The sequence below is a fragment of the Prosopis cineraria genome, unplaced genomic scaffold (assembly GCF_029017545.1).
Source record: "Prosopis cineraria cultivar Desert tree isolate PC_DT_omini unplaced genomic scaffold, ASM2901754v1 PC1, whole genome shotgun sequence".
In the NCBI taxonomy this organism is placed as follows: domain Eukaryota; kingdom Viridiplantae; phylum Streptophyta; class Magnoliopsida; order Fabales; family Fabaceae; genus Prosopis; species Prosopis cineraria.
The window spans coordinates 44637299-44763812 of record NW_026555332.1 but is presented as its reverse complement, the minus strand read 5'-3'; the positions used below and the strand labels follow the sequence as shown (position 1 = coordinate 44763812).

The window sequence follows — 126514 nt, the reverse complement described above, 5'->3', positions numbered from 1 at the left end:
ATATTTCAAGCGGTTAAAATCATAAAGATTGAGTTGTCCCCATCTCTGAATATAAGTCAAACTTTAAAAGCTTATGTAGTTCTTAATATGAGACAAAATCAAGATAATTAATTTGTTTTCAATTTTACTCCTTGTTTATTTATTTTTGTTTGAATTCTTAAAATGCAATTTAGTAGGGTTATTAATTGCAAAGAAAGGTAAAATTGAAGAGTTACATTATTTGATATAACTATTATTTCTTGTAACCACAAGGTTGGTTAAGTTTTGCTTATATTAAGTACTAGAGGGAGTATGAGTTAAAGTTTAAAGATTGAATTTAATTAGATTAAACTACTTTGAGTAAAAGTTTATGGGCTACATCCCAATTGAATTAAAACTATAGAATTAAATGATTAATTTTTCATTTTATATCAGCTAATTAATACTATTGGTTAATTTCAATTCAATTCGGCCTTCGGTTCATTAATATACTCCCTTATATCTTTGTTGTAGGACGTATTTTAAGGTCTTGATTGCTAAAAATTAAAGAATGGAAATGGGATATATTAACAAATCAAAATAAAAATGAATTAAATCATTTTTTCCTCTCACAATATATCATTATGTCCTTTACAAACTTTATAAGTTATATTTCTCAATTTCATAAACTAAATTACATTATCCTTTTATAAATATGATTCACCTATTTTCCTCCGTATTTTGATCATTTAATGTTTGCCTTTATTATTCATTTTATGCATTTTTCAATTTTTGCTTCTAGCAAGTTATTAAAATGAGGATTTAATTTTATTTAAATTTACTGTTTCCAAATGCTCTTCGAATTTGATCTAATTATGAAATTGTATCAACTTAGACGGGCGGATCTTTTAGCTGTTGGTTTTCAAACTTTAAAAATGCAAATTAAGACATAAAATAAACTTGCTGACAAATCCAGAGGATGTAAGAGAGTCGCATGATTCAGACTCTGGCTTTAACTCTTGCCTTTTGCAAAAAAAATCAACTTCTTACAAATTACGCATATTATATACTGGTGAAGATACTTATATTATATTGATTCACTGAATAAACTATGAAGCACACGAAAAGTATTCTTCTTTTACTTATTGGCAATTACCAAAAGGATTAGCGAGAGAAATGTAACAATAGGTGCGTGGATACAACAATGAGGAAGTAATTTTCTGGGAAAACGATAATTAAAGACCTTGTAAGTTGTAAGACCATTTATTGCATTTAAGGATTTTAAATTATTGAAATTAATACAAAAGAAAATAGTTTTTGGCTGGAAAATAAAATTATAATGGATTGATAAAAATAGCCATCATGGGAAACTATAGTCAGTTGCGATTGTTTAGTATTAAGACCCTACCGGTGTTCCTTTTCAGGTTTTTTTTTTCCCTAGAAAGAATTAATTAAGAACAATGAAATGACACAGCTACCTATTGAATTTATGGGACCTCACTATTAAAAAGCATTAACCTTGCTAGAAAATGCTCACATGTTTTATATGTATAGGTAGATATAAAATTTTCATAACATCATTACTGAAAAGCACCAACCTCACTTGAAAATCTATACTTATATAATGTGAATTTTTAAGCGAGATTGAAGTCTTTTTAATTTCAGAGTCATGCAAATTCAATAGATACTCTATTACATTTTTTTAGTAGTTTTACTCTTAGCTACTACCAATTTATTCCAAATCTAGAATATGTGAATTTTTAAATGAGATTAGTATTTTAGAGAAGGCTATGTTAGATCCAGACGGAGTATATGGCATGCATGTGCAATTCCCTATTATTATTATTATTGAAGTTCAAAATCATTTTAGGAGTAAAAAAAGTAAAGACTAGATCGTGACTCTTTTTATTGGTCAAACTAGATCCTTAGATCGTGACTCATAATTTCTGTTACTCGTGTAATATATCATGTCTTGCTTACGTGGCACCATTTTCCTCGTCCCTTAGCATATCTGGCTGCTTTGTCAACATTTAGAGGCCATGCCAATCGTTATTCCAGCAAAGTTAGATGATAAGGGTGAAATAAGATATATATATATATATATAAAATCATATCTAAGGATCACTTAAAAAAATTATTTATAAATAAAAATTAATATAAAATAAATTATTGTTAAAATGAAAATATGACTTTTTTTGAATGAGGCTTGTTATTAGTTCTTATTTAAAAATAATTTACTTAAATAGCCTTTAGATGCAATTCTCCCTATATATTTAAACATTCTTTTAAAGTAATAGAAAATGTTGCATATTCATAAAAGTTGGATGAATTGTCTAAATTTACCAATTTATTTTAATAATCGGTTTGCCAAAATTTTAAAAATAACTTTGCCAATTTATTTTGTCCTGCTTATCAATGGATATTCAATATCTTTTTTTAATCTTACTCCTTGCAAACATATTATGGTCGAGGCCGCTCCACTTTGGACTCTATATAATTGTGATTATATGAACGTGCTCGAAAAGTTTTAAACTACAAGTTCTGGAATGGCAAATTGATGTAGATTATAAGAATTGATGGGTTAATTAATTTTGCCAACCAAGATTTAACCATCACGTGTGTTTTTTTTTTTTTTCCTGGGAGGGGACTATCAAATGCACTGTTACTGAAAGTTTCTTTTTAAATAATAAAACTGTTACTGAAAGTTGATTATAGTGAAAGGAAATGCAAAGAGACCGTTGGATGATATATTAAGCATTCCAGGAAAAAAAAATGAAGAACCATTAAAATAATTTAATATCAGATAATAACCTGTATGAATCAAATACTTGTCAAAACTTAAATTTTCACTTGTTAGTTGTTAATGTTTATTTATTCTAAATCATTGTTTGATATTAAATCATTTCAGAGACCTTTCATTGATATTTTCTAAAAAAAAAAAAAAAACAGCATCTGTAACCAATTGTCCTCATTTGCACCCAACAAAAAAAAAAAAAAAACAACAACAACAACAACAACTTGGCATCACGCATCACTATTACACCCACCCCAAATTTAAAATGCAATTTTTTTCGGGGTCTTGTATGCTAACAGGACAGGCAGCCAGGAATCTAAGGTTAATTAATTATCCTTTTAATCCCAACATGGCAGCTTAATAATCGGGTCTTCCCTCATTGTAATGAATACTTTCTCTCTGCTTATGTTCTTTCTAATTTCTTGTTCATAACCATAATTAGTCCTCGCATGCTTCCGATCATTCTCCATCACATGTATATTTATATTTTTAGCAATTATTTATTTAAAAAAAATTAACATGGATGACTACTATATCATATTTTCATCTTGCTTTATAAGCTAGAACTAGTATTTATCGACATAGTTATTAATTTATTCTTATAATTCTTAGTTCATTGAAGGTTTTTTAAATTTTCATACACATGCTTAAAGTTAAGGCTATTTAATTTTATATGTCTAATCAAAACTTCTTAATTATTTGATACCTTCAACTACTCCCCCACCCCACAAAAATGATATAGTGGGATTAATTTCTATTTCATTTACATAACTTGATGCATTTAACTTTTTTTTTAACTTTTAAAATTTTAACCTAAAATCAAAGGTGTAAACTGTAAAATACAATGATTCTCCTTCAAATTTGTTAAAATTTTAACAAAATTTCTCTTTATTTCCAAAACTTGCACTTTAATCCATTTTTTAACACAATATTTTGTTTAAGATTCTAAAATCTTTAATTATATTAATTAAAATCATGTTAAAAATTTAAAATAATTATTTTCCCCTAATCTAATTGTCATTTAACTACTCCAATTTTTCTAAAAAAATTTATGGTAATTTTTTTCATATTTTTTTACATAATATTAACATTAATAAACATAAATTGTATTAAAAATTAATAAAATAAAACATAATCATATTAATTAATTTATCTCTTATTATATTAAAATATGTGTTTTAACGGTTAATGAAATTTTAAAAATAAAAGTGAGGTATGTATTAAAATCAATAAAGGTAAAAATGGTGAGAATTTAATGAGGGTATTTCAGTTTTGTCGATTTAAATAACATTTAAGAGTAAAAAAAAATTGTAATCTAAAGTGTCACAATCTTGACCGGCAATTGTGTTAATTAGAATGGGTGGAGCATTGGGGAGAGGGGCCAAAGCGTCGCTGGGCTCTCTTCTTCCACACCTCTTACTATTCTAACGAGCGACTGTATAGGACTTGCCCCTTGGAGACGACCTTAAACCTTAATCATGTTTAATTATTTACGATCAATGTCAATAATAAAAATGAAGAAGGAATGACGCTTTTATTATTATTAAATTAATAATATCAACGTATCAATTCAACTTAATTATTCATTATCACTCCGTGTTTGCTAATGCCTGTCACTACTCCTAAATTCTAAATTATTGCTCCAAGGAATCGGAATACAAGAGACGGACAAATTAGTGCGTCACGAACAGAAGTTATAAGACCAGCAAGAAAGACAACTAATCTCTCTCTCTCTCTCTCTCTCTCTCTCTCTCTCACATGCAGACACCAACAGAAACATTCAGGAGATGTCATATTATATAGTATGGAATTGAAGGGAATATAATTTATAAGAACCTAATTAGGCAGTCGTAGTCAAAGTGGGTGGGTCAAATTAGTACTGCTTGCGTGAGTCCGGCCCGTTTCAAAGTTTGAATGCATTTTTAAATGCGCTGTCCTTGTCAAAGTGCATCGGTCAAAATACCTACGACTTCCGTCTTCAATTGTACTATCTACTTTTATCCAAAAAAAAAAAAAATTGTATTGTCTACTTCAACAATTCATTAGATTTCTTTCTTTCTTTTTCCTTGGAATAATGAAATTTTTATTCCTGTAAAATTCTTTCAGCTGATCCCTTACCTTTTCATAAATTATACTTTCTCGGTCTCAAATTATAAGTTACTTTTAAAAAATTTCTTCATCCAAAATATAAGACACTTTAGGTAGATTAAAGTTTTATTAAATGTATCAATTTTAATATTATCATTTCTCTCTCTATAATTAATTTTTATTCTTTTTTTTTTAATATATTAAATAATGAGTATTTTTGAAAGTTTATATTTTTATTTTGAAAAGATAAGATTGTTAAATATATTTAATGAGGTTTATTGATATGTGATATTTTGTCTAAATGTGTTTTATAATTTGGGACGAAGAAAGTATATCAAGTCTGTTCTTTTTATTTTGAAATACAAATTCACCCTTAAATTAATATGATATGATGCATCAAATATATGTTGATGACTTAAAACACACACAGATATATGTACACACGGTTAAATAATGAGAACAAATTGACTCCCCTGACCAATTGAATTTTTATTAATCTAGTAGCTAACATTGTGCTTTGTTTTCTTTTTTCTACAGTAAATAATTACACTTACCAGAAGGGCACTTGTTTTCATTAATCTACATAGGTACTAATCCCAACTCAATATTCTATTATTTAAAACGACAAATTTTGACTGCATTATTTCAAAGATAATAAGAATCAAATCGATAACTGAAACAAAATTAAAATATTAAATCAATGAAAAAATAAACGTAATGGACAAAGTAGAATAATTATGGTGAATCTAAGGGACTACAAATTTCATTATCCATTTTTTTCTTGTTTTTTTTCTTTTATTATGGCTAATCTCAGCATAGAAAATGAATTATGGTCAACAGCAATATAATTAAGCATCACCTGTGCTCTTCTGGAATTGGAGAAAGCAATAATAATACTGGTTGTTGCAATGTTAATTAATAATTTGTCTTCATGACTACATAATCATTATCAATGTTACTAAAATCGGATTGAATTGGCCGGTTTGACTAAAAATTGGCTAGGTAGCTAATCTATAAATGATCACTATTAGAAAAAATTGATTTTTTGAGAGATGAATTCCTCGCTAAAAGAAAATTAGCAACAGATTTCTTCCACTGCTAAATTCATTGCAAAAAATAGATTCGTTGAATTTAGCAACGAAATACGTTATTCCTTCACTAATTTGGCGAGGGAGTTAGTGAGAAATTCGATCCCTCCCTAAACATATCTATATTTAAAAATGATCATCTAATGTCACATTACCCGTCACATGTGTGTCAACTCAAACCATGCCACATATAACCTTATCATCCACCATGTCACCTACCATCTCGTGCCCCATCATCTATTGTGTGTGTGATGACTCATGTTTCATGCCATGCTATTTTCCATCTCATGCTACATTACTTGCTCGTTATGTTGTCACATATTTATTATGCTTGTGCCAAGGTCAAAACTCAAACGCTTGGCCTTTCATCTCCTAAACCTTATACCCTCCTTTTTTGTCAATTTAACTGAAAAGTACTTGTAATCATTATATAAAAAATTAAATATATGTTATTTAACTACACAAATATATAAAATAATATATTGTAAAAATACACATGTATATTATATTATATTTTAATTATTAATATGTTAAAAATATTTATATTTTATTTAAATAATTAATTATATTACATTTTTAATAAAATATTATTTTATTAATGAAAATGAACTTAAAATAAATAAAATATTAAATATTAAATAATTTTATTATGAATATTTTAGTTAATTTTTAAATTAAAATTTTATTTTTCAAATAAAAATAATTAAATATATAATTAAAAGTAATTGCCAAAAATCAAACTTTTTTTGCAGTAATTAGTTAAGTATAAAATCCCTCACTAAATCTCTCATTAATTATCTTCTTTTAGAGAAAGATTAGTTGTTTTTCACTATTTTTTTTTGCTAGTTATATTATTTTACAGAGGAATTGATAATTTCTCATTATTTTTTTACTAATTATTTTATTTTAAAAAAATATTGACGGTCTCTCGCTAATTTTAAGCTGAGTTATAAAATCAACATTCTTCATGAATTTGTCATTTTGGAGAAGAATAGATGATCCCTCACTAATTTGTATTTTTCTAGTAGTGGATGCAAAATCAGAGCTAGAGAGAAGTGCCTTCAAATCGCTTGAACTAGAGGTGAATTGGACAAAACCGGGAGAATTGGCGGTTTCGACAGTCCAGACGATTCAAACAGACAAAAGGGATTACTCATCTTGTTCAATACATCATACCCTAAACCTTAACAAACCACCTGCGGCTAATACTCCCTTGACTTGAGCCCTCATCTTCTTCGACCACCTTCCTCAATCTTACCTGCCATGCCCTGTTCCTTAATCTCTCCAACGTCGTCGCAATCGTGCTTGCGGCACGTGCTTTCCCACTTTATGTTCATGTCTGGTCATGCTGGTGGATCTTCAAATTTCTTCTAGCCGTCTTTTACTAGTGAAAAAGGGCGGGAAAGATGGCTCAGAATGAGAAGGTATCGGAAGTGAGGACGAGGAAGTGGAGAGAGAGTATCGTTTCAATGAAAGGGCTCCAGAAAAGGCTAAGATGGAAAAGGGACAAATATCACAAGGTTTGTTTAGTCTTTTAGATAGCGAATGTGATTGATGATGTGAGAGAGAGTTCCTTCTGCAACTTTCTAGGGGCAACATTTGTATGTATTTCTATAAATGGAATTTGAATTTAAAGACATACCTTAGCTTTGGCAAGCCCCCGGAACCTAATCCATCTAATTTTTTTATGAAAAAATAGAAAACAAAGATTTATTTATATTTTTTTCCCTAATTTACTTCAACAATTCTAAATGAGGGGCAAATTTGGCAATCTAGTAAAGTGTACTTTTAATCTTTTAACTTCAAACAAGATTTTAATTTAATTCTTTTATTTTATAAATTGTTTTTGCAGCCTCTTACTCTAATATTATTAGATTTGTTACAAAAAATACTGATGTTAAACTTTGAATGCTGACAAAATATTTTTTAAATATTAATATATTAAATTTAAATTTTAAAATAACAATGATTATCACAAAAAAAAATCATTTGAGACTAATGATATTAAAATCATGGGACTAAAAATATTTTATAAAATTAAAAGATCATATTAAAAAAATATCTTATATTTGTCAACATGATGCTTCAAAAAATGTTTTATGATCATGAATTAATAGAGTATATCCTATATGCCAAAACTACTTCTCGATCATCTATAATAATATTCAAGATAGATTTTTTAATTTTATATATACTTTAATTTAAAACCTCCCATACAGTAAAGATTTGTTAATACAAGTCTGCTATGTCACCGTGAAGTCACTGGATATAGCCCCATGATATATCTGAATTAAAATGACACAAAATGATATATATTAAATTATAATTTACTTTTAACATCTATTAAAATCCAAAAAAAAAATCTCAAAAGACACTGTGTCTCAGAATTTAATATTTCAACCTTGCTCATATTAAACATGCACAATTTAATACTGTTTCATCTCAAAAGACACCTTTTAGTAGAGTTGTTTATATTGCCCAATAACTTGGTCACCCCAACCCTACCTGAGCTATTCAGGCTCTTTGAGCCAAGCATCGGGCAAGGGTCAGATCTAGTTTTGCCAAGCCCAAACATATTCCCTTTTGTTTTTTTTCATTTTTTATGAAAATATTTATTTTATGGTATTATTTTTGGTATTGAGTTTTCATGCACTATATTATTTTCATGATTTTTTTGAATATTTCTTATCATTGCAATTTTTTCATCCTTTTCAAATTTGAAAATTTATTTTAAAATTAATATTATATAAAAATAATTGATAGTTGTTGATCATATGTAATTTTTAAAAAATTAATTTTCATTCTAATATTAGTTTTATGAATAATACATTTTAAATTATAATAATTATATTTTTTTAAAAAATTATTAATATATATACACATATTTTTAAAATATTTGTAAATTTTTTTGGGTCAATTGGGGCAAACCCAACCCAAACTGCATATCGAGCTGGGCACTGGGTTCGGGTGAGCCCAACCCGACCCTGCCCATGTGTAGTAGCCCTACCTTGTAGAATGGTTCTTGATATAAAACATTTTATGAAAGTTAAGAGCATCAATAATATGAGTTATTTTAAAAAATGTCCACTTATCTAATTGATTCATCTAGGTGGCATGCTTGACTTTAGGATTTAAAAATAAAGTGAATAATTTTAATTAAGAATAATTTGAAAATTTTACAAAATTTTTTAAAGAAATCAAAATTCTTAATAACTTTTAATTACCTAACTTTATCCGTACGATTTAATTAAAATCGTCTTCTAAGTAAGACCGAAGCTAGCGAGCACACCTTATTTTCCCGACCTAGCAGAACTTTGAAGAAACGAAGTATATGATCCGATGCACCAACCCATTCTAGTATTGAGCCAAAAGTATTGTGAAAAAGAAATGAGGAAAATGACAGAGATGCGTGCATGTATTCCGTTATCGTAAGAAATCACGTGGCCCAGGGCCTAAATCCTCGCAAACACTATGTGCTTTTATCACTTACTAATTAGCAAGTGTCACTCGCATTTAATTTCCAAGTTGATGTTGATGCTCACCAAAAAATGAAGTTGATATGTTGATGCTCTTATTATTAAATATCCTTGTCTTCTCTTAGACGGCATCGTGGATGGATCCACCGTTAATTATATTTAACATCGTGATCCTTTAGTTCTCCAATGAAATGATGGGTTTATATAATAAATAAATAAATAAAAATCTAAATTACCGTATATCATCATTTTTTTTAATTGTAAGGACGTTTTTTCGAACCAGGGCGAGAATGGGTAAAAACCGAATAGCAGGCACACACAATAAGATATTATGATCGCAGCCAATCTCTGGGATTGGAGTAGTGTAATCTCGATTTGGATGAAGCTGCCATGATATACGTTGTAAAAACAGTGGCTTAAAACGCACAATGAACACGTGGTAAAAATAGCATGATGCTGACGGCCGGGGTGAAGAATTGGGTCGTGATTGTGGTTAGATAAGAAATCCACTTTAATTAATTAATCCAAATATGGCAGCTATGAATGGAGACACTTGCTGTATCTTAATTTGAGCTGAAAGCGCCCAGATACATGAATGAATCACCATATCTATATATGTATATAGTAAAAGAACTTCATTTTGATATTGTTCCCACGCTCAATTTTATAGCTTTTAACTCGGTCTTCGAGGCCCAGTGGCATTACTCGTGACAGATACATATAAATATAAAACAGGCCACATGGCCAACATAGACAAAGCATGGCACGAATATAAAAATGAATAAAGTAATGAAAGTACAAATAAAAAACCATTAAAAAAAAATGGACATTGGCAATGTTTGCTGTAAGTTTAGTTCACTCTTCAATTTTTATCACTATCAATTCATGTCAGCATCAATGCGCACTGCAATAAAATCAAATACAGTTGTTTTGGAATTTTTCTAGTGGATTTGGTCAAGGATGTTATACGCACCTTTTTATGTTCAAATTCAGTTTATGCAGTCAGTATTGACAAAGACAGAGAATACTAAAACATGAAGGGCTAGCTTCTAGATCAACTGAATTTTGGTGGTGTAATCCCCAGATATTTTCAACCAATGTTGAATGCCGGATACATGTATGCATACGGTACAGAAACTATCACACAAGAGAATGTTTCAATTCGTTGGTTTGTCTTGACGAGGATAATTATTAAATAACAGAAGCGTGGGAAAATGAATCCAGACGTTCACCGAACTATCTAATCCACCCAAATTCATGTACCCTCCGTCTAAATATCTTCCACTTGTTCTTTTTAAATCCATCAATAAGCTCATATATAGCCAGCCATATGGATGCATGCATTTTGCGCACTTTGTTTTGAACTGAAAATCACTAGCGACTCCTTACAATTCACTTCCCACTCAGAAGCAAGACATGCAAGAGCTAGCGATGGAGAAAAAGGTACTTTCAAATCTCACATTAATCCAGAGAACTTTATTTATTTTTCCCCATAGCTACGTACTCCTTCTCTCATTGAATTCTATATTTTGTTCCAGATTACAACATCAGCTTTTTCAAACTGGGTTGCCAAGAGCAAGAGGACAGCATGTTGTGGTGTCAGCTCGCTTCTTCGTCTACGGCAAGGAAAGGAAATCTACTCGGTGTACGTACTAATAATAACCTGTTAGTTTTACTTAATCTCTTTTCATGGGCGTGTCTTCTGTTAGTGTATATTCAGTAGTCTTAGTAAACAGTTCCTCAAATAACCTGTTATTAGACATTTGCACGTACACTTAGGAAGTTAGGAGTAAAGTATGATGAGAGTGGGCGCCTCCACATTATTACATTGCATCGATACGTAAATGTAATATTTTTTTGGGTGGTTTCTCTTTGGTTAATGCCATACGTAAATCTATATAATACTAGTGGAATTAGCTACTTTTATTGAGCTCTCAAGCTTCATTATAATTTTTTTATGCTTTTTTCCCTTTTTAGTAACTACTAATCCAATTTCATAGTTAAAAGCTCATAAAAAATAGGAGGGGAAGGCTTTTTCCGCTGGAAAATCACCTTCAATTCTTACATAACAATTCAATAAATTTTTGTTATAATTGAATAGTTGTTAATTATTATGTACTATTTAGTTATCAATCAAACAACTTTACTAAATATTAACAACTAGTTAATAATAATTGACAACTTTAATAAAAAAAATAGAACTTAAAAATAATTTTATAGATTTTTTTATTTAAATTGCTCATAATGATGTTTGCGTTTTGTTTTTTTTTTTTAAATAACTGACCACCTTATCATTGAGAAGCGGCGCGTGTCATTTTCGTACGAATATAGCGTTTTCGTCATTTTGGGGCCCACTCATATAATTTTATATATTTCCACACTTGATTGTGGATCGGAGTTCGGACAAGAAACCAGGCCGTTTCTCCCTCTTCTTTCCCCCGACTCGAACCCTAACTTTCCACCCACACCAAACCCCCTTCCCGCCATTCTTTACTTTCATTCTTCTGTTTAATGCGAATTCTTGCTTGCTCACGATTTTCTGAATTCCTGCTTCTTTTTCCTTACATTTTGTAGATCGGCCCGGTGTTTTAAGTATCTGGAGATGGCGGACGACCGTTCCATTACACGAGAGGTAAATCCGTAACCGTGATTTTAATTTCACTTCGATATCAGTCAGTGCTTGGCTCTGGGTCTGCAGATGGATCTGTAACTTTAAATCTGTGTTATTTCTGTATGCTTGTTGATTTTCTTCTTATTTCGTTTGATGTGCTGTGTGTCATGACATCAACTCTATTCATTTGTTTATGGTAAAGATCTGCCCATTTCCCTTTCTTCATTTTCTAGGACATGTTAATTGTTGAATACTGTGATATCATAGCCTGATGAATCGGTGCTTACCTTTTGGCTGCGTCCTTTCATAATCAGTTGAACATTGACTATAAATGTTATTCAATGTTACTCTTCAAATTTCTGCTTCAACAGCTCCTCTGCCCCTTGTTTCCTCCGGATTTCATGGTTTTTCAGGATAATAAATTAATAATATATTTTTCGTTTTTACTTCTTCCCTGATTATATTTTTTTAATGTCTTATTATATTATAATGAGGGATAAATAAATGAATTGCCTTAATTACTTTAATTGACGGGTTGCCTTCCTGGAGGTGTTTTGTTCCTTATTTGCTCTGGAACGTGTTGCATCTTCCTCGCTTCATAAAATTGTGGACACGCTCTTTTCGAACTGAGAATTTTATTAAGTACATGAATGTGAAATGGAGATATTGTCACTTCTTCAATAGAATATGAAATGGAGATTTCAATAATAATGATAAATAACTAAAATTTACTTAGATCAGTACAGTTATGTTTTTTAAAAGGGAAATAACATATATAATTTATTTAATGATATATTACTTTTAAAAATTTAGAAATCTTGAACTTGCTCCTAATAGATTTTCTATTTGCCGCTGATGCAGAATGGAAGGTTAGATGAGCTAATGGGAAATTATTGGATTATAAGATTCTTCAGGCATGAGAAGGTACGTTAAGTTTTGACTTCTGAGTATCAAGCTCCGTTTTAATTTCCTCTTCCCGGGCGCGAATGATTCTTCGTTGAGAAATAATAGTGAGAGCCCTTTTTTCCCCCTGCCAGAGAGATAATAGTGAGAATCTATCTAACCAAAAAATATAAAACTAATAATGTGAATACATTAGAAAAAAATAGTAGAAAATCTTTTAAAATAACTTACATTTGTATAAAAAAGACTATAGGAGGTGCCGATCGATAATAAGAAAAGTAAAATATATAGTCTTGAATCTTGAAAAAAAAAGGACAGAGGAAGATAAAAAAGACATACCACTTAATAAAATAATTGAACAAGATCTTTTAATTAATAGTACATTCAAATATTTAGTTATTGAGATAACATAATAACCAGGGATGGACACAACAAGAGGGGCATGCAGAGGTGCTTGCCTCTCCATGTGACCAACTTCCTTTAAAAATATACTAGTTTTTCTTTGTAAAACATGCAAAAATTATTTTTGGCCCCCCGCTTTCTTGTAATGTTTCATTTTTGGCCCACCATATAATCCCATCAAATAGCTAGAATAAAACTTGTTATTTTTCTTGGAGGGAGTTAGGTTCCAAGAGAAATAAAACTCGGTAAGCAAACAAAGATATATAACAGAAATAAATACATCTCATTTTTAATGCCTGAAAATTGATTTCTCCCACTTAAACATAAGCAACAGTGACAAATTAGCCCAGAGCTATAACGAGGGAGAACCTGTAAACATCAACAAGATATTTATCGAATTTTTAAAAACATTAAATAAATTTGACTAACATATTCCTTTAACTCAACATTTTACCCGCTATTGATGTAAATTTAAATACATAGAAATCTAATAGGTCCACGCTTGTTTTCTCTATTAAGCTTTTCAATTGAAAATTGTAATATGTATGAATAAAATTGATAGTATTTTTGAAAACATGCAATATTAAGGAAAAGTAGGTGCATGAGCTCAGGGGGAGAAAATAAGAATGAGACAAAACGAAGATAGAGGCTACCCTAATAAAACCTGTCTGTTACGCAAATAATTATCAGTATCTGATTGATTTATTCTGATACTCAACATGAAGGTACCCATTTTCTTTGCCCCCCCCCCCCCCAAAAAAAAGTACTCAAGTTCACCGTTAACATGCATGGGTATTCCACCAAAAGATTGGCTGTTTAAGTTTTATTTACCTGACGGTATCGGTAATTTAGTAGAATATATAATGTATGGTTGGTTTTGCTGCCGGGAGTTTAAACATAAATGGTTCTGGAAGAGGATTCTCATCTTATTTGCAGGCGTGCATTAAATTCTCTGTGATCCTATTCAGAATTTTATGTGATAGGCATGATTTTCCAAGAAACTTCTCCGACGCACTAGGACTATTGGCACCTCGCCAAATCTTTTGAAATAAAATTGAGATTTATGAATTTATGTTACCTTTTAGTTTTTATTTTTTATTTTTTATAAAATATAAAATCTTTTTTTTAAAGACCAGCTTCATGAAATTTACCGATTTTTTTTCCACAGAAATTTGCCAATTTTTACATGTAGAGGAATCAATCTCCTATTATGCTAGAAGTGCCTTCCCTTCTCACGGTTTGTTATCTACAATATGTCAGTGATTCGTAGGATATGTGTGACAAATTCTGCACTTATAGTATTCAAGCTAAGTATATTATTTTTCTTGATAGAGTAAATTACATTATTTTTTAAAAAACAATTAGTTGAGTTTTATTTATTTTTCTCCTGTTCTAGAAATTTCAATTGGATATTTTTTTAGAAAAATATTTATATTGCGTGTGGATGTAGGGGATTTGGATTTAATCCAGGTAAATCATTTTGATCCATAAAAATAAATGAAAATCCATATTTATTATACTTTTTTTTTGTAATTTCAAATCTCTTTTACATCATATCGTAGTTATTAAAATGATAGTTACTCTAACTTTTTCGTTCTCTTCTCATTTTCATTCTTTTCATCTTTTTCTCATTATTTTTGAAAATTAAAATTTTTTATACCACCCAAATATGAGATTTTAAATCTAAATTGAAACTCAATTCCACCAATCCAAACTTTACTTTAATTATAGTTATCATTATTAAGTTAAATTGCATGAAGTTTCATGTTTACCAGAAATATAATGTTTAGTAGAAATAATTTTATAAAAGCTTAAAACATCTCAAACGATATAGAGTTCCATTTTGTCATTTGGGTGTCAATTTGGCTAGAAATAGGTATAAAGATGAGGTGGGAGAGCAAGTTTTTTACGGCCTTTAAAGTTAAACACTATTAAAAAAAATTTATTAGAATTTTTATTAATAAAATATAAAATCATTATTATATAAAAATAAAATTGTTAATACTTCGTTAAAATTTAGTTCACAAAAGTATTAAATAGGCAAATATATTTATTTTTATTTATGCTTAAGTTAAGAGCCAAAAGAAATATCAAGGCATTTACCGTATTATCCACAGCGCGCACACTTTTTTGGGGGCCCAAACAAAGCTGGAAAGCTTTGTAATTTCATGGCGGTGCATTTAACTTATTTTGTTCCCTCGAGATCAGACACTGTTAATCTCTTAATGCCCGTTTTTCCTGGAAAACCAGCACCTCTCTCTCTTCCCCGCCGCTTCTGTAATTCATACCCTAACATTCTTCACTCCCACGAAAATCCCTCCTTCTGTGCCTTACGGTTCATGCTTTTCCTTCGATGCTAAACCCAGTTTTCGCAAGTTCCGTACTGCTTCGATGTTTTCGGATTCCCAATTTTTGCGAATCCTGATTTTGCTATTCTGCTTTCAAGAAAAATTATTTCCGGTGCAGGTAATAGGCAAGGCGAGGATACCATGAATTTATTCCCAGAGGTAAATATGAAATTCCCTCTTCTTTTTATTGTTTGATTACCGCTACCATTATTCTGGATCGAAAAATACTTTATGATGAAACGGTTCTTTTGTTGCTGGTTGATGTCTTGCAGATATTCCAGTAAAATTTAATGGCACTGAGATATATAGTCGTTATCTGATTGATTAAAAAGGACTTTCCCATCATCTCCAGTATAACAATTGTTTTCTATCCGTATTAATTAATATAAACATCGTTTGCAGAAATGATTTTTTTTTTTAAAAAAAGTGTTAATATTAACAATGGCGAGACCGCGTCCAAGGACTTAAGTCGTATCATTAGATTTTGTATATCTTTTCAACTGACATAATAACCACTTTGCTACTACTGTTATATTACACACACACACACACACACACACACACACATTTCTGTGTCTTTTTCCTTCTCACATTTTGTTTGAACATCTCTGTCTGATTGGTAATTCCTTTTAATTTTGTATGTTTTAGAATTTAGACTTTTGATTCATGTAGACTTTTTCAATATTTTATCATTTGATGCTAATTACCCGACATATATATATATATATATACACTTTATAAGTTTTATTTGTCTTCATCAAGACTTCAACTTTCATTTTTTTTTATTTTCAAAATTGTCTTAACTTTCTGTTTTGACTTCAGATGCCTGAAAATATTGGATGCTATGATTTTTTTTATGCACGCACACATATCACGCCGATGAGTGATGGAATGTGCATCATCTTTGTCCAAGCATCTAGGATTCTTGGATGTAGATGCGTGTTACATATATGTTGTTTGGTATTCATGTTTAGAATTCGATAGCTGACATGAAGATCTCTATGTATGTGACGATTTCCACCAATTACATAGCAATTATCTTTTATCCTTTTTCTATTCGTTTTTTAATAGCCAGCCTATGCAATCATTATTTCCTGGAGAGATCAATTTATTTATCCTGGAGTCTCAAGCATTTACCGGATCAGGTATCAAATAATACATCCCCACCTCTTTTAGTAAGAGTAACACAAATAGGGCTTTTGTGTACCCTTTTTTTTTGTTTTTGTTTTCTTGAGTCTGGAGTAGGGATTGTCCCTTGATACGAAAGACTCGTCAATGTGAGCCGCAAATTTCAACCTGAAATCTGCCATATCTGGATATGCATGCCAGCAGTTTTTCTTGAGAATCATGAACCGTAGCATGAGCTACAGTTTGCTCCATGACTTTGTGCGCTTACTACGAACCGAGTGCATGCTTGTTGTCGACTGGTTATCTTATGCCGTGACTAAAACCAATGTTGTATTTTCTTATTTTATAGCGTATATACGATATGTGTTGGATTTTCTTCTATGAATGTCATACAGTAAAGAAAAGTTTGTTTGCTGCCATCATAAAAATAACATTTGTTGAAAGCATTTTATTTGAGATTTCCTAATTTTTTACTTGATTTATTCGATGACCTCGATGATTCTTAACTTGACCTTTTCTTTTTCCTAATGAGAATCGAATTTGCGAGCCTTTATCTAAATTTCCATCATCAATATTTGAGGTTGCCTAACTTGGTTGCTTTTACCATTTTTATTAACTACTTTTTGGTACACTTGACATGATTTCTGGTTATTGGTGGTTGTAGAATTCAAAATCACTCTGATGACTATTATGGGATATAAAATGGCAACTAAACGAGGCATGACATTATTGGTAAATTGTACAGTGTTCATCTTATTTTTGTTAAATTTTGTGAGATAGGATCTGATTTTTCTATTAAATATGATGTTGTGCTATACATGGGGAAATTGCATGCAGTTGGAGAGATATTTTGTCATGCTAGAATCAACTGTCAATTTAATTTTATTGTGATTAATATTTTGAAAATACAGAGAGAACCTTCCAATTGCAAGCACAACTTGCTTTTTGATCAGCTAACTAGATCATGAGTCATGTTGTTATGGAGTTTGGGATAAACAACTACTTACAGTTTGAGCCTTTGAGATAAGGAACTAGTCATATTTCTTTCTATTTGCTGTCTCTAGTTATTAATTTTTCTTTGCTCTCTAGTTAGTAGAGTGCATGCAAGTGTGGAAATGAAATACGTATGCTCCATGCTGCTGTATCCTGTAATACTTGATAACGGAATAAACCACAATTTATTGTAATAGCAAATTCGTTATGTTTAGATTAATAAAAATTTAAGTTTGGGTCAAATCCCTCATTTGGATGCATAAAAATCAATAGATCTAGATTTTATTCAAATCCAAATATATATTTCTTGTCATAATTTCATTATAATTCCAATTTATCTTTATACTTTAGTTATTTAAAATTTTAACTACTCCAAACTTCTCTCTTTTTTTTTTCATTTTCACTATTGGTGCTTCTGTCACTCTCGCATTTTCTCTCATCTCTCAGTTGTTCTTGTCTTTTATTGAGTAAAGAGTAGAGGTAAATTCATTACTCTCAATCCTCCATTTTCACTTTGAAACTTAGTTTGTTTCTCTCTTTCTTTTTAAGATTTTTACATTATCCAAATAAATAATTTTAAATAAATGAATTTTAAATATGAGATTTTAAATCTAAACTCCAAACGCCACCTTAGTTCATTATCATATGTACGTAAAATCTCGTGTCCCTGCTGACTGCTATTCTGGTTAAAGTATTACACTTTCCTACAGGATCAAATGCCTGTGCGAACATCTTTTGTAGTAGTTGATTACAAAGTTTTTTGTTAAATTTAAGAGAGACTGGCATAAAGAGTGAGAATATATGAATGAGACTTGCTTCTTTCTCTAAACTCTACAAGATTTTTACCGTAGACAATTATTAGTAATCCATAGTTCCATACTCATCGAACAATACTAGTATCCTCAGGCCTTAAATATATATATCATCTCCCTAGTCTTCAGTGAAATGGAGAATTTCTGGCCATATCCTTTGTCATATAGGGAAAGATTCTAATCGTCAATGCAATTTTTTTTTTTTTGGGAAATAGAATCGTCTGTGCAAGTTAATTATGTTTAATTTCCTCGCGAAGTTAATATGTGTATTCTTTTCCCTGTGTTTTGTGAATATTTCTGTTTACGGTGATGCTCATCAAAATATATTTTAGGTGCTGTGTGATTGAAAATAAATGGTCTTTGTGGTAAGATTAATTCGTCTCTTTTGGCCATGTCTTGTGAAGATTTCTCTTTGGGGTAAAACTAGTGAAGGATTTGGAGCTACTTTTGAAACAGATTTCTGCAAGTTGAACGTCACATATTATGGTTGAAGAAAGGACTTAAGCTTATAGAACTTCAAAATGCAGACGCCACGAGGGTTAGCTGGAAACAAAGAAGTCAACTGAGAAGGATGCAATGGTCGGGATAATGCCTTGTGAGTAGCGTAGCTTCAGCTGAAGGTATGATCATTATAATTTTTTATACTCCTTCCTTCTTGCATCAGAAATGAAATTTTTCAACGAATACCAACAAATAGAACGGAAAGGCCGGGGAGAGTGTTCTTCTAATTACCAAGATATCACAATTTAGAAGTATATATGTGAACCGATAGAAGTAACAGTAAAAAGTTGTGAAACAGGTTTGATTATTTGAAGTAAATAGGGCTTGTATTTTGATCACATGCGCTGAGAAGTTGCTCCAGATATTCAGCGCCCAAGTCCTCTAGAACCACCACCTCTGGTTGCTGCTTGGCTCTGTCTTTCTCAGCCTTTGACGACAGTTTTCTTTGGATGTAGTGCCTCTCTTTGAGGGCTAAAGCAGGCGAACAGCCTTTGCGGCAGCCATACCTGATATCTCGCAGAGACTGCCTAACCCTCTCCACCGGAAAATTCAGAACAGCAGAGTTGACTCTCATGGTGAATGCAGCTTGGTCGTAAGCTAAAGCAGTTCCTCCGCGCTCTGGAACGTTCCCAGCCAAACTCTTCTGCCATTCCTGGTAGTGTCTCTGATCTCTGCTGCGAATTTTCCCCATGGTCTCTTCCTCACCCCTATGTATGTTCTTTCCTTGACAGTCTTCGCTTCCATGGCTTCCATATTCACCAGTGGTTGATTTGCCCTGTCAACCATATCAAAGCAGAGATAATCATGGAAAGGGTCGTCGTGAACTTGGCTGCTTGACAGTGAGACCAGAAAACCATCAGAGGGCTCCTGCCAGAACTCCCAATCTGGGCATGGGCGCTGATTTGACGGCCAAAACATGGTGTTGCAGTTTCGCATGATTTTTGTTCCCCGACCAACTTGTGTGGAATTGGGTATATGATTTGCCATTCATCCAATTATTAATGCTGTATTTATATAGGGCTAGATCGATGGTGCTTGGCTTGAATCAGCGCCCGCCACAATTTTTAATTCAGCTAATACTATAGGTTCCCCTGACCTACAACTCAAAGACTAGAAAATATTTTTACGGGAAAATTAATTTTTTATTGCTTCAACCTTTGTGACTTAATCCTTTAATTATGACTAACTGCAATTTAGTCCCTCAATTTTTGATTTACTTATAACTCATTTTTTATTTCTCAAATTTTTTTAAAAACATATCCTCATCAAATAAGATGGATAAAAGAAATGCTTATATCTTGCTCTAAAAGACCCTCTTCTTATTTTTTGAAGTGGGATCTAAACTAACATAAAAAAGAGAATAGAAAAAGTTGAGGGATTGAGTTTTAAACAAAGTCAAAAGGTGAGGGATTGAGTCATAGCGAGTTATATATAATTGAGAGATTGATTTATAAATGAGTTAAAAGTTAAAGGATTAAAAGATTGATTTTTTTTATTTTTAATTTTCAAACTTCAATTATATATCCGAAAAGGGTTATGCTCATACTTCGATCCAGCAAAGTAGCAAATAACCCAGCCACATGAGTACCATGTGTTTTCCGCAACATGATAAGATTTAAACTGCTCAAATTTGGCTTGGATATAGTTTGAATTTAAAATTTTTAATATTCAATTTTTTAATGATGGTTTTTTTAAAAAAAGTAATAGTTATGTGACTATTTTTTATTTTAGATTTTACATCTGATAAAATAAAAGTTTATTTAAAAAATACACATTTATATTCAATGTTTTTTTTTTTTTGGGTGTAAGTAGAAGGAGTAGTTCCGTCACTAATAGAGAATATATCTTCGGATATACTGAGTGTAATGAATATACTTTTGTCAATTATATTAAAGATGAGAGTATCTACTACTCATGTAGACTTTAGTTGTTCAATGTTTTTATTTATACTAAATGTGCAAATTGATTCCATGAAAAATGTTCATTCCATTAAACTTTTACATCATAAATCATAACAAACAAGAACGTGACCTTATCTTCTCTTTCTTGAATGAGGATATATCGGAATATTATACGTCAATTAAAAAAAATTAATGTATGGGTATAACCTGAAAACAAATAAATTTAAAATGGAGTTAGTAACGGATACCATTATACAAATATATATATATAGCCCTTATGTCAGATATTTCAAACTATATTCAGTCACTAACTTTTGTATTGTAGTCATTGTTTAGTGATGTGTTTTGTTTCTATTGTTATTTTAATTATAAAATCAATATAAGTATATAAACATATGACACATATAATAGAGCAAGTTGCATTTATTTCTGATTTATAAACATGTAACATACATCAATCTTTCGAATCAAGTTGCTCTTATATATATATATATATATGTATGTATGTATGTATGTATATACTTTTCAATTGTTTACATAAGAATATTTCATGTTAAACTATGCATACTCCCTTTATCACAAATTATAAGACATTTTTAATTTAAAAGAAATTTGACTAATTAAAATTAAGACACTTTGATAAAAAACAAAATTTTACTAATGATATTTTTAATATTATCCTTCTTATTATATTCTCTCTCTTAAATATTATTTTACAAATGAAATATTACATGAATGACATTTTTAAAAGTTTATATTACTGTTTAATGTGGTTTTTTTTAACATGTGAGTGTGTTATAAATATAAATTAACACAAAGAAAGCAACGTATCATTATCGCTGACTTTTCATTTTGCTAATAATATTGTTTGTGTTAGATCCTGACGGAGCATATTACATGGGAGGTTTTCTTGATCTTGAATTTAAAAATATTATTAACTATTAAAATCTAGATAGTGACTTGTGTTTTGTCTGTCCTTTCTCTAATATGTGGTTCTGTTATTTCACATGTTAATTTGTTTTTCCATCTATCCATTTTTTCTAATAACGTTTTGAAAAGATTATCTTTTAGGCCAAAAAATTGAAATGACTGATAAAAGAGAATTCAATAATAATTTATATATGTTGTGTTTATTAAGAAAATTTAAAACAAATGATATATATTTATACTTGTATAATCAAATATTGTGAAAATATTTAACAAACAGATTATTAAAAAGAGATTACAGTTACAATACCTATTTTGTCGATTGTTCATTTGTTTGTTATATTAGGCATATTATTTGCAACAAAGTTAATATTTTAATAAGCTATTATATCACCTTCAGACGAATCATAAACAAATTCATTAATATTTTAAGAGTAAAATACAGGAGTTCCTCCCGTTTAACTTAAATTATAAGGTACCCAATATTCTAATGATCAACAAATCAATTTCAATTTTTGTAGAATATTGATGACAAACATGTAGATTAATAAAAAAAAAGTGTAATTATTTAAGTAAAAAAATATAGTCAAAAATTTTAAATAAACAAAAGGGAAAAAAAGTGGCACAAGGTACTAGATTAATAACCTAAATTGATTTAAGGGTGAATTTCTCATCATTTAACTATATATATATATATGCCAAGTTATCAAAATACTTTACATATTAGATTAATTTTAGAGTGTTTTAAAACTTTAGAAACTTTCTTTATAATAAAATGCAAGAAACTAAATCTATAAAAATTAAACTTAAATGACTAGATCAATGTTTGAGACAAATTTAAAAATTAAAATTTTCATTATTTTTTTAAGTAAAAAGAAAGTTTGTAATGAGTGACTATTGATTTCAGAAAATATTCGTACAGGTTTATAAATAAAAAGTAGATATACATAATTAAAATAAGATAGACGAAAGATGAATGCTATTTTTTTGGGCCTGAAAAAAAAAGATTATTTTACTCATTTTAATTTAATATAGAGTATCATCTAACCCCGATGCAAGGAAATGCATTATCACCGATTCAAGTATTAATTAGATTTACTACTCAAGACTACAATTTTGTAAACACGAGCAGAAAATTTCCTATGATCGAATTTAAAAATAAATGTACCAAAAAAAAAAAGTCGTAAAATTAATTGTCAGGTCTTGAGATCAAACTGTAAAAAAATAAAAAATTTATCATGAGCTGAATATTTAAATTTGAAAAAATAATAGAAATTGTTTGAATAAAATTGTTTCCATACATGTAATTAAAACGCTTGGAAATTTTCTCCAATCTCTCCCAGCTCGATACAAAAGCATCACACACAAGACAACAGAAAAATGTTAAGGCATTTGATAGCAAATCTTTGACTACTGTAACATCCATAGATCATTGTATTGCAGTGGGGAAGGCGTTATCCAATTAAAGTCTCATGGTATTATTTTACCCAAATTAAAAAAAAAAGTCTCACGGTATTATCACATTATTTAACTTCTTCCATAAATAATAAAATGCTCAAAATATTTCTAATTCTAACCAATCGGATATATTACGTAACTTCCAAACTTTCCGCGCCCCGTCCTCCGTCATTTTACTCATATTTATAATTTATAATTTATAATTTTAATTTATCCCATCGTCTTCCTCTTGTAATATACTTTAATCTGTCAATATCAATATATCATAGTACCGGTTGTGAAAGTCAAGTTCTTTACGGCTAAAATTATAGTTTTTTTTTTTTCAAAAAAGACCATCTTATGGGAATATCCTCTCCGTTGTTCATTCATTTAGATAAATAGCATTTTCAAATAGTGACCGCCAATTTCAATATGAAGCAATTGCGTTGAAGATGGATAATACGATAGTATAGACTCCCTAATTAACACCGGCAAATGTTAGTCTAGTTAATAAAAATTGGACACTTCATCTACAAGATTGGTGAATCAAATTTCGCTGCAAATGTGAAAATTATGTTAATAGGCGATCTAAATACTTTTGTAAATGTTATTTGAGTCTCAAAACATAGTCTAATCATAGTGAGTTTCGAGATTCAATTTATCCAAATTTTCATGTTCCTAAGAGAAGGCTAAATTAGCAAGAAAGACAAGCATTTGTTTAATAAGATGAAGTGTGTGGACTTTCTTTGAATTTGTTTTTTTTAGTGGCATACGAAAAAAATTAAACCCATAATTTTAACTGAAGAAATATTTATTTGTGAAATGTCTCCGTAATTTGAAAGCAGCTAATTTGGGGTGAATTTGTAACCATCAATCTGGAAAAAAAAGGTATACTGTCAATGGTAACGGACTAACTTGTAAGTGTTTAATTTTCTGGAAATTAGACGCCTCATGTTTGATTGATTGAATAATTAATTCAATAATTCAATAAATTAAACAATACGGGCTACGGCGGCGACTAACAACATCACACATACATCACTGCTTAGGTGGAAGGAAAAATTGTTAGCAAATCTCCCAAGTGAAATAGAAATTATGCTGGACCAAAGAGCCACGGTATAAACAAATAGATTTATGGTGCAAGCAAAGAACCAAAAAATTCCAAGTCGATATCTGCTTGTACCTTGATCCTCTGATTCTCCAATATAATACAATTTCCACCTCAAGAAGGGACTTACTAATAATTTTCCCTAGATGGTATTCTGATTTGAATGGAAATTTTGAATCATTTTTATTACTTTTGAATATTTTTTATTACATAAGCAAACTTTGATTCTTATTCATTGTCTTTTAAAAATTCCAAAAGAAGTTTACTTTTTTATAACTATATATATATATATATATATATACATTACATACCCAAATAAGTTTGTATTATTTATAATTTATGAATAATATGACTTGTTACACACTTGTCTAGTGCACTTGAAAATGTGACTGAATTTCATTAAACAGCAAAATTATTAGTACTACTACAATTTCAAAATGGTCACGTGAATTATAAGTGATGCGAAACACTAGACATAAATTCTTAATTTGATTAAAAGGGGACAGAGACGAAGAAAGATTTATTAAAAAAAAGAAAAATATATTTACAGGTTCTTATAGCTTCCTTCAATTTTAAACTAGGTCCATACAGTTTATTTTATTTAATTGAGTCCTTATAGTTTAGTCCATTAAATTTTTTAATCTGTTAAAATCCTTGATTTTTTTTTAAAAAACACATAATTTTTAGGCATCTAGAATTTTTTTAAAGTAGTATATTAAATAAAAAATACACATATTAATTTAATTCAATTTATAATTTCTTTAATAGTTTCACACATACACTTCTCACTATTTATTACTCATTCTTGCTGCAAGTACTGCAACTGTCTCTTTATTAGAGGTCCCATATTATACTTTTAGTTTTTATTATGCCTTGTTTGGTATAGAGAATTAGTTTTGGTAAAAGTGAAAATAAAATTAAAAGTAAAAGTGGGATATAAAAGTATGTTTTGGTATGTAGATAGAATTGAGATAAAATTTTTATTTAATATTTTACTTATATTTTGAAAAGATTAAAATACTCTTTAGAAATACTTGACCAGGTTAAACAAAAACTTGAGCTTCCAATAGACTGCTCTTATTGAAAATACGATTAAATTGCTTCATTTATAAAACTAGAGGGCCTAAAAGAGCAATGAGGCCATAAACATAACAGCAAAGGCAAAGAGCGCAAACCAGAAAAAGGGTTAACTCACCGTGCGATTTATGGCTCCTGGAAGACCCTCATAGAAGGCGGGCCAGCCACACCCAGAATTAAATTTCGTTGTGGACTTGTAGAGAGGAGTGCCACAACCTGCACAGTTGTAGATTCCCTCATCAAAGAACTTGTCATATTCTCCTGTTCCTGGATACCTGCATAATACAAAACCATCTTCTTGATAACATGAAGGCTAATTACCCATCTCGAGTATTATCACCCAATGAAGTTGGCAAATTATTTCCATATCTTCTCATTCATTTCCCCTCTATTCGGCCCCATCTGGTTGAACCATTTCAAAGATGTGCTGCTTTTATTGCACAAAAAGTAATATATATATATATATATATAATGTTAATTATATCATTGTCATTACACATGAAGCGAATGCAATTTCCCTGGGAAACCATCGTTGGAGAAAATCATGAAAAAAAATCCCATGGAACCAGATCATGGAAAATCGTTGGAGAAAATCATGGAAAATAAATCATGAAAAAGCCCCGTGGAAGCAGATCATGGAAAGTTGTTGGAGAAAGTCAGCACATATCAGCAAAGCATTCAAACATAGACTAACAAGATCATATTTCATAAAGCAAGATCTGAAAATAACATTCAAGCATAGATTTGCATCTCATATTTGAACTCGATTTGCGACACTGAAGAAGAAGATAAGAGCCATAGCCCTGCTATGTTTGACTATCTTTGGGCCATTGCTATTCGTGAAATCAGAGCTATAGCTTCGAGCACTCGTTGTTTGAGTTGGAGCCAGAGCATCAATATTCGAATAAGGCGAAGATGCCGTTTGACAAATCAGAGTAAGTGTTGCTGGGCCTAATGGAGGATTGTCATCGACATTGTTGGTGGAGGGTTGTCGATGTCATCGTTGCCCGAGGACTGCTACCGTTGTTGGTAAAGAGTCAGTGAATGGTTGGAAAGAACATGGAAGAGGGAAAGAGAAGGTAAGCGCAAAGGGGTCCGAGATCAAAATGGAATCTGGTTCTATGGGTTGAGGCATGGAACTCACTTCCATTGATTGTGATGGAATTGGGTTTCATGCAGAACTGGCTTTCACCATATCAAACAGATAAAAATATTGGTTTCATTTTTACATTTACTTCTCTCTTCCCAACTCTTTGCTACCAAATGAGCTGTTACTATATCAAAATTAAAAAGATTAAAATGCATAAAACTCCTTAAACTTTTAAATAGTTGCACATGATTTTTCTCACTTTTAAAAATTTAAAATCAAAATTTTATTTTTCAAAGCCCCCTATTATTGATTATATTATTTTTTTATAAGGGTTAAAATGTTATTTAACTAAAAAATATTATTAAAAAAATTATATTATAGACCTATGGCTAATCAATTTTTTATATTTTTTTGGACAGTTGAAGTATTGATAGTAAAAAAAATGTTATTATTATTGTACAATATTTTAAATATTTACTTTTGTATTAATTTTATCTATTTTTGCTATCAATGATGCATAGTTTTCTTGCATTAAAGGATAAATTAATCTAACCTAGTAATATTTAAAATTTTAAATATTTTAGCCATGTGAATTACATTAATCTAATCTGGAAATATAAATAAAAGTTTATCATTTAAAATAATAAAATTATGCATTATTGATAATAAAAAAATTGATAAAGCTAATATAAACGTAAAAATTTAAAATTTTATACTGATAATAATATTTTTTTGGCTACCAATAGTTTAAATATCTAAAAAAATAAATTAATTATAAATAATTCTACAATATAATATTTTTTAATAACCTTTTTAGTTAAATGATATTTTAATCCTTATGAAAAAAATAATATAATTAATAGTAGGGGTTTTGAAAAATAAAATTAAATGTCAAAGAAGTTAATTTAAAATTTTTAAAATTGAGAAGAGTTATATGCAATTGGCTCAAAGTTTAGGAAAGTTCATACATTTTAGCCAATTAAAAAATTTTATATAAAGATTTAAGAGAAATTTATTCACTTTGTTTTTGTAGCTTTGACTTAATCATAATTCAGTTTCTCAATTTTAACTCGATGAGACTCAATCCCTAAGTTTTAACTAATTGTAACTCAATTTTTTTAATTTAAATTTAAAAATAACTTCAGTATTTATAATTTTTTTTAAAATATAGAAACTAATATTTTAAATGGTTAAAGTTATAAAGATTTTGTTGCATCAAGTTAAAATTTAGACATTGATTTATAATTGAGTTAAAATTATAAGTACTGAATTATAATTGCAAGACAAAAATGAATAATTTTTCAAAATTTAAAAAATATAAAAAGTAAAAAAAATGAAAAAAAAAAAAGTCGGATGGTGATGAATGGTAACCATCCAACGGTAAATATCTAATATTATAGATTATATATATCCATTATTAGAAGCCTTTCGGAACGTCCAATACAATCCCTTTCAAAAATAAAATTAAAATGATTAATCATTTGGTGACAACAAAAGCTTTTATGATTATTCGCTGCAGATAAATGATATAACAAAAATGTAAATAATGCAATGATTTATGGGAGATTTTTGTCAATCAATGTTAATCTAATTAGTGAGGATGCAATTTATATTAAAAAAGACTAATGGAGGTTGGGTATAGCAAAAAGGGTCTAATCTCTTACAATATGATGAACTAAGGTTTGAATCTTTGTTGGGAGAAGTACTTGCATTTAATATCCAATCATGTTATGAATAGTATTCCCTCCAACATAGGGATATTTGTAAATAATAATAATAATAATAATAATAATAATAATAATATAAAAAAGAGTTTGAATCCTTCTATTTATTTACAGGTGATTAATAACGTAAACATTCATTGATAAAACCTATCTTGGTTTTGGTGAATTATATAACCCAACTCAACTAAATTTCGGGTATAAAAAATTGTGTAATTTTATTATTTTTTAGAATATATTAATTTTGAATTTTTGAATGTACGGTGGTGTTAAATAAATATGTCAAAGTATATCTAAAATACCTGTAAAGGTATTGTTGATAAAAACAGTCCTACATGAGAGGTGGCAATTCTTTTAGACCCTATTTGGTATCCTAGAATTCTTTAGGAAGAATTAAAATCTGAAAGGGATTCTTGGATGGGGCAAGTTTGGTAGCCTTGATTTTTGATTCCCAAAAATCCCAATTCAATTAAAAAAGCCAGAATTCGATTCTTTCTTGTTGTCGATGGAATCAATCCTTGAGACCTCTTTGCCCTCAACGAAACACTGTCACAATGCACCTTGACAACTATCAACTACCACACAATCACCACTCCACCTCTGTTGCCCCTGCACCTCTTCCTTGACATCTCCTCTACCTGTTCTCATTCTTTTTCTTCGATAGATAGACTAGGCCCCGTTTGTCTTCGATATGGCAGATTATGGGTCTTCACAGCTCTTCCATGGCGCGGTGACGAATCTGATGAGACCCATTGTGCTTTCTTCTTTAATGCTTTAAGAAGCATAATTTTTTTCCTGATCGACCCATTCATTAATTGATTCATGATTTTTTTTGCCAACCACTGATTTGCAATTTAGTTTCTTGACTTTCTTCTTTAAAATCATTGTCTAATCTTAAACTTGATCTTTTCAAAATGTGATAGTGAGAGTACGATGAGATTGAAGTTGAGTCTGGAGGATATTTGATTTCGATTTCAATTTTGATTTTGACTTTGATGCCATTAAAAATTCTTCTATCATATCAAACAAGGCCTCAATCTCAGGTTTTCCAAAACACTAGCTGATGGAATGAAAATATTAAATTGTTGGGCAGCAAATTGTTGAACGAAAAAATGTTTTATAACAACTAATTTTATTAATTTTTCAGAAAATCGTAATACCGTTTGTTCTTCAATATAATGTGGACAAATAGCATTGAAGTTCTGGTGGAAATACTTAATTTATGATATGTGCCATTAATAGAAAGAATTAAGTTAGAGAGTTGAGGGGCAAAAATACTTTGAAAATATTTATTACCGAGATCGAAGCTGCTGGAATTTTTAATTCAATTGTGATGCTTAGGTATCCATGAACGCTAAAAAAAACAGCGTAGTGTTTCCCAATCTATTAACAACGCGTGACGTTGATTGAGCACAGTGCAAGATTGTTGACAAAACTCAAAATTATAGTCAAAGGCAATAAATTGTTGACAATTTTGACACGCTAGAAATTTTCTGCAAAAGCATGCCGGAATTGTCGACAGGTTTAATTTAAAAAAAAAAAAAGAAAGAAAGAAAGAAACTAGATTTCTATGAAAAACCAAACTTTATTGAATTAGTTTCTTGAAAAGTTGCTCTATCTCACAAATCTCTCAACTGCTTACAATGAGTCTTTCCATGCTATATAATCAATGGAGAATCTTTTAAGGCCTGCTTTTTTTTTTTTGGGTTCATCCTTAAACATAGCCGTATGATACTAAGAATATCGATCCTGTTTGGTTACTAAAAAAAAATAAAATTGAATAGATTGAAAAAATAAAGGTAAAGATAATATAATCAAAAGGAATAATAAACCATATTCATAAAGAAGGGGATAATTTAGTTCATGAAATTGAGAATCATGATTTATGAGATTTTTAAATGGTGTAATGTAGTTGGCAGAGACAGATCAGGGGACCACAACTCTCTCTAACTTTTTAATTTTTTCTTACTAAAACGTAGGAGTTATATATGTTCGATCCCACTAAAATATATTTTACATTTAATATTAAACATGATATTTACTTTCCTTTTAACAAATATAAAACTAATATATACAAAGTTGAAAAATTTTAGCATCTAAAAGTATGTGTTATATATAAATATTATATAATATATACTACTAGGAAATAGGAAAGTTGCCAATTTTAGTTGAGGGTTTATAATTGTAATAGATACATGTTTTGTTTTTGTGGTTTGCGTTTGACCTCTGAATACTTAGTGCTGCCACTCCATTCACAAATTCAAGCCAACTAGGTATAAGGTATGTGCATGCGGTTTGCCTTTTTGTGATTTGCCTTTTTGATGTTTGTCTTGTTTCATATTGTTTTGTTTGCGTGTTGTTCCTTTTTTTTTTTTCCTCCTTTTTGTTGAATCAAAGAAGTTGGCTTGGCTTCAATCTCATGACCTTAGGCCCTCCAATTAAGCAAATATAAGGACAAAGTTGAGGTGAGCTACTCCAATCTCTAATAGACTTTGGTTTTTTAATGTTTATGATTTTATTGTGCAATTTATGTTATGATTTGCAATTCCTTATATATATTTGATATATTGTGCAATTTTTGCTATGATCTTATAGTTTTTTTAATTCATTATGATATTTTACATAATATAATTTACAATCTATATTTTTTTAGGATTGAAAGATGTCAAAGGAAAAAAACTATTGATTCATTTTTCAAGAGAAAAGAGATAAATGATGAAAGAACACCATCTATTTCTAGTATTAAAAATATTATTAAACAACCTACAATGTCAACTATGGAGCAACCTATCCAACCACCTCCTTCCAAATCTATGAGGATTGAACAAGAAGTTAACATTGACACTTTTATTATTTTAAAATTAATAAATATGAATATAGCTAGCTAGATGTTGAAATATTTATGTTATGTTGGATTTTTCTTTTCTTCAATTATAGTATATGCTTTGAGATCTTAGAGTGTGATGATTCCTACTTTTGTAGTATATATTAATAAATTTTATTATGCTTAATATAAGAAAGAAAGGTAATTTAGTTCATTTTTATGTTGACATTTTTAATCCATTTCATTTCATTCTTTTTTAGTAACCAAACGGGACTATTGGCATGGAAACTTTAAACTTCGTTTCCCCTTCTCGTACTTCAATATTGTGATTCACATATTTGCCTTCCCCCTATGAAATTAAAGTTCACATAATATTGTTACAGCATTTGTTTAACAGTCTCATGGCCTTATTATGAGAAATGCATCTAAGCTTTAGCATGAAATCATAGTTCTAAACAACATCATAAGTCAAAATTAGAGCTGGTAATATGGGTTGAGTCTGCCAACCCGTAAAATTATAGCAGGTTGGGTTTTAAAAAATGGGCTAATTAAAATACGGGTCAGGTTAGGCCCGCACCGCATAATTGAAACCTGTAGTGGGTTAGCCTACTTTTTTTCTTAAAAAAAGACGGTATGCGGTGGCCTAGTGCCTATTTTAATGTTTGTCTAGGAAGGAAAGTAACACTGCGCTCAGTTGCTCATCAATCTGTTGCACTAACAAAAGCACAAACCCTGGCCGATCCAAATACTGATAGTCGCTTTCCCTGTTAAGATCACTTTATCGCTGTCGCTCTCACTGAACCCTAAAGTTAAGATCACTCTATCGCTCTTGCCTCTCGCTCGATGCTCGGTGCCTTACCCAGATAGTCACTCAGCTCACTCACTTAACTTCTCTATTCTCGTCTTCTCACTATTGCTCAGTGCTCGCTTCCTTTTTTAGATTTTTCTCCCATCCAGATCGTTGAACATTCCCTCTATCAGATTGATTATAATCATCCAATCCAGGATAAAGCTCTGCTCGTGATTCATCTTATCGAATTCTCTTGTAGTCATCGTTGGTTTTCTGAACTCATAGGCCAAGTCAGATCTTGCTCTTGCAATCGTGCTCAACTTCTCTAATCTTGCCTTGACTCAACTCTTCTGCTCAAGCTCCACAAGTTCGTCCCCTTATGTTGTTCCTTGCTCAACTTCTCTGATTTTTGTTCTGGGATCTTTATTTTGTTCAATGCGGTGCTAAAAATCAATACTTGGCAAAACATTGATCCAGCAACCAACTATGTAGTGTATCAGATATGTAGTGTATCAGCTTCTGCAGATTTGGCATTATAGGTGTTGGTTTTGTTTGAACATTTCTAACTAGTATTTATATTCAACTTTAAATTCTTTGAATTAGTAGGTCTGTTCATTTAAATAGTTTAGAAATTAATGCTTTTCATATGAATTTGAGTTGTTTGGTTAGTTGATTTACTTCTCTATTTACTTTAGATGAATTAATTATATGTTGTAGGATGGCTTCTGCTAGTGCTACAGATAGTTAAGTTAATGTGGAAAAACTAGCACCTACTGAATCTGACTCTTTTGTGCAACATACTTCAAATAAAAAAGCTAAAACAAAATCTTGCATATCTGAAATATGGAAATATTATACTAAAATTGGTATAGTAGATGGAAAAAGAGAAGGCTACATGTAATGGTTGTGGAAAACCATTTGTTATTGGTGGTAGGGATTATGGTACTTCGACCCTTTGGCGTCATGTGAATGCTTGTTTGTCCCTTCCAAAATGTCATGAAATTGGTATGATAGATCAATCTAGGAAGCTTAAAGCTAGACAAATTGATCATAATAAAGTTTGAAAAATAATTTCTATAGCTATTATTCAATATGATCTCCCCTATTCTTGGGTTAAGTATGAACGAGTTAGGGAACTAAATAAATATTTAAATCCTGATTATAAGCTCATTACAAGAAAAACTGTTATAGTGGATGTTTGGAATTTTTATCTTATTCAAAAAGAGGATTTGAAAAAGATCATAACAAATAGTCTTAGCAGAGTGTGCTTGACTTTTGATTATTGGACTGCAATAACTTCTAAAGGTTATCTTTGTTTAACTGCATATTTTGTTGATGAGAAATGAAAACTTAATAGCAAAATTCTTGCATTTACAAAGATGGATCCTCCACACTCTGGGGCTGAATTAGCTAAAAAAGTACATGAATGCTTGATAGATTGGGGTATTGAGAAGAAAGTGTTTTCTATCACTCTGGACATTGCTTCAGCCAATGACAATATGCAAGTTATATTGAAAGCTATGTTGAATTTACAAAATGGCTTGATATGTTCAAGGGAATTTTTTTCATGTGAAATGTTGTGCTCACATCTTGAATCTTATAGTTCAAGAAGACTTGAAAGTAGCCATTGATACAGTATATAAGATTAGGGAGAGCATAAAATATGTGAAGGCATCGAAGCCAAGGATGATAAATTTTAAAAAATATGCTCAAGATGGAGGGGATGACATTTCCATAGGCTTGAGGTTAGATGTCCCAACTAGATGGAATTCAACACATGTGATGCTTGAAAGTGCACTTAAATATTGTCGTGCTTTTGTTAGTTTAGCTTTGCAGGATACAATTTTAAATATTCCCTCACAAGTGAAGAGTAGTCTAGAGTAGAAGAGATGTGCAAATTCTTGAAGCCATTTGCAGTAATAACAAAGTTGATTTCTAGGTCATCATATTCGACTTCTAACATGTATTTCATGCAAATTTCAAATATTGAATCATTGTTAAAAGCAAATTTAGATAATGTTAATCCTGTAATTGGAGATATGGCTTCTAGAATGCTTGTCAAGTTTGATAAATATTAGAGTGATTACTATGTCATTCTTGCTCTTGAGATTATTCTTAATCCAAGGATGAAGTTTGATGTAGTGAAGTATTCTTATGCAAAACTTGATCCCATACATTGTAATGAAAAAATTGAATATATTAAGAGCAAGTTGTATTATTTGTTCAATGATTATAAAGATGTGGGATCACCATTATCTTCAGCTACTACCGGTAGTATTGGAGGAGAAGGTATATCAAGTTCTAATATGTTGGGATCATCATTATCATCATCATAAAAATCTACTCTTGATTTAGTGGGATCAGAGGAAGATAATTACATGGATGCTTTTGCTTTAAGTTTTAAATATTTTTATATTTAAATGTGTTCTTTTAATGTTATTTGGATTGATAATTTTAGTGATGCTTAATGATTTAGTTTTATATTCCAGGATTATCTTATTTGCAAGAACCAAGACATTGCATCCATAGAAAAGTTTGAACTAGACTATTACTTGTAAGAAGCAACACTTGATGCTAACTTGAAAAAAATTAAATGAGTTGGAATATTGGAGGACTAACTCAACTCGATTTCCTCATCTTTCAAGGATAGCATGTGATATTCTTAGCATTCCAATCACTACAGTGGCTAGTGAATCTGCTTTTAGTATTGGATCGAGAGTTCTCACAAAATATCAAAGTAACCTTCTTCTTGATAATGTTGAAGCTCTTATTTGTACTCGCAATTGGATTTTTAGTTTTCCATGACTTGGTAATATAATATTTATATTCTCTCATTTACTTTCTAGATTTCTAAATGTTAATTATATTTTCATATTAATTATGTTTTATTTTTGTTTGTGATAGATAAAGCCTTGGAGAAATCTACTCAAATTAATGTTATTGCAGCTTCTGATAAAGCTTCTAACATTATCATTGATTAGGAGAAATTTTGTAACATATTTTATTTCTAAGAGTTTATTGTTGTTTGCATGAGAACTCACTGTTGTTTGGGTTTTCTGTGTTCTTTATATCAAAACTCATTGTTATTATGCTTTTGTTTTTAGCCAATTATAGTACATACGGCTTAAGTGTGAAAGAATTTCTTGGTATTAATGTTAAGGTGATCAACATCCTAGTTTAGAGAAATTAAAAAAAATACTAAAAATAATATTTTTCATATATAATGCTAACCCACCCTACATAACCCGCAACCCACTACGGGCCAACCCACGGGTCACGGGTTAGCCCATATTACCAATTCTAATGAAAACAACAAACTTGCACTGGCCTAAAAATATAGTGGACACATGTTTCAATGAGTTTTAAGAATTATAGTGCCTTGTTTAATGGACCAGTTAAAAGAGATAATTAATTAATAAATAAATGAATCGAAGGACTAGCGTGAAAAAGAGGAGAAGAATTCAGGCAGCAAGCAGGGATACAGCGTGAGTCAGATGAATGCCGCACATGCTGTGAAGTATGAATCCAACTCTTTTTCGTTCTTGTGGCATTAGCTTCGGCCATGTTGGTTGTGTGATGTCAGGAATGGGCTTAAGGAAAATATGGATTGGGTTTGTGAGTTAGTAATTAATGGGCTAGAAGTTATTATTATTAGACTTAAGAGGTAAGGGCTCAATGAAAAGAAGTTAGGGTATATATATAAATGGTCATCTCCATCTCTAGTTGTTTCTCTTCTCTTCCCTGTGCATAGAGGTTCTTCTCCTCTTTCTGTTCCTTTCTTCCTTGCATTTGTTGAGCTTTTGACTGCCAAATTCTCCTCAAGTGAAATATATCAGCGAAATTCCTTGTAGTTTTTGGATTTCCATGTCTGTGAACTTGTGATAGAGACAAATGTTGCGACACTCGCACTCCGTTTCTCTTGTGAAACTCATCATTTCAGAATTCTGATGTTTCCTGTGGAAACTGGAGGGTTGCGGGAAAGTAAAATTCGTAAATTAATGTGTTAAAACTTGAAACAAATATTTGGAAGGATGAATAAAATATTGAGACGCTTCAGGTTTGTATGTGAAGAATTAATGGAGGATGGGGGAGGAATGGAATCGTGAGTTGGTGCCATGAAATGATGATCGGATGACCTAGAAACGTGGGGTCAAACAACAAACAACCAATGGGGAATCCGAAAGGAAAAGGTGAATGAAGGTTTGAATCTGACCATAGACCATTTTCTATGTCATGCATGACATTATTTACCGATCTCGGCATTCTATTATTGTAACGTGGACGCTTTAATTAAATAACTCTACATATGATTCTTTCTGTATCCTGCGCACAACACTCTGATCTCCTTGAAGGAAAACAAAAGAAAAGATGGAGAGCTGTTAGTTGTTTTACAACTTAAAAAAATCACCAATAATCGAGGCCTTACTCGATTTCATTTTCGTACGAAGTATCGCCCCATTAATAATAGACTAGACTCAAGTCGGGTTCCGCTTTTTTATTTATTATTTATTAATATGCATTCTTTGAAAAACATTAACAAGCAAGACGTACCGGTACCTCACCTGATTTTGCCTGTAAGTAATTATCAGGAATGTAGAGCAACTTATATCTAAATTAAAAATGGGGCAGACCGGGGGAACAAATAGGCAGGAATGGCGAAATAGCACCGTCTTAATTAACTAACTCTTAGACTTATTCATAACGAAAACCTGTTTACTGAGGAAGGAGGGTAAATCAGTGACATTTGGAGATGAGGCATAAACTAGGGTGGATTTCTTATCACGAGCATTGATTTATTTGCCGCTGATTTTTTGAACGCTGTAGTCCAAATCCCTCAGGCATGCACTCACATTAATATATATATATATATATATATATAGATTGAATGCATGCATGTGGGCAATGAAAAGCCGTGTGGAAGATATAAAATGAAGTAAAAGGGCAGGGGAAGGCAAAAGGAACGTGGCTTTGATAGTGGGATTGAAAAATCGTCCCTTTTTGAGGCAGTTATTAACCAAATCTTTGAATAGTATCGAAAGAGAAATGCAAGTTGTACATGAACATACAGAAGCGAGCGCAGTCATTCACGCAAGTGGATGGCCGTTGTATAGTAGAGGAAGGCAACATGGATCAGCCCAATTAATAATATTAAAAAACAATAAACCTCGTTGGTCGTACGTGGCCGTGTGTTTATATATAGGAATTGAAGAGAAGATGTATTGGACGAAGAGGATGGAAGGGAAGAGATACAGAGGGATAAGGAAGAGGCCGTGGGGGAAGTATGCGGCGGAGATCAGAGATCCTTCCAGGAACGGCATGCGCATTTGGCTCGGAACCTTCCACACCGCTGAGCAGGCCGCCAGGGCTTACGACGCCGCCGCTTTCAGATTCAGGGGTCACCGAGCCATCCTCAACTTCCCTAACCATTATACCCACCTTTTTCCTCCTCCTCCTCCTCCTCATACTACCATGATCTCTTTCTCTTCTTCTTGTGCAGTTGCAGCTTCTTCATCTTCACATAATTCAGCCGCCGCCGACAGAGAGAGCTCACAGAGCCAAGAACAGCAACAGGATGATCCGGTTGAGTTGGAGTGCTTGGATGACAAGGTGTTGGACGATCTTCTTCTTCAACCACAGCTTCCTCATCATCCCCACTCTCCTTCCACTGCTCAGCCTCCTTAGCTATGAATTAAAACATGGGAAAATCAGTATAAAGTCCTTACAAGCATTCTAGCTACCATCAAGTTCCATTGTGAGGTCCTAGCCACTTGGCTGTGAATAATATTTGTTGTGAATCGATAAAAGTACCTTGATTAAAAAAAGAAGAAAAGAAGAAAAGAAAACGCACGAAGTACTCCCACAACCCCTTCCCTCTTCCTTTCTCCCTCCCTCCCTCCTCTTAATCTTATTCTTATTCATCCTCGAACCCTATCTTCATTGGTGCCAGAATCCCCACCATCGACCTTTACAGTCTTGACTCTCTTGACCATCGTCTTGCCGTGGTGGAGCAAGTCAAGTGGGTAGCCTTCACCATGGGCTTCTTCCAGGTATCCTAATAGAAATCCAAGATCATGAGCAAACTTACTCTTGAAGGCATTGCTCAGCCTTGTCATTTCTTTGTTTCTTATAATAAAATCTCCTTCCATTCAAAAGAAAATGATACTGGGAGGGAAGAGCCACTGTTAAGAAAATCAAAATTAGTGATGGATATTTAGTCACAGATTTCCAATCTATCACTAATCATGGGGAGGGACTGTTTTCTTTATTAATGTGTTTGTGGGTGATTTTGTTTTCCTTTTTTCTCTGAGCAAACTTATGTAAATAGCCTGTACTGGACAAAGCAAATATAATTTTTAATTTCAAGAATAAGAATAGAGCAACACAGATTGTTAGAGTCAATAGAGTTCCAATCGCATACTAATGTGATGTCTTAGTTAGAGAGGAAGTGATTGTGGGAGTGTTTATAGGGGTGAACCTTTAGTCGGTTTGATTGATTCAATTTCAATTTTGCTAAAACTGATCAGCCAAATTATATAAAAAATTTGAATAGAATCAAATCGAAATACATGAACCAATCGAATTAAAACTGAAATGAATTATAATGATTCAATTCTATCAATCTATTCAGTTCATGAATTTTGATTTAGGTTTATAAAGTCTAATTATTCATATATTCTTCTATCTAATTTTTTTCCCTTGATGTTGAAGGCCTAGCAAAAAAATAGCAATCTTATATCATAATTTATGAGAAGATTAATAAAACTCAGTACTATTACATTAAAAACAAAATTATAAAAATAAAAAAATTAGAACATCACATTAAATGAAAAAAACTTTTATTGCAAGTGATAGAAAGATTTTTTACTCACCTAAATGATAATTTAATCACATTTTTAAAAATATGAAAAGAAAAATATGTATAATGTGGTAGGTTCGGTTGATTTGTTCAAGAATTTTTAGATGAAATCGAACCTATTAATCAAAATTTTCCTTAAAAGAAAATCAAATCAAATCGAAAAACCAAACTAAATTAAATAGATAAAATTCAATTTGATTCAATTCTATTTTCAATTGCGATTTGATTTTGCTCACTCCTGAGTGTTGAGTGTCCCCCCAAATAAGGGTATTTTTGTCAATTTATAACAAATATTAGTCACAACCAAATCCATCAGAATCTCACAATTATTTATGTATTCAGTGGGACTTTTTGGTGGTTATAATGCTTATAAAGGACTTTATAGTTATTTGCCCTTAAAATGCATTCTCTTTTTAAGAAAATACTTAATTAAATTGGGTGCACCACATTATTTATAATCTGTTCAATAAAAGAGATGACAGTAACTATAAATTGATTTCAATATTAATAATAGTTGAAAGAAAAAAGACAAGAAATTAAATGTGTATTTTGTTATAAAAATAAAATTAATTTAAAAAATATCACACAAAATTTTATTTATATTTTTAAAATATTTTAATTAAATAGACTATAAATAATATGGTGTACCTGATTTATTTATATATTTTTTTTCCTTCAAACCTTTTTTCATTTTGCAATTCCCTGATTAAATTTTTTTGCACTGACAGCATTTAAGTGCACTGACACATTCCTTTTACTTTCTTAGATCTATCCAATAACGTATTTTCCCTTGCAAATAATATTTTCTTCTTTTATTAGTTTTTTTAAAATACAAGGCCGCCGGAAAGAAATTGTCCAAAGGAGAGAACGAAAATAGGCTAGGTCAGATTAATCTATTAAAATGAGATCTATATTACACCTAGGACTATGGAAAGAACACTTATAAAAAAAATTTATGAATTACTTATTAGTAAAATTCTCATATTGGCATTATCATTTGAAGTTATATTCCAATGAGGTGTGTCAAAACCTACATTTCAGCTTGGCTAATATTTTCGATTTGACGAAATTTTTTGAAACAAATAACGATTAAGTGGGATTGGAATAAACAAAAGTCACACATTTTTTTTCATACTAAATTATGTAATTTTTTCTTCAATTTCGTGAAAATTATACAAAAATATTTTTTGTTTCTGAAACATATTTTAAATCAATTTTAACATTTTTCATTAAATTTAATAAATATACGTAACCAAGAATATTGTAATTAAAAACTGAAGTCGAACTAAATTATGACACAAAAATGGAGTCTGATTGATCCCGGGTTGAAAAGCAACTAATGTAGCTTGCGTTGCCTGTTATCCTCGACTCCAAATGTTACTCGACAACTTAAGAGATCTTCTCTTTAAAAAAAAAAAAAAAAACATAATCTTAAAAGATCTTTTTGGGCTAGATTCATAGATACTAGGTTTCGCTGACCCAAGATATTCTTCGAAGAAAAATTCGTTTGGCCCAAAATAAGAAAAAGTTTGGGCCTGAACTTCATTGTTGAACAGAACTTCATCCATTTCTAACAATAATTTAAATTGTATAAATTTTTTCATTAGATTAAATTATATTATTTTTCGTTGACTTCATTTAATTTTATTTAAATAAAATAATTTTATATTTACTTTATAATCATCTCTTAAATATTTTCCCATAACAATCTCTTACATATTTTCTTTCCCCAAGAAAATAGGAGTTAACAAATAAAAATGAAAAAAGAACTCTAAATACAATTATTTGGTACCAGTAGAAAAAGGGATAATTTATAGACTATTTCAGAACGAAAGATCAAAACGTAGAAAATAAATTAGCTTAAACTGTACAAATACCTACATCCATACATATACATACACAAATATAAAGTCTTGTATCAATCGCTATTTAGACTTACTCAAAAGAAGTGGACTGCGAGGTCCATAAAAGTGAGAAACGAAAACGAAATAACTGTCTGTAGGACAGAGAAAAGAAAGGAAAGAAAAGAGACGAAAACGAATTAACAGACAGATTCAACCCCCAAAAAAAAAAAAAATATATATATATATATGGAGAGACCATTGAATTCCTAGCTTAGAGGCCAACAGGGTAGGCTTTACTCTTCTTTCTTGGCGGCATGATCGAGAAGGTCCTCTAACAATTTATCATCCAAACACTCGAACTCAAACACTTGTCTCCCACCCTGACCCTGGGCTTCCACCATTGAAGACGACGATGAACAGCGATGCTGGTGGCTACTACTACTAGCACCAGCACTTCCCCCATTGCTCAAACCATATTCTTCCGGGAAGTTCAGAATCGCCGATTGCCCTCTCATCCCAAAAGCCGCACGATCATAGGCTCTCGCCGCTTCTTCTGCTGTGCTGAAAGTGCCCAGCCATATTCGAGCTCCGTGCCTGTTCGAATCTCGAATCTCTGCTGCGAACTTCCCCCATGGTCGCCTCCGTACTCCTCTGTACTTGGTCTCTCTCGGTCCATCTTCCTTCTCCTTTTTCTTTGGCGACTGTTCCATTCTTTTGGTGTGATAGTGCTTATCGATACTGGCTTGAACTTGCCATTTATATTGTGCGGCCACTTCATAATTGGCCGCGAAAACTTTACCTTGCAGATTCAATGGATGGGTAATTATCAGCGTCAGGAGGAACCATGATGGAGATTGCTCCCGAGTTCAACGAATGTGGATCCCAATTCCTAATCTCAAAGTGGCGATGGCTAAGTGGCACATTCAAGGTCACCTCAACCATTTTCGTTGGAATTGTGTCCTTAAATAATGTTTTGTTTTGCAGGTGAGGTCAGGATAATTAACTATACACACATTATTTCTTGTGTCATCCACTTGGGTAAAATTATTAATCCGAGGGGGTCCCGAGGTGGCGACATTAGTTTGTTAATTAATGAAGTGCTTTTAACAATTCCGAGGTACAAAGATCGGGTTGCAACCATAAAAAATAGTGATTGCAATTCAGCACGTGAGCAATATTCTATGGCGAAACATTGAACTTCAGTTGCAGCGACCCTAACGCAACGCTTCAACAAATTGTTTTTTTCCTGTGATGGCTGGCCGATCGTAAAAGCTTGCCATTGTTTTAAAATAATAATTTCGGAGAATAGAATTAGAGGTAGAAGACAAAAGCAAGGATTTGAGTTGAGGAAATCTCGAATAATATTGATTTTCAAACAAGGGATGAAGGATGAGGGGTCCACCTTCTGGGCTTGTGAACAGAAATGATCAGATGAATCCATTCTCGGCTGTATTAATCACCGATTTGCAGAAGTCAAGTCTGGAAATTTTGAAACTAGAAAGCGAGATCATGAGCAGTTATACATATATATATATATATATATATTTGCGTGAACTCTGTTGGGGCTCCAACCCTGTCTCTGTTTACACCACAAGAAACGATCTGGAGGTTGGGATTGGGAGTAGGGTGGACAGTGGCTGTCTATCTGTCTGGCTTAAATACAGATCTCCATAACAATTCCCACTGTTACTGCTTTGAATCTGGGTGTTCTGTAACAGTAAACTTCTCCCACTACATTTAACACCCAGTATCACTCAAGAACATGTTAAAAGAGACAATTTTCAGTGATGTTTTTACATATGTCGTTCTTTATGATATCAACTTTCCGACAAAAAGACCCCGCCTCCAATCGTTTTACTTTTGTAAAGGATTCACGAACAACGGTTTTTCTTTTTTCGGTTATATTAGGATTAATTGGACCTCGATCTCTTCTCAACATCATATATCTTTTCCTAATATGATACATGGTCGAATTGAGGCAATTCAAGCTCAATTTGGCCTTGTAAGTCGAGTCAACACCAAAAGCACAAAAACGAGTGGGAACCCACCAACAAGTCTTAAGGCCAATCCTTTACTGAAACTACACGCGACGTTTCTTTTGATAAGGTCCCTGACATAAATTTGGTGGTCCATAAACAAATGCTGCCAAATCAATGAACGACCTTGTCATCACCTATCCCGTGAGGCCATCAGGGAACTTTCTCATCATTTAAGCCGAAATCGCCAAAGACGAAACAAAGCTCTGTTACAGCAGAGTGCAGAAAACATTCCCAAACGGGACCGCATTCGGTGCTTATGAGCACCGTTATGGGGTAACCTGAGCTCTTCATTATTTTTTAAATGACATCTACCGTTGACTTAAAATTATTTTTAAAATATTTTTATGTTAAATTTATCAAAATAAAAATTATGGAAAATTATAATGTTAAATCAACTGTTTAAAGTGTATCTAAATAATTAATTAATTAAAATTATAAAATTTTAATATTAAATTAGACCTTATAAATTATATATGTACTATTCAGAATATATTTAAATAGTCAATTTATAAAAAGTATTAAAAAAATAATATTAAAGACTTCTATATTTTTTTCCATATTTTTTATTTTAATAAATATAAAATAAAAATAAAAAAATTAAATTTGAACTATTTAAATTTTATCAAGAGTGATGAGTGTGAACTATTTATCCTCTAATAATATAAAAAACAATCCATATTTAATACTATAATTTTTATATATTTTATTTTTGTAAATACGATATTAAAATATTTAAAAAAATTAATTCAACAGCAAGGTTTGTTTGAAGAGAAATAAATGATTCATATCTCTCCACAGGGATGATGAGCGCGCGCAATGCGTTTCCATCCCCAAACTCCCCATGTTCTTGACGGTTGCCACTCCCAACTAAAAAGCAAATCTAATCATGCCTACCTAATTGAGTAGAGTGGGCCAACTTGTAGCGCCACAACTTGTTTAGGTTTTAGAATTGTTAGAATTGGCACGCGTATGTGCACCTCAAAATAGGGCTGAAGCCCTTTAAGATTGAGAGTCGGCTTATTTAGGTGGAAGGATCGGCCCATTTGTATCCTGTTATTTATTTATTTATTTTAAAAGGGTTAAAAAACAAAAAATATTTATAAATTTTTTATTCAAAAACACCCAGCATCTTTAAATAAAAAAGGCACAAAAATATTTATAATATTGATTTAATGAGTATAAAAATGATTAAACCGTTAAATGTTTTTAACATTTGTTAATTTTCAACATTAAGAGTGGGTCTCCTTGCCAGGTGGAATGCAAAATATGAGGTATCTCTTGTTCATCCAAACACGATCTGCCCAACCGTTCACCACCATTCCCCTCTCGTTCTCTCCATAAATATCATTGGAATTTGGAACCGACTCATCCAAGCTTGTTCCTCTGTCGTCGTATGGTCTCTCACCTCCCACTAGAACCTCACGTTGCAAGTTACTCCATGATCAACGCTCCCCCACCGCATCAGCCAACCGTCCCAAGCCCATCCATGTGGATGCACAGTTGCTCCCGTAGGTTGCATTGGCAGATGGTAATGAAATTGCTCGATCGTATAGACTTAGAGTAAGCCTCAGCAAAGCGATCCCTCTTGTATTGCTCGTTCCATGCTCTCTTCGCCTCTTCTGGATCCACACTCACCACCGCTCGCTTCACTGAGTTAGTGACGGAGTATATAGGGACGGAGGGAGAATCCTTATACATGCTCTTCAATCCCTCAAATCACTAGTGGCGCTACATTGAAGCCCAGGAAGCAAATTTATCCCTTGGGCTCGAAGAAAATCATAAAAAAGATTCATGTCCCTTTGGCTTAACTCTAGATATTGGGTTCAATTTTTTTTAATTATTTTTAAATTATTAATTTTTAAAAATGTATCAAGCATCCACCATGTCCTGACACTGCCACTGCCCTCAATCATTTCTCTCGACGGCAACGCTCTCGCCCTCCACTTAGCGGCACCCTTAGATTAGAAGTAGTTTAGGCAAGACTATTGGCTTAGCAACTACCAACCACAAAGGCAAGCGCAAATGCAGATTGGTTTCTCAATCTGGAGCCATTTCAAGGCCTATTGTAAGACTAATCAATGCTAAAACAGAGTTATCAAATGTTGAAGCTTCATGCAAAGAAGAGCAACAGGATGCAACAGATGAAAGGAGGACAAGGAAACAGGGTAGAAAGCCTGCCAATGGAAGGGACGCCCTTGAATCTTAGGGAAGCAAAGAGACAACGGCATGAGAAGCCGAACCAGCAGTTCTATGCTCTAAGATTCGTTGTGCCCAATATATCCAAGATGGACAAGGCTTCTTTTTTGGGTTTTGGCTTGCCGGAATCAAGGTGCTCCCCGCTCATGAATTCAATGGTTTGAGATTCAAGGGAGAGAGGGATTTGGCATGGGATACGTGGCAATGACGGTCAAGAATATAATGGACGTTGAGCTCTTTAACGATTTTCGAGACAGTTGCACTAATTAAATTAACATTATAGCTATTTTTGCACCATCTTTTACTTAAGAGATATTAGGGGCTTAGAGAAAAAGTTCATAAATATTTTTTTTATCTTTTAACCCTATTTTAAATATTGTTAATAATATTAATATTATTGATATTTTTAACATTGTTCATGATGCTTCAAATATTTAATTGTTATTGTCCATTTTTTTAGAATTAAACTTAGCATAATGGTTTGGTTTGTTCAATTTTGAATGATGGTTTATTTATTTGAACTTTAAAGAATTGTTTGATTTCAAATTTAGATAATTATTTAATTTATGTTATGTATGTTAATATTTTTAAATTATATTTCTGACAGAGTATTTTTATATTTATATAACTTATGATTTTATGATTTCAATTAGAAATTTATGATTTTTATTATTTTATTACTTAAAGAACTCTTTTGTATAATTATGACATTGATGTTGGTGCTAATTAATGTTTAACTATTACTGTCTGATTGAAATTTAGAGAGAAATGGTTTAGTTTATTTAGCTTTAGACAATAATTTGTAACTTTAGTCTGCTAATTTTTAGGATTTGAATAAAAGATAATTATTATAAAGCTACACCAAAGGAATGAAAATACAGTAATAAACTCCCACGCACGCTGGTGGCTGGTTATTTGAACATAGACAAGCGAACAAAGCTGTAAACAAACTTCACAAACTGCTAGATTGTCATTATTTATTTGACTCATGGTGTCAAGCTAGCCCTGAAATGATTAAAAGTTGCTTCCGTGTCAGCATCGTTTTCAAAGAATTTCATGTAGAAATCCTTAGGTGTGAAGGGTCTGTAGCGGGCAGGATGGAGTTGATCCATAGCACCTTTTGCTGGTTCTATCACACTTCCCTCCACAGCCGTCACAAAAAACGCAGCTGATGATCGAAATCTGCTCGCATTTGTCACCACTCTGTGTTTCACACTCTTTAACCTGTCATTACTGATCACCTGCACTCCAACGCAGCCATTAATCATAACTTATCCTAGTCCTTATCTATATAAAACTAATGTTAATTAGCAAAGCATGAACCAAACTCAGAGTGAAGACAGTTTTGAGTGAAAAGTGTGGACCTGCAGGAGGCAGCCCACGTTGACCACGAAAGCATGCGGAACAGGCTCAACGCCAATCCATTGACCATCTTTGAAGATTTGAAGTCCTGAAACTTCATCTTGAAGGAGAAAAGTAATGAGATTGGCATCATCATGCTGGCAAGTTCCCAGAGTCAAGCTTGGTTCAGGGCATGGTGGATACTGAAGAGCTGTCAGCACCATACATCCGCTTAGTTCATTCTCAAAATGCCCACGTTCCAGGCCAAGTCCTTCACTGATCAATCCCAGAATCCTTGAAGCCAATTTCTTAATTCCTACTGAACATGCCCCGACAATCTCTCTGTCAACAACATCAAACCCAAAAATTAGATAAAATTTGTGAGTGCAGTGCACTTTTATTGAAGAGGGTGCATCATTTACGTACTGGTATCTGGCTGGGCTTACTGGCCAAAATTGCTGCCACTTGTCTAGGGGATGACACTGGTGCTGCAAGAAGTCTCGCCACATATGGACCTTCTCATTAGCATAATTCTCACAGCTCGTGAAATAAATACACTTGTTGCTAAAATCTTCAGTATACAAGTGTTGCTTGGCCTCATCTGGCATCTGGAAGAACTCCCTCACCACACTTAATGTTTCATCCATTAGATTCTCTGAAACCCCATGATTTACCACCTGCTTTGTAACATGATATCTATCATTGCCAACCTTAGACTTTTGACAGAGATTGAGAAAAAGAAACTAATGAAAAGGAACATGAACCTGGAAGAATCCAAACTCTTGAGCAGCCTTGAGAATTTTCTGAATTACAAGTGCTGGATCACCTTTCTCTGCTTCAGTGAGATCAATCACCGGGATGCCTTCACCTTTAGGAACATGGATGTTCCCTGGTCTTTTTTCTGGAGGATATATGTAATCCTCAGGCACAGGCCGCACATTGTACCAGTTTGAAACAAGTTTCTCCATCGCTGATCAACAAGGTGCAAAACAAATAAACTCAAGAATGTTTTCAGTTGAGAATGAACTAGTGTGACCAATTGATTCGTATTTAAATAGAGCTCATTATCAACCCATGATCTTAGTGGTCCATCGGATTCCTATATATATTTTCAAGTTGCATCACATCACAACGTACAAAGTTTACCATTAATCTAACATGTTCTTGGATATATTAATTAGTATCAACCGTGTTGTCTAATGATGAATGCAATAGTTAACAACCAAGACAGTTACAATTTGCCTATCACCATAAAATACATTTCCCATAACATCACACGAAACTTAAAATAAAAAAGATGCTTTCCTGCAAGACAAGACAAAACATAAGAAATGAAGTAAGAGACAAGATCAGGTGTTCAATGTACTTTAATTTATTTAGTTTTCAAGAATAATTGATTTGGTGAAGTACGACCCAACTAGTTTTTTTTCTTAAAACAGTAATTAATATTAAGAACTTCGATTTAAGTCATCCTTTCTTATACTTGAGTTTTACAGAAAGTGTACTCAGTGCAATTGTTGGTTTTCAGCCCCAAAAAATAAAAATAAAAAATCCAATTAGTGGTTTACTCCTTTCCCGTTTTTTAGACTTCGGGTCAATGCTCCTTTCCCTTTTCTTTGCCATTTCAAAACAAATCCTTACGACCAACTAAGGTTTTGTTCGCGGAAATAATTAACCTCTCACAATGTAATTTAAGTATTCACAATTTTCTCTTGTCATTTTTTTTACTTTTTTAAATTAAAAGATATTTTTATCATTCCATCAAAAATTTTAATGACAATATAGCCCTTTAGGATTTATAAGACATTATTACATTTCGTTAAATCAAATTTTTATTTTCGTATTTTGGAAAAATTTATTTATCATTCTCCCAATAAGAAATTATGAGATGTTATTTAATTGATGCATTTTAGTCCAACAAGAAATACACCAGCTGTCATATAAAATTAGCATGATGAAGTTATTTTATAAAGATATACTCGATTCAGTCAAATGATTGATGGAGATATTAACACAAAATGCAAAGAGAACATCAAATCATGGCTTTACCTTGCTCCCGCACCTTCTCATTAATCCAACGTCTTACATGATTGCAGAGAAATCATTGGAATACATCCTCACAAAACCACCCTTTTTAACTCACCATTTTATTTATTTCTAATCAAGTATGAATTTTCAACTATTGATAAAATTTTCATGCTGAAGTGTGGACACTTGTAGATTCCATTCGCAGTCTTCTTTTGCTTCAACAGGTTGGTTTTGTTGGTCCCGTTTGCGCCATCGTACTCGTTAAATTTGACCGGTTTGGTTTTGATGGTTTTTGTTTTTTTTTTTTTTTGGCCCAATTTGGTATTCCCTTAACAAGTACAATTGACAATGAAACTTTTCTTCTAATTTCGATTCCTTCATGCGGGCATATATAATATACCGAAGGGGAAAATAATTAAACACTAAGGAAGTTACAAGTAAATCATCATAAAATGCAGCCCAGAACACAAGGAACACACGACATAAATATTCTGATCCTTTGAAGTCATGCCTTGAAAATTTCTAGCGTGCCTTGGGAGTCACCGTTACTTGCATAGAATTTAGAGAGAAAGTGTTTGTTCTTGAAGGGCTTGTAAATTGGAGGATGGAGTTCATCAACCAGTTCTTTTGCGGGCTCTATAATACTCTCCTCCAAAGCTCCTATGAAAAATACAACTGAAGTTCGAGCTTCCCTTGAATTCGTCGCAGCTCTGTGCTCTGCACTTTTCAGCTTTTTGTTACTGATCACCTGCACCCTCATTCAACATTATCATTTGCTATCAAATGAACAGTGAAACGAGTTGTTTAATTTCTACGCTAAATGAAAAGTTATGGACTATGCAATCAAAGAGTGTACTACAAAATACCTGCAACTGAGAGCCTATATTGACCACAATTGCATGTGGATTAGGATGGACACCAAGCCAAGTATCATCCTTCAACACTTGAAATCCATAGACGTCATCTTGGAGTAAAAGAGTTATGATATGAGGATCAGCATGCTTGGATAATCCTAGAGTCAAATCTGGCTGGGGACATGGCAGATAATGATTAGCGGATAGTGTCATAAATTGGCTATATTCACCCTCAAGATATTCACCATCCAGTCCAAGTCCTTCACTGATAAGCTTCAAGATCCTAGAAGCCAACTTCTTTACTTCCACTGAACACGCCCCAATACGCTCTCTGATACAAATCAGACTAAAGCCAATAAGTAAAGAAACAAATAAAAAAGCAGACATATAAGCATTTAGAGTTTAGAGTGTAGCATCCATTATATTACTGGTATCTCGCTGGGATTTGAGGCCATATATGCTGCCACTTCTCCAAAGGATGACATGGGTGCTTGAGACAGTCCCTCCATAGATGAACCTTCTCTGTAGCATAAGTTATAGAGCTCGTAATGAGCCTGCAATCCTTCATGCTAAAACCCTCTGAGCACAAGCGCTGCTTGGTCTCAGCTGGCATCTGTAAGAACTCCTTCATCACACTCATTGTTTCATTCATTAGATTCTCTGGAATCCCATGATTGATCACCTATACTTTCAATCCTGACGCGTTATTACTACAATTAATCAAGCTTTTAATTAAAAATCTTATTCTTTCACCAAACCGGGAAAAAAAAAACAGAAGTTATGGCATGAACCTGGAAGAATCCAAACCCTTGAGCTACCTTGAGAATTTTCTGCATAGTATGCGTTGGATCACCTTTCTCTGCTTCATTGAGGTCAATCACTGGGAAGCTTTCAGTTATAGGAACATGGACACTCCCTGGTCTTGTTTCTGGTGGAAACACGTAATCCTCTGGCATACACATGGTCCCAGTTTGAAACAAGTTTCTTCATTGCTGATCGACAGGGCTCAAAACCAAGAAACTCAAGAATGTTTTATCAATAAATGAGACAAATTAGACAGGGCAGCAGGAGACCTAGTGGAAATAAGAGATGAATCAAAATTAGTAGAAGAGCATTATTAGGAGCTGCTGGCTCTGGTGGAGAGTGATATTATTCTATTCATTTCTCATCTAATTGCAGAGTATAAAACCGCTTATATATAGAGTGAAGAAGGGGGAAAATCCTAACAGAAAAATACAGCATTTCTTATGCTGAAGTTACTCCACCACACACATATCAAGTAACATGAGGTCTAGATAAGGCTAAAGAATTGATCTCAACTTAAATACGTAAGTTGGGTTTGATTTATGTTTGTTGTCTCAGCGTAAGTGAAAAACACATGAGAAAAGTGCAGGGACAAATTTGGAAGAGGGTGGAAAATGTGAGAGGGAGCGGTGAAACAGACGCATGTTTGGAAGCTCATGGACCAAATACAAAAATGGTTTCTCAGCTTATGCTTCTCTTAAAACAACCAATTAATATTAATAAAATATACAACAGCAAATCATATTGGTGTATCACGTGATTGTACTTTGCAATCGCTGAGGTGGCTTTAGTCAATGCTAAGTCATATGCTTTGACTGGAATGAACGAGCTATTGATCTGTATTCAAATGGAGCTCATCGCTAACCCATGGCCTCAATGCTCCATTGGATTCCATATTCTTGTACATAATTTTTCAAGTTGCTTTATATAATATATATATATATATATATATGAAATTTACCACTAATCTAATATGTTCTCGGATAAATGCCAATGGGTTATTATCAACAAGTACTATCTAATGAAAGTAAAGGTTAAAAACCAGAAGATGTTACAATTAGCCTTCCGCCTTAAAATATACTTCCCAACGTCTCATGAAACTTGAAATAAAAGAGGTACTTTTCTTAATAGCAAGACAGAACAAAAGAAAACAGATAAAGTATAGATAAGATTATTCGATCACTATATTTATTTGAGAAAATCACTCTTAAGTTTCACATAAACAATCTAGATTAAAAAAAAAAGCTCATTAAATCACAAAACCACTCAAAAAACATAAGTAAACCATCTTAAAATGCAGCCTATATCGAATAGGATTGCTTTTAATAAAAGAATATTTATTTATAATAAAAAAATTAAAGGAACACACAGGGATTTTGATGTCCTTGAGTATTATGCCTTGAAAAATTCTAGTGTGGCTTGTGAGTCACCGAAAGTTGCTTGGAATTTAGAAAGAAAATCTTTGCTCTTGAAGGACTTGTAAATCGGGGGATGGAGCTCGTCAATCAGAGCTTTTGCTGGTTCTACGATACTCTCCTCCGAAGCACATATGAAAAATGCAGCTGAAATTCGAGCTTCACTCGAATTTGTCACGGCTCTGTGCTCTGCACTTTTCAAATTGCTGTTGCTGATCACCTGCATCCTCAACACAATCAAATTAACCATTATTTAAGACCATCGTTTGCTATCATCGAAATCAGCTATTCAATTCCTACACATTCTGAACTCTGTTGATCTAGAATGAATGAAAAATTTTAGACGGTAAGAAATTAAGAGTGTGTATATGCCTGCAACTGGGAGGCTATATTGACCACAATTGCATGGGGGTTAGCATCAACACCAATCCACGTATCATCCTTCAACACCTGGAGTCCATAGACGCCATCTTGGAGTAAAAGGGTTATGATGTTAGGATCAGCATGCTTGGGTACTCCTAGAGTCAAATCTGGTTCAGGACATGTTGGATAGAAATTGGCGGAAAGTGTCATAGTTTGGCTATATTCACCCTCAAGATATTCACCATCCAGCCCAAGTCCTTCACTGATTAAGCTCAATATCCTGGAACCCAACTTCTTAACTTCCACCGAACACGCCCCAACACACTCTCTGATACAAATCAGACCAACCCAATAAGTAAAGAAATATATAAAAGCATACATATAAAAGCATTTTGGGTTTAGATTAGAGGGCAGCATCCATTACTGATATCTCGCTGGGGCTTGAGGCCACATATGCTGCCACCTCTCTAAAGGATGACATGGGTGTTTGAGACAGTCCCTCCATATATGAACGTTCTCTGCAGCATAAGTTACACTGTTCCTAATGAACCTGAAATCCTTCATACCAGAACCCTCTAAGTGCTGCTTGGCCTCCGCTGGCAACTGGAAGAACTCCTTCAACACACTCATTGTTTCATTTATTAGATTGTTCGGAATGCCATGATTGATCACCTATACTTTCAATCAGCACACGTTATTGCAGCAATATAATTGATCCAGCTTTGAAAATTCTTATTCTTTCATCAAAGTGGAAAAAACCAACCAAAATAGAAGTTATGTCATGGACCTGGAAGAATCCAAACTCATGAGCGGCCTTGAGAATTTTCTGCATGGTAAGGGTTCGATCACCTTTCTCTGCTTCGCTGAGGTCAATCACTGGGAAGCTTTCACCTATAGGAACACGGACGCTCCCTGGTCTTATTTGTGGTGGAAACACGTAATCCTCAGGCACAGGTTGCACATTGTACCAGTTTGAAACAAGTTTCTCCATTGCTGACCGACAGGGTGCAAAATAAAGAAACTCAAGAATGTTCTATCAACAGGGAGTGAGCTATATTGATTTGTATTTAAATAGAGCCCATCATTAACCCATGACCTTAATGGTCCATCTGATTCCAATATATATATATATATATATATATTCAAATTGGTTTATAATATGCATGAAGTTTACCATTAATCTAACATGTTCTTGGATAGACGTGAACAGGTTAGTTTCAAGTGGTGCTATCTGATGACAGCAATATGTCACGGGCTGAGAGTCTGGCGCAGCACACGGCGCCCGTGCGGCGTCCTGGAGGACCCCATAATCCTCAGGACAAGCCTTACCACGTACGGATCACACTGGTTTCGCCCTGCCATGGGCTCATCAGGGAGGCGGCACTAGCCCCCGACCAGTTGTGCACACAGTCCGAAGACTGAGGCAGAACAACCCCAATGCTAATGTCGCCCCCTTTACCCATATTGTACGAGGCTAACCAGCGGACCGTTCATTATCTTGGTCTTTACACGGTCACGGAAATATCATCCGTGACAAATAGTTAACAACCAGGGAGGTTACAATTAGCCTATGGCCTTAAAACGTGCTTCCCATAACATCACATAAAACTTTAAATAAAAGAGCTCTATATTAGGACCCACCACATTACTTTCATTCAATAGAGCTCTATCCGAAAAGGGAGATGCCAGAATTTTCTGTTCAGTTGGTCTATCATATAAGCATGTCACTAGAGCCTTGTTCCAAGTTCCCCATTGATGCAGTACAAGGTCTCCCACTGGAGCAAACTGTGTACTAGGCACAGTTATTGGTATCCCAGCCATAAAAATAAGGTTCAATTATTGGATTGCTCTACTCCTTACACTTTTCTTGACCATTTAAAAGAAAAAAACCACGTCTTGTTCTCATAAGGACAGCAACAGCGACAACAATATTGGTTCTTGAAAAGTTAGCGAGGGAAAGGGAAAAAGTCAAGGCTCGAGGGTTTGCAGCGGCCCAGGTATTTCGTTGTCATGGAAGGGAAGAAACAGTGGCTTAGTCAGGAGACTGGTTTCCTGCATTGGTGGCAGACAGGTTTCATTCCATGAATGCGAAGAGACATGTTTCTTGAGAGGGAAAGCAACTTAAAATGACCAAAATGCCATTTGCTGCTGCTCCATTAAAGGCACCAAACCATGGCTAATTTGCAGAAAAGAGAAATTGAAACAAAAATCCCTGAAAGGCTATAACCACAAGCCCATAAAACTTGAAATCGAAGGCCAAAAACTCCAGTAATCAACAATCCAGAAATATATCTTAAATATCATATAAATCAACAAAGAAAGAAGAAGCTGGCAAAGGATAAGTTAGAAAGTAGAAACAGAGTTGGCGATCGCACGAATAATGTTCATACTTTATTGGTGAATGCAAAAAGTTGCTTATCCAGCCATCACCGACGGCTTGCCTTACCGCAAATGCGAGGATGTGTGCCGTGCTAGAAGACAAGCAGTGGAACAGAGCCTCAGTAGATAGCTTCCAGGCTCCAGCTATGGCATAGAGTCGATAAACGAGGGGTCAACGAAGCGCGACGATTGCAGGAACCCGCCCTGCTTCACCTACATATGTATTTTGGTTACACTGCCTCTGACTGTTGACTTTCTTGTTATTGGTTTGTATTCAGAAAGAACCAAAAAAGGAGGAGGTTCGTGCCGTGTTTTATTTTCCGTTCTCTCTCCTTCAATTCAATAATTAAATTATTTTTTTGTTTTTCAAAGCATTCCCACGATCGATATAGTCTTTTGACATTTTTATTTTCTCTTGAAGCTTGGAGGATGAGTCCACCTTCCCCTCAGTGGAAATTCCACTTTCTTCACAGATAGATTCCTTGCAATCTGGAGAGGATCCTTCAAAGCATCCAAGTTCGGAGTGCTTTGAGAATCACCTCTTGTCAAAGCCTTGAAAAATTATTCTAATTAAAATATATGTAAGGAGGTATAGATTGATATCATCTCTATTATATCCACTTAATAAAAATTATTATAATTAAAATATAAATGTTCAGTGCCAATTTTAACTTTAAATTAATTAAAATGTTAGTTTATAATAAAAATAATTATTTTGTAGATTCTATTATTAAAAAACTTGAACATGATCGTGCGTTATTATTTTTCAAAATAAATGGCATTTTGGAAATTTTACAATCTTATGTTTCTTGCCTTTCTATTTTTCTTACAAACCAAACTTTCTTTTTATTTTATTTTTTTTCCTATTAAGCATTTGTAATTTCCACAGCCAACCAAACACATCTACTTTAATCATATCTTTCCTTTTCTTTTTATTTTCTCTCATTTCCCTCGTCAACTTTCCGTAAACTAAACAACACTTATAAAAATTAGAGTTAAAATTTAGCTCTTGGTTTTTTATTTTTTTCGAGGAGGACTTCTCTGGAACAGAAAGTTGAAGAAAATGATCTAAAGTGTAAAAGAGGCATGATTAGATAACTAAAGATAGGAATTCCGGTAAAAAGTATAGAAATGTGAGGATTAAATTCGAAGTTTGGTTGAATTAACGAAGAAAAGGTAAATTAGGGTTTGACCATAACAACCATTACGGATATCCAAGGGCTGATCCGAAATAGAAAACTTTTTTACTTTGAGTAGAAAAACGTGGAACCAATAGAACTGTACATGGAATAAAAATATTAAATAATTATATAATCATCCTTAAAACACATATTACATTAAAAAAACATCAGATGTTATTTAGCTCATATGATTTAGTCTTCAAAGATATACACCAGCATATTCGCACAAGACAAGAATCTCGATGTCATTCTCTGACTTCTTTTGCTACAGCTGGTTGGATACATATATTGAAACTTCTCTTATATTTTTAATTCCCTTCATGCGCGCATATTATATTGAAAACAAACATATAAGTAAACACACCAAGGAGGTTGCAAGCAGATCCATCTTAAAATGAGGCCTATATATAGAACAAAAAAAGGAACATACACAGAGATTCTGATATATACATCCTTCGGTGTTATGCCTTGAAAAATTCTAGCGTGGCTTGTGAGTCACCGTAAGTTGCATATAATTTAGAAAGAAAATCTTTGCGCTTGAAGGATTTGTAAATCGGAGGATGGAGTTCATCAATGAGAGCTTTTGCTGGTTCTACAATACTCTCCTCCGAAGCACCTATGAAAAATGCGGCCGAAGTTCGAGCTTTACTCGAATTTGTCACGGCTCTGTGCTCTGCACTTTTCAACTTCCTGCTACTGATCACCTGCATCCTCAACATATAATCAACTTAACCATTATTTAACACCATCATTTGCTGTCATTGAAATCAGTTATTTAATTCTAGCTGATCTGACCTAGCTAGCTAGAGTGAATGAAGAATTATTAGATCTGTCTGTAGATACTTGCAACAGGGAGCCTATATTGACCACAATAGCATGCGGGATAGGATGAACACCCTTCAACACTTGAAGTCCATAGTCATCTTGGAGTAAAAGGGTTATGATGAAAGGATCAGCGTGCTTGGATACTCCTAGAGTCAATTCTGGTTCAGGATATGTTGCATATGATTAGCAGATAGGATCGTCGCTTGGCTATATTCACCCTCAAGATATTCAGCATGCAGTCCAAGTCCTTCACTGATTAACCTCAAAATCCTGGAACCCAACTTCTTAACTTCCACCGAACACGCTCCAACACACTCTCTGATACAAGTCAGACCGAACCCAATAAGAACAGAGACAGTAATAACACGTACGGAGAAGTATTTTGGGTTTAGAGGGGAGATCATATATAGTCCATTACTGGTATCTAGCTGGGGTTTGAGGCCACCTATACTGCCACTTCTCTAAAGGATGAAATGAGTGTCTGAGAGCGACTTTCCATAGATGAACCTTCTCGGTAACATAATTTAGAGTGCTCGTAGCTAGCCAGCAATCCTTGGCGGTGAAACCCTCTGTGTATAAGTGTTGCTTGGCATCCGCCGGCAACTGGAAGAACTCCTTCCACACACTCATTGTTTCATCGATCAGATCATATTGTCCGGAATCCCATGATTGATCACCTATATTTTCAATCATCACACACGTCATTGTAAATTTTCTTGTTCTTTCACCAAACCGGAAAAATACCAATATATATATATATATATATGAGATATGTACGGCATGAACCAGGAAAAATCCAAACTCTTGAGCGGCCTTGATAATTTTCTGAATGGTTAGGGTTGGATCGCCTTTGTCTGGTTGGCTGAGGTCAATCACTGAGATGCTTTCAGCTAGTGGAACATGGGGGTTCCCTGGTCTCGTTTCTGGAGGAAATATGTAATCGTCAGGTACAGATCGCCAATTGTACCAATTTGAAACAAGGTTCTCCATGGATCACAGGATTGATCAGGGTGAATAACGAAGGAACTCGAGAATGTTTTAGCAGTTGGAAATGAATTAGCATGAACCATTCGCTTGTACTTCATAAATAGATTTCATCATTTACCATTTTTTCAGTTTTAGCCGGCCATCATGTTATTCTCAAGCTGCATAGCATTAAATCCCTCTACAGAGCATCCAACTAAACCAACTGAAATGATATTGATGCTAAATGGAAATATATCTGGAAATTACCAATGACTCAAAGGATCAAAACTTTCTTATGACTATTACTAAAAGGCAAGCTCCTCACTAATGTTGAGTGAAATAAAAGAGGAATGATTGCTGATCTATCTTGTCTTTTATGTCCTGCTGTGGAAGAATCTATTGATCACATTTTCAAGGATTGTAAATTAGCCACTGGAGTTTGGAAGAAAGTCTTGCCAAATGATATGCGTGCTGATTTTTACAGAAGTAGTCTACATCATTAGCTTACAAATCTGCTAACAAGCAAGAGCATTGATGTTTCCTAGGAGATTAGTGTTAACGTTTTATGCTGAAAACTCTGGACAGCTCAAAATTATGGTATCTTTGCGGGTAACACTTTCACTCCGGAAGAGACACTATGCCATGCTAGAATCATTGTTGACCATACTTTAAAGACTTTTTGTCACGATTCATGACTTTTTATGAGGTTAAGGAGTTCCGGAATGTTTCAGAACCCTCTAGAAGGCTCCCGGATAACCTTAAGAGTGCTAGAGAGTGCAAGAATGTTCTAGAGAAATCTACACAACTCTAACCTCAATATTTTAATGTTTGCCTCTAGATATTTGTTGTAAGTATCTAGATATTTATTGTAAATATCTAGATATTTATTGGAGAGGATTCTAGAGAATCAATTGCAACCGTATGATCGATTTAATCTCCACCATCCATTAAGGAGGTGGAAACTTTCTAGATCCAATGGGAGGTTTATAAATATCTCACCCCTCCTTATTTGTAACCAATTTTGAGTTCTCAAAGTAATACTACTCTCACATTCTCCAAGCTCTCTCCCAAGTATCCTTTGCCCTCAAGCTTTTTCTTTTCTCAACTTAGCCAAGCATCCTCCTTTTCTTATAAGTTAGGCTTACTTAGCAACTTCTAGAGAAGTTTGTCTAAGTGCCACACGAGTCGAGAGATTAGCCCCGTGACAGTTGGTATTAGAGCACGATTCTATCATTGTGCTTGAAAGAAGGTATTGCACAATGGCAACCGAGGAAGGAAACATTAGCGTGAAAGCGCAAGAGCAAGCTTGTGTACAAGAGGAACAAGCTCATACCAAGTCCAAGTGAGGTAGGAGCAGGGCACCTACAGGTGAGTCCCTTGAACCTCGTGTTGTTGGCTTGGAATCTCATATGGAGGAAGTGAGAACTACTATAAGGGAACTCGACGATCAACTTAGCAATCTTATTGAAGAGAATGATGAGGTCACGCATGTTGCCAAGTCGATGATTGAAGAACTTGGCTGTAATATGGGGGAAGACATTTGTTCCCTTACCCAAGATCTCACCGATCTTTGCAAATACGTCAAGGATGAAGTGCGAGGTCTACACTCTCAAATAGATGAGATTCGTCATGAGTGGGAATCTCATCGCTGTGTAAGTAGCCCTATTAGTGGTAGTACTTCGAACACCATTTCTCAAGGTCTGAAAGTGCCCAAGCCGTCAATGTACAAGGGGGCTTGCAGTGCTATAGTTATGGAGAACTTCCTCTTTAGCCTAGAACAGTACTTTAAGGCTATGGGAGTCACTGATGACTTGATCAGAATCAACTATGCTTCGACTTTCCTTCGGGATGCAGCCCAACTATGGTGGCGCAGAAAGCATGCTGAAAGAGAGAAGGGCATCTATACTCTCAACATATGGGAGTTGTTCAAGTCAGAACTCCAAAAGCACTTTATTCCCCACAATGCTAAGACGGAGGCTCAAGGTATGCTTTATAGGTTGAGACAAACTAGTAGTATTCTTGACTACATCAAAGAGTTTACTACTATCATGCTCGAGATTGAGGATCTGTCCGATAAGGAAGCTCTTTTTCACTTCATGGACGGACTCAAAGACTGGGCCAGAGTAGAGCTCGACAGACGCAAGGTGCAAACTCTAGATGAGGCAATTGCGACCGCTAAGTGCTTAATCAACCACTCTACTAAGTCCAAAAGGTCTAATCTTAGTAAGAGTGGGGGAGACAAAGGAGGATAAAAGAAGAACTCTGATCGTAAGGATGGTGGTAAATCCTTTGGTGGAGGTTCTAAATAAGATAAGCCATCCTCAAGCAAACGTGATGCCTCAAAGCCACCAAAGTCATGCTTCATATGCGATGGTCCACACTAGACTCACGACTGCCCCAACCGTAAGGCTATGAATGCCTTGGTTGTTGAAATGAAGGAAAGGCGAGACAAGGAGCAACAAGTCAACCTTAGTTTCCTCCAACACTTGAATACACTGACTGGGCTCTTTTCTCCATCCAAGAAGGAAGAGAAGGATCTACTCTATACGAATCTTGCCATCAAAGGCAAGACTACCTCTGCCATGCTTGACACAAGAGCATCTCACAACTTCATGAAGGTCAAAGAAGCAAGGAGATTGGGCATCCAACTTAACAAGGGAGAAGGCAACATCAAGGTAGTAAACTCCCTAGCTAAACAAGTCTTTGGGATCACCAAGGATGTGAAAGTAAAGATAGGGGACTGGCAAGGTACGTTAGACTTTTCTACTGTCCCTATGGATGATTTCAAAGTTGTGTTGGGATTTTTTTTTTTGCAAAGCACATGCCTTCCCTATTCCTGAAGCCAAGTCTATGGTAGTCATCAACTCCAATATGATTCGAGTAATCCCCTTGAAGCGCTTGGAGAAATCCGAACCTATGATTTCTGCCTTACAATTTCAGAGGGGTCTCAAGAATTCAGAAGGATATGTTGTCACCGTATGTTCATTGGTCAAGGAAGAGGATAGCACAACCAATCCATTGGAAACCTTGTCACCTTACATTCAAGAGGTACTACGAGAGTACAAGCACGTCATGCTGGATGAGTTGCCCAAGAAACTACCTCCTAGAAGAGAAGTAAACCATCAAATCGAGTTAGAGCCTGGTGACAAACCACGTACCCTGGCACCGTACCGCATGTCACCTCCAGAACTTGCTAAGTTAAGGAGACAACTCCAAGATCTCCTTGATCCTGGGTACATCCAACCATCCAAGGCCCCATATGGTGCTCCAGTCCTCTTCTAGAAGAAGAAAATGGATCGTTGCAGATATGTATCGATTACAGGGCCTTGAACAAGATTACAATCAAGAACAAGTACCCGATACCTTTGATCACTAACTTGTTCAATCAGCTTGGAAAGGCCAAGTACTTCTCTAAGCTTGATCTTCAATCGAGATACTATCAAGTACGTATTGCCGCAGGTGACGAGTCGAAGATAACCTACGTGACGAGATATGGAGCATTCAAATTTCTTGTCATGCCCTTTGGACTAATGAATGTCCCAATAACATTTTGCACACTCATGAACAAGTTGTTCCACCCTTACTTGGACCAGTTCGTGGTGGTATACTTGGATGACATCATCATGTGCAGCAATACCCTTAAAGAGCATGCTCAACATTTGAAGAAAGTCTTCCAGGTACTCTCTGATTACGAACTCTACATTAAGTTGGAAAAATATTCTCTTGCCAAACAAGAGGTGGACTTGTTGAGGCATAAGATCAAGGATGGGAAGCTCATGATAGACCCAACTAAGGTTCGAGCCATCCAAGACTAACAACCTCCCACCAAGGTCTCAAAGCTACGATCGTTCCTTGGTCTAGTAAACTACTATCATCAATTCATCAAGAGGTATTCAACAATTACTGCTCCATTGACAGATTTACTCAAGAAGAATAGATCCTAGAAATGGTCACAAAATTGCTAGGATGCTTTCGATAAGCTAAAGCATATGGTCACACAAGAGCCTATTATGTCCTTGCCTGACTACTTCAAGCCGTTTGAGGTACACATTGATACCTCAGACTTTGCAATAGGGGGTGTATTGATGCAAGAAAGACACCTTATTGCGTATGAGAGCTGCAAGCTAAATGAGACATAGAAGTGCTACACGATGCAAGAAAAGAAGATGTCTGCCATCATCCATTATCTGTGAGCCTGGAGTCATTACTTACTTAGAAGTAAGTTCATTATAATGATAGACAACATTACTACGAGCTACTTCCAAACACAAAAGAAGCCCAGCCTGAAGTAAGTTAGTTGACAAGATTTTCTTGCTAAGTTTAATTATCGGTTAGAGTACAAGCCAAGCAAAGCAAATGTGGTGGCGAATGCATTAAGCAGAAAAGCTGAGTTAGCTACTCTCTCAGTAAGCATGCCCTAAAATGACTTACTTGAATGAATCAAGGAAGGTATGTCTCAAGACTCTACTACAAGCGACTTAGTAAAGCTTGCTACAGAAGGCAAGAGTCAAAGATTCTGGGTAAATGATGGAATACTCTATACCATTGAGAACCGAGTCTATGTGCTGAAATGGGGTAACCTTCGAAAGAATGTCCTCAAAGAGTGCCATGACTCAATGTGGGCTGGACATCCAGGTATGACCCGAACGCTTGCTCTCGTACAAAATCACTTTTACTGGCCACATATGTAAGATGATGTAGAAGCATATGTGAAGACTTACTTAGTATGTCAGCAAGATAAGGTTGAACAATAACATCCTGCTGGTTTACTCGAACCTCTACCAGTGGCTGAAAGACTATAGGAGAGTGTCTCAATGGACTTCATAGTTACTTTTCCTAAGTCTAAAGGATGTGGGAGTACCATAGTGGTGGTTGATAGATTCAGCAAGTATGCCAACTTTATACTAGCCCCAGCAGATTGCAAAGTTGATGAAGCGGCACGCTTGTTTTTTAAGCATGTCATAATGTTATGGGGGATTCCTCGAAGAATCATCAGTGATCGAGATCCCCGATTCACTAGGAAATTTTGGAGAGAACTTTTCAAGCTCTTGAGGATAGATTTGAACTTCTCAACAAGCTTTCATCCTCAGAGCGACGGACAAACAAAGTGGATCAATGCTTTGTTAGAACTCTACCTTCGGCACTACGTGAGTGCTCATCAATGAGATTGGGCCAAGTTACTTGATGTGGCCCAATTCTCTTACAATTGTAGCGAAGTGAGTTGACAGGTAAGAGCCCTTTTGAGATAGTTATCGGGCAACAACTTCTAACCCCTAACGCACTTGCCATACCATACAAGAGAGACAATCCAGCTGCCTATAAGTTCACTAAGGAATGGCAAGAAGAAGCCGACATTATTCGTGCATGCTTGGCCAAAGCCTCCCATAAAATGAAGAAGTGGGCAGACAAGAAGCGGTGCCCAGTTGAATTTCAAGTTGGTGACTTGGTCATGGTGAAGTTATCGCCGAATCAATTCAAGTCACTACGCAAAGTCCATAAATGCTTGGTCAGGAGATATGAAGGCCCTTTCCCTATCATCAAATGTGTGGGAAAGGTTGCGTATCAGGTGCAACTCCCTCCTAAGCTTAAGATTCATCCTATCATCTATGTTAGTCTCTTGGAGAAATACTGTAGAGATGAACAAGATCCATCCCTAGATATCTCTAAAAGAGCACCAACAACGGTCGTCACTAAGTACGACAAGGAGATAGAAAAATCCTTACCGACAGGGTGATCAGGAAGAGAGGAGTTTTCAACTACACCGAGTACTTAATCAAATGGAAGGGCCAACCAGACTCTGAAGCTAGTTGGGAACGTGAAGACCTCCTGTGGCAGTTCACAGACCAAATCTAGCATTACAAGGAGGAAGACACGACGAGGGCATCGTGAAATTAAGTGGGGGAGAATGTCACGATTCATGACTTTTCATGAGGTTAAGGAGCTCCGGAATATTCCAGAACCTCCAGAAGGCTCCCGGATAACCTTAGGAGTGTTACAGAGTGCAAGAATGTTCTAGAGAAATCTACACAACTCTATCTTCAATATTTTAATATTTGCCTCTAGATATTTTCATATAAATATCTAGATATTTGTTGTAAATATCTAGGAGAGGATTCTAGAGAATTAATTGTAACCGTAAGATCGATTTAATCTCCACTGTCCATTAAGGAGGTGCGAACTTTCTAGATCCAAGGAGAGGTTTATAAATACCTCACCCCTTCTCATTTGTAATCAATCTTAAGTTCTCAAAATAATATTACTTTCACATTCTCCAATCTCTTTTTCAAGTATCTTTTGCCCTCAAATTTTCTCTTTCTTCAATTTAACCAAGCATCCTTCTTTTTTTATAAGTTAAGCTTATTTAATAACTTTTAAAAAAATTTATTTAAGTGCTACACGGGTCGAGAGACTAGCTCATGACATTTTGCTTTTTTTAGTATTCTGATGTAATTTTTTTTATCGCCTGTTCTCGTTTGTTTCTTTCTCTACTGGTCCTCTTTTTTTTTTTGTTTGGCCCTTCGCCTTCTTTTCGTCATGATTATTGAATTCCTTTTCACTCAAAAATGTATCAAAAAATATTTTCTTCTTCAATCATTAAATGAGTTTTGACTTTTGAGCATACAAATTTTTTTTTTTAGATGTGTGATGTAACTGTAACGTCTGAAACTTTTTTCCTCTACTTTTTGCTTAACTTATTAGTTGGATTCATGAGTGAGCTGTGGTTTATGTATATAATCTAAGAGGATCTTGTGCCCTCGCCGACTGCAAGGTATATTTATTGAATATTCTATCTATTTAAAAATATAATTAAATTTTATTTTTAATAAAATAATTATTTATTTTTAAATTAATTTTATTTTTTATATTTATTTTTATTAAATATTTTATAATAAATATAAAATTACTATCACCAGAGGTGTTTTTTAAAAAAAGATAATAACATCTCAAAAGACTAAAAATATTTTATATTTTTAAACATTTAACTCTTCAAAAAATGTCTTATATTTTTAAATGAAGGAAGTAAAATATGTTACAACATATTGGACATTATATTGACCCTATTAAAAAAAAGTCCAAGTATTTATAATATATTTTGAATTTTTTTGGGGTACTTTGAATTAAAACTCAATACACACACAGTGATATGATAAGAAGATTATTAAATGATATATAGTACTATATAATTTTTTAGACAAAACTGGGAAAAACAACTAAATATTTAAATAAACAAATAGAAGGCGCATTGCATAAATAAACAATAATAGTAAAATAGAGAGAGCATAATCTATAATGCCTTCAATTCGTTTCTGAAATGCCCGTATTGGTTAAGGTACAAAGAAGACCATGGTTAAACCAGCAAAAGACTTTTGTCCCAAAAAACAAAAACCCCAGACAAATAGATGGACAAACCAAGATGGCTATGAACTAACTACATTTAAAAAAAAAAAATGCAAAAGGGTTGTTTGACTTGATTTCAAATTTTTATTTTATAGATCAGTTTTTAAAAGTTATTTTTTAAATAAAATAAAAGAAGAAAAATAATTGATGACATTAATTTGAAAACAGTTACAAAATTTGAAAAATTCATTTAAAACAACCTTCTTTTGAAAAATACGCCTTTCGCTATCAATCACCATCTACCACAAATCATCATTTGCCATTATCACCTTCTATCGCCTCACCTTGTTGCCATCGACCACCGCTAAAAATCCTCGAATATTTATCTAGTGATTAAACTAACCCTCGAGTCACATATTGTCTGAAATCCCATCCAACTTGTAACCAAATGACGGTCCCAATACAAAACACACCAAGAAAAGAGATTAAACTAACGTATAAGCTCAGCCCAATCACCCCTAGTAGCTAATCCGTTGATTAAACAACTTAACAACCTCAAATCATGCAGTAGAAACCGAAAATCATGCAATATTATAGTCCAATCGGATCAAACAACATAGAACATGAGAGAAACGAAAAGAGCCAAACCAAAACAGATTCGGATGAAGCCCAAAGATTCAGATTAAGCACAAGGGTTAAAATTGCAACTGATTACAAGTGAAATCTAGCTCTCCATGGAGAAAGAAGCAAAGAAAATCAAAGAAAAGAAGGAGCTCCGTGCGAGAGGTGAGAACCGAGGGCGAGAGAGAAGTCCTGCGGCTAATGGGATATATGAACCCCGCCTCCTCTATTATTTCACAAACAAAAAGTCTAAACTACCAAAAGAAGCCCTAAAATAAAACTATACAAAGAGACCCCCCAAATATATATATATATATATATACTCTCTCTATTAAAAAATATAAAATATTTTTTGAGGGCTTAAATATTTAAAAATATAAGACATTTTTACTTTTTTGAAGTGTAGTAATTATCTTTTTTTAGAAGTGCTCATATTTAATAAATTACTTTATATTTATTTTATGGTGTTTGTAGGGATAAACATAAAAAGATATAGTTAGTTTGAAAATAAATAATTACTTTATTGAGAGTAAAATTCAATTAAAAATACCTTACGTCTTTAACGAAATGAGTATATAACTACAATTAAAATCAAATCTTCATGAAATATCTTCAAATAACCCAATAATCTTTACCCAAAATAATATCCACCTTTCATTTCCAATTAAGCTCCAAAAAACTGCACAAAATAAAATAATATTCAATAGTCACATGTGCAAAAATATTAAATGGATAATTTAATAACAAATTTTTAAGATTTAATCATTTAATTTCAACAAAATATAGATTGACCAATAAAATAAAATACTCCCTCCAGTCCCATTTATAAATCACATTTCAGAGGACTCATTTGGTTTCATTTATAAATTATGATGTGGCTTTTTAAGTAATAGTTGAAAATTATTTTTAAAATTACTCTTTATAAGAGAAAAAAAATAACGTGGCATTACTTTTTGAATTTACTATATACAGGCATATATAAAATTTTACACACTTTTATTCCTTGTATTTTTTTGCATTGGTATTGAAGAGGTTGATAAAAATAACTTATAAAAAAGACCGAAGGAGTATATTTTAATTTATCTCAATTAGTCACAGTTCATCAATAAAAAGACTAAGTAAAGATGATAAAAATAGATAAAAATTTTGATCTATCAATTGGATATGAGTAATGGTAATTGTCAACCAAGGTGGGGTGATGATAGTGGAAAATGGTAATTCATAATAATTGATGGTGATGGCTTCAAAGATCGACAACAATAGCTATCGATAGTTGTTGGTAATGGTTAGTGGTAAGGACAATCAATAATGATGTCTAATAATAACTGTTAGCCGTGATTAGTGGTAATAATGGTAGCCAATGGTGGTTAGTCAACAATGACTAGAGGTGAGAATTGGTTGGTTAGTAGTAATCAATAATAACAGTTTGTGATGATAGGTGACAGCTAATGATAGTAGCCAATTGCAACCAAGGATAATTGTTAGTGACTTATAATAAATATTAGTGGTAACAATAAATGATGGATAATGGTAATAGATATTGATGATAATAGCTTATAATGATTAAATATAGTGTTTTTAAGAAGAAAAAAAAAAGAAAATGACTGTAAGATATTAAAATGTTTTCAATTTCTTGTTTTTTCTTTTTTCTTTTTTTTTTAAAGAATGGCTTTGAAAATATTTAGACGCAAAACACCTGCTCAAACAACTGAAATCAAACATACAAAAATTTCCTAAAGCAACATCAAAAAGTGTTCTTCCTTTTCATGGCCTGAAATAATTAAAGGTTGCCTCAGTGTCAGCATCACTTTCAAGGAATTTAGTAACAAAATCCATAGCGGTGAAGGGTTTGTGGATGGCAGGATGGACTTCATCAACAACAGCTTCTGCTGGTATACTGTCTTCTACAGCAGTCACAAAAAATGCAGATGATGTTCGAAATCTACTTTTATTTGTCACCACTCTGGTGTTTCGCACTTTTTACCTTATCATTACTTATCACCTGCACTCCCGGATACCAAATCAATCACAGCTAACCACAACCTGATATATATACGTGTGTATGTATATGTAAGACAGTGTACATCATATAGTCAGAGTGAGTACCTGAAGGAGGGCGCCCGTGTTGACCACATATGCGTGTGGAATAGGTCAAAAGCCGATCCACTTGTCATCATTCAAGATTTGAAGGCCGTGTACTTCATCTTGAAGCAGAATGGTAATGAGATCAGCATCAACATGCCCGGACGTTCCCAGAGTCAGACTTGGCTCTGGACATGGTGGATGGTGAAGAGCTGTCATTACCATGCTTCCGCTTAGTTCATCGTCATAGTATCCATTTTTCAACCCGAGTCCTGCACTGATCAATCCCAGAATCCTCGAAGCCAATTTCTTAACTTCAACAGAACATGCCCCGACAATCTCTGTGTCAAACAACAACGAAGACAAACCTATTCAGAGCAAGTAACTAAGCCCAAAAATTCAGGTAAAATTTGTGGGTAGAGCAGTTTTATTGAATAGGATGCATCATTCACTGGTATCTAGCTGGGCTTTCAGGCCAAGAATGTTGCCACTTCTCTAGAGGATGGCAAGTGTGTTTCAAGAAGTCACGCCAGAGATGGACTTTCTCGTTTGCATAACCTATGCTGCTGGTAAAAAGAATGCAATTATTGCTAAAGTCTTCGGTGTACACGTTTTTCTTGGCCTCAACCGGCGTCTGGAAAAACTCCTTCAGCACACTTGTTTCATTCATTAGATTCTCCGAAACTCCGTGATTGATCACCTGCTCACAATTTATCACATTGTCGGAACAAGCAATCTACCTCTGGAAATCTTATGGCATGAACACAAAAATGGAAAAACTTCTATGGCTTGAACCTGAAAGAATCCACAATCTTGAGCAGCCTTGAGAATTTTCTGAATGGTAAGAGTTCGGTCACCTTCCTCTGCTTCGCTGAGATCAATCACCGGGATGCCTTCACCATATGGGAACGTGAACGTTTCCTGATCTTTTTTCTGGTAGAAATATGTAATCCTCAGGCACGGGTCGCACATCGTACCAATTTGAAATAAGTTTCTCCATTATTTTGATTTCAGTGTCTTGATGAGAGAAAGGGGAGCAAAAGCGGAGAGGATGGAAGAAGGCAGGAATCTTGGTAGTAGCAAGAAATAAAACGAATTTGGAAAGTAAGTCCTTCATTATTAATGATCACATGCTTCCGCTATTATTTAATAACTTTTAACTGTGCCCGGCTTGATCTATTTGTAATATTCCAAGTTCTTATGCTTTGATTTTCATTGAAAGTCGAAAGTTAGAGTTCAGTTTATTTTCCAAACGTATCAGACATGAGCAGAAAAAGTAATCCCATTGCTGTTAAATCCAATATATGCTTGACGCCCAAAAAAAAAACGAAAAACTCCAACATATTAAAATTTTAAGGTTTCTATCCGCAGAAGAAAAGTAAATGATTTCAAAACAATCTTTGTGTGCCAACATTTTCTTAAATCACTGTTAATCATTACTTTAGATCCTCTAAAGTTGGAAAACCGGTGAAGTTGAATACTCTACTAGTACATTGAGTTCAATTTCCACGATTTCAAAGCTTCAACTTTACAGCATTCGGATTCATTGTCATCACAACTTTGAGTTTGCAGGTGGACAGGGCTAGAAATAGTAGAGAATACTTCGCACATTTATTCCAAAGATCGCCTGCACAAACACATATAACAACATTAAAATTCTTCCCTCGCTCAGATGTTATGCTAAAACAGATCTTAATGCTGCCTCCGAGTCACCGTTCTTTGCTAGGAATTGGGTCAGGAAATCCTTAATTTTGAACGGTTTATAAATTGGAGGATGGAGTACATCCGTAAGATCTTTTGCTGGCTCTATGATACTGTCTTCTAAAGAAAGTACGAAAAATGCAGCTGATGTTCGAGCAGTATTTGGATTTGTCACAACTCTGTGCTCTGCACTTTTCAGTTTGTTGTTACTAATCACCTGCACCCCCAAAAACATGATTAACCTCATTTGCTATCCAAAAGCTGTTTCTTGATTCTGATATGAAAAAGACGAAAAAAATTCATGTGTGTACCTGCAAGAGGCAACCCATATTGACTACAAATGCATGAGGATTAGGCTCAACACCAATCCACTTGTCTTCTTTCAAGACTTGAAGTCCGTAGACATCATCTTGCAGTAAAATGGTAATTAGATTCAAGTCGGCATGCTTAGATGAACCTAGAGTCAAGCTTGGTTGAGGACATGGAGGATAATGATTAACTGAAAGCATCATGCTTCCACTAAGTTCATCATCAAAATATCCACATTTTAGTCCAGGTCTTTCACAGATGAATGCCAGAATCCTAGAAGCCAACTTCTTGACTTCAACTGAACATGCTCCTACGCACTCTCTAACAACACACAAGAATCAATTAGTTAGGGCTAAACCCAACAAATATATATATATATATATATATATGTAATTATAAAAACTTAGATTTCAGCTGAAGAGGCTGTATCATTTACTGGTATCTAGTTGGGTTTAGAGGCCAGGTATGCTGCCATTTTTCTAGAGGATGACATGGGTGCATCAGAAAGTCCCGCCAGAGATGAACCTTATCAGTTGTGCAATATATACTGCACGTTTTGAGCCTGCAATGCTTGCTAACATCCTCTGAGTACAAGTTTTGCTTAGCCTCATTCGACCACTGGAAAGGTTCTTTGAACACACTCATTGCTTCATTCATTAAATTCTGTGAAACCCCATGATTTATCACCTGCTTTAAATTTCATCACTCAGTTGTATAACAGGTAGTCGAACTTTGCAAAGCTTAGACCAAGGTAGAAGAAAAATAAAATAATATGAACCCGAAAGAATCCAAACTCTTGAGCAGCTTTGAGAATTTTCTGAATGGTAGCTGTTCGATCACCTCGCTCTGCTTCACTGAGATCAATCACTGGAATTACTTCACCTATAGGAACATGGAGGTTCCCTGGTCTTGTCTCTGGTGGAAATATGTAATCCTCAGGCACAGATCGAACATTGTACCAAGATGAAACAAGTTTATCCATCAGTTTGATTTTAGTAACTAGATAGACCAGACTACATAAACAGAGACTTGAGAGCACATTGAGTCCAAGCTCATCATTAATCGATGCTTTGTCAGGCCCGCATATTCTTGTATTTTAAGTTGGAATGATGATTCGTAAAATAAATGAGACATAACCAATGAGTTTGTCATGTTACTTCCTATAAGCTATATTCTATGTAGTGCGAATCGCAATTCAGATGCGGGGGATGTTTTAATTATTATCTGTCACTAATCTGACAGTTACAAGGCGTCAATCCTCACATCTTTTAATCAAACCAAACATTTTGTTCTCTCCCCTCGAATTTAATAGTATTCATGGAAAGATATTTATCAACCACTATTTTGTATCCTAATTTTATTATCTGTTTGGAGAGAATAAGTAAGGAAAGATAGAGCGAAGAAAAAACACATCTTTTTCTTATTTGGATAGCTAGAGAAAATAAGGAGAGGAAAAAAAAAAAAAAGAACGAAAGAGAAAAAGGGATATAAAATGCTAACGTTTTCTCTTCAAAGCTCCCCCCCCAACCCCCCATAAAGTAGAAATGAACTTAGATAAGTCAATATCCTTAATTGCCATAACGTTGACATCTCTCGATAACATGTAATTAGATATCAACGAAAGAAATCCCAATCTCGTAGAAGCCACTATAGTTATGACCAAAAGAAAGCACATTCAAGAAATATTTCAAGACAACACCCATCAAGATCAGAGAGCAATGTCACTAATACATGGCTAGCATGATAGAGTCTCTTCGCCTGATCACTTATTCCGGAGCCGGCTTGCATTGCTTCTATAAGCTCGGAAAAAAAATAGGTAATTTATATGAAAAGGAAGTTGATTACTTGTGACAAAAGGTTGGATTTTGTATGTGAAAGAAAACAAATTCTTAATTATGATGACATTCCCAAACCCTATTTTCTAAGTTCTGAAGGGGGAAAAAAACTCTATTTTCTAAGTGAGGAAAACTCGAAACTAGCAACCAAATACCCGTATCATATGATTAGAAACGTAAAGTCTAATAAACTAAACTCTGCTGCTGGATTGAAATGAGATGTTGGGTTGGGAGCTGCTAGGTGGTTGAGGTGTATCAGGTAAGGGCAGAGCCTTTGAGGGAAACTCGTTTGCAGAAGCAGCACTGGCTTTTTGCTTCAATTGCTCGAGAAGTCGGTGAGCTTCTTTAAGTTCATCTGCCGCACCTGCTCCATGGCTTTCCCAGGCATCTATAGCTTGCTGTTGAAATTCTATTGCAAGACCATAGCTGCAGTTCCAAGACACAACGTAAATCTTTAGCTATACTTTAATCAGTTTCCATGACAAATAACAATATAGACTTGCACAGTTTCTCAAGTTAAAGATCAAAAACTAAACAAGTGTATAACGTAACTTGTTTAACGCATGCAGGTAACAGAAACATGCAAACACATTTAGAGGAATTAGCGCACACCAACCCAGCTAGAGGATATCGTGGTAACTAATTCCTCTGCACAATGGTCGCACTTCCTCCTAAATCTTATTTTGCTTCAACATAAAACCCATTTCATAATCCTTGACAATAGGGGCGTTCATGGGTTTCCAAAACCAAACCGAACTAAACCAATCGGTTTGCTCATAAATGAAATTCGATCGCTTTCTATGAAAATCAGCTTGTTTCGGTTTTGTTAAGGTCTAAATTAAGTTTCAATAAATTTATTTGACTTTTTTTCTCCTTTTCCCCCATCGTTATAATAGTTGATTTCTTTTAATTTGAATTGATTAATGCATTGCTTTTTCTTTTGTTGTATGGAAGGTTCTTGCTTGCCTCATGCTTTATTTCAATCATAACATATTTATGGAAGGTCTTTGAAATTATTCAAAAAACTCATTCCATCTCAAGCACCAATCTATTATCTGAGGCATAACACCTAAAATGAAGGAGGAAAACTAGTCAACACATGAATGAAAAAATATTGGATTGGGTCAATGGGTTGGGTGACTGAGTGTTGAAATTAATTAGATAGATATTATATAAATAAATACTAATTTTTAATCAAGCTTGGTTTCAAGTTCGGTTCAGTTTTCAAATCTCAAAACTAAAACCGAACCGAACCGAACCAATTAGTTTGCATGTCATAAAACTAAAGCAGACTTGATCAACAACCAATTTTGGTCGGTTCATTTCGGTTTGGATCGGTTTAGTTTGGTCCTTTTGATTTGGATCAGTTTTGAACACCTTTACTTGACATGAACCAAGATGCAAAGAGCAAATCTAGCAGGACAAAGAAATTTCAGCATCTAGTACAACCAGGACAACAAATACACTTTCATTAACTAGAAGTCTAGAAGCAACCTTTATTCCAAACTAATCAGGAGAAAGGAAACCTAGCATACAGTTAAATATTGACGTAACAGCCATAAAATAACAATTATCTTTTTCCTAATTCACAGCATTGACTGGGATGCTAAGGCTTTAGAGGAAATATAAATCAAATACAATGTCAAGCTTTCTTGAGTTTAACATCACTTGTATTTACCAGCAGAGATGCCGATCATATATGCAGATGGAAGCAACTAATCAAGATTTCCTTAATTCATGAAATTGTGACAGTTACATCCATCTCACATGTTCAATAAATTGCAATTGCACCATACAGGATATAAGTTCTAACATACAAACACAAGCTAGGACATTAAAACGGCTTTACTATTGGAATTTGGGTCAACCACATACTCCCTTAGTCCCTCCTATATATAAAAAGCCTTCTAGAACCTTTTTTTATCCCTAAATATAAGAGATTGTTAGTATATTTTTTAATGAATGGACCATTATACCATTATTAAATTGGAAAGAGAAAAGGATAAGTACTCTCATTAATTTACTTTAAAAAAAGAGATTTATTTTTTATTTACAATAATTAAGGGCAAAATTGGAATGTTGTTATGCTTTTAATTAGATAATCAACTTTTATTGGTTTACGTGATTTAGTTAAAAACATCTTATAAATAGGGACAGAGGGAGTATAACATTAGCAACTGAATAGAAAATGGACCAATAAAATCTTGAGTTAAGTAAGGCAGCCAATTATCATATTCAATTAAGGATCTGAACTTTAAGTATTCAACTGCTTACAAATTCAGGTTTGTTTCTAAACATAATCCCTTACACTCAAAACTTGTGTATGTGTATATATGTGTGCGAGCAGGCACATGTGTACGAGGGTATATATATTGATATTGGCATAAAAAAGCATATTTGCCAAGAGCCTCTTGGCTCAATGGCACCCCACAGTCCTTTAAAAAGGGAGTTTGTGGGTTCTAATCCCAAGTGGTGTAAGCATATCTGCGTGTGTCACCCTTCCCTATGGTGAAGGGTTAGGATAGGAGTGTGTGTGTGTGTGTGTGTGTGTGTTTGATCCATTTCAACCCAAAAAAAAAAAAAAAAGCACATTTTGTCTAAATATACACATACTAATACTTGGGTCTAGTGGGGCCAAAGAGAATGGATCCGCTGGATGTCCATGAATCGTGTATTAAAAATTAGATCCAATCTTACCCAATTGATCCATCAATTTTAATGAGGATTGGATGGCCATTTGCATGCAGATTTATAAACACTGGATATCCATTGTCACTTCTCTACAGATGGCAAACTACAAACTATATGCTCACCATGTAAGTGGTTGGACTTAAATAGGTTCAAATACATTACAATTACAATAGTAGTACTGAAAATTCTTTTGCTTAGCCCCGTGGCCCTGTTACCATACATGCACACACGCACTACCAATGTAACAAAATGAAATTAAATCAAGAAAGCCATCCATACCTTCCATTTCACCATAAGCTCTTGAAAGATTCTGACAGGCTTCAATTGAATCTGCATGGTGTGGACCAAGAGAGACATCCATGATGTCCTTAGCCACTGCAAACATTTGTGCTGCTGACTGGGGTCTTGCCAACTCTAAATATGCTGCTCCCAAATTGTTGTAAATATAACCCACTCCAAAATGGTTGGGCCCAAAGCTATCTTTCAATCTTTCAGCAGCACTTTCCAAGTAAGGAATACCCTGCTGCACCTTACCTGTCAGCAAGAGTAACCACCCTATTCTTGCAGAAATACTTCCCTCTGAATGCTGCTCTTGTGGAAGCTTCTCAAGCAAAGCCAGTGACCTCTTCAACAGTGAAATTGCAATTTCAAACTCATTCATGGCTTCATATTGCATTGAAATCTCTGAGTATGCCTCAGCTACTTCCACAGGGGAGGTCGATTCTCTTTTGTCAAGAATTCCACAAGCAATCTCCAGACATCTTTTGGAATCAGCAAACTTTTCCTGATTACATAAGGCTTTTGCCATTGATACAAGTACAAGTGCCCGAGTCTCACTATCAGCATTTGTCTGCGGTACAATACTCCTCAAAGTACCGGTAGCCTCATCATATCTTCCCAGAGCAATCAGCATATTAGCTGCATCTATTTCAGCACGCAGCAAATCAGAGTTAAGATTCCAGTTCTTCAAAATCTTCTTGGACAAAGTATTCTGCTCCAGTGCCTTCTCATGCTCCTCCAACCCACTGTATATAACTCCAAGGATCCTTCTATCATGTGCAACCTCCACAGAATTATTCCCCAACTGCTTCTTATGTATCTCCAATGCCTTCATACAATAACGCAGTGCCTCGTTGAAATTCAAAACCGCAACGTAAGCCTCAGCCAAATCACGGTTAGCTTTACCCAGTTCTTTACTATCTTCTTCCAAACTCAATTCTTTGATCTCCATACACTTTCTGAGATTTTCAAGAGCCTCTTCTCTCCTGCCCGTGGCGGTCTTGACATTAGCCAACTCAAGTTGTACAGCGTGAAGAATTGGCCAAATATCATCAACATTGGCGTTCTCTCCCTGTAACCTACCCAGTATCCTATTCGCCCTGTTGAGATATCCTAAGCTATCATTGAATCTCTTTAAGCTATAGTTAGCCGAACCCATTAACTGTAATGTCATGGCAACAAGGATGGAAGGCTTGTTATCTTCGTCTAATGCCTTTAAAGCTCTGTCAGCGAAGGACAGGGCTTTTGCAGGGTCCTCACCTTCTTGATCAAGTTTGAGGCCAATTTTTAAAGCAGCCAATCCCAGCTCCCTCTCATCGAAAGTTGCCTCCATATCTTTGAATATTTTAACCATGTCCTCACTGGTTTCTGCAGACTCAAAAGCTTCCTCAAGCTCAGATTTTTCCTTTATTTTTCGCTGCCTAGATGATATTTGAGGGCGCGTTTCAACAAGTGTGTCCATGTTTCGATAAGGGTTTGCCTGAAACCTGCTTCTGGTAAGTAATCCATGGCTTTTAGTGCAGTGCTTGAGATGGGTTGGCGAATTAATTGGTGCGGACCGAGATGATGAAGTTGAAGGACCCGAGCTGTATTTGGAAACGAACGGAACAAAAGGATGTAGTCGTCGGCGAGTGAGATGCTGGAACAATGTGACTGTAACCTTTCTCATGGTGGAACCAAGAAACTTCGATCAGAAGCGTTAAGTAGGTGTTAAAATTTAAACCTGCGCAAAACCCTTGGCATCCATGAAGGAACCAGAGCGAAATGGAAGGCAAGGCAGGGGAGTTCAGCCAAAAAAACGCAGTCGTTTGCACTTAGCTGGATGTTACAGAAAAAAGAGTACATTTTTACTGGGAAGCTGATAGAAATATTGGGGCCGGACATGCCAACTTATTTGAAGCGAATTTAATTCAAGCTAAATTTATTTAAATTAAATTTAAAATATTTTATTATATAAAAAAAATTATAATTAAATTGGACTTTGATTTCTTGAATTTTTTAGTTTATTCTGATTTGAATATTTAAATTATTAAATATTATTTTTTTATTTTTATTTAATTGTAATTTTTATTTTAAAAAATTAATATTTTATTTTTACATTATTTCATTAATAATAAAAAAATTAAATATTTGGATTAAATTTATTTGGATTCAGGCTTAACTTAAATTTTTTTAAGTTTATTCAAGCAGTCTAAATAAGCTTGAAATAAAAAAAATTAAACTTTTAAGTCCAATTTTAAAAATTTTTTAACTTATTTAAACTAGCTCGTCAAACTTAATTTAAATTATCGTCTTTCAAAAAAAAATCCTACCAGAACATGACATGATGAGATGTGATTATTTTTCTCTGATTTTCGAATTGATTATTTTTTTGACAATGATTAAATTAATATTTTGCAAATAATAAGCTGACTCTCCAAGTCTTTAAACTATTAAAATTTAAGTGGTATGAATATTAATAATTAATAATTATTTTAATTCAAGTAGTGATTTTTTTCTAATATAATTAAAATAAAATAAATAACTACAACTTTCCTTTTAAAGATTTTAATTATTAAAATTTAAGAATTATAAATATCAATGATTATTTTGGTTTAAATAATAATTATTTTTTTCTAATAATGACTAAAACAAAATGACAAATGATAAGTTTTGTTATGCAAATTTTTTAATTACTAATCCATTTCTTTTTTATTTTAAATTAGGGGTTTTATAGTCATTTCATAAAAGACATTAATATTATAAAAGTCCTAATGAACTTGAAATGAATTATCATATTTTGTAAAATCTTATTACCATTTGTATATTTCAAGAGAATTTTCCATCATTTTCACTTTTTATGATGATTTACAAAGAGCATAATTTATTATAAAATGTTTAATTTAAGTATTGTGCTGGCTGCTGGCACGATAATAATCTAAATAATACAATTTATAGCTATCAAATATTTTGATTAACTTTTGAGGTCATAAAAAATATTTTGATTAACCAGTTTCTACGTATAAACTGATATTAACCAGTTTCTGCATATGAACTAATTAACTTACTCATGAGAAGGCTACAAATAAAAATTCCTCCGTACTACATACCATTAATAAGGATTGACTCGGCTTTTAAAAGTTTAAGACCATAAGCCCACATATTTTAAATTCACCATATTTTTTAAAACCCAGCTCTCATTGACAGGGTGAGCCTGAAAGCTTGCAGAATTTTTTTTAAAATTTATTATTTAATTTCTTAATTATGTGAATTTTTTAAAAACTTATTATTTAATTTTTTAATTATGTTAATACGTAACTTTAAAAATTGTGTCGCTTTAATATATTAATTCAAAATTAAAAATAAATCAAAAATTCTAAACCATATGATTTTAAAATATTAACAATTTTAACCACATGTTAATTGAAAACAAAAATTGCAAGGCCTAAAAAGGCTAACCCAAGTCCTGTTTCAAATCTTTTTATGTAAAACTTTCCTCGTTTTTTTCGAAACACAACTCTCAAAAAATACAAGATTTAAATAGATAATTTGAAGAACCAAACCCTTTTTGGCCGCTCTAGTATGCTAGAAGGGCATCCACACACACATTATCAGAATTCATCAATAAACTTGCTCATTACCTTGATAGTGCTCCAAACAACAATAATATTGTGACAATATAAATAATCATTCTTTAATAAACCGTATACAAATTATTCATTCATGATTGATATTGATTTCAAAATTTTAATCAATTAATAAATCATAATTATTCTTTGAAGACAAATAATACTCCTCGAATAAAATCGAACACAATCAATACTGTCAATGGCCTGGGCACTATTTTCTTATATTGCACAACCAAGCTGTGTACAGATTATTTAACGCTTTTTTTTTTTTTTTGGTAGACCAAGAGATTATTTAACAAACTAAAGTTGCAATTTCAAATAAGATCACCATTTACCACACAAACCCAACCAAAACATGGAAGGAAAGAAAGTTTAAGAATCAGGACGCTTTACACGATGAATGATGAATGTCTAATTATTGTTTTATCCTCATGTTCTTACATTAGGAAGGCAGCCATTTAAAGCCCCTCCCCAGCCTCTTCCCTCCCAACTATGAAGGTGAGGTTCACTAGGAATCTAACCCAATAGAGCAATTCAATGGATCTATATACAGTAAAGAATAGAGTTTCCATGGGTGAAATAGAAGGCACAACTACCACTTGCAAGGCAGGAACTCTTGTACATTCCAGACACTCAAAAGCAACACATCCCAGACATATATAATCAGAGAACAAGTGTCATGATCGCTCAGAGGTTAGCGGTGCTTGAATTATAAGTGGGAGTTTCAGGGGGTCTACTATAAATATCATCAAAATGAAGATTAAATTCCCCTGCCTCTAAGTCGTCTGCGTGAGTTGTTCTAGATAACCTGTTATAATCTCTCCAGTCCAAGTGTTGCTCTTGATCATCTGAGCATCTATCAGATAACCTATCACGATAGTTAAATGTCTGGTGATTGAAATCTGGAGGCTCGAAAAAGCTAGCCTGAGCTTGTCCGCCAAGGGGTCGACTTCTAGCCCACCATTGACTCTTGCTAGACTCTGGCAGATCACTACTCAGTCGATCCTCGAGAAGAGCTTCCCTGAAAAAGGGAGCTGATGTGGATGCCCCAAAATGAGACTCAGCTCGATTCCCATGATACTCTCTTAAGTATTCATCATACCCAGGTTCATTCTCAAAGGACATCCAATACTCTCTGGAATGATGCTCCGTCTTCTCTAATGGTTCTGTTGGAACATGATGAGGTCGAGAAGTATAGTAGCAATCAAGAATATAAAGGTTATTGTTTTGATTAGCATCACTTGGCCACAATGAACCCAGGTGATTACCAATTTTGAGAGTATTAGGCGCCGTTTCCCTGGATGTGAACAAGTTCCTGTCTCCATTACTCCTCATATAGGGACCACCCATCCACCTTGTAGGAGGGGAAGATGCATATCTGTTTCCATGTCCTGGTAAATTTTGCTCTCCCAACGTTCTAAGATTCAGCAAAAACTGCTTCCCCTGAAAATTTGGTTCCCATGAATGGTAGGTGCTCTGAAAGCTGTAATCATAACAGTAGTCATTAGTAGTAGGAATCGAAGAAGTAGCTGAAGGTTTACAGAAATTTTGGATCTATACAACACAAAAATGAGATGGCAAGATGCAATATCTGTCTTTCAATTACACTTTTGTCAACAGCAGAAAACATGAGAAAAAGAAACTTTGACAATAAGCACAAGATAGAAGCTCTTGGGCAGACCAATCCAACATGAATAGAGTTGATGAGATTTAAATTTTCCAGTCAGACCCAAAAAAAAAAAAAAAATTCCAGATCAAACAAAAATCTGTAGTTTTTCCAGTAGTATGAAAGGGAATAGTTTAAAATATTAATATTTGAGTATAGAAAATTGTCGTTTACAGAATTATTGTAAAAGTTTGCAATGATAAAATGAAATAATATCATTTGTAAAGGACAACTAACAGAAACAGATAGAATTTTTAACATCCTGCATAGAGATAAGAGCAACTCTTTCCCGTATGAAATTATATGAATTTACACAACAGAAATTACTAAGGTAATTTTAACTCCCTTAGCTGATTGGTAGATAACCACCTAACTTTGTATTTTGCAATATATTCATTCTTTTTCCTTTTTCCATCAACCACAGGAATTTTGGGTCAAAAAAAAAAAGCATTGTATATAACCCAATGCAATTGTCAACCTCCGTTGAAACAAGCAAATAGGAAAGCAAGCCAAATAAATATCTATTTCCTCACAACAGCGAGGCTCAACCTAAACAAATATGAACCATAGCAATTCTAATCATAGTAGTGTTGTGTATATAACGAACTCTGCCAAGACAATACCTCAGAAATGATTTCTCCATCTTTCCCTGTGAACTCCTCCTGCTCCGAGGTGCATTGCATGGGGAACCATAATTGCTGTTTCCATGGGCTTGAAAATCGAAGACACTAAAACTAGCAATATTGAGGATACCACAGAAGATAATTAATATCGTATGTCATTAGCACAACAAAAAATATTAAAACAGGAAATATTCACTTTAAGAAGCGCCAAACAATTGCCAGAGAGAAACGGGATGCAAATCAAAGAAAGATTGTGTCAATATCAACCTGCAAACATGGCCAACCCCTTCAACATCCACCGTGAAATCTGCAATGAACTGGAGAATATCATCAACTCGCTGCAAGTTGGACAGAAAAAGGTTATGACATAATAATATATGGAGTAAACAAAGTGAACTTCTTGCCCAAATAAAGCATTGACCTTTGGGACGACAAATAAAAGCAAATATGGAGTGAGGAAAATTGAGGCCATCTCCTCAAGTAACATCATCACAGTGTACTGCACCATAAAAAATGTAGTAGCATGAGAATAAATAATATGTTATCTGATAGATCTGCTAAGTTGCTAAGACCTATAGGAGCAAATTTCAAAGAAAATGATAGAAGAGGGCAAACAAAAACTACTGGGTCAAAAGATTACACCATGGGTCCTGGTCAAAAGGGAAAAGAAGGGACATAGGAGAAGGGAGTAGGGGCAGCTAAGGGTAGGGGCAGTGATTTGGTAACTTTCTGGGTTTTAAGTTCTCCAATTCAGCCGAGAGGGTGTAGAGTCATTTTGGAAAGTGAAGTGAGTTTGGGAGAGTACTAGCCTCTCGAAAGCCTAGTGTGTTGGGGTGGAGGAAGATCTTCTTGCTTCATCATTTTCTCTTTATGTTTTAGTGTGTGTTAAAAAGTGGCTTATGTTCTAGGTTATTGTTCTGTGGAGTGTATTTAGTACTGATGCTTGTACTCTGTAACTTTATTATTCTAGGTGTATGAGGGAGTTGGGGTTAGCTTGAATCCCTATCCCCTTTGTAATCTTTCTTCTTTATTATTCAGCAATAGTATTTTCGGTCATTTTTACAGTATTTGCCGGGTCTTTTGCTTGTTTTAAGCTTATTACTATAGAGGGTTCTATCATTTGGTATCAGAGCGGTACAATCTTGGGAGGAGATGACAATGGCTCTGGATGAACATGCAATATTGATGATGAAGGAGTTGCTGGAGAAGTGCAGTAGGCATCTAGATAGCATGACAAACACCTTAAAAGTTTGGGAAGAGAAAGAAAGAATGAAGGAAGAGTTAAGAAAAGAGAAGATGCACGACAAAGCAAAGAAATCAGGGGCAAAAATAGAAGAGAAGGATGCTGGACCAGAGAAAAAAGAAGAAAACAATCAAAGCAGGAAACAGAGGGAGGAATGCAGCCAAAAGAGCTTGGAGTAGAAGATGGTTATAAAGCAAGTGATTTTGTAAGTGCAGAAGAGGAGAAGGAAGGAACAACCGAGATGGAAATAGAAAAAGAGTTTAAGGCTGAACAACAATTAAAGTTGCAACCTTTTTCAAATCAGGAGAAGCTTGAAGAAGTTTTCAGTAACCAGCCAAAAGAAAAGATGAGAGCCGAAGCTCTTCAATTCCTAAAAAATGTCAAAATAAATCCAAGTAGTTTCACAAGAGTTCAACAAATATGTGATGCTGTAGTAGAAGCAACCGAGGAGATGAAGCGAAGCTGTGATGTTGAAGAAATTTGGGCAAAATGCTGGAGATATGAAAAACGACGAAGAACCTGGTTGAAAGCAGAGGATGTTGGCGGCAAAAAGTTGAAGCGAGGTTGGAGGGTGGATCGGGTTAAGCTATCCAGATTTGGAAGAAGCCCTAAATCTGATGAGAAAATAAAAACTTATGGGCTTGTTAAAAACATAAGTAAGGCCCAAATTCGAACCCAATTTGTGCAATCCTTTCTGCCACTAAACAGAAAACCTAAAGAGAGAAAATGGGTCCTGGCATTGTTCCCCTCGAACGCACAAGTTCTGGAGCACGTTGCAGCACATCGACTAGCAACAACAGTGAGGGTCTTGATCTCATTTTCTTCGACGTTGACTGAAAAAAAAAAAAAAAAACCTTCTCATCTTCAAAAATATTGACGGTCATCAGTATTTAAAGTGGCACAAGCGAACTCAAGTACAGAGGAGGGAGATGATGAAGCAGAGGCGGGTTGTTTTTCTAATGAAGAAGCGCACAAAGCTCTGTACAATTTCATCTTTTCTTCCTTCAATTGTCTCACAAATGATGGGCAAGGTTGGTGCTGTGTGTATGTTAATTGGGAGCCTATTTTGTCGAGTTCTTTGCTTCTGTCACTGATATCAAACCAGCTTCAGTTTCTTCCCTGGTTACTTATCCATAAAAATCAGAGAAGAGAGCGGATGGAATTTCTCAGCCACAAAAGAGAGCTTGTGACGGAGGACGGCCTTCTTCCTATGTGCAATTGACGAGTCCTTTGCTTCTATCAACATCAATTCATCCAGAAGATTTGGGATTAATAATTCTAATGAGATGGATACCCCAATACATGCAATTCATGTTGGGCCTGATCCAGAAGGAGCCCATAAAACATTCTTATCCATGGGTGTAAAAAACAGAGGATGAGATCAATTGGGTAGCATTTCCATCTCGATCATGAGAGCTTGTGAATTTCAGTCAACATTTATTACTAGCATTGATGTTTACCATGACCGGGCAGGTAAGAAAACATCTCTTGGAATCCCATTCTCTTCCATATTTTCAATCATGAAGAGGTTTGTGAGATGCATTCTGGTGCCTCTAGCTATTAGCCCTCTAAGTACAGCACTTGTGGAATCAACCAACTTGTTGCTTGGATCCATTATTCAAAGGCAAAAAATTTCTAATCATTCCTTTGATAATGGGATATGCAAGGGTGCAATTTCATTTTCCAAATATTATCTCAAGTGTTTTAAGTGGACCTTGAAATTAGTAAACCAGAATGCCCACGTCATAACTTTTATAGTTGATAAAGTTTCCTTCGGGTCTTCAATTATCAGCACAGAATTGATCATGTGTGACAACTTTCAGATGGGGCATTCCAAGGTGGTTGGAAATATCACTTTGTTCTTTGGAAAATTTGGTCTTAACACCTTAGATGCTGTGTTTAAATTCTTTATGCTCAACACAGACAACTACTTAGCATATGGCAAGATTTCAGTGGAGATGCAAAAAACTATATCGACACAAATGGAAAAGGCAGAACTGTGTTTGGGTTATTTGAATGCTTGGCGTGAGTATCTCCCTAATTATGGAACGCACTTACATATATGGAATGATACAAGGATTGAAATTGCCTTGGGTTACTGTAGGGGTCTGAAGAACAAGGTTGATGTTGAAGAACTCAAGTTGTTGAGAATCACAATTTGGCGTGGAAATTTCAAGATTCAAAAGAAGCCACCAAATTCCACTTCCTGTTCACACCTCGAGGACAAGGTGAAACTTCAAGGGAAGGATAATGATAGAGCTGCTAAGTTGCTAAGACCTATAGGAGCAAATTTCAAAGAAAATGATAGAAGAGGGCAAACAAAAACTACTGGGTCAAAAGATTACACCATGGGTCCTGGTCAAAAGGGAAAAGAAGTGACATAGGAGAAGGGAGTAGGGGCAGCTAAGGGTAGGGGCAGTGATTTGGTAACTTTCTGGGTTTTAAGTTCTCCAATTCAGCCGAATGTAGAGTCATTTTGGAAAGTGAAGTGAGTTTGGGAGAGTACTAGCCTCTCGAAAGCCTAGTGTATTGGGGTGGAGGAAGATCTTCTTGCCTCATCATTTTCTCTTTATGTTTTAGTGTGTGTTAGTAAGTGGCTTATGTTCTAGGTTATTGTTCTGTGGAGTGTATTTGGTACTGAGGCTTGTACTCTGTAACTTTATTATGCTGGGTGTATGAGGGAGTTGGGGTTAGCTTGAATCCCTATCCTCTTTGTAATCTTTCTTCTTTATTATTCACCAATAGTATTTTCAGTCATTTTTACTGTATTTGCCGGGTCTTTTGCTTGTTTTAAGCTTATTACTATAGAGGGTTCTATCATTATCATGTATAGACAGCTAAGAAAAGGAACTCATAAAGGCACGTCAAAATTAATGCAATTGCATTAAACCAAAACTTAGATATAATACCTGGAATAGTGTTCCAAACTCAACGTGGACCATTTCAGTACTTTCTTTGCCACGCCATCTTTTTGGCATATAGTGTGTATGTTGAACCACCATAGACATTGCTCCCTCGTGATCTAGAACAAGAAGCTCATTTGTCACTGCAAACCGGCTAACAGCTGTTATAGTTCCAAAAACAGCAGCATACCAAAACAAGTTTCGACCAAATATCTGTAATTTTTTGTATATAATCATCAATAACAATTATTGTTATGGGTATGTGCATAAAATCTCCCAGGAAAAATTAGTATAAATCCATTACATGGCCCTCGAGAAGAGATTCCTCAAGAAAAGCAATGATGATCAGAATTGCAGCAAATCCACCTGATACGAAAGATATGAACTTTGCAATGATAGATATAATAGGCGAAGGAAATTGCTTGAGATAATCAGAAGCATGCATCGCGCTGCTACTTATCCGATGCTTGAAGAGATGGTCCACCTATAGCAGAAGTATAGGTAAGCTCAAGCATATGGATAAGAGAGATACAAGTTTTGCTATGTTAAAAATGACTACTAGGCACTGGCACTTACAAACTGACATAAAATTTAAACTACATTCCAGTTCAATTATTGTATCTTTCTTCATTCAAGGCACAGTAAGACACTTCCAAACTACATAATTACTTTTTCTATTCCATTTCCTTTTCCATTCCAGTTCATTTTGCTCACCAAACAGCCCTCAAGGTTTCATTATATTCAATAATTTTACAAGAAAACTAGTCAACAAATTTAGAATATTTGCAAGGACGAGCAGGCTAGTTATTAGAATAATATCATCTGTCCAAGAGGAAATACCGGATCCCTTCTCTGATAAGGATTTCTTGAAAAATAGTGTTCACAAGTTATAACTTAGAACCTTTCTTGAATAACGTATATTTTCAGATACAAGCAGGAAACCATGCACAAAAGGCAGATGAACCGAAAGTTTAACTTGCTAAAAGAATGAAAAGAACAGTGATACCTCGTTGAATTCCCTAAAGATCCACCTTGACAAGTTTGACCATCTTCGAGATGATGCTGTGCTTGGATGATTATAAAATTGTTCAGCATGCCTCAGAAAGAGATACACCAACATGAATATGACAAGAAATGGAGATAGTAAAAGCATTGCAAGCCCAACTACCATAAGCCTTTTCTTCAATGTCTGTGGGTTGGACAAAAAATCCCTTCTAACACAAAAGTTTCTGCAGAGAAAACATGTCATTATGGATTGGACACGGAATCCTTCTAACATAAATGAGTACATAATAACGAACATTAAGAAACTGATTAAGATACCAGATATGATAGTCTAAGTTCATTCATATGGAAACAAATTAAGAAAAAATTAATATTTACTCTCTCTTTCCTTATTGAATGAATACTCAAACTAGAGAAAGCCTTCCACATTTACATGACTTCTAAAATCTCCATGTGTCACCATATGTAATATTGTCTATAACAAAAATGGCTACCAGTTAACTTGGAAGCAAGAAGCATGGATCAGAATACCATTTATTTGTGAGGCTTAATTATATCAAAATGAATTGACAAAGTCCAATCGACTGTCAATTTCATTGAAGTTCATACCGCTGGTCATACAGCTTCAAACATGTGAACCCTCCCCACCCTACCAACCCATGACCAAAGAGAAAAGCTATAAAAGCTCGTCAGAACAACCAGAAAACAAGCATAAACTCTTGCAACAGTTTCAAAAAGGGACCTCACTAATTGGTGCTTCACAATCTGGAATTTGTGATGGGATCAACAATGCATCCTCTTTCTCCCTAGATGGGAATGGAAGCGTAGCCCCAGAGCATCTTGGCTTATAAATATATGACTAAAATATGGAAAAATTATACTTTTGGTCCATGTAATTTCACTCTCAAGTTTTAATTTTGACCTTATAGTTTAAAATTCAGAATTAAGTCCCAGTTTAAATAATTTTCAATTTAAAAATGTGGTGTTCAATATGCATGCAACCATCAAGAAGCTTCTTGCCAAGGACAACATGTCAAAATAGAAAATAAATAAAAACAATATCATATTATTCTATAACCAATTGGCCCCCAACTGCTATGCAAAACATTAGGTCAAATCTAAATTTCTGCAGCAATTAACATAACCATTTGGCAGAAAACCTGGTGCATGTGAACTTAAATTTATAATGCAGCAGAAACATTATTTAATGTTCATAGTGCCAAAAACAAAAAAAAAATCTTATTATCTGTCAATAAAATAAATTATCCACTAGTCACCATAGAAATTGAGGATAAAAGGTTATATAAACATAAAACTGTTTGTATGGTTCTTTAGGCTACAAAAAAATATTTTTTTTCAAAGCTCTAAATTGTTTATTATAACTTCAAAATTGACAGAGTTACATTATCAATTATAACCATTTAAGGAAACCAATAAATTTCAAGCATAGTATACAAAATTATGCGGGGCATGTTTCTCTTGTAAGCCATAAGTGACCAAACAATCAGGATATCTACCAAGTTTAAGGGCCTGTTTGAAAACCTGTTCTGAGAATAGTTTTCTGTTCTCCAAACAAGAAAACAAAAAAATCTGTTTGGTAACGTTTTTTCAAAAAATCTTTTGGAGAACAAAAAAATAAAATATTGTTCTGGAGAACAGAAAAATGGAAACAACTTTTAGGTGTTCTGTGATTATTGTTTTAGAGAACAAGGGAAAATGAAAAAAACACCTATTTTCTTTTTTTTCTTTTTGTCCTCAAAACATATTCTACAAAACACCAATTCTCAAAATAATAAAATAAAAAAAGTTTCAAACAGCCCCTAACATTCTATGAGCTACTGTCCTACTTCTCCTAAATGGCCACTAAATCATTCAGATTAACACATCACCATTTTTAATAATAATTTGAAGAAAAATTCCCACAGCAACTCCTAAAATGAAGTAAAATTAAAAGGCCTACGCATATCCACACAATTTGCCAAAACAAATAATATAAACATGCTGATTATACATGAAAAGGCATCTGTATAGCAATTAACACACCGATCAAACATGCTTTGCAGGATGCACCAGTTCAAAGTCCACTCAAGGGTCTTGGTTAGTATTAGACGATATTGTGTTCCATTAGGACCACATTTCACTGTAGGACCGGCACCTGGGATCCACTGAGAAATGGGGAACGCAAGCACTCCCTTGTTGATCATTCCAATCAAGTAGTTTTCTTTCCGCATCAGTCTCATCACCATGTCATGAGTAGAGAGATTCTTTACCACACACAGCTGCTGTGAACTTTGCACCAAACCAACCTTTTCAAGAACTGTTGCCCAGGGCATAGTTTGGATTTCATTGTCAGTAACATGGAGACTGCAAGAAGAACATAGAAAATCATGACAATCCTATCAGTCATCTCAAAGTTGTAGTTTCTGTCTTAAAATTTCCAGGTTTATCATTTGTTCTTACCTATTGTAGTAAAAGTGACGGATTTCCAGAATGTCCTTTAGCTGAGCAAAGAACCTCAAGAAACAAAATATCCAATAGATAGAAAATATTGCTAAATATCCAACAATAACAACCTTTGTAAGTGTTAGCGGGGTTAAAGGGTGTTGATGAATAGCTTCTTTACCAAGATCACATGGCTTAATTCCAGATTCAACTGCATCCATCCCACACTTTGCATTGCGAAGTCCATTCCAATCAACATATAATAAGAAAAATCCTGAGAAACATATGGTAAATCCTAAACTAAGAAGTTCAACAATCCACTTTATAATAATGCACCAAAGCCCTTTCTCACAGTAGTAGCTGTAAAGCCTTTCAAAGAAGAGGTCCAAATCGGAAATTGGCTCTACGTTCAAGCTCTCACCATTAAGAAGCCCTGAAGGGCTCTCACTGCCTGGACTTGGAATCCTTCCATAGTCAGACAACTCAATCTCTGGTGGAATATCCTGAAGCAAACCTGTGGTTAGAGATGATCCATCTTGACGCTTCCATTTGAATAAGTTAAAAACATTAGGACCCCTTGGCCTGATAAACATTGTTCACAGACACTGACAGTAGGCATAAACAGCAAGTCCATGACCCAGAGACCTGAATGGTTTGGACAGGGCAAAGAGTCAAGATTAATTAAAACATAACCAAAAGCAAACATGAAAAAAAAGTTATTTCAAGATACATTAAGTGAATTACTGGAAGAGACATTTCACGTCAATTTTAGATCATAGGCATTAATCTTTATCCAACTTAAGCTAAAGGATAAAAATGCCAGTTGCATGCTTTATATGCCCATGTTCATTTTGGTATAAATTACGGTGGATTTTTTTATTTTATTTTTTCTGTCAAAATTAAGGTGGATATTTTGAAAACGATAATTATATGACATCCACTCTGTTGAACCTAGCCTCCCTGCTGACAGAATATCCAGCCAGAATTTGCATCCACATAGCACGAAAAGCATTCTCTTTACGAAGGGATTGGGCATGAAATTTTCTCGTGCATAGAAAGAAAATCCAAACGGACAATTAGAGACTATGTCGTGATTTAATCAACTAACTATTTGGGGCATTAAAGTACGACCGACTTGCAAAACATACTAGTCCTGAACAAGAACGATCACGCTACTGATAGCTGGTAGCTTCTAAGCCAATTTCGGTCAATAGAATGAAACCCCATCAAAATTTTAGTTAATAGAATCAAAACCCATCAAAAAAATATTAAGAAGAAGAACAAACTGGAAACATCATTACCCATTGTCGTGGGTAAAAAAAAAATTACCTGGAACTAAGCAACACTCATGGAAGAAGCCAGGAATGATGCAGTACAGACAGAAATAGCTGAAGTAGTGGATGCCAGTAATAAAATTTAGGCAAAAGCCACGAAATTTAGGGGTTGAAAACAGCAGACAGAAGGTTAATCCAAGGAGCGAAGACGTTAATCAAAGCGAAGAAAACGAAGAGCATGAAGGTAAGAGAAGAAGAGGGCTTGGTTGCGTAGAAGACGATGAAATTACAGTCACACGTAAATTCTTTAATTTAACATGACTTTGGAAGTCATACGCTTATTGAGTTTGTGTGCCTCTCTTCGCCTCCTTCCCTGAGATTGTGTATTAGTATAAGGAGACGTGAGAATGGGTGAAACTTCTACCTTCTCCAACTTACACTACTATGATCTCATTCCCACAGCCCCAAGTCCTCGACCTCTTAGAAATTGGGTTTTCCCCTTGATGTGAGTAAAATAAATTGGCCACTAAGGTTGGCATGGGCACTAGGTATTGAGGTCAGGCTTTTCTTAGCCGCCTTACAAAAAATTAGGATTAAAAACTACAAAAACTAAAGATTCAATTAAGATTTAGGACCTAAGCGGACTGATTTTATAAAATTTGATTACAATTTAAGATTTTATTTTGGTCAATCGAACCCTAACTTTAAAATTAAATGGTGGTCAGCTCTTAAGACCTCGACCTTATATCTTTTAATTTAAAAAATATATTAAAATTTTTAAAAAAGTTATTACATATAATATTAAATTTATAAAAATAAATTTAAATCAATACACATGATAAAAAATTTAAGTTTGATAAAAAAAATAACATCACAAAATCAACACCTATAACAATCAGACTTTGCTAGAATTATCAATAAAATCTTGATAATTTTTATTATCATCAATATCAATATAATTCCATCATTCTCTTTGTAAAGTCTCAATAGTGGCAAAAATATTAAACTTTTATATATTTTCTCTTCATCCACATGAAATGAGGTTAGGTTTTAAAACTAGTATAGTGTTTAATTTTTTTAATACTAAAATTTAAACAAATTATAAAAAGACTTAAAAAGGCCAACTTTTTTATTTTAGAGCTTAAAAGGGCTATCATTTTGCTCTCTAAAGTAGCAATCAGATCCTACTTTTTGGTTTAAAAGGGACAACCCAACGGGCTCAGTTCTAATTAACAACTCTATCAATAACCTCATTAGTTGAGAAAAAAATTAAGATAGAAAATAAATAAAATATTTCCCATTGCACGTTGCAATGCCAAGCTGTGATAAATTGTAGATTTTTTTTTTGCCAAAAAAAAAAAGAAAACCTTGAAATAACTTGTAAGCTAGGAGTTGGAGCAATGTGCATTATGCTGATTTTTGTTTGGCCATTTGATAGATGGTTGGCTATCGAGCTACTTATAAGTGTGTTGTTAAAATTTACACTTTAAAATGTGAAGTTAAAGATATTAACATCATGAAATATTAAATTTAGAATTATTTTAAATTTATAACTATAAAAAATTAAGAAAATGATATCGAGAAATTTAAAATTCATGAATTTTAAGTTAAAATACCTAAAATTATTATTACTAAAAACAATGATTTTAACAATGATAACTGGCCTCGATCTCAACGCTTACATGAAAATTTAGCAATGTTTTAAAATGGTACAAAATCAAAAAGATGCAATTTTATTGTTAAAAGGATTATAGTACAAAACCACCCTTAATATTTCTAACCAATTATACCTTGTATTTTAAGGTATTTTTTGACACAATTTCACCTCAATGTTCGTATTCATCTGCTTCATCTTCTCCTCATTTTCTTCTACAAAGCTGAGAAAAGGGATTCGCCCAAACCCAAATCTCACACCCTTGAGTTCGTTGACGTCCTCGCATGATGGAAGAGCTCGTGCACAGCCTTGAGTTCAGGAGAGGAATGGAGTCTGAAGCTAGGTTCAATGGGCATAATCTTACTTGCTTGATGGGTTCGATCTAGCTTTGAGTATAATGGGTTTGATGTTCACCATCAAATTCAATTTGGTTTTAGTTTTGGATTCGTTCAAAGGTCTTAAATTAGCAACCTGTGGCCCCTAACTCTTCCGTCAATCTCATCAGCATCTAGTGGAGTCAATTTTAGTTTCCAATGCTTGCATTTTTTTCTTGTTTTAATTTTGGGATTTGGGAAGAAATATAAGTTTGATTGTCTTAGTTTCAAGTACTTGCATCAATTTCTTATTTACATAAAGAGCATTTTTTTAAAATCTAATTTTCTATGTTCGATCTCGTGATTCCTGTTTGGATTTTGGATGTTTTGATGGAATTTGGTATGACATTGGAGTTAATTCATTTTGATTTGGGTTTTAGCATGTTTTATACTTTCTTGCAAAGAAAGCCCCTCCCTATCAACACTTGCTTCTTCTTCGACAGTTTTACCACTGGCTTCATCACTACTAGATGGTTTTGTTATACAATTTGGAGTATGATTTATAGATTTAATTGTTTCATCCTAATGATCTTGATTGAATAATGAGCCTTTTTTTTTCTTTTTGGTTGATTCATAGAAGAAGAAGGCTATAGAGAAGAGAAGAGGGAGAGGGAGAGAAGGGAAGCTTAAGGAAGAAAGGGACAATTTTTCTCAAGAGAATGAGATCTCAAACAAGGTAGAAGGGATACGGTAGAGTTTGGATGTGAAGAGAGAGTGGTAATGGAGTGAGAAGAGATTATGTGGCTTTATTATGTAAGTCATATCAACAATTTATAGTCCATTTAACGGTCAACACTAATGAAAGGCGACATTGAACTTAGAAAAACTCGAGGATATTAGATGCGCCTGTGTGAAAATTTGAAGAGTAGACTTGTCCTTAACCCTTGTTAAAAAATCAAGTATCGATCAACTATTCCATCTGTTAAAAAATATAAGACATTCTTAACCCCATCTCAGCCTCAACAAAGTAGTTACTTATATTTAATATAACAATATTTCTCCATATCTATCCTTATTTAATAAAGTGTTTCATCCTAAAAAATAAAAAAAATAACCTATTTAATAGAAATACTTAAAAAAAGTAATGATTACACCTTAAAAAACTCAAAATGTCTTATATTTTTTAATATTTAATTTCTTAAAAAATATATTATATTTTTAAAAAGAGGGAGTAATTAATAATTATAATTATAATTATTTTATCAATAGATAGATTGATAAACAACAATGACAAGCATGTCTGTCGAGAAAAAAAAAAAAATCAACGACAAGCATAAGTTTTTTTTTTTTTTTTAAATGACCAGATTATCTTCCCTGCGTTAGTCACTGTGGTGAAAGTGCCATCAGTCAATCAACTACAATATGCTTTCATAAAAAAAAGGTGCCATTCGTTTGCTTTTTCCAAATAAGCGCTTTGGTTTTTTTTTTTTGGGTTAGTCCACTCCCTTTCCTTTCAAAAACCATTGAAGGATTACTTCTGCCATAAGGATCCCCGAGACCCATCCATAAGAGCACTTGTCCCTGAAGAAAACTCGTCCATGAAGGACTTTCGTCCATTGTATTTTGCTTTTCTTAATTTTATTCTCCAACAATAAATATAGAAACATCCATAACCCCAAATTTTTTGTGCAATGTTGTTTCAATAATTAAAAATAGAAAAATGTTACTCCTATCACTAACAAAAATTAACTATTGTTATTAATTGATTAGAAAATGATAAAAAAAGATATAAAAAATTACATAAAATGAGCAAAGTTAACTATTATTAAAGAGAAACATTAGGCAAAATAACAGGTTCTTAGATCTCACGCATCTTTCCAGGTCAAAATTGCCCTTACCTGTTATTAGGTACTCAAAAATATTTTCTCGTCCTGGTTCTTCAATGTAATTTTTTTTCCCATCATGCATTTATAAAAATTCATTGAATGACATATATATATACACACATACATACACATATATAATTTTTAAGTTTTTAAATTTAAAGTTGTATTTTGAGGTTAAAAAACCAATTTTATATGACTATAGTTGGGGAATACAAGTCATGGTTAGATGGGTATTTAAGTTCTTTTTTTGAGACCCGAGACTGAAAAATTAGAAAAATTTAGTATAACTGAATTTCTAAACTTGACTTATCTAAGGCATATAAAAAATGTTTAGGTGCTGGCGGCCCTTGTTTTACATTATACCCCTAAAAAGAGTATATTTTTAATTTTTAAATTAAATTCCAACTTTAAAATATATATTTATTTTTTAAAATTAAAATTTATATTATTTATTTTTAATTTTTTGAACATTTTAATTTATATTTTTTGAAAATAATATATAATATTATAATGTTATAATATAAAAATTAAATTTTAAAAAAATTAAAAATTTTAAAATATAAAAAGACTTACAAGCTTAACCTTAACCCCAATTGATAAAATTTAGACTTGAAAAAATAATCAATTTTAGAATAAAGGAGCTTTTGAACCTGAACTCATACAGCCTATGAGGTCGTTTACGGATTATATGTGCAAACCTTTACGAGGATTTGGGTCGTCAGGCCCATTAGGTGGCGTTGCTCACTTCAATGCCACAAACCTTCTAAGAGGCCCAAAATTGGAGGGGTCTACATATCGAATCTCAAGGACGGAAGTCCACCAAAGAACTCGCGGGAGTTAACGGATCATTTTGGCGGGAATCCCACGTGGCATCGAGTCTCACGAGCAGCAGCTAGGATTTCCCGCCAAAAAAAGCCCTAATATATAACGCAGCCACTGCTCACTCTTCATTTCTGATAGAGATCTCAGATTCCCCTCTTGCCGGAATTTCGATATACCGAAGGATGAGCTCCTCCGATGCCAAGCCTATACCCTTTAAATCTAAGAAGCCCCGTATATGCCATTCAGCCTCCAAATCCCAATCACCAGACCCCATTTCATTGAGCTCGAAAACTCCAGAGAAGGCCTCACGGCTCTCACATCGTTCCCGAAACCGCGGCGTTGCGCTCTCCATTAGAGAAGTTAGGAAAGTCGCTGAAAGCCTTCAGGAACAGAAAGGCCAGCAGCAAAATCATGACCGTACGGAGCAGATCAAGTCCGCCCGAGGGAAGATTGCACCATCTTTCGCTGAAGTCACCCCCCGTAAATCCAAGGCGTCTGTTGATGAGTCCGTCAAGCTGCCGGAAAAGTAGGATGTGTTCACTTGCGTTTTAGCGAATAAATCTGAACTTTGTTCTGTTGTTGAGTGTTTTCGTCGTACTCTAACTTTTGGGGTTTAACCGCAGGTATGAAATTTTGGGCGAGTTCTTTGACAGCTTGGATAGCTCGATCCGATTGTTGCATTTGAAAGGTTCCACAACAACTTTCACGAATATCTGCCCCAAAATTGAATGTTTAACCGATAGGTGTGTCTCTAATTAATGCTCACATTTTTATATGAATTGTCGATTTGAAGAATGAGATCTGCTCTGTATTCTAGCAATGCATTCTTAGCTCATGTATTCCCTGTATCCTGTAACTTCTATAGGAGATTTACTCATAGTCACCTGGCCCAGTTGAAATATATCTTACCTGAGGCGCTTGTTATAAAGAAGGTGCTCAGGTTAGATGAACGGACAAGTTGTATGAAGCCAGACCTCTATGTTACAATAAATCGCGATGCGAAAGAATCCGATTCAAAGTTGCTCTCTGAAGGTGGAAGTGTGTCTTTGAGAAAGTTATTTCGGACACGGTTGAGAGATTTTTATAAATCTCATCCTGAGGTTTGACTTAAATTTCCCTTGCTTTCGATTCCTTGAATTTATATTCGTTGATCAAGTTACATATACAATTTGCATTTATAGCTTCTTATTGTCCACCGGTAAGGCATCAATATCGTGGCTCTAATATATTCCGATTCCGAAAGTTCTTAGTTTTCTTGAAATCAGCCGTCACATACTTTATGCCCTATTTTTGACAAATATCATTAGAACCTGAATGAACCTAAGTGAAAACATGATATTTATGGAACTTAATTGAATCTACTGTACTACTGATCAACTGTATTTTCAACAACGCCTGCTTTTCGAGTATATGTATATAGATCTAATCGATGCTTCTATATCCAGGTTGATGAAATTCCAGAAGAAATACTGCCCGTGCCATTCAATCACCATAAGCAAGATCATTCTTCAGAGACATTGAGAACTACCCCCTCGTTTGCTACAATAACACCAAATAATGCAGTTGCACATCATTATCAAACTGCAGCGCCCGTTTGCATGCAAGATAATGCCATGGGAATCAATTCAGAGCCTGCTAAGGGAGAAGAAAATTCGTCAGTGCCTGTTAACATGTCAATTGAAGCACATCATCGACAACCAGCAGCAGCCACTCATATGTCTCAATCATTTAGAAGGCGCTTTTCTCATAAATCTGTAAAAGATGAAGCAGATGATGCACAACAGAAGTCACCATCAGGCTCCTGCTCCTTCCCTCAATCTGTCCCAGTTGCAGAATCAATCATGAAGAAAAATTCATCAAGTGTAGATAGTACTATGGGCCCACAAATATGTGCTTCTCCAGCTAATCTCAAATCATCCGATGCTTCTGTTGCCACTCCAAATAAAGTTGCTTCTACTCCGTCTAGGCTGATGACTCTTACACCTTCACTGCCTACCCCTAAGAGATGTTACATGAGCCCTGATGACAGCTCTTACAGTTCACCGGACAAGCTGGTTAGGCGTTCAACTAGTTTGAAGAAGTCATTGAACTTCGACACTCCAGTGAAAAATCGGAGGGCAGGGAATGAAACTGATTTTACTTGCGGCATATCAACTGATGATGTTTTTGATACTCTCCCAGAGAGTCTTCTCCAATCGGTATGACCTAAACCTCATTATACGTTGCTACATGCAGAAATTTGACTAGTCTGTTTTCTAACATTTGTACCTAGGTTAATTAGCAGAAGTCCTAAAGAATGGTCATGCTATTCTAAAAGTTGAACAATTGACATTTATAAAATAAAGACTAGTTTTTCTCTGTCGGGCTGGCATATGAGATAGGCTTTCTTTTCCTTCGGGCTGACATATGAGATAGACTTTCTTTTCCCTTTTAGTTTTTGTCCTTTTGATGATTGCTATTTGGTATGCTTGGTTATTCTCATCAGCCGAGGAAGGGCGCATTATATTCTTTTGTTTATTGATTAATGTATCCTATGTTTATCCTTCACTTGCAGATTAAAGAAAAGGAGAGAGTGACAATGGAGGAAAGAAATCCAGCTATTGCGCAAGCAAAAAGACGGCAAAAAATGATTGCCAGCCTCCCTAAGCTATTTAACATGATTCATCTCTTGATTCATTCAATGAATCGTTCAGTTGTCACAAAAGAGGAGCTTCTAAGCAAGATAATCTCAAACCACTGTGATATTGTTGACCGTAGTAAGACATAATTATATGCAATCAATTATCAGATATGCAATCATTTTCATTGTGCTGAATCTTTCTGACTTTCTCTTCTCTAGGAGAAGTTGAAGAGCAGCTGAATTTACTGCTAGAACTAGTTCCAGAGTGGATTTCTGAAAAGTTGGCATCTAGTGGAGATCTGCTTTTCTGGTGAGTTTCCATTGAATGTTGGCACGGTGCATTGACATCTAATAAATTGATTGCATACGTTCTTTATTCTGAATGTGCATCCTTAACAATGTAGTTTCACCCTTTTTTTTTTTTAATTTGATGTCACTGTCCCTTTTGGCAGCATAAATAAAATGCAGAACCCTGAGACCATACGATCACAGCTTGCAGAAGCAAAGTGAGCTAGAAGATGACAAAGTTTTGAATTATCATTTCATGTTTATTAATACAAGCGATGTACAAATATCCTATTGTTTAGGGCTGCTTGTAAATGTTTATTTATTTGGCATTATTGGATAGATGAGAAAAATTCACAGTAGACCGGCTCTGCCATTTTGGAGTGTATATCATGAAATACATCGTAGGAGTCATATCCTTCTTTATTTGCTTCTTAGTGCATCTGCGATATGCTATTGCAATTTTGCCATCATTGCAAGAAACCTTTTAACTTGCACACAATTCATCACTTCCGTGTCATAAAATCCCATCTTTCACGACTGTACCTTATTCAGAGCACAACTTTTCTGCCTGCGTTGAAGTCACTATCTGTGTCCTGCTTTCCTCTTGCTTATATGTTGAAACTTGATAGTTGCCGTGATTTGTAATCTTGATCACTTTCTTTTCCCCACAAAAGCAAGTATAGTCCGATCACAACTATGACTCCTCCAAGTATACTGAAAAAGCCAAAATAAATCTGAAACTGCTGGGACATGGTCCACATGGACATTATGAAACTTGAAGAGAGTGAGATGAACATTACCTGCCCAAGTGAAGCTGTTCCCCCATGACAAAATACGCTAGGATTGACACCAAGACTGTCCCAAGAGGATTGAACATGCTCACGAAGACAGGTCCCTTTTGGTCCGTTGTCCAGAACTGAATGAAAATGCACAAACTACAACTTATTACTCCCTGCCAGGGCCATGACATATCACTCGAGTTGGTGAGTTGGAAATTAGTCAAGTTTAGTTCCTACATTTTTAACTTCAGTTCTACTTACAGCATATAAGACGCACCAGAGTTCAATACTGGATGTAATGAACCAGACATTGAGTTTATGTTCAACGATCAAAGTAAAAGCTGCTGATTGTACTGCACCGATACAATTTATCCATGCCGTGAGCGAAAGCTTAGCTGGATATTTCTTCACTGTTATAGACTGCAACATACACAGACAGATTTTTCCACGTCCATCTATGATGTTACGCTTCACAAAACAATTTTCAGTCTGAGAATATTTGTTCCCATGTCTTGTTCTTTCACAAGTTTTGTGTTTTAGAAACGGGTCTAGGCAGGCACCTAGCTTGTATGCTAATTTTTGGAAGTAGATTTGAACCGTCCATTTAAAAAAAAAAAATTGTTTTATTTTGGATAAATGGGCAAATTACCCTTTAAATTTTAGATTCAGCAGAACATAAATTATAAACTTGTTTTTAAAAGTCAACAATTACCCGTTTATTTTAAAATGATTCATTTACCCTTTTATTTTTATTACTAAACATTATTTTTAAAAGTCAACAATTAAGATATTTTTATGCTATGTTTTTTATTCTTTTCAAGTTTAAAAATGTTAAAATGTAAAGAAAAATACTATAAAAAAATGTGGATTATCCGGGTTTAATTCAGAGCAACAACAGAGAACGTGTTCTCATTATAATTCAGGAGACAAACTTTATTAAAGGTAAGTTTACCTGCATTAAGTAGAATACTGACCATGATATGCAACTTGCAACAGTCAGAATTGATCCTTTAATCCAATTAGTATGACCAGATTGGCCTCTGATTAGGATTGGAGCACCCTTCAAGTTCGGAATAGCATGTCCTTTGTACAAAGTCATAGTCAAAGCTCCAGCCAATGACAGAAGAGTTCCAAGGATCTTAGCTACTCCACGAGGGTTCTTAACATCAACAGCCTCTAATCTACATGTAGAAAAATGTTAGAGCTGATATATAGTAATTTTATAGCAGAAAGATAATTTCAGAACAGATCATGAATCCAACCATATATATAGTAATTTTACTTCAGGTAGTCACCTGAGTGCAACTGCAATTATAAATGTTAGAGCTGATATTGTGTTAACCATTGATGTGACAAATGAAGGAGAGGTGCACTTCAAACTTGCAAAATACATGTTTAGGGTGAGGCTGAACCTATTCCACAGTGAAAGGGAAGAAAGATAAATATCAGTTGAATTCAATTAAATTATATGCTGTGGTTTGCAAAGAAATAAGAATTAAACTTAAGTACAATACCCCAAAAGGGAAAGCAAAAATAGCTCCATGAACATTGCCATCGTCAGCTTTGGCCTAGCTTTTCTGTCAAGATTGATTACATATCAGGAAATAAGCACAACAGATGTTATGTTTGACACATTATCTTAGAGAATGGTATGAATATTTGCACTTGTCCTCACTCCTCACAACAGTTGCAACACTGAAACTGCTAAATAATCTGAGATATCATCAGAAGGTAAGAAGGTATGTAGGATGTACCTCTCAAGAACATATGCGAAAGGAAGCACTATAATACCACCAAGAGCATGCCGGTAGGTTACGAAGACTTGAAGGTTCATCACCTTGTTGAAAGAAGCCTCTATCAGGAAATAGAGAAGTGTGACAGCCACCTCAACCAGAACCATGAGAAGGTGAGGCCTGTATTTTTTATAGATCACCCAAAATGCCTTCTCTCTGTGAGACATTTCTTTAAAATGAGAAGCTATAATACTAATGCCTCTCTGTTTATTTGTGACGATGGGTGCAGATTCTTGAGGCGGATAAATACAGATGAAATCTCTGTGTGTGCGCAATGTGTATAACATGATAATGGAAAACTGAGTCAGAAAGATGTTGGCTACGTTGATTAAATATTCCACTAAAGATGGAACAATTTATTCCATCAAAAGTAATTTGGGAACTCCAATATTTTAATTTCGTGACGTATCTAATTTAAGCATTAGCTGTTTTATGAATATGTACTCTTTTATGTTTTTCTTTTAAGTAAAAGGCAAGAAATAAGAATCTTAGGGGAAGCGAATCGATTTCTCATACTATTGTTTACTTCTAAATCATTATAATAGATAGATTGTAAAAATTTTAACGCACAAAAATATGGCTAAAAGTTCATATAAAATTACTATTTCTTATTCTTCGGTAAACAGAATCTGTAGGAAAAATCTTGCTATAATTTAAGGACCTAAGAATATAAAGGAAAAAAGTAAAATATTCCGTAGTTAAGATGCATAACTGGTGCCAGAATTTTCTGGGTAAAACGGGAATTTAATCAAGCCAATATAGAGTACAATAGTATGATTTTTGTTTTTAAACTGCGGTCCACCAATGACATGAAGTTGATTTTTGAGACTTTGATTATATGTCATTTTTCATAGTACAAAAAAAAAAGGTGGAAAACCGTTTACTCAAAGAAAAAAAAGAAAAAGAAGAAAGTATTTTTACATTCTTATACAGTATATGAAGCCAATATTGAAGTAGCACGTAAAAAAACAAGATGATAGCAATTCCAGTTGTACAAAGTATATGCGATATATATAAAAGAATGATCATGCATGTATACTGCAGCCACCACACTAATGTTCATGGAAATGAAAAGGGCAGACAGCCTGACACTAGAACACTTCACTAACTCCATAACACTTTTCTTTTGAAATATTTGAACCACAGCATGGATTTGTCAGGTTACAGTGAATTACATTGGCAAGTCATGACATTTGACTAACAACTTTAAGCCTATTTTTAGCAGTGACTGATTGTTTCCAAGTAAACAGCATGTATAGATGAGCAGATAGGAACTCGGAGATAGATATGAAAAAAGACGAGAAATAGTATGTATAGGACACTTGTCGGCCAAAACAGAAAAAGGAGCTTCAAGGTTCCTGATCTCATGATCTCAGCCAAGCTTTTTAATTTGATTGCTTCGTTTTTGTTGTCCCCAACAGGTAAAGAGATCAGACTTAGGGCTTAACCCTCCCTGCAGTCTTTTTAATGAATTTCTTTTTTCATTGCACTCAGATATTTTACTATTAGAGGTACCATTAGCTATTGAATGTAAGCATGTTTTTACTAAAAATTTAATAGTTATATTGTGAGAAATTAATTTCTTCCACTAAATTCAACCCATTGGTCTTCAATAAATTTTTGAATTAATTTATTGATTCCTTTTTAACTCTGACTCCATCTCGCATTGTGTCTAAATGAAATGCAATGAGATTTATTTACTACCTAGTCAATCATATTATCTTTTCCATTTCAAGAAATATATCATGGAGCCTTGTTTTACTTTTACCTCCCAAATGAGAACGGAATAATACACTCCATTACTACAAATTGTTGGTTCTTGTCTTCTTCATAGTTAACCCCATTCAAAATAACTCTACTATGGATGGTCAATTAGTCTAATCATAACAAAGTCCGTGGATAATAGTGATAATTTTGTTCCACTAAGTCGGCATCTGATCTTATTATTTCTTTTAATCACCATGCTTTGAATGACAAGGGATTAAAAAACCAAATAAGATAATTAATAGCACTTAAAAAAATATTAGGAATGGTGGGCGCAATTTAACATCATAAAAAACTTTCAGAAAAATTGCCCATAGATCCCAAGTAAAGAAGTTAAATGCAAATAGGTCCGCCAAATTTCATTTGATGCCAATATGTTTAAAGAGATTAGGGAGTAATTTGAAAAATATGTGAAGCAACCTTACCCGCTGTGTCGACCAACTTAAAATGATTGGCTAGCCGACATTAACAATTGGTGACTGGTCACTGTTGATATTGATTGACCGTTGATATTAGTCAAGTTATGTCATTTACAACGGATTATGCATGCTTATTTTCATAACTTTACAGCTTTGAAGAATCAATGAAAAAAGACACATGATTAATTGTAAATGATACGACTCAACTTGTAAATATAAAAGTTTGATTTATAAACATTAAATTGTTAAATTCCACTTGTAAATGAAATAACTTGAGTAGTAAATATAGAAATTTGACTTATAAATATTAAACTATTAATATTTGAATTAAAAAGCTATTAAAATAAAATACGTTTGTGTAACCTATTGCTATCATTGCCAGTCGCCCAACAGTCTATATAATATATGACCAGTCAAATGGTCAAAAGTCAAGGTATTATGATCTTTTTACACATTTTTCCAATCACTTCCAAAATTTTTGGGACCTATTGCCTGTTGGTATTAAATGAAATTCCAGCGACCTAATTTAATTTTGTTACCTGGGATTTGTGGGTAATTTTCCCAAAATCCCAAGATGCCAGGGCAAAGAATTGACGGGCCGGGGGAGAATAATGTCTGTCCACGAATCAATGCGATTCTCATTGTCTAATAGACTTGCACAGGCTGTACTTTCAAGTGTAGATGCAGGATTATAATTACGGGCAACCAAAGAGTCGGCCTCGTGATAAGAAATCAGGAGAAGAACACATGCGCTCTCACTTTGGGCCTCATGCTGATGATAGAGTAGACAAACTTTTGGGTCGAAACCCAGTCAATTTGGACCTAAGGCCGACAAGATAAGGGCCCAAAGCTCAGACCCTGACTCAACTGTTCCCATTTTAAAAATTGCAACCCGTCACATGACAAAGCTGCTTCACTTTATTACCCAAAAAAAAAAAAATGCTGCTTCACTTCTACCCGAATTTAATTGAAAACCACGTTCAACTTGTCAGAGTCAAATTCTACATGCAATTGACCATTACAGATTCTAGCACCATGTCTAAGATGTACGTAATATTCCCTGATAGCACCTGGTATCTCGTTGCTAGCTAAACTAGGGGAAAATCTCATATAAAGTTGAACATGGAAGAAAAGCAGTTGTTTCTTAAATGATCAAAATATGAAAAATAAGGTTCTCGAATAAGCATAAACAAATACAGGCATCGAACAACGATCAGCGGTTTCTGCTTTAAAAGGTGGTCAGCATCTGAGTTCAGTGGTTCCTGTGGAAGTATGAATTTGCAAGTGTCAAACTCAAGTTCGATTCACCTATAGGTAAAACAGGCACTTCATTTTTATCTGATAGAGCCGTATCGCAATTGACCTATATCTTCTTTAAACTTTGTCCAAGGTTCAGCCGTCACAATGATTACTCTGATGAGAAAGAAGCAAAAGAAAAACAGCAAACTTCACTAGCATTTAACCTGTGTTGGAAGCATTTATCACATATATGCTGCATCAGTGGTTCAGATGGTGTGTATATATATATATATATATGCATATTCTCAGTTGAGTAGCTACTACACATGGAACTTTCATTTTTAGTTCTCTGTTTAAATATACAGTCCCAACTCTTAAAACTGTATAGAATTATGACTAGTGAAGCTCCATGTCCTGGCTTTGCGGCTAGTGCTCGCCAAAGATTGCTGAGCAGTGCTGATGATCATTTTCTCATTCACATGATTGCATACAGCTCAAGATTGTTGATCAGTCTGACGACAAAACAACAGCTGAATATCCTCATCACTAACTACAGTTCAGGTCCACTCAAAAAAACAAAGTGACAAGCATTGTAATATTCAAATTTAAGGTGATGATATATCCTTGTCAATTTGCTACAGGCCAAGGATGTATAATTATATTAAAGAACTCAGCACCCAAGAAAAGGCTAATTCAAAGTATATATATGATATACCAGTGTCGTTCTCTCTTATTTATTCTTTGCACAGTTATTTAGAAATTTCTATGACTTATAATCCAATAGATTTTCTTCTCTCTTGCTTTTAGAATAATTTGATTAATTAGTGGCTGACTGCAAATCTTCAACAACCGTTAATCTATACTTTATACTGAGTTCTTGGGATGACAGGATTACCCCTTCAATCAAAAGTGCTGCTATATGGTCAGATTTCCATCTTATTTTTTTCGGAAGATTTTCCCTTTTCATAATCATTGATGTGAGATTTTCAGTGGAGAAAATAGAGGAAGGCGCTGGGTTTAAAAGAACTGAAAGTGAGACAATAAGAAGGAAGCATCTCTCTCACTATTCACAGAATTAGTGAAGCCATACTAAACGACAGCATCCACTAAACCAACCTTATCTTTTGGAGCTACTTATTGGATCAAGCACTTAATCTCGCAAAAATTACTTGTGGTTAAAAAAGGACTTGTACCTTTCATGGTGGTAGGAATATCTTTTTTAGAACAGTGTTTCATCAATTTTAAAACTCATAATGCTTGACTTTCCTTGGAACAGTATCATTTCAGATTTCATGCTGTTGGATATGGAATTTCATTATTCTACCCGAATGTACCTTTGCTGAAAGTGACAGCTTAAAACAATATGATTAGTGTTGCTGAAGAATAGAATACAACGTTTTACAAATCCAATTATGATATTCCTTACATAGTTTATAACTCCACACTCTCTACTAACCACGAGATGACAAACCTTTAATTTTCCCTTTTCCTTTTTAAGCCTCAAGAACTGAAATATTATTACTTCAACCAAAAAGATTTTGGCCCTACAGCGTTTTATCATTGGATTCCTCGTGCTTGCATCGATAGATCAATCTATCACCGTTTTGGTTAGAGATAATTACAGATAACAGCATCAGACCAGGGAAAGAAACAAAACCAGATACGATAACTGATAGATTTTCTTGGCAAGTTTCATCAGAGGGAAATATTGTAAAGTGTGTTAACCCTACTTGCTTAACTACCCGTAGCTAGCTAAAAAGCTAAAAGATATAGATTGTTTAGTTAGTGGCCACTAGTTTACTTTTCACTTATATATTATTCTTCATGTGTTTAATATATTGGATTTTTATGTGTGTGGTGTTCCATTTTCACGCCCATCGATTTTGACTAAGAGAAAGGAGGCAAGCGCAGGTGAGAAGGACACTTGTACTCATGGCTTTGGAGACTGAGTCATCCTTTTCTAGATTTTTTATTTTTTGGTCTACATCCTTTTCTAAATGAAGTGTCTGATAAAAAACATTGCCTGTAAGATCTGATTTTGGCCCCTAATTAATCTGTTCATAGATGCTATGAGAAAAAGGAAAATCAGCAATTAATATAAAAAGAACAGACCATCATACGCATGATAAAAAAAATTTCCCCTTTGGAATCTAAATGCAAAATTTAATCCTTAAAGAAACAACATTTTCTTCCTCTTATACATTGACATTATTCACGGAATAAGAAATTATAGTTAACCGAATTCTGTAGGTAAAAATTAAAACTTGACAGAAAAAGGAGAGAGAAGAAATCATTGTTCTTGGTCACTTTGCATTCATGATTTATGATACTCATGGTCCTTTCACTAGTCTTTATCCAGAAAGCCTATCATTAGAATCACTAACTCACAGCAGCACCTCCATGCATAGCCTAGTTGACTTAGTCCTATCGCCATATCATCCTCGTGAGCTTTGATAACCCTATAGACTTAAATTATTTGCAAAAACATGCAAGCCGTCCAAAGTTTTTCTTCCTCTTTTCCCTTTTCCAACATGAAAGAATAATAGTAATCATCAAAATTCTGCATTTTGCCCTATATTTTATGGCCCTATATAATTATTCTGTGTTTGTGGGTTTTGACCATGCCAGGGTAATAACAAGTTTCAGGCAATAAACTAAAGACCTACTTGACTTAGCTTTCTGGTAGTCAAATTTCGAATGAAGTTGTTCATGCAAACATGATGGATCATCACTATATATCTATAAATGTTCGATAATTGACGAAAGCTAGAGATATATATCTGATCCTCTCGATGTAAAACAAGAAAACAAAGACGGCATGATTATGTTGTGCCTCTTAATACTGCTGAGGAACAAGTTAAAGGCACTGTATTTAATCACTTCCGACAAATCGGGTCTTTTAACGGCCAAAGTAGAGGCACAGTTAGTTGGTGTAATGGAACAAAGGTGATCATGTCACTTTTTAACCAGAGTTTGTATATTTTTGTCCCTTGTGGGGTAATAAATGACTAAATCCAACCTATATAGTTCTATATAATTACTCTTACAGACAGATCAAGCAAGGATGACAATAAAAAAGGAGATAAAATGATTCGAAATCGATGACCGGACGCGATGATAGCACAAGATCACAGTGTTAGAAACAAATAATGAGGATTCCTAGAATGATGCTGAGTTGGTGTGGGGCAAGGGAATTTGCAGAATGTGAAGGTGGCCTACAAGAAATAACTAAAAACAACACAAGATAGATAGTAGTGGGATGTATATATAGCAAACATGATGCTCGATTTGTTCCAAATGAAGAAATTAAAGAAAGAATGAAAGGTGGCCCAAAGAAATCGGTGCATGATCATACGGCATGCATGGCTGCCACACTTACAGAGAGAAAGAGTCACAACTTTAGGGAAATGAGATGATGGTTGAAGAAAGGATAGTTGAGAGGGGAAGAAGAAGTTGAGTAGTGGTTGAGGAGGGTTTCAAGGAATTATTGAAAATTGAGGAGAGATAAGGATCATTTCCTCAGTCGGGGCATCATGTTGTTGGCCATCATAAGCGATATCACCCGTAAAGTGTGTAATATTTATGAATATATTTCGCCTTAAGTTAAGTAAAAAAGTTTAGTTTCATGTTTCAGACGAGCTTTTGGAAAAGAATGAAGTACTTTGTGAATAATTTAAATATGAAACGAGTTACCTAGACCTAGATTTGGTTTTTTTTTTTTAGCATGTTCCAAATTTTTATTAGGAATCACAAATAATGGTTTATTTGAGATTTTATGGAAATATACACACATACATAAGGCTTTAGAGCCGGGAATTTGGGCGGGCCGGGCTTATTTGGGCTCGACCTGAACAAGCTCGAACCCGAACAAGCCCGACTTCTCGAAAAAATCGAATGGCCAAGCTCGGCCCGAATTCCTTCAGGCTTCGGGCGGCCCGAATACCCGAATTTAATTTTTAAAATTATTTTTTTACTTTGAAATTAATTATTTTATTTTATACTTAAATGATGTCTAGAACTCAAATATATAGTATTTTAGTATAAAATGATCTAAAAATTAAAGAATTAATTAATATTTATTATATTATATATATTTTTTAAAAATATAATTTTTTTATTCGGGTATTCGGGCTAAGCCCGAACCCGATCGGGCTTGGCCCGAATTTTTTGGGCCTATTCGGGTCGGCCCGAATAGGCTCAAACATAAAAAATACTTTTTTTTTAGCCTGATTCTAAAATTTTTTGGGCCAATTAGGCTAACCCGTCGGGCTTGGCCTGAATTACTGGCTCTATAAGGCCTCCTCTACTTTCAATTAAAATTAAATATAATTTTCTTTACTCGCCAAGGGCCCAATCACACCAAAACACTTCTTAAAAAATGCAGGTTAAATTTTTGAATTTAGAAAAGCATAATCATAAGTACTTATACTTTTATTTTATTTTGCTTTTAATCCTTATAATTTTTTTCTAGTGTTTTTAATTCTTATAATTTCAGCAAAATTAAGTAATGTTTGTTTCTTAGGTTTTTAACAATGTTAACTTACATGAATTATAATGGCTGAAAATAAATTATAGGGATTAAAAATAAAACTTGATAAAAATATAAGGATTAATGATTGTATTGTAAACTAGTGCATGTGTCATAGGGGAAGGGATAGAGTATGGATATTAAAAAAAAAAAATGAACTACAATTTGTTGGTAAACAATATAGTAAGATTTATGTATTGTTGTATCCAAATCTTTATCAGTTTTTTTTTAAATTTTATCTTCTTTTCACATTGAATTTGGAAAGTAATTGTTATTATTGTTTTAAAGAACAGGATATCATTCCTCCATGCAATAGTAATTGAGTTTTTTTCAAAGATTACATACTCTTTTTTAATATTTCATTTTCTTGGAATTTATGAAGAAATCAAAATAAAAATAAAAATTACGTAGAGCTAAGTGCAATGCACGAAGAAAAGATTGAAAGAATAATAAAGAATTGTTTGAAGATTGAAAGTAATTGGTTATTAACCTTATGAATAATATAATGATTTCTATAAAAAAATAACATAACTGATTTATATTTTGTATTAACATTGATAATATTGTTTTCAATGTTGTTATCATCATTATATGGCCGTGGTATTGCTATGGATGAAAGTTTTTTTTTTTTCCAAATTTATTGTTTAAATAATTGTCAAAGATTTCAAATAATATTAATAAAATTACACATCAAGTGACCCATGTTTGAATTTTTCAAAGGCCCATTCAAACTCCCATGCGAAAAAGAAGGTGGCTTTTTTGTGGCAATAACTAAAAATTTAAATGAGTTGGATATCATTTATATTCATTACAGTTAAAAGGATGTTTTAAGGCTTAAAAAGAATTTGCAGGTTACTGGCAAGTCGCAAATTATTCACCAATAAAATATTTATATTAATAGTAAAGTTTAAATTTACATTCCTAAAATATGAATCCTACCGTCATCGATAAACCGGTCTCGACAAAATTAGAGTTTTATTTTAAAAATCTTGATAAGATTACCCCAACTAAAAAAACTTGCTCAGTGGGTACAAGATATTCATTTTTAATTTTTTTAAACTCATACTGAAAAGCTTATGAGTATGACATTACTTTAAGTACTATCCAAAAAACCAAAATTTGTCTAAACTCAACCATAATTTTAATTTTTTTTTTTATAAATGATAAGTGAGATCAATTTTTTAAAATAAACTTACAATTATAATTGACTATTAGATCTCCTAGTACCCTGATTGGATAATTCCTTTTCTTTTGCCTTTCCTTGATTTTAGCTTCACGGGCTTGTTGATGTTAATTAGTTATTATAAGCTCGAATTAGTCCCTAATCTTCCAATAGGCCTCTGGCTCATGCACAAACCACTGCCATTGGAGTTAGAATCCACCCAATGCGTAGGATAATAGAGGGTGATAGGGAAAAGGAAGAAGCTTTATCAAGTTCGGCTACGCCATTTTGCTCATCATTGCAAAGATCAACTGTGTCCACTCCCCTGCGAAAAGCTAGAAGGAAACAGAGTGCGCTTCTATATTACATCACTCTTCCATTCCATTGTGACCATATTCCCCCCGGTACTATTTTTCACCATTGACATTCTCTTCCTCTACCCAAAAAAGAAAGAAAGAGAGAGCGACTGGAACTTTAGGAACCGGCTCCATCTCTGATAAAGCAAACTGGGAAAAAACAGAGCTTTTCTTTTTCGACAAATGTAGCTCAATTTTATTCATTAAATCCTCATTGCTCTGAGTTCAAAGCTTTTCGAGTCTCTTTACCCCACTCTTCAACAATTTTCAGTTCGCTTCTTCTATTGGCAACTTCCTTGAGAGGTTCATTCGGTACTAGCAGCTCTCCAGCTCTGCTGTCAACCCATGTCTTCGGATATAAGCTAGAACCCGTCTCGACCCCCTTAACTTTCTGCTCTTGTTCCTTGAAGAATTGAGGAGCTTTCGTACACATTCGATGGATAATTGTGTTATTTGTGTGCTTAAGGATACTGCTGTTGTTGTTCTTAGTATAGCGGTTTTGCTTCTCTTTTCGCTTGTCTGAATCCGTCGAAGCTCCTGAAGCAGAATTCGAAGCTTTGGGTAGCGCGACTTGTACTGGAATTCGCACGTGTTGTGCGAGTGATGGGTACGGATCTTTTGCTATTGCCAACAGTTGGACCGCCATTAAAACGGCGAGCAGGGTTGAGAAGGAAGCAAGCTGGAAGAGGATCTTACAGGGGAAGCTAGGTCACGGGGATTGTGGGTAATTAGCGTTTTGGTGTTTTCTTTTCTGTGGTGTCACTGAACGTCCAATTTCTAGTGTCTGGGTGTAGAAATCTTAGTAAGATGGGTACCAACTTGCAGCAAGTACTCAGGAGCCTCTGTTTGAATTCTGAGTGGAAGTACGCCATCTTTTGGAAACTTAAACATCATGCTCGCATGTATGTCCAATTTTACATTTACTTGTTCTGCAGCTTATATATTGCGTCCATATCTTGGTAACTGTACAAGTATCCCTCTTTTTGAATGCAATTACTTAGAGTACTTTTGTAGTTTTTGCATATTTGGTATGAAATTTGACTTTGGAGTATTGGAATTTATGTATTATGCGAATGTTTACTTTTTAGGCAATTCAAGCATATATCGCTTATCTGAACTTTAAAGATATTGATTACCTAGAATCCTTGAAATACTAACATTTTCGGTGCTGCTTGCTCTTCTGCCATCCATTAGGTTTGGAAAGAAAACTTTAATTTTCTAAAAGCATGCTGTTTGATGAATTGTGATCCTTCTGTCTAGTCAGGGGGCTTTATATTACTTTCATTATAGTATATGCAATGGGGTAAGTTTTATACTTGATATTGGTATTTGATGTTTTATATTTAACACAGATGGTAATATCATTTTTTATCTGAACAATTGAAATTGATTTGTTGTCTAAGGAAATAGATTATGATGTATTCCCTTGAATCACTTTGAGTGTGGTACTTGCTTGCAGGATCTTGACTTGGGAGGATGGTTACTATGACAATCCTGATGAACATGACTCCTTAGAGAATAAGCCCAGCCAGCAGGCCTCAGAACGGGTTGAGGGTGGTCATTTCTCGCATGACCCTCTGGGGTTAGCTGTGGCAAAGATGTCATATCGTGTATATACTTTAGGGGAAGGGTATGAATAGCCCAACAAATAGTGAAGCTATTTAAAATTGAGTTAGCTTTTATGAAGCTCTTGCCTGAAACTGTTGATCTTTAATTGTCCCACAAAAATTATATGGATTTCTCTTTCTTTACACTCTTTTCACTATTACTCGTTTGTACCCTCAGATTAAGCCTCTCTCAACATTGAAACTTTTACTGGTCATAATGAGAAATGTCTACCATTTCAAAATTATGACAGCTAATGAACTAAGATTATTTTGCTAAATAAGTTTACATCTCATGCTGTATTTCTCCTTTGCTTCACAGTATTGTTGGACAGGTAGCTGTTACTGGAAAGCATCGGTGGATCTTTTCTGGTAATCAAGTTGCAGGTTCTGGCTCATCATATGAAGTGAGAATTCTTTTTTAAAGTTTCACTAGTATATTTCCCCCACCTAATAACATTTGAAGATCCCATATTACCATTTTTTTTTCATTATTACACTAATTTATTATACTCCTTCCTCCCTGGTTTTATTTTCAGTTTGTTGATGACTGGCAACCCCAGTTTTCTGTTGGAATCAAGGTAAGTCAACATATCATCCTTTAACACTTTAAAGCTTTGTCTGCAGCAAGAGAGAACACTCCATAGTCAACCAGAAAAGAAAAGAAAAGAAAAGAAAAGAAATAGAAATAACTGATCTCAGGTCCCATGCATTGCATGAAACTTGAGGGAGCAAGCCGCAATGTCCATGGCCTGTGAACAGGGTGAACTTCTATAGATTTTTTATAGAAAAGATTTACATGATAAGAATGGTGGGGGTTTTTTAATTTCAATTTTCAACATGTCAGAGAATTATGGTTAATATGATTATTGATTTAAGACCATAAATGGTTATGCAATAACAGGACGCTGGCTCATTATTCCTATTTCACTAGATTCAGCCAAAAGTTTAATAAATCCTCAGGTTGTATTTGGAGTATATTATTTGCAAAGTCACGTTTTTCAGCTGTGGTGTCTCGTTTCATTATTCAGTGTAGAGGTCTTCTTTCGTGACCCAGACTTGTGTTGTTTACATTTCAAATATTTTGATTTGCCAAGATTAATGCATGTTATCAAAAGTTTACTATATATTTTCAGCATTTGAATAAATGCTTAATAAAAAAATTTGTTTGGCCAGGTTTATTTTCATAAAATAAAAAGGAAAAGAGTTAAACTTTTCTTACAATTAATCAAACAGTTGCCACAGGACAAAAATGAAGGATGATAGGAATTGGTATCTAGACTTTTGTTGTACAATGTATTTGAAAATTACTGATTATATTTCAAAGATGGTTTTCTGGCCTGAATTGCTTCATGAACTTGGTCGTGTGTTAACTGTTAAGTTTCTTTATCAACAAAGTTCTTTTCTTGCCTTGTAGACCATTGCTGTTGTAGCTGTGGTCCCACTTGGAGTTGTTCAGCTTGGCTCATTAAATAATGTAAGGCAAAGTCTTTTTGTTATTTGCTTTGCTTAAACTCTTTATCACTGCTGATGAGGTTCAAGAAGATAGTTATCTCAAATATTTTTATGTTGATGATTTTTGTTGGAAATTCTGCTAGATCTTTAACTTACTTTTTGTTATAAAATTATGCATTTTTCTCTCGTCATGGACTGATCTATGATTTTGTTGGATGGAATTTTTTTTCATACATACATTGAATGTAAAATCCAGAGGTCCATTTTAAATGTCTGCTCTGCTTCTGCCATCCCTGGTAGCAGGTGATAGAAGATGCGGATATTGTAACTCACATCAGAAATCTTTTTCTGCCTACTCAGCATTACACAATAGGCCATACACTTAACCAAATACAATGTAGTGCAAAGAATTTCTCGCCTCTGGTAACTTTCTATCTCAAACTCTCTCTGCATGTTTGTACTTTCATGTGCTCTGCACGTTTTTAATTGAGATACATTAAGAACTATCAGAATGCTTAAATTTCTTTCTATCAGCCAGATATATTGATGAAAAAGTTTTCTTTGAATATTTTACTTGCTTGCTTACAGGATGTGGAGAAAATCAGAAAGAGTGAGACACTGAATAATTTGATGTCCTCCCCATTTTCTGACAACAACTTACCTTCCTGTGTTACTCAGGAAATGGCTGTTGATATGGCCAAGCATGGGGGTTCTGAATTTAACTTTGATGAAAGTGACATCTTACTTCAGTCAATGTCAAATATGATGGATCTGGAGAATCAGAAATTTTTAGAGATCAGATCTCTAAATGAGAGAGGTTATGCAGTGGGCACTAGTGGCTGCAAACACGTGAGGGTGGAATCAGAAAAAAATATGCCATCATTGTCACAGAATTCTGTTTCAAATATTAATAGCTTCGAAGATTTAATATCTCCACCAGAGAAGGTTGGATCTCATTCTGCTGGCATCCCTGCAGGCTTTGTTGATGCTATTGTTCATGGAAGTGATAAGCTACCTTATGTGGAGCCTAACCAACAAGGCGTCTCCAGTGTCTCTAGACCTTCAGATGCAGACTTCCAAAAGGGCAGATTAAAGTCAGAATTTCAGACTAGTCCTTGTTACAAGGATGTCCCATTCACAATGTTGAAGTTCCCTGCTGGCTGGGAGCTGCATGAAGCACTTGGACCAGCTTTTTTGAGACGTAATGAATGCTGTGATTGGGATGCATGGGTGAATCAAGATATTAAAACTGCAGAGATGCCAGATGAGATTAGCTGTAGCCAGTTGACTTCTGAGTCTCGTCAAGAACATCTTTTGGAGGCAGTTGTAGCCAATGTTCACCACAGTAATAATGACGCAAATAGTGACTTATCATTTTGTTCATCAGTGCAGTCTGGCGTAGCATCTGGAACAAATCCTGAAGCTGCTACTCATACCATGCGCACTATTAATTCAGAATGTTATTCTATAGATCAGTCCTCTCTGGACAAACAGCCCTGTTTGAGTTCATCTGGAATTCGTGGTGTAATTTCCCCCAAAGGTTTTTCTTCTGCATGTCATAGTTCATGTAATGAACAGTTCGAAAGGTCTTCTGAACCAGCTAAGAACAAGAAGAGGGCTAGGGCAGGGGAATCTTGTAGGCCTAGGCCAAGGGACAGACAACTGATTCAAGATCGTATCAAGGAGTTGAGAGAGCTAGTGCCAAATGGAGCAAAGGTATGTCCCAGTTATCCATGTTTCTTAGTCCTGTCTTTGTTAATCACATCTGATTTTCTGATTTCATTTGGCTAAAAATCTTGCAATAACTCCAACAGTGCAGTATTGATTCGCTGCTGGAGCGCACAATAAAGCACATGCTCTTTTTGCAGAGCATAACTAAGCATGCTGACAAGCTAAACAAATTTGCAGACTCCAAGACAAAGGTGAGGTTTAATGGGATTTCAGTAGTCTACCTTTTTCACCCACGGTAACTACTACTTTTCTAAACAGGATAAGTGATAACTGAATATTGAGGCCTTTATTATAATTAACCTCATGAACTAACATATGTGCAATTATGCATTAGGAAAATGTTCACAAATTTGATATTGTACTGTGGTTTTGCAGGTACATCACATGGAAGCAGATGTTCTTGGATCATCTGGTTATGAACAGGGTTCAAGTTGGGCAATGGAAGTAGGGGGCCATCTGAAAGTTCATTCAATATTAGTGGAGAATCTAAACAAGAATGGGCAGATGCTCATTGAGGTATGCGAAAGTTGAGGATTACAGTTTTGATTGAGTAGAAATTAATACATACCGGAGCAATTGAGAAACTGATGAGAATCCAGCAAGTTGGGCAGGGGGTTGGAGGCTCTTTAAAGATATTTTCTTGGGCTTATGTTGAATCTTTATTTATCAACTGCTGAATCCTTATTTATTTCTTTAATTCTAGTTGTGTCCTATGCTGCAGATGCTGTGTGAGGAGTGCACCCATTTTCTTGAGATAGCAGAAGCCATAAGAAGCTTGGGCCTGACAATTTTGACGGGTACGACAGAAGCTCATGGTGAGAAGACATGGATTTGTTTTGTGGTTGAGGTAGGACCAGAATAATTAGTAAAGATCTTTTTCTCCCTTTAGTAAATCTGAACTTGCCTCTCCGTTTTCCTTTTCTCAAAGGATTGAACCAATAACATAGAATTGCGGGCAACGTGTTCCTATGGTTCTAATGAAAGTTTTATCCACATATTTAGGTGTTATGATGACTGATATTCTACTAGTTTTAATAATTATCAAAAGTTAAATTCAAATCTATTCGGAAGTTAGACAACCCGTATCTGCCTTTCAATCTATTGTTCGTAGCATCTAATGCGTCGTTTCTATTCCTTCTTTTTGGATCATCTGTTTGCCTGAAGCCTATCCTTTTTCCTGACTCAATTCAATTGTAATCCCCTTGGTACATGGAATTCAAGTTCAAATCTTGTTGGGATCATTTACTGGAGTTTTTCCTGCATGCGTCCTAGTTTGAGTTAATAGCATCGCATGTGAATCTATCTTTTGTTGTTGCATACTTTAATTTATGACTTAAAATGTCTGAAGTCAAAACTGTTGTGATTAAAGATCAACTGAGTTGTCAATCCCTTACCCTTATATTGGAGTTATCATTATCTTAATGGATAGATACGTTGCTATTTTAATAATCTGCCATAGCCTGGATTGAAGTTTGCACTTGCAAGTTCATAACGAGTAACCTGTCACAGGGCCAAAACAACAGAAATGTACATAGATTAGATATATTGTGGCCGCTCGTGCAAATGCTGCAATCCCAGAGTACCATGCATTCACAATGATTGGTCAATTCTCGGGAAGCATCTTCGCTCCTTCACTGACTGCTGTACCTCATTCTTGATCTATGAAATGATGCTTGAAGTCTCTTGTATTCATCAATCCCAGTTGCTCCGGCAGGGGAGGTCAAGGAACGGGAAAATTACCTTGCATTCGATGGTTGCTATTTAGGTAGAGGATTGAGTGTGTTGAGAATGCTAAATGGTGTTTGTGTTGATGTATGATTGGAATGTTTTTTACAACTTGTTTATAAGGTTTGATATTGAAAATAACAGAATTGCACGAGCCCGTGTTTCACGCTCGGAACTTTGGAAATTTCTTTGGTAGGTTTATCCTAAGCTGGTTCAGAACTTCTGAAGTAGCCGGAACTGCTGAGAATGCAACCCATATTATGAAACAAAACAACTGTACTAGTTCAACTGATTACGTGCTTAGATTCAAAGATTGATATTGGATCAGAACTAAAGAAAGGAAAGTCTTCACTTTATTGCTTGATGCCTAACGCGTAGGGAAGGGATCTTATTTATACTAGTCTTGGAGGTTAAGTCTGTCCAAAAAATTATCTGGCAGCCTTGAATCAAAAAAAAAAAAAAGTTACGGGGATTACAAGCATTATTATTGGGGTTCTAAGGATTACAAAGAGCCTGCTTGAAAATCTATTTTGAGAATAATTTTTTATTCTTCAGAATGAAAAAATAAAAAAATTTATTTAATAACTTGTTTTTAAAAAATATTTTGAAGAATAAAAAAATAAAATATTATTTTGAAGAACAGAAAAATAAAAATAATTTTTAGGTGTTCTATAATTATTATTTTGGAGAATAAGGGAAAACGAAAAAAAAAATATTTTATTATTATTTTTATTCTTAAAATATATTCTACAAAATACCAATTCTCATAATAATAAAATAAAAACAGTTTCAAACAATCTAAAAGCTCTTAAAGTTATGGGAGTTATGGGACTTGATTGCAGATGTTAAGGAGCTCGAGGATCCGTTTCAGATATTTGGGTTTTTACTAAGGTTTAAAGGACATACGTTTTCAGATAAGTTTGGTCGACAAATGATTCTTTCCCACCGTCTTTGCATGCTGTGCCATTGGCTTTCCTCGCTCTATATCTATAATTGGAAAATCAGAAATAGACTAAGAAAACACAGCAAAAATGTCTCGTTAATTCGTGCATAAATGAAGTTTTTTTAACCATCACGAAAAGTAATGTTATATCGTCACTTAGGAATACGATATAACCCCACAAGATGTTAGAAAACATATAAACGTTGATATTTCTGTACGCTTTCCCATTCAACGGTTGACAATGATAAAGCAACAGATTCTCGATAAATTATTTCAGCTGCCACTCTGAGAAAAGATTCCCATTTCACTTTAAAATTTATCAGGATTAAGAAGATAATTAGAAAAATAGTGTTTCTGAAGCATGATAGGTGATTAGATGTTGAATGGCACAGTCCCATACTACATAAATATTTCTTCACTCGGGTTCCTTAATTCTTGCGAAGCTAGCTTGAACAACAGCCCATGCCAGTTGGCAAGTGGCTTTTAAATAATTTACTTGTAATTTTGCAGCTCCTCCATAGCATGCATTTGCTGGCAAGTGAGGAATCGGATGCATTACAATCTAACGAGAAAAAAGGGCATAGGATTCGGCGACGTGGAGGAATCACCAAGAGATTGGCAAGAGCGTGTACTACTACAGATAGCGCCAAAAAAATAAATAAATAAAGAAAGAAGCTGACCTACAGATCCAGTTAGGTTTCAAGATAGTAGCAACTTCTAAGAGTTCTTGTGCCTGAAACTAATACCAAGATCGCCAGAACAGAACAAAAATCAAGAATGACACTCGAAGTTTGAAAAGCACAGGCTTTGGACTTTACTTTTTCTCTCTCGGCAGACAAAGCCTTAGCCTAGCTATTGAAAGATAGTTCCTAACCTCTCTGCCCAAAAGAGAAACCATAAATTAAAGAAAAAAAATTGAAGAGTGAAAATTGGCTCTGAACCAGACACGACGAACCCTGGCCATATCTTGGAGGGTTAAGGAATGGCAAGAACCAGCAAGTAACCTGAGAAACTCCCGATTGATGCCACTAATAGGTTTTTGTTTTGGGAACCTTCTTCTTGGGCTGCCTTTTAGGAATGGAGTTTTTCATTCCAATGAAAAACAACAGAGCCCCAAAAAGAGCCATATTCTGCAAGATGTATTTCAAGCACATAAATAATTGCAGCAACCGTTAACCAGGGCAACAGCTTGATTTTCAGCATAAGGAGATCAAAGTAAACCAAAAGTTTAGAAAATGAACACTGCTCTGACCTGTGTAAATTTGATGAAAAGTTGATTGAATTCTTTGCCCTCGTTGTCATAATTGTAGAAGTCATACAGTATTGGAGTCGCAATCATCTGATGCAGAAGCTACAGTAAAAAGAACCATAGCTTGTAAAACTAGCTAGGCCAAAAGATGAAATCCAATTTCAGTGTAAATTAATTCGTTACGAAAAATCCAACTACAAACCAGAAGGACAGCTCCAAAGGCACTTCCAAAGATAAAAAGCAGACCCCCAATCCCCTTGAGTGCAATAGCTCCAGCAACTAAATATTTAATCTGCTCATTATATAAAAAAGGGTATGTTAAAATACAGGAACTATGCACCACACATGCTGCATGCAAAGCAGAGTATTCCATCTGAAATTACAAATTTGTGATCCAAAGCATACACAACATTAATATTGATGAAAGAAACTTAAAAAGAGTTCACAGTTCCACTACTTCCATTGCTGCTGGTTCTCCTTTGAGATTCATGACCAGAAAAAACACAATCACCTTGATTCTTGAGAGCCAAAATGTTTAATTAAAGGCATAAAAAGTGCCTGTGAGCGTCAAGCCCAATAGAAAGCCTTATATAAGTAATAATTCATCCATCTCATATATTAAGTAGAGTGAGATGCTTTAGAAGGGAAGAAAAATATGAAAACGTTGTTGAGATCACAAGCTGTCTCCAACTTCAAATTCTAGACTGTCCCCATTTATCACAAGCAATTTGTTCACATTCTTCTTTTTCTACCCATTAACTTTCTATTTCCAATGTTTCATTGTGTCTTAATCATGTCTCTGAACTAAGTGATAGTATACAAATGAGCGAGAGTGACTTACATCAATTTCTGGAAGTTGGAAGCCAACATGAGAATGGAACTGATGTGCAAAAGCATCAAACTTTGGTCTAAGTGCCTTCGATGCAGCTCCCCCGTCAACCCCATATTCATTGAATCTACAAGGCCAGAGCAACAAAGTCACAATAAAAAAGAAGGCTCAGCTGGTTTTGCAGCATCCAAATTAATTATATAGAGACTTTGAGACTCTAAGGGTGAATTTCAATGACTTTGAATATTTGGAATCGAAGATAGAACAAAACAATCACGCATGAGCAGTACAACATATGATCAAGGCGGTAGAATTAATGATGCCTGCCATCATGAAAAGTTAAGTCCAACTCAGTCGATACAGCATGCTAAGAATAGCAAACAGTTCCCATCATACTTGGACTCTTGGGTCCCAACCAAAACCCTAAACAATTGATGATCTTACTAGTAAACTAGAGCAGTGAATGCATAAAATAATCGTAAGTATAGATCCATGCCCAGGTAAAGACCCTATCTAACTTGGGTGTGTATTATTACAATGTAATAGGCATAATACCATGGCTACTTTATTTAGTACTAATTACAAAGAAATAAAAAGGATCTCTTTATATATCTCGTTCCCATTTCCCAGCGCATCAAACATGTCATGGGAATAACACCCCCAGGCCTCAACAGACTAGGACATCCTAGACGTACCGATTCAAGAAAACGATATTGATGAGGAGAAAAAAATCAAAAGTTTAAGCAATTTTATTCAAGTGCAGCCCCTTTAATGAATGATTCATGAATGCCAGTGACCAACTCCTTACCAATAATGTCAAATAGGCATTCGAAAAGTTTCATCCATCTTCGAAATTTATGGCAAATGACTAGCTTGCAACGACCCAGATACTATTATTATCCCAGAAAATTTCAATAAAAATCAAAGTATGAAACATAGATCTACTCAGACCTTTTACGCTAAACAGATCAGACATAGTTCAAAACTTTAATGCAACAGATCCGAGCATAGCAACTACCCAAAAGAAGAAAGAATCAGTTGAAGAACTCACTTAAAGATCATAGTTTCTATCTAATAAATACAAAAATACAGACATATACGCTAGAAATAAACAGAAATCGCACGAAAATGAAAAACGAAAAAAAAATAAAAGGAAAGAAAAATGAGTCAACGGAACATGTATACTGACTCTTGGTAAGCAGAGAGTATGAAAACGGAGGCGAAGAGGACTCTGCCAAGAAAAGAGGCGAAGGCCATGTTCCGCTTCCCGCAACGGTTGCGTAGGGAGAGGAAATCTAGAGACGACCTGAAAATCCTATCTTCTTATTTTCCGCGACAGGGAAATAGAGCGAGCGAGACGGGATTTGAAAGGGAGGGTAATCTAGTCCTTTCTTAATGTGAATGTTAAATGGGTCCAGCGATGCAATATCTTTTCGGGGACGAATGCCGATGTAGGCTGCTTTATTGCAGCAGGCATGGGCCGACGGCCGAATTTAATTTGATTTTTCCTATTCCAATAATTTCCGATTATATCATAGCCAAGCCAAGAATTCTCATGTTTTAAAAATTATTAAAATAAAAAATTCATACAAAAAGTAACACCTTTATAGATCGCGAGTAAAATACCTCGTCTTACAAAATTGTCTTTTTCCTAATTATTTCACATGATTTACATAAAATATGTTATAATCTATCAAAAATAAAAATATATGTACCACACACACACACACACGATGCTGAGTTGTGTAAAAAAAAAAAAACAAAGAAATGTTTGTTAGGTGGAGAAGAATGGAAAGCTTTTATGATGCAGCCAGGCCACATGTGCTCCGTAATAAAATTGGTATAAAATATAAACTGTTATTATGCATTTCAATTATATTTGATTATAATATAATATGTCAAGCCAATTTTCCCATTCATATTCACATTTCATAAAAAGAATATTTCGTTCCAGTATAGCATTAAATCGGGCATTTGAGCTGTTAGAATTTATTCTGATGTCTTTTTTTATTTGTCGGAAATTTTGTTTGGGTTCAAAAAGGACAGGAGCCCAACTAGAAAGCACTATAGTGCATGGGTAGTGCGGGCACTAGAGTAAGGAGTTGACGGCCCAAGAGCGGCATCATCATTCATCAACAACAGTAACTGGTCCGGGAAGTTGATGGGCTATTCTGGCCATTGTGCAGTTCATGGGGCAATCCAACGTAATACCCTTCCACATCTGTGTGCGTGTGTGTATATATATAACAGTTTTTATAAGCCTTCCCTAGTCTATTTTCAACTGCTCTTTTTTTTTAACAATAATAATACATTGAAATTTTGATTATTATTATTATTATTATTATTATTATTAGAACACTTATTTAAGGTATTTAATAGTTGGCAATATATATAAGGTATTTAATGATGGTAAAATTAAAATGATGTAAATTTTTTAAGAAATTAAGATTTTAATTAATATTTTTTGAAACCGTGAATTACTTACTAATGTCTCATATTTGTTGTCGTGCCCCAAAGTTTGGAGAGTGACCGGCACAGGGTGTGAACCGTTTCACACATCCTTGTAAGCCTTAGATCGTAAATTCACTCTGTTTCCACAATTAAATCAGATTTATATTGAAATTATAACACTTTTGACACTAATAATTATAACAAAGTTGCAACATGTTCATAAACATTTTGACAAAACTCCTCTTGTAAATAGAATCTCTTAAAATTTCTATAATACATTGATGCAGTCAAAATATTTAAATATCAAATAAATCAGGAGTTTAGCTCCTTTCAGCCGACAAACAATATATATATATATATATATATAAATAAAATTTTAGTTATAACTTATGTAGAGCACCTAATCATACTTTTTAAAAATAAAAAAAATAAGATATGTAAACATTTATAATTACATCAAAAGAAAAATTTCAATTAACCCTCCACTTGTCTATAAGTGCTCAAGGATCGGCAAGAAGATCGACGTCAGTTAAGGTATCTGAGACCAAAATAATTTTTTAATGAATAACGTTCCAACAATAAATAATAGAACATAAATAAAATGAAAAGTCTAAAATAGTTATGTAAGTTAAATAGACAAAATTTTCATAAAAATTTAATAAACTTCATAATAAAATGGCTCTATAAATTTCAAATAAAATCTCAAATTATTGAACTATTATAGAAAATGATAATATCACTTGATTTCAAGAAAGCATATAAATGAAATAAATATTTATAAACAAATTTCTAAATAAAAACTAATAGTATATAAAATCATCAAATGATTGGATTCATAATTATCGGGACTTATTAGAATAATTAACAAACGTGGACACACAGTCTATGAGAGTAAATAACCAAACGTGGCTTATGTCACGAAAATAAATGTGAACACACAGTCTATAAGGGTATCAGGGTATGTAACCAAACGCAGCCGAAGCCACGAAACAAATGTGAATACGATACTCACGAATAACCATCCCTCTGTTCCACATGCATTGGCCATCACACTGGGCTAGCACCTCCTATAAATACCTTGCTAGCTAGGTACACCACAATGTGCCAAGGGTTAACGGAATTGCCGTTAGCAACTAGTGTCCTGTATAAAGTCTCTTTTCAAAACTATTTTCAAACATGTGAGAAAATCATCACTTTCAAGATACAGTTTTTATTCTTGAAATCAAACTCGCATAAATACTTTTAAGTATTAAAACTTGCCAGAATCAAATTTCATGTCCAATGCTCATACTTGTATTTATTAAATAATCAAAAATTTTCAATGATAATGAAAAAGAATTTTATTAATCTTGAAAGGATATCCCATAAGGGGTAAAACATTCATATGCTATGATAAATCATTTTTCACCACCATCTTAAAACTTAAAAAAAATTAATTAACAAAGTATCCACTAACCAACATAATTATTATTAAAATAATCAAAGTAACAAAATAAATTTTAATAAGAAAAATTAATTAATAAATTAGTTGGGACGCTATCCACTTACCTGAGGCAATCCAAACACTGAAATTTACCCATTTAGCATTCCCCATAAGGTTTATTTCTGAAACACCTAATATAATAATAATTGAACCTTAAAAATTTTTCAAAACTCATAATTGCCCATTCACTCAACTATTATAGTATATTCTAACATTGCTTTTGGACACCCATCTTTTAATTTTCATTCTAGAGAAATTCATATCCTCTACATTCTTTTCTAGCACACAGGTCATAAAAATCCAATGACACATTTCAACCAAACAATACCATTTTTTACATTTAAACTCTTCCTACAACATTTCATCAAATATCTTATATGCATTTAAAAATCAAATCATACACAGGTACCAAATGTATAAATCGTCAACCATACAATTCTCAAGCATTAACAAGTTCTTTATAAAGTTTCTTGGATTCAATTTGATATAAAGATTCGACCTCCTGTAAGAGAAAAACTTGATTTTAAATTTAAATTTTTAATCCTTAACACTACCAAAATTCATCTAATTGATTCAAAGGTTACCCCAAACATCATCATTTATATCACAAATTCTTCATAAAACTATAGTCATAGTTAATTATTTCATTGGAACATAGTTCTCTCTCAAGCCTTATATCCAATACCTTGTATGCACAACTTTTAAGTCATTCAGTAAAACTTGTTCAGCCTCAATGTCTTACCCATGATTTCCATACATACATCATTAAATTCATCTTGCTTTTCCAATCTAATTCTCCATCCAAAAATTCAATTTCAACTCAAAATTTCAATCCGAAACAGCATTTTCACAGCCAAACAAGCAAGTAATGAAAACCACTATATATCTATATACCACACAAGATCATCAAAGATGAAAATTGGAGGATAAGCTCCCTCAAACCGGCCACATACAACAAGAATAATGGAGGGGAGGAGTTCGAAGCTGAATAGGAAAATTTTTTTTATAACTATTAGTTTTGACCTACACACACACGTTCAGCAAAGAGAGGCACAATTAGCAACCTCAACTGTTAAAATGCCCACATATCAAATTAATAACAAGGAGTTTAAACCTTCAGACATGAACCTGTAATGATAAGAAAGAGGAAGAGAAAGAAGTGGACCGAAACAGAGGAAGGAAAATTCACGCACCAACAATTGCACCCACAGTGACGCACGAATGGAGGAGAAGTAAGACTGAAGTTTCCAATCGCCCACACCTCCAGCGACGGTAATAGAAGAACATGAACTAAGAGAGAAAGGCATTGCTATTCTGACACTTAGAAGACTGGCGATATTGAAAATGAACACACACATGGCTGTCAACTTAGAATAGAGACAGTATTAGGGAATGACAAACTAAAAAATTCAGCAACTTTATGCTCTCCCTCTTAGTGATAAGAACACAAAATAATAGCTAGCACATACCTCATGGGCTAATGTTGACACAGGTCATCACGAAGATAGGGAAAGGAAGTCAACAACTGAACTTTATCGTGGCTGGAAACATGAATGAAAAGGACGAAGTAACAGCAGCAAAATGATCTCCTACCATAGCAAACTAAGAAGGTTTATAAGAGTAAAGGAAATGAACCGACTAGGAGCATCTAGAAGAGTGTATAATGGTAGTGGAGAACCAAAAACAAAATGCTCTATTTTTGTGTTTTTTTTTTTCATTTCGCTTGAGGAAAAAAAAAACTGATCGAAAGGAGTTTTGGAAAAATTACAAGAATGAGCATGAGAAAATTACAAGAAAAGGCACAATAATATTACAAGGAAGAACATGAGATTTTTCTAAAATTTTAAAACTAACCTTTTGGTCAGAAAAATTTAAATTTTGGATTCTCAAGAAAATTTCTAGCATGAGTTCCTCTAAACTATCAATTTCTACTTACTATAAATTTATTTAAATAAAATATTCATTAAGAAATTTTTTTTTCAATTTAAAATGTAGGATCATTACATTTTTGTCCAAAGGAGTAATGATTAGGCACAAACTAATTTGAGTGTGTTGTTGCATTGCAGGGTGGTGTTCCTGAAATCTGATCGGGTTGAACATACGGCAGGGTAGTTACACTCACAACGCACAACACTGAAGCCTAAAGGACCAGTCAATTCAAGGTTCTTTACTTAATGATATTGATGAAGGCCAAGTTCAAATCTGGTGTCATGCAGCATGAATGACCGTACAACAGGTTGAGAAAAAATGTATTACACAATTTTAAAAAATTAATTAATTATAATAATTATGTTTGAAAATAAAAAAAATTAAACTAAAATACTCTATGTTAATCATACATTAATTTTTTTGTTAATGTAAATTATAAGGGGTAATTGAAAAAATTCATAATAAATACTTATTGAGATATGTGATTTTTTTATTAAAAAAAATCAAAAGTGAAAATTTCTCTAACAAATAAAAATAAAGGGAATATTATTATCTACCTCATCAGGCTTTTTTAACTTAACACTTGTGAAAAATATCAAACGTGTGCACCACATTCCATTTTTAATTTAGTTTTAAAGATTTTACTTTCATTTCTCTCTTCTGTTTTCATTGCTATATTTTTTTTTACATCTACTCCATGAAAATCCTCTTAAAGTCTTAACGGGGCATTCGTAATTAGTAATTAATTACATAGTTTGTCAAGCGCTAGTTTACTTCTTTTATGGTGCAGTTTTTTGCTTTTTGGATCCATATCCCTTATCCGTAATAAAGAGCATCACTTTTAGGTTAAATATATAATTTGAATATGATGATGTGCGTGGCCAAATCATCAATCATGGAATCACAATGCTATTTTGAGGGCGTTGTCACAGGGTTCATGAAATCAGACCCTGAAGGGCCCTAGGTTTCTTATCGTTACTCATGATCAGCCCATTGGTCTGTAGCATATAATCCCATGTTCTTTTTTATATAAAAGGGATCAGTCAGGTTCAACAGGCTAGGATAAATATTGCGTTCAAAAGTGACGAGTATGAGTCCCTCTTTTGTTGTTTACCTCATTTTTAATGGGAAGAGTCCATCATTACCAGCCTATATGTGTGTGTGTGTAGTTTGGTAGGCCAAGGCGATCAACCTATCAGGCTATCACATGATATGTAGCATTATTTAGCCCAGGAAGGTTTGGCTGTATTTGGTGTCGCTGCATTATAGCATCTAATCTGAGCCTAAATGCGGAGAAGTTTAATTAGCGTAGCATCAAAATATGTTCCACTTGATTACGGTGTTGAAATCAACCACTGTTTGATTCATACTATCCCAATTCTCAACTGTAAAATTCAAACTACAAATTGTCTTTTCCCTCGTTCATATCCTCATCTGAAACGTCCCTGTGCATATTCCCATCAATAAATTTGTTGTCTTTTTTAGGTGATTGCTCGTATTCTTTTCCTCAATGACATTTTAACTCATTGGACGTCTGAGTGGGGTCCACCAGATCGAATATATATATATATATCTACATACAGATACATATACATATGGGCTACTGACGAGGCCCAACCCGATTGATGGGCCGGAGCGACATTGTCTAGTTTATTGTGCTCAAACACATGCATGCAAAGGGACCGAGGAAGAAACAAGCACACAGTGCCGTGTATTCAGTAAATATTATAATCCACCTTTGAGCGGAAAAGGTTCAAAAATCTGGGAAAAGGTGTAATAGTAGCTAGTTTGGTGGATGGTGAAATTTAATGGAGACCGAATGGGAAGAAGTAGGGACCTAAACTGATGTGAAATTCCATCTCTCTAGGGATGACACGTAACATGTTGATTTTGCTCCTCTTTTAATAACACACTTGACGCGATATCTTTATACTGAATCAAGGAACTAATGTCTTCTTAATTAATTTTCCCCATTAACTGTGTGAAGCTAAGCATATATAAAGTCTGCACGTGGTCGGCAAAATTTATGCTTGTATATAGGTCGGGCGGGCCAAGATTTCGGTCAAGATCAGATGGAGAAAATTGGAAGTAACTTGGCTTGTTCGAAACAAATTGAAGCCTAACCCAAGCCTGGCGACACGAACACATGGTTTCATTCTTTAAAATAGTTTCCGTTTCTGTCATTTAGATACTGTGATAATTTTGTAGGACCTACCCGTGATTTTATCTTATACCTCAACGTTATAATCATTGATGAGATTAGCTGATTTCAGTCAAACGCCTTTCCAAATGGGGTTACAACTTCAGCCTTTGAACTATATTCAAGCCTTTTCCAGGTTGTCTCCACCTGTGTATGTGTATACCAGTCCTGTTCATGGAAAGTTTCTCTTTACCGCGTTAAACCCTCTTGAATTGACAGCCTATATGGCTCGACGTCGCTCTTAGTTATATATGTGTTATATTATTCTAAATGAATAGATTAGAACCGAACGAGTCCTTGTATTATGGTTCACCTTTGAACATTTGCCCCCCGTTCAAACTACATTTGATTAATTTTAAACGCCAAAAGTGTCTTGTGAATGAACCAGTTCATGTAAAACGGACATAACATTTGTTTATGTGCTCTTGAAAGTGAAGCTTTCTTCAAATGTTCCTCAGTCGCCAAGCAACATCATGTTCGTTTGTAGTTGGTATTATTTAGATCTCAGAGCTCTTAGGTTGAACATCTAGACGGAGTTGCTTTTACTTGCATCATCAATATTAGTATCTTAATTAATCCGATGGAGATATCTAGTGTAAAATA

The 126514-nt window shown here is 34.2% G+C and overlaps 14 protein-coding genes, 1 long non-coding RNA gene and 1 pseudogene across 24 annotated transcripts; 4 read left to right on the top strand and 12 right to left on the bottom strand.

Moving 5' to 3' along the window:
• Positions 1 to 19400: 19400 nt before the first annotated feature.
• On the bottom strand, positions 19401 to 20089 carry LOC129301974 (ethylene-response factor C3-like; annotated as a pseudogene).
• Positions 20090 to 37204: 17115 nt separating this feature from the next.
• On the top strand, positions 37205 to 38583 carry LOC129303405 (ethylene-responsive transcription factor ERF098-like). The gene has a single exon (XM_054942695.1). It carries the CDS (start codon positions 37210 to 37212, stop codon positions 37657 to 37659), a length of 450 nt encoding a protein of 149 aa, XP_054798670.1. The 5' UTR covers positions 37205 to 37209; the 3' UTR covers positions 37660 to 38583.
• Positions 38584 to 40911: 2328 nt separating this feature from the next.
• On the bottom strand, positions 40912 to 42034 carry LOC129303412 (ethylene-responsive transcription factor ERF095-like). Its single transcript, XM_054942705.1, has one exon. It carries the CDS (start codon positions 41385 to 41387, stop codon positions 40971 to 40973), a length of 417 nt encoding a protein of 138 aa, XP_054798680.1. The 5' UTR covers positions 41388 to 42034; the 3' UTR covers positions 40912 to 40970.
• Positions 42035 to 45741: 3707 nt separating this feature from the next.
• LOC129306999 (hyoscyamine 6-dioxygenase-like) lies at positions 45742 to 47298 on the bottom strand. Its single transcript, XM_054947874.1, has 4 exons — positions 47018 to 47298; positions 46680 to 46930; positions 46277 to 46595; positions 45742 to 46153 (listed from the first exon to the last, which is right to left on the bottom strand). The coding sequence occupies exons 1-4, from the start codon at positions 47219 to 47221 to the stop codon at positions 45899 to 45901; spliced, it is 1029 nt and encodes a 342-aa protein (XP_054803849.1). The 5' UTR covers positions 47222 to 47298; the 3' UTR covers positions 45742 to 45898.
• A 1325-nt stretch (positions 47299 to 48623) lies between these two features.
• LOC129320043 (flavanone 3-dioxygenase 2-like) lies at positions 48624 to 49787 on the bottom strand. The gene is made up of 3 exons (XM_054965187.1): positions 49564 to 49787; positions 49148 to 49466; positions 48624 to 49029 (listed from the first exon to the last, which is right to left on the bottom strand). The coding sequence occupies exons 1-3, from the start codon at positions 49785 to 49787 to the stop codon at positions 48787 to 48789; spliced, it is 786 nt and encodes a 261-aa protein (XP_054821162.1). The 3' UTR covers positions 48624 to 48786.
• A 1544-nt stretch (positions 49788 to 51331) lies between these two features.
• Positions 51332 to 54367, bottom strand: LOC129320027 (protein DOWNY MILDEW RESISTANCE 6-like). 3 transcript variants are annotated; one of them, XM_054965169.1, is made up of 5 exons: positions 54108 to 54367; positions 52481 to 52710; positions 52142 to 52389; positions 51734 to 52045; positions 51332 to 51581 (listed from the first exon to the last, which is right to left on the bottom strand). In XM_054965169.1, the coding sequence occupies exons 2-5, from the start codon at positions 52706 to 52708 to the stop codon at positions 51332 to 51334; spliced, it is 1038 nt and encodes a 345-aa protein (XP_054821144.1). In that variant the 5' UTR covers positions 52709 to 52710; positions 54108 to 54367. The 3 variants fall into 3 exon arrangements, with proteins under 3 accessions (XP_054821144.1, XP_054821136.1, XP_054821150.1); XM_054965161.1 differs by having other exon boundaries at positions 54164 to 54366; XM_054965175.1 differs by having other exon boundaries at positions 52505 to 52710; positions 54164 to 54364.
• Positions 54368 to 55647: 1280 nt separating this feature from the next.
• Positions 55648 to 57136, bottom strand: LOC129301959 (hyoscyamine 6-dioxygenase-like). The gene is made up of 2 exons (XM_054940596.1): positions 56521 to 57136; positions 55648 to 56420 (listed from the first exon to the last, which is right to left on the bottom strand). The coding sequence occupies exons 1-2, from the start codon at positions 57090 to 57092 to the stop codon at positions 56255 to 56257; spliced, it is 738 nt and encodes a 245-aa protein (XP_054796571.1). The 5' UTR covers positions 57093 to 57136; the 3' UTR covers positions 55648 to 56254.
• Positions 57137 to 66639: 9503 nt separating this feature from the next.
• On the bottom strand, positions 66640 to 68288 carry LOC129314399 (hyoscyamine 6-dioxygenase-like). 2 transcript variants are annotated; one of them, XR_008594102.1, is made up of 3 exons: positions 67905 to 68288; positions 67134 to 67809; positions 66640 to 67029 (listed from the first exon to the last, which is right to left on the bottom strand). XR_008594102.1 is itself a non-coding variant. In XM_054957845.1 (2 exons), exons 1-2 carry the CDS (start codon positions 68079 to 68081, stop codon positions 67558 to 67560), a joined length of 429 nt encoding a protein of 142 aa, XP_054813820.1. In that variant the 5' UTR covers positions 68082 to 68288; the 3' UTR covers positions 66640 to 67557. The 2 variants fall into 2 exon arrangements, 1 of the variants encoding a protein (XP_054813820.1); XM_054957845.1 differs by having other exon boundaries at positions 66640 to 67809.
• Positions 67803 to 69125, top strand: LOC129314419 (uncharacterized). The gene is made up of 3 exons (XR_008594105.1): positions 67803 to 67950; positions 68124 to 68213; positions 68682 to 69125. It is a non-coding gene; the product is annotated as an uncharacterized LOC129314419 (long non-coding RNA).
• On the bottom strand, positions 68429 to 70262 carry LOC129314390 (hyoscyamine 6-dioxygenase-like). Its single transcript, XM_054957832.1, has 5 exons — positions 69898 to 70262; positions 69556 to 69806; positions 69122 to 69440; positions 68823 to 69027; positions 68429 to 68736 (listed from the first exon to the last, which is right to left on the bottom strand). Exons 1-5 carry the CDS (start codon positions 70099 to 70101, stop codon positions 68624 to 68626), a joined length of 1092 nt encoding a protein of 363 aa, XP_054813807.1. The 5' UTR covers positions 70102 to 70262; the 3' UTR covers positions 68429 to 68623.
• Positions 70263 to 70793: 531 nt separating this feature from the next.
• On the bottom strand, positions 70794 to 75820 carry LOC129314409 (protein KINESIN LIGHT CHAIN-RELATED 1). The gene is made up of 2 exons (XM_054957855.1): positions 73928 to 75820; positions 70794 to 71384 (listed from the first exon to the last, which is right to left on the bottom strand). The coding sequence occupies exons 1-2, from the start codon at positions 75591 to 75593 to the stop codon at positions 71146 to 71148; spliced, it is 1905 nt and encodes a 634-aa protein (XP_054813830.1). The 5' UTR covers positions 75594 to 75820; the 3' UTR covers positions 70794 to 71145.
• Positions 75821 to 77920: 2100 nt separating this feature from the next.
• Positions 77921 to 89172, bottom strand: LOC129315231 (autophagy-related protein 9-like). The gene is made up of 10 exons (XM_054958809.1): positions 88744 to 89172; positions 87433 to 88059; positions 87016 to 87336; positions 84974 to 85196; positions 84272 to 84451; positions 83974 to 84180; positions 80243 to 80320; positions 80089 to 80159; positions 79822 to 79932; positions 77921 to 79015 (listed from the first exon to the last, which is right to left on the bottom strand). Exons 2-10 carry the CDS (start codon positions 88005 to 88007, stop codon positions 78220 to 78222), a joined length of 2562 nt encoding a protein of 853 aa, XP_054814784.1. The 5' UTR covers positions 88008 to 88059; positions 88744 to 89172; the 3' UTR covers positions 77921 to 78219.
• Positions 89173 to 93512: 4340 nt separating this feature from the next.
• LOC129306159 (CDT1-like protein a, chloroplastic) lies at positions 93513 to 96695 on the top strand. Its single transcript, XM_054946606.1, has 7 exons — positions 93513 to 93890; positions 93988 to 94107; positions 94230 to 94464; positions 94810 to 95562; positions 95919 to 96120; positions 96204 to 96294; positions 96437 to 96695. Exons 1-7 carry the CDS (start codon positions 93547 to 93549, stop codon positions 96492 to 96494), a joined length of 1803 nt encoding a protein of 600 aa, XP_054802581.1. The 5' UTR covers positions 93513 to 93546; the 3' UTR covers positions 96495 to 96695.
• On the bottom strand, positions 96436 to 99033 carry LOC129306220 (WAT1-related protein At4g08290-like). 4 transcript variants are annotated; one of them, XM_054946727.1, is made up of 7 exons: positions 98806 to 99033; positions 98566 to 98628; positions 98347 to 98463; positions 98004 to 98232; positions 97313 to 97471; positions 97073 to 97224; positions 96436 to 96986 (listed from the first exon to the last, which is right to left on the bottom strand). In XM_054946727.1, exons 1-7 carry the CDS (start codon positions 99009 to 99011, stop codon positions 96881 to 96883), a joined length of 1032 nt encoding a protein of 343 aa, XP_054802702.1. In that variant the 5' UTR covers positions 99012 to 99033; the 3' UTR covers positions 96436 to 96880. The 4 variants fall into 4 exon arrangements, with proteins under 4 accessions (XP_054802702.1, XP_054802776.1, XP_054802941.1 ...); XM_054946801.1 differs by having other exon boundaries at positions 97073 to 97188; XM_054946966.1 differs by lacking the exon at positions 97313 to 97471.
• A 9114-nt stretch (positions 99034 to 108147) lies between these two features.
• Positions 108148 to 115144, top strand: LOC129309719 (transcription factor bHLH155-like). Of its 4 annotated transcripts, none has more exons than XM_054951421.1 (11): positions 108148 to 109214; positions 109772 to 109942; positions 110239 to 110323; positions 110456 to 110497; positions 111334 to 111393; positions 111675 to 111794; positions 111960 to 113087; positions 113240 to 113293; positions 113478 to 113618; positions 113824 to 113949; positions 114612 to 115144. In XM_054951421.1, exons 1-11 carry the CDS (start codon positions 109120 to 109122, stop codon positions 114699 to 114701), a joined length of 2112 nt encoding a protein of 703 aa, XP_054807396.1. In that variant the 5' UTR covers positions 108148 to 109119; the 3' UTR covers positions 114702 to 115144. The 4 variants fall into 4 exon arrangements, with proteins under 4 accessions (XP_054807396.1, XP_054807388.1, XP_054807380.1 ...); XM_054951413.1 differs by having other exon boundaries at positions 108152 to 109175; positions 113186 to 113293; XM_054951405.1 differs by having other exon boundaries at positions 108153 to 109214; positions 113186 to 113293; positions 114612 to 115011.
• Positions 115145 to 116411: 1267 nt separating this feature from the next.
• Positions 116412 to 119233, bottom strand: LOC129309744 (uncharacterized). The gene is made up of 5 exons (XM_054951442.1): positions 119038 to 119233; positions 117861 to 117975; positions 117222 to 117311; positions 117023 to 117121; positions 116412 to 116900 (listed from the first exon to the last, which is right to left on the bottom strand). Exons 1-5 carry the CDS (start codon positions 119103 to 119105, stop codon positions 116799 to 116801), a joined length of 474 nt encoding a protein of 157 aa, XP_054807417.1. The 5' UTR covers positions 119106 to 119233; the 3' UTR covers positions 116412 to 116798.
• Positions 119234 to 126514: the final 7281 nt, after the last annotated feature.

What these genes read in the sequence shown, in the direction of transcription:
- LOC129303405 (XM_054942695.1), top strand. Translation starts at nt 37,210, where the DNA reads ATGGAAGGGAAGAGATACAGAGGGATAAGGAAGAGGCCGTGGGGGAAG.
- LOC129303412 (XM_054942705.1), bottom strand. Translation starts at nt 41,387, where the DNA reads ATGGAACAGTCGCCAAAGAAAAAGGAGAAGGAAGATGGACCGAGAGAG.
- LOC129306999 (XM_054947874.1), bottom strand. Translation starts at nt 47,221, where the DNA reads ATGGAGAAACTTGTTTCAAACTGGTACAATGTGCGGCCTGTGCCTGAG. An exon ending in AAGAGTTTGGATTCTTCCAG is followed by an intron (nt 46,931 to 47,017) that starts GTTCATGTTCCT and finishes GTTACAAAGCAG; the next exon opens with GTGGTAAATCATGGGGTTTC. An exon ending in GTAAGCCCAGCCAGATACCA is followed by an intron (nt 46,596 to 46,679) that starts GTACGTAAATGA and finishes TGTTGTTGACAG; the next exon opens with AGAGATTGTCGGGGCATGTT.
- LOC129320043 (XM_054965187.1), bottom strand. Translation starts at nt 49,787, where the DNA reads ATGAATGAAACAATGAGTGTGATGAAGGAGTTCTTACAGATGCCAGCT. An exon ending in CAAATCCCAGCGAGATACCA is followed by an intron (nt 49,467 to 49,563) that starts GTAATATAATGG and finishes GATTTGTATCAG; the next exon opens with AGAGCGTATTGGGGCGTGTT. An exon ending in ATATAGGCTCTCAGTTGCAG is followed by an intron (nt 49,030 to 49,147) that starts GTATTTTGTAGT and finishes ATGAGGGTGCAG; the next exon opens with GTGATCAGTAACAAAAAGCT.
- LOC129320027 (XM_054965169.1), bottom strand. Translation starts at nt 52,708, where the DNA reads ATGGAGAAACTTGTTTCAAACTGGTACAATGTGCAACCTGTGCCTGAG. An exon ending in CAAGCCCCAGCGAGATATCA is followed by an intron (nt 52,046 to 52,141) that starts GTAATGGATGCT and finishes GATTTGTATCAG; the next exon opens with AGAGTGTGTTGGGGCGTGTT. An exon ending in GTGGTCAATATAGCCTCCCA is followed by an intron (nt 51,582 to 51,733) that starts GTTGCAGGCATA and finishes GATTGTGTTGAG; the next exon opens with GATGCAGGTGATCAGCAACA.
- LOC129301959 (XM_054940596.1), bottom strand. Translation starts at nt 57,092, where the DNA reads ATGGAGAACCTTGTTTCAAATTGGTACAATTGGCGATCTGTACCTGAC. An exon ending in CAAACCCCAGCTAGATACCA is followed by an intron (nt 56,421 to 56,520) that starts GTAATGGACTAT and finishes GACTTGTATCAG; the next exon opens with AGAGTGTGTTGGAGCGTGTT.
- LOC129314399 (XM_054957845.1), bottom strand. Translation starts at nt 68,081, where the DNA reads ATGTGCGACCCGTGCCTGAGGATTACATATTTCTACCAGAAAAAAGAT. An exon ending in AAGATTGTGGATTCTTTCAG is followed by an intron (nt 67,810 to 67,904) that starts GTTCAAGCCATA and finishes AATTGTGAGCAG; the next exon opens with GTGATCAATCACGGAGTTTC.
- LOC129314390 (XM_054957832.1), bottom strand. Translation starts at nt 70,101, where the DNA reads ATGGATAAACTTGTTTCATCTTGGTACAATGTTCGATCTGTGCCTGAG. An exon ending in AAGAGTTTGGATTCTTTCGG is followed by an intron (nt 69,807 to 69,897) that starts GTTCATATTATT and finishes AATTTAAAGCAG; the next exon opens with GTGATAAATCATGGGGTTTC. An exon ending in CCAATTCCTAGCAAAGAACG is followed by an intron (nt 68,737 to 68,822) that starts GTGACTCGGAGG and finishes GTGTTTGTGCAG; the next exon opens with GCGATCTTTGGAATAAATGT.
- LOC129314409 (XM_054957855.1), bottom strand. Translation starts at nt 75,593, where the DNA reads ATGAGAAAGGTTACAGTCACATTGTTCCAGCATCTCACTCGCCGACGA. An exon ending in AAGAGCTTATGGTGAAATGG is followed by an intron (nt 71,385 to 73,927) that starts AAGGTATGGATG and finishes TGTCTTGGAACT; the next exon opens with GCAGCTATGGTCTTGCAATA.
- LOC129315231 (XM_054958809.1), bottom strand. Translation starts at nt 88,007, where the DNA reads ATGTTTATCAGGCCAAGGGGTCCTAATGTTTTTAACTTATTCAAATGG. An exon ending in CGTCACTTTTACTACAATAG is followed by an intron (nt 87,337 to 87,432) that starts GTAAGAACAAAT and finishes TTCTTCTTGCAG; the next exon opens with TCTCCATGTTACTGACAATG. An exon ending in TTTTATTTGTCGTCCCAAAG is followed by an intron (nt 80,160 to 80,242) that starts GTCAATGCTTTA and finishes TCCAACTTGCAG; the next exon opens with CGAGTTGATGATATTCTCCA.
- LOC129306159 (XM_054946606.1), top strand. Translation starts at nt 93,547, where the DNA reads ATGAGCTCCTCCGATGCCAAGCCTATACCCTTTAAATCTAAGAAGCCC. An exon ending in TCCGTCAAGCTGCCGGAAAA is followed by an intron (nt 93,891 to 93,987) that starts GTAGGATGTGTT and finishes GTTTAACCGCAG; the next exon opens with GTATGAAATTTTGGGCGAGT. An exon ending in ATTGAATGTTTAACCGATAG is followed by an intron (nt 94,108 to 94,229) that starts GTGTGTCTCTAA and finishes TAACTTCTATAG; the next exon opens with GAGATTTACTCATAGTCACC.
- LOC129306220 (XM_054946727.1), bottom strand. Translation starts at nt 99,011, where the DNA reads ATGTCTCACAGAGAGAAGGCATTTTGGGTGATCTATAAAAAATACAGG. An exon ending in TTCGCATATGTTCTTGAGAG is followed by an intron (nt 98,629 to 98,805) that starts GTACATCCTACA and finishes CAATCTTGACAG; the next exon opens with AAAAGCTAGGCCAAAGCTGA. An exon ending in ATAATTGCAGTTGCACTCAG is followed by an intron (nt 98,233 to 98,346) that starts GTGACTACCTGA and finishes TTCTACATGTAG; the next exon opens with ATTAGAGGCTGTTGATGTTA.
- LOC129309719 (XM_054951405.1), top strand. Translation starts at nt 109,120, where the DNA reads ATGGGTACCAACTTGCAGCAAGTACTCAGGAGCCTCTGTTTGAATTCT. An exon ending in GTTCTGGCTCATCATATGAA is followed by an intron (nt 110,324 to 110,455) that starts GTGAGAATTCTT and finishes TTTTATTTTCAG; the next exon opens with TTTGTTGATGACTGGCAACC. An exon ending in TTGCAGACTCCAAGACAAAG is followed by an intron (nt 113,294 to 113,477) that starts GTGAGGTTTAAT and finishes GTGGTTTTGCAG; the next exon opens with GTACATCACATGGAAGCAGA.
- LOC129309744 (XM_054951442.1), bottom strand. Translation starts at nt 119,105, where the DNA reads ATGGCCTTCGCCTCTTTTCTTGGCAGAGTCCTCTTCGCCTCCGTTTTC. An exon ending in CCTTTGGAGCTGTCCTTCTG is followed by an intron (nt 117,122 to 117,221) that starts GTTTGTAGTTGG and finishes TTTTTACTGTAG; the next exon opens with CTTCTGCATCAGATGATTGC. An exon ending in TTTTCATCAAATTTACACAG is followed by an intron (nt 116,901 to 117,022) that starts GTCAGAGCAGTG and finishes TACATCTTGCAG; the next exon opens with AATATGGCTCTTTTTGGGGC.